We start from the raw sequence: 144,179 nt of genomic DNA, 5'->3' as shown, positions 1-144,179 counted from the left end.
AACTTATTTAGTAATGCACGCTGTTATGGGTAATGTTGAAACATCTGAAGATTTGGTAAGAATTGTGTGTTTGTTGATGATAAGGATGTTTCTTGTGGTGAGAAAGTATTTGTCAGAGAAAGTTATGTGGTGTTCTCCTCTGCTGTGTTTAACATTTGTTGGTAATGATATTAGCGCTCCAACTGAGGTCAAAGATGACTCTGTGTTGGAACATGCCAAGAAGAGTGTTCCTGAGAAAGATGTTGCACATGATGCTACAACATCTGCAGCACGGGAAAATTTGGATAACATTGTTATACCCGAGTCTCCAGATAATGTTATTGTTTCTAACAAAGAAAAGGGTTCTGAAGCAACTATTACTGATAATGTTTTTGTTCATCATATCTATGTGATCCCTTATGTTGATGATAGTGGTAAAACTATGTATGTTCCTTTGAATGTTGATGAATCTGCTGAGAAAGATTCAAATGTTATTTATGTGGACAATCTCAACCTTACTGAGAGGACTCCTGCTTGTAGTACTAGGAGGTTAAGGAGCAATGCTGGTAAAGGTGTAGATGTTTCTAATGTTCCTGTCAAGACTGCCAAGGAAAACAAAATCTATAGTCTTAAAAGACAGTGGAGTAAGATTATTGGGCCCTCTGAGCCAAAGAAGAAGCTTTTGTGGAGGAAGACTATTTCCTCTAGTGATTCAGAGTTTGAGGAAGACCAACATGCTACTGCATCGCCTGCAGCATCCTCAAAGAAGTCTGTGAAGAAAAAGAGGATCCCTCAAGATGTATTCCCTGTACCCATTGACAACATTTCTTTTCATTGTGTTGAAAATGTTGACACTTGGAAGTGTGTGGTAAAGAGAAGGCTTGCTGTTGAGAGGAATTCAGTGAAGAATTCTCACAATGCCAAGAGCTTGTTGATCTTATTAATGAAGTGAACTTGATGAGAACTGTGACTGGGCTGGGTAAGTGCTTTGAGATGCTTACCAAAGAATTTTTGTAAACATAGGAGATGACTGTGATGATCCTAAAAGTCCAGAATTTGGGAAAATGTTTGTTCATGGAAGTATGCAAGACACTCACTGGAAAATACGTTCTCCTGAACAAGATTGCAGCAGCCAACTGGGCTCCAACTACTCATTCCAATATTGTTGCTACAGGTTTGGCTCGGTTTATATATGTTGTAGGGACCAGATCACCTTTTGACTTTGGTTCTTATATTTTTGATGAAACTGTTCTGCATGGTAAGTCATGTGCTGTGAAGATGCCTATAGCCTTCCCTACACTAATGTGTGATATTGTTCTGGCACAACATCCTGGCATCTGTACTGAGGCTGATAAGAGAGGTTGTGATTTGTCTTTTTGATTTTAGACTGTTTGAGTAACACATGCTGCAGACTGTGCTGCATCATCTGTCAATCTGTCATCTGATGTTTTGCCTATAAAGCAAATGATTGTTGACCTCAAGGTGTTCTCCAATGTCAGTCCTGGTGTTCTTGATGGTAATGCAGGTGGTGATACTGAGGTAGAGGAGGAGGACTCTGACGCAAGTCCTTCTATGTGACCTGCTTATGCTTTATTTGCATGTCCTTTTGGATTTTAATTTTGTGGGCTACGCCCTGATGCTCTCTGGATTGTAACATGCATAAATCCATGTCTTTGGGTCCGATACTCCAGGTTTTCTATGCCCTGATGGTTTGTATATGCACTTTATGAGTTCCTATGCTCTGATTCTCTCTGCACTCTTTGTTCTCTATGATCTAATAACTCTGTGGAAATATGTATTTTGCTCCTACTGTGTGATACTGACTTTATTTGTCAGAATTTATGGCTAAAAAGGGGGAGTAATATGTTATGCATGATGTGATGCATAATGCTATAGCATCTAGTATAGCATGTCTGTTTTATGTGATATGCATGTTTTGAGGGGGAGTGAATGTTTATGCATAAATTGAGGGGGAGTAGGTAGAATTTATTTTTCTACTACTTTTAATATGCATGCTTATATAGGAATTTATTTTTCCTATTCTCTGTGGCGTTGCTTAAATTTTAAGGAGTTTATTTCTCCTATCTTGAATCCACTATGTGAGAGTTTATTTCTCTCTGTCTGTACTTTGAGGCTAAGATGTGTTATGTTCCGCTGCTGCATGCCTCTGATGCTTACGTGCTAGCTATCTATTCATCTGATGAATTTCTTACTTTCTTTCCTAGTTGTGTGCGTATGTTGACTCGAAGGAAAGTTTAAATAGCTTAGCATCGTTCTACTTTCTTTCCTAGTTGTGTGCTTATGTTGACTCGAAGGAAAGTTTAGACTGTATCTCTCTATGCACTGGCCTAAGGTTGTTTTAGCCAAAATTTGCCAAAGGGGGAGATTGTTGGTGTTTTGATTGGCTACATTTTGCAAAAGCCAACCAGCCAGATGCTGAACTGAGATGCTGCAGCATCCTCGTACAGCATCCTGATGCTCTGTTTTAAGTGCAGAATTTTTTCTGTCAATCTCGTTCAAGATTTGCTTCAAATATTAATTCCAGCACGTGTGTATATGCAAGACGAGACTTACTGCACAAGAATTGTCCAAGTCGGCCTAAGGAAAGTTATTAAAAACAAAAATATAATTATATTATATTTTTGTTCGCTTTTTTTTGTTTGGTACAACACAAAACATATTTTCAATTTTAATCTAGGTTTGGCCGCAATTCTCACAGCTGTACAAGTCTGAAGACCTAACTTGGACATCAAGACAATTGAAGACTATAAATATGTGAAGCCTCAAGCTATTTTATTCATGTATTCTAAACCGTGTTCTTTACAAAGTGTGAGTTTTTAGGGTTTAGAGTTTGTGTCTTTTGTCAGCCTTTCTTGTATCAATTTGATGCAAGTTTAGGACTGTGTTTTGGTTGTTAATTGTAAGCTACTCCTAAGCTTTGAAGCACGGAGTTAGTGTGTGTGATTCACTCATAAGCTTTTAAGCAAGAGTGTGGTCTAGTTTCTAGGAGAGTGTCTCCATCTTGATTATTATTATTGACAGCAACATGGTACGTGTTGTTAGAGGGAATTTGGGACGGGGTCTCATTATCTAAGAGGTTCTTAGATAGGATTGCACGGGTAGTGTCTAGGTGATAAGTCAAGTACCGGGTGTTGGTCGAGGGCTTTGAACTAGAGCTATTATAGTGGATTCATTCCTGGATTGGTATCCCCCAGAGTAGGTGATGTTGCACTGAACTGGGTTAACAACTATCTGTCTTATTTATTATTCTGCAATTTATTTATTTATTTCCTGTGTTCTGCGACTGTCTTGCTGCAACGTATGCTATAGCATCTTGTGCAGCATTGTGTTCACTGCGTGCCAGATTTCAAAACAGATCTTCAAAAGATTGAGTAGAAATTTAAACCTTCTAGCTGGCGCGCGCAGATACAGAGACGGGTGTTGTTCCAAAGTGTACCAACATTTGTCACAACACTTGGGGTCAGTACATTTGTCTCAACACTTGGCTAAAATATGTTTTTGCAAAATGTAGCCAACTTACAAAAACCCAACAATCTCCCCCTTTGGCAAATTTTGGCTAAAACAATATTAGACCAGTATATAGAGAGATACAGTATTACCTTTCCTTCGAGTCAACATGATCACACAACTAGGAAAGAAAGTAACACATAATAAAACTACTTCCAAGAGAGGTAAGTAGCATCAGAGGCAATGCAACAGCGGAATAAAACAACTAGCCTTATGGAACAACACAAGGGAGAAATAAACTCCCATAGTAGATGCTAAGAAGTAGGAGAAATAAACTCCTCATAGTGTAAAGCGCATTTCTTCAACATAAGAACATCAGGGAAAAATAAATTCCCATAAAGCATCTGAGAAAAATAAATTCTCAGTCATAGTGGATAGTGGACTCATTAGTCAGGTGCCATAACACTTGGCACAACATTTGTCATCAAACATATTCAGGCGATCAAGAGATAATATCACTCACACTCCCCCTGAATTCATGCATACGCACACCAGATAAAGAAAGAATATTCACTACTCCCCCTTAGTACATGCATATTACTCACACTCCCCCTCAATACGAGCATACGAACAATTCATGCAAACACAGTCACCAGATGTGAGAACATCTGTCCACACACTTGGCACACACGCACACTACTCCCCCTTTTTAGCCACAATTTAGACAAACATCATGCATATGAAATAGAAGTGTCAGGGTGCAATTATTACAGACCAAAATGCACACACATGTGCTAGAAATCCAGGGCCTTGCCCATAAAAGGAACAACAAAGAAACACCAAAAGTACATCAGTAACAAATAAGAAAACATCAGAAATCATATAGAAGAACTTTCATCAGAGTCCTCCATCACATCCTCAGTGTCATCATCAGAGCCACTAGTTCCTTGCCCTTCTTGTCCATCAGGCTCACCCTCTGCAGTCTCAGCAGCCTCCTCAGCCTTGAGTGCCTCAATCACACGATCTATTTTCAGTTTCCTGGCCTCAAGAGCTCTGCTGGTCTCAGTCAAGTCTGCAATCATCTGCTTTCTTGAAAGTACTCCAGCCTGGACAGATGTGCCAGCACTTGCTGCAACATTTGTCCCATCCAGCAGTCTCTGCTCAATAACCAACACTCCTTTCCTTTTACAAGGAACATCAGTACTTCTCAAAATATCTGGGTGTTGCTCAAGTATTATATTGCATAGCAGAGTGGGGAGAGCAACTAGCTTCTCAACAGCATATGTCAGGGCATGGCTTAAGGTTTCTTGAAAGAAATATGATCCATAATCAAACTTTGCATTTGTACCCACAGCATATATGAACTTTCCCAATCCTCTGGCAACATCACCTGAATGGGTTGTAGGGACCCAATTGTGTGCAGCTATCCTATTCAAAACAGCATAAAATGGAGAGAGGGAAGTTGCAGCCAACTTAGCCTTGCTTGGCCATACCTTTATTCTTCCACCAGTGAGGACCTTGCAGACCTCATTGTCTGTGACTTTTAGAGGAGTCACTTCATCAGAATCCCTTTGCAAATATTGGTTGATCACAGTTGGTGAGAATTGAACACACTTCCCACGAACAAATACGTGCCTGTATTCAGGACTTGCTGGATCATTACAGTTTGCAGCCACATTAATCAAAAATTCTTTGACAAGCCTGTCATAGCACTTGTCCAACCCAACCACAGTTTTCATTAATCCTGCATACTCAAGAGCTTCAACAACACTTGGACATTCAAGAATATCATCTTTCAAATTCCTTTCCAGAGCTAACCTCCTGTGATACACAAACTTCCATCTTGCAGACCCATTCTCCAGATAGAATGAGATATTATCCAAAGGAGCATAGGGAACAGTTTGAGGAACCTTCTTCCTTCCTATACTCTTCCTAGATGTGCTTCCAGATGCAGCAACATCTGTCTCTGGCTCAAAATCAGAATCACTAGTTGGTGGAGCTTTCCTTTTCCTAGTTTCTGTTCTAGGTATTACCTTACTTACAGGTTTTGGAGGTCCATAAAGAGGCTTTTTACCAGTATCTTTTCCAGCCCTAGAAGGTTTGGGTGTTTGGGCAGGTGTGTTAGCAGTCTCTACCCCTTTTCCAGCCCTACTTCTAGTCCTTCTAGCCACACTAGCCTCAGAATTTGTAGGAGCAGCCTTATCACTAACAGTAGTTTCATTAACAATTATAACCTCAGGATTTTCATTCACAACTTTATCAGGAACAGTTTCTTTATCAGTAGCCTTAGGTGGGGGACTCTCATCAGACTCAGAATAGTCAACAATATTGTCCTGTGCCAAAGATGTGGTAACATCTGGCACAACATTTGGCGCAGCGCCATGTGTTGCAACATTTAGCGCAACATGAGTCTCAGGAGTAGTTTTCTTGAGAGACTCAGCAGCAACAGCCTCATTGGTCTCAGTGGAAGCACCAATATTAGTATCAACAACAGTAGGGGGTTAGGAACAGTTTTCCCCAATTTTTCAGACACAGCAGGGTCCTTTAAACCTAGGGTTTCAGCAAGATTTGGAACATTAAGACCTAAATTAACAGAAGTCTTACCAGATGTATCAACATTCTCAACTGTAGCACTAGGGACATGTGTTGCAGCACCACTTGAAGGAAGTGGATCAGTGTGAAGCTCAGACATTGTAAACGCTTTACTCGATTCACCTTTAGCCTTCTTGCTTTTACGCTTTGAAACTTTAATTGTCGCGGAAGGAGATGAAGGATTTGTACTTGTTCGTGATGATTTTTCCTTCTTTGCAACTGATTTTCTCCTCATAGTTGGACTTATGGAAGGTATGGTGTTGAGAGGAACAGCATCGATCACCACTTTTTGTAGCGATGGAACAGCATCTGTCTTCGTTGGTGAAGATTTAGCAGAGTCAGACATAATTCGGAAGTGAAATTTTCTGAGAAAAGAAGAGATTAGAGAAATATTGATGAGGGAGATGGAGAGTTTTTGAACGTGAGAGAGAGAATGGATGAAAAGTAATGATTGTGGTTGATGGAGGTTGTGGGAAATTGAATGAAAACTTCCTTGATTAGCGTGTAACTTTAAGTGATGAGAGGTAGTTACACGCATTACATACTGTAACTGCTATTTGTCTTCAAAAAGGCAAATTCCAAGTTTGCCTCTCAAATTTTCAAATTGATTCGCATCTAAAGCCTTTGTAAAAATATCTGCCAACTGTTCTTCGGATGCAATGTGTTCAAGTGTAACAATTTTCTCTTCTACAAGTTCTCTTATAAAATGATGACGTATATCAATGTGCTTAGTCCTACTATGTTGAATAGGATTTTTAGAAATGTTTATAGCACTCAGATTGTCACAGTAGAGTGTCATGACATCTTGCTCAACACTATACTCCTTCAACATTTGTCTCATCCATAACAATTGAGAGCAACTACTACCAGCTGCTATATATTCCGCCTCAGCTGTGGATAGAGACACACTATTCTGTTTCTTACTAAACCAAGATACTAGATTGTTTCCCAAGAAGAAACATGCACCAGAGGTGCTCTTTCTATCATCTGCACTTCCTGCCCAATCTGCATCACAATAGCCAACTAAGGTAGAATCATTTCCATGAGAGTATAAAATTCCATAGCCACATGTTCCATTGACATATTTGAAAATCCTCTTTACTTGAGTCAGATGACTCATCTTGGGTTCAGATTGATATCTTGCACAAACACCAACTGCAAACATGATATCAGGCCTGCTAGCTGTGAGATATAGCAAGCTCCCAATCATACTTCTGTAGAGACTTTGATCCACATCAATCCCTTTCTCATCTTTGGTAAGCTTCAAGTGTGTAGGTGCAGGTGTCCTTTTGTGACTACCACCTTCCATTCCAAATTTCTTCACAATGTTTCTTGCATATTTTTCTTGAGAGATAAATATGGTGTCTTCCATTTGTTTGACCTGAAGACCTAAAAAATAAGTTAGCTCACCTACAAGACTCATTTCAAATTCAGATTGCATTTGATGCACAAAATGTTCCACCATTTGTCGCGACATTCCACCAAATACAATATCATCCACATATATCTGAGCTATCATTAGCTTCCCTTTCTCTTCTCTTACAAACAGGGTTTTATCATTACCACCTTTCTTGTATCCATGGCTGACAAGGAATTCAGTCAGTCTTTCATACCATGCTCTAGGGGCTTGTTTCAATCCATAGAGTGCTTTCTTTAGTTTGTAAACATGGTTAGGAAAGCTTGGATCTACAAACCCTTTTGGTTGTTCAACATATACCTCTTCATTTAGATAGCCATTTAGGAATGCACTTTTTCCATCCATTTGGTATAGCTTGAATTTTAAGATGCATGCCACAGCCAAGAGTAATCTTATGGACTCCAAGCGAGCAACCGGAGCAAAAGTTTCATCAAAGTCTACTCCTTCCATCTGGGTGTATCCTTGTGCTACAAGTCTGGCTTTATTTCTGGTAATGTCACCATTTTCATCAGTTTTGTTCTTGTACACCCACTTTGTACCAATAACATTTATACCATCAGGTCTAGGTACTAGATCCCATACCTCACTTCTTTTGAACTGAGTTAGTTCATCCTGCATAGCATTGATCCAGTATTCATCAGTCAAAGCTTCTTTAACATTCTTTGGTTCAATCTTTGATATGAAACATGAATTGAAGATTGCTTCTTTTGATCTTCTTGTTGCAATTCCTTGATTTGGATTTCCAATGACAAGTTCCAGAGAATGATTCTTCTGTGTTCTAATAGATGGTCCCTTGTTTGGTCTAGGAACCTCTGTAGTAGATTCAGAATGTTGATCAGGTTCAGGTTCAGTTTGATCATCATCTGGTGTTGGGACAGGTGTTATGACATCTGTCTCTTCAGCTGGATCTGCACTTGTTGTATCACTATCATCAACAACAACATTAATTGATTCCATCATAGTTCTTGTTCTGGAGTTAAAAACCCTGTAGGCTCTGCTGTTGGTTGAGTAACCTAAAAATATCCCCTCATCACTTTTGGGGTCCAATTTTCTCCTAGGTTCTCTATCTGCCAAAATATAACATTTTGATCCAAACACATGGAAATATTTTACAGTAGGCTTCCTATTCTTCCATAGTTCATACAATGTTGTTGCAGTACCTTTTCTCAATGTTACTCTATTGTGAATGTAACATGCTGTATTCATGGCTTCAGCCCAGAACTTGTAAGGAACATTTTTGGCATGCAACATTACTCTAGCAGATTCTTGTAAGGTTCTGTTCTTTCTTTCAACCACACCATTTTGTTGAGGTGTAATTGGTGAAGAAAATTCATGAGTTATTCCTTCAGCAGCACAAAAGTCAGCAAATTTAGAGTTTTCAAACTCCTTACCATGGTCACTTCTGATTCTTACAATACCACAATCTTTCTCTTTTTGAAGTTATAAGCAAAGATTTTTGAATTCTTCAAAAGTCTCAGATTTTTCCCTAATGAAATTGACCCAAGTATATCTAGAGAAGTCATCAACAACAACAAGAACATATTTCTTACCTCCAAGACTCTCAACTTGTATGGGCCCCATCAGATCCATGTGTAGTAACTCAAGAACTCTAGAGGTGGACAAGTGTTGCAACTTCTGGTGCGACACTTTGGTTTGCTTCCCAATCTGACATTCACCACAGATATTGCCTTCCTGTATTTGTAAACTTGGTAGTCCTCTGACAGCTTCTTCTGATATGACTCTCTTCATGCTCTTCAGGTTAAGGTGTCCTAATTTTAGATGCCACAGCTTAACCTCTTCATTTTTAGTTAAGAGACATGTAGATACATTAGCTTCTTCAAGAGGGATCCACAAGTAGCAGTTGTCTTTTGATCTAACACCCCTCATAAGGATGTCTCCTTCATTATTGCTGACCAGACATTCATTTTTTGTAAAGTTGACTTTCATGCCTTGATCACATAGTTGGCTTATACTGATTAGATTGGCAGTTAGTCCTTTTACAAGGAGAACATTTTCAAGTTTTGGTAGACCATGGTCAATTAGTCTTCCAATACCTTTGATTTCCCCCTTTGCTCCATCTCCAAATGTCACAAAACTTGTGGCATAGGATTTTACCTCTTTCAAATATTTTTCAACACCAGTCATGTGTCTGGAACAACCACTATCAAAGTACCAATCTTCTTTTGATGAGGCTCTGAGTGACGTATGGGCAATCAGACTTTTCCCACTGCTTTCAGCTGTATACTCCTTGGTATTGGTTGTATCATCTTTTTGCTTCCATTCCATCCTTGTTTTAGTAATGGATGGATCAGACTCTTGAGGAATTTCACTTGGATACCCATACAATTTATAGCAGTAGGGCCTTATGTGCCCCTTTCTTCCACAGTGATGACATCTCCATGAGTGGTACCTGCTTCTGGGTCTAGGTATAAATCTAGGTCTCTGCCATCTTTGCTGATGTGGTGCCACATGTGGTAACACTTGTCTCTGCTGTCTAGGAGACAGGTGTGACGACATCCTGTCATGCATTTTTGGAGACGGTTGTTTACTTATCTCAGGCATATATTTCCCCTCTTTGTTGTAATCCATAATCCTATTAACATTTTTGTATTCATACCCAATGCCTGTTTTGGATCTACTAGGAGCAGGCAGGGTTTCCAGGATTTCATCTAGATCACTTCCTTTGAATAGCCTAAGAACATGCTTCTTTAAATTCTCAAGATGAGAGTTTAATTCAGTTACCTCTTCATTCAGATGGGCTATCTCAGTCAGTTGTTTGATCTTGTCAGCTTCTAAGTTGATGATAGTTGCCTTCTGTTCCTCAATGATCTTTAAACTATCTTCCCATTTAGTACTAAATTCAGAGATTCTTGACAGATTAGCAGCTCTCTCAGTTTGCAACTTAGTGATTGTTTCTTTTTGCTCTTCAGAGACTCTGCAGACTTCTGCACTCTTTAGACACAGCTTTTTATATGATTCAGCAAGTTCATCAAATGTCAGTTCTTCTTCACATGATTTAGTGTCAGATGTGCAAACACTTGTCAATACATGTATAGCCTTTGCAGTATCAGTTTCTCCCTCAGAATCTTCATCTGACCAAGTTACAGTTAACCCCTTCTTTTGTTTCTTCAGGAAGGTTCCACATTCACTTCTAATGTGACCAAACCCCTCACATTCATGGCATTGAACACCTTTATTTGGAGCTGATTTCTCATCTGTTACAGGTTTTCTGAAATTCCTGTAAGTGTTGCGACCAATATCAGCTGCACCTGTCTTAGAGCGTTTGTCCATTCTTTTTAGCACCTTATTAAATTGTTTTCCCAAAAGAACCATTGCATCAGAGATGCTGTGTTCAGACTTTGTGTTACTCAGTTGATCTTCTTCCTCAACATTTGAAACAAAAGCAATGCTTTTGTTTTTCTTATCCATCTTTTCATTTGTAGCTACCTAGTGAACCAACCAGTTCATCTAGCTTCATATCAGTGATATCCTTTGCTTCTTCTATAGCTGTGACTTTCATATCAAACTTCTTAGGTAAAGACCTGAGCATTTTTCTTACCAGCTTTTCTTCAGGTATCTTCTCACCCAAGGCATCAAATTGATTGTCAAAATCAAGTATGGTCATGTGAAAATCCTGAATGGTTTCATCATCATTCATTCTAAGATTCTCAAACTTAGTTGTTAGGAGTTGTAGCTTTGACAGCTTTACTTTAGAGGTACCTTCATGAACAGTCTCAAGAATTGTCCAAGCTTCCTTAGCAGAGACACACTTTTTGATGAGTCTGAATATGTGCTTGTCAACACCATTATATAGTGCATATAATGCTTTTGAGTTTGCAAGAGCAAGCTCATCCTCTTCTTTGGACCATTCTTCAGCAGATTTCAACTCAAGAGTTGGTTTACCATCTTTATCCATCTTCACAGGTGGAGTCCACCCTCTCAGAACTGCCTTCCATGTCTTGCTATCAATTTGTTTTAGAAAGGCCATCATACGGGACTTCCAATAGTCATAGTTTGAAGCACCAACCAGAAGAGGTGGTCTGGTAACAAACCCTCATTCTTTGTCCATCCTTGCCAGAAAAAGTTTCCCTGGAGCTCACCCTAAAATTCAGAACAGGGTGCCTCCTCTGATACCAATTGAAATTCCTGGCACACAATGGACATGTGTTGATCAAGGTGTATCAACACTTGTCTGTTGTAGACAGATGTTGTTACCGGTGCGCCAACACTTGTCTATAAACAGAGCAAATAACATAAAACAATACAAACTGTAAAGTAAATAACACACGAGAGTTGTTAACCCAGTTCAGCCTAAAGCCTACTCTGGGGGATACCAATCCAGGAATGAAGTCCACTATCAGCAGTATTACTTTGAAGCTAAACTCACCCGTTTACAACTTCTCACTTAATCACTACCCAATGACACTTCTACCTAGGAACTCCTAGATATGAGACCCCGTCCCAATTCCCACCTTAACAACACAGACAGCGTTGTTATTCAATTCAACAATCACAACAGGTGAAGACACACTCCTAAGAAACTAGGATTCACTCTTGCTTAAAAGCTTGCGAGTAAACCACACAACACAATAGAACAATCTCCGTACTTCAAAGCTTAGGAGAAGTTCACACTTACAACTCAATAAACTCAGGTCCTAAGCTTGCATCAATGAGACACAAGAAAGGCTCACAATTAACACTCTAAAATCCCTAAAAACACACGCTTTGTAAGACACGATTTTAGATGCTTGAAACCATATGCTTGCCTTCGTATTTATAGTAGTAGAATGACTTGGGCTTCAAGACAAAATTAGGGCTTCTAGAATTGCGGCAGCAGTGATATATTTTTGAAAACAATAGTTATATTTTTGAAACGCAAAAAATATATTTTCCAAAAATATAATTCCTTTGGAAAATAAAACTAGGGTTTGGCTGCCTCATGAAACACATTAAACACGTGCGCCTTCCTCTGTAAGAAACCTTGAAACAATTCTTCAAACAGATCTTCAAAAGATTGAGTAGAAATTTAAACCTGCTAGCTGGCGCGCGCAGATACAGAGACAGGTGTTGTTCCAAAGTGTACCAACATTTGTCACAACACTTGGGGTCAGTACATTTGTCACTTGGCTAAAATATATTTTTGCAAAATGTAGCCAACTTACAAAAACCCAACACTGTAGCGTCATATTTAGATATCTATCTTCTACCCTAAGTTGAATTGGACCCTCCTAAATGAACGGTGGCATTTAGCATGCACAAATCTTAAATTTGTGCATGATGCACAACTTTAAATTAATGGTTAGATTTTAAAATCTTATTAGTCTTATCATACATCACCCACACTATACCGGCATACCCAATCTCCTTCTTCTCTCTTCCTCTTTACCCACCACCAGCAACAACCCACCGTCATAAAAATCCTTATCAAAATCTGGTTGGTCCTCAATTAAATCCAATTGAAGGACAAATTTTCATCAAACTCAGTCAAATCCCTAAATTAAATAAAGTTGAAGAACTCAAATAATATTAACTCATCATCTTCTTCTCTTTAACTCATTGAAGAACACAAAAATTACAACATATAAATTTCCGTTAGTTGTATTATGAAATTATGGGTTGAATGTTTATCTTCTTCCCTTACTTTCTTCCTTATCTTCATCTCCATCTCCATAAACTCAGATTTCCAAACAATCCCAGAAAAAATAACTGAGATTCCAAAAAATTGCAAAAATCCAGAATACAGACAATTAAGCAAATCTGATCGCTGTCGTTTCGCGATCAAAATAAGTTTTAATTAAGAAAAGTAGTAACAAGGTAGTTAACCTTGGTCGTCTCACAAGGACCTCTAATTTAATAATTAGTAAAAATAAGAACAATGAATAACACAATTAAATATGGGGTTTTGGGTTTGTTTAGATCGAAAGAGTATTAGAAATTCAATTGATAAAAAGACGATCAATCCATTGGTTTTAGGAAAACTTCGTTATGATTCTATCCCCGGTTCACATAAAATATTGTTTATATATTCATGCCTTGGTTGGTTTATAAGACCGATTATACAAGCGATAAACAGTTTATACGAATTCATTCGATTAAGCAAAGAATGTGTTCAACTAACCATGAGTAGTGAACAAGCGTCACTTAGAACACGGTTTGTATCATGACAGATTTCGACCAACCCTTTTTTGCTAAGCGTGAAAAAACCTATATCAATTCCTATTCGAACTAGTCATACAAGCGATGAATCAATCTGAAAAGTCTCACAATATATAACTCAAAATAGAGATTAAGCATCACTATATTCGAGTTTCATAAATAAATAAAGAGCATGAATTGATAAGAGAAGACAATAAATAAATAAACTGAATTACTATTAAGAATTGAACCTCAAGAAGTCATGAACGATGTTCCCGTATACCAATGGATCAACCTAGGGTTTTTAGGCTTCCATGAGAGCAAAGCAGCCCTCCTTTTCTATTTTTTTGCGTGAAATCAGAATTCTCAAACCCTAGCTGTGTTTTTGCTTAAGTACTCATAGAAAATTGGGCTTAAAAAGCTACGGGTCGAAAAACATAAGTTTGACCCGAAATTACATTATTTTCATAAAATCTGGAACATAAACGTAAATATTTGACTGCGTTGCGCTCCGAACTGGGTTCTGGCCTTAACATGAAAGTTGTAGCTCTTTCGCTTGTCTTTCCAACGCATATTCGCACACCTCAATCCGATACTCATAGCTCAAGTTATGACCTGCAGACTGAGAAGGATCAATATGTCATTAAATACGAAAATTGGTCAAATAAATTCATTAAGGCTCAATTGTGACCCAAAACTTAGAAACATAATAAAAACTCGATATTATTGTAGAAAGACTACTAATATGCTAAATTATAATACTAGAAAATATGTGCCAAAATGCACTGATCAAATTCCCCCACACTTATTCTTTTGCTCTCCTGAGCAAAACTCAAGAACAAAGCATGCTACAATCATCACAAGCAATCAACAAATTCTAGGATTCAAGCTTCCAACCGTGGACTGTATTTCAAAGATTGACATAACTCTTGTATATCAGCTGTCAACGATAACCCTGCGTGTGTGTGTGTACTGCCTATTACTGTCAACCAGAGTCATGACATGATCCTTCTTGAAAACTACACAGTCAGGATACTAAGCTGTCTTTTCTTTCCGACAACTCAGAGTTTGAGTTCGGATTTCAGCTTGAGGGGAAGCTACGCTTTTCTTGTTCTCACAGGCTTTTTGATTTTTATACGCAAGGATACTACTTAAGTTCATTTTAGTTATGCTTTAGGTGCTACTCTACCTTTTCACCTGACGGGATCTCACTTGTAATGAGTCCAACCTGTTACTCCGAATAGAGCATCCTACACAGCATTTGTTCCTCCAGTTTCGGGCACAGGAACTCAACATATTCATTATTGTTCCTCCAGTTTCGGGCACAGGAACTTATTCTATAATTAATTTTTTTAATTTTTTTTTTTTATTGTGTAGTATCCCATCATTTAATCTAGCCATGATCCTACAATCAAGTAATCCAGCTTTCCCTCAAACTTAGTCCTAATCATACCTCTTTATCATATTCTATACTCAGACAACTTAGGATAATGACTGTGTATTTTAAAGATTTATCAAGCCACTACTAAGTTTGCATGTTTTTCAGCAGTTGTGCATTAAGGTGCAAAGATCATCATATCAAGCATGAAAACAAGAATTTCCAAAAATTTCACCAATCCTACAGCTATATTGCTCTAGTCTTAAAACATGTAACTACTCATAACAATTGCATGCATGCTAAATTTATTTTTTTATTTTATTATTACTATTTTTTTTTTAATTGACAAAAAAATAAAATAAATAAATGTCCCCCCCACACTTAAAACAGACATTGTCCGCAATGTATAACAATAAGCATAAAGAAAAGGAAGGAACACACCCGAGGGCTAAGGTGTAGCTTTCATGTCTGGTGGTTTTGGAGGAGGTCGTTCCACACTACGAATACACGTAACAGGAAGAAGCAAGTGGCAAGTGGACTTGCCCTTTAGTAAAAAATCTGGTGGCTTAGGAGGAATAGCCAATGTATATGGTGGACCTGCAATAACAAAAGCATGAATATCAGAAAATCCACATTTAGCTTGTGAGTCAGATAAAATAGGTGGAAGAGATGCATAAATGGTGAAGGACGACTGCATGTTGCGTGGCTTAATCCGAGGCTCCACCAACAATTTTTCTGCTATAGGCAATAGTTGCTTCCGACTAAAATCCACATTTTTGGTGTCAACTTCAAGAGTTATTGAATTTGTTTGAATTTCTGCCCAAGTGGTTGTCTGCATCAAAATGTCTTCACCTAAAATGGCTGCATTGATCTCAAGACAAACATTACAAACACCACATTCACAAGAAAAAATTTCAAAAGATTTATCTACTTCAAGCGAAGTATGTAATTCATCCAAATCAGATTGCAAAGCATTTTGTGGTGTAATCTCTTTCACGCATTCACTTGAGTTCATGCTATTTACTTTGTGTTCATGAGATGAAGCAAACAATGTTTTAATGGGCTCACCTGGAGAGTCATTAAGACTTGTATCACATTGCATTACCTCCAGTGGTGCAACAGGTTGTACATTATCATGAGACATCTTGTTCTCTTGAATTTGATGGTCGATGGAGACTATTTGTTCAACATGATCAGGCTGGACTTTCATAACTTGAAGAGATTGCATATGTTGTTGAAATTGCGAATTATCTTCAACCCCTACAAATTGGTTCATACCAATAAAACTAGTATCGAACAATATAGGACATGCATCCATACTATGATAGTTTGATCCACAAAAATTACAAAACAAAAGTGGAATATGATTTTGAAAGCAAAAGCATGCTTGTTGTTCTCTTGCTTCCAACAAATTAATAAGATAAGCTAATTCATCCAATGAGGTAGCCATTTTTTTTAAGTGTTTTTTTTTTTTTTTTTTTTTTTTTTTTTTTTTTGGGGGTCTAAACAAAAATGAATAGAAAAATAAAAAATCGTGTCAAACAAAATCTAAAAAAAATAAATATACCACCTAAAATCTCTAAAACTTAAGAAGATCTAAATATAATTTTTCCAGATTTTTTTAAATATATCGAAAATTAAAACAAAATAAAAAGTGGTCTAAACGAAGGAATTTCGGATTTTTGCCTGAAATTTTGTATCTTTGATACAAAAGTATTATTCTATGATTTATTTCTGATTTTGTGACCAAATTTCGGACCAATCTGAGCTATTGGCCGAAAATCGATTATTTTTTTCAGCTTCAATGCAAAATTCAACGTCAGAACCTGTAACACAGCAGAAACTCACAAAACAAAATTGTTAGTAATGTTAGTTAGTTCTCAATTTTACTAATCCTAATCAGAGATCCCCGGCAACGGCGCCAATTTGATCGCTGTCGTTTCGCGATCAAAATAAGTTTTAATTAAGAAAAGTAGTAACAAGGTAGTTAACCTTGGTCGTCTCACAAGGACCTCTAATTTAATAATTAGTAAAAATAAGAACAATGAATAACACAATTAAATATGGGGTTTTGGGTTTGTTTAGATCGAAAGAGTATTAGAAATTCAATTGATAAAAAGACGATCAATCCATTGGTTTTAGGAAAACTTCGTTATGATTCTATCCCCGGTTCACATAAAATATTGTTTATATATTCATGCCTTGGTTGGTTTATAAGACCGATTATACAAGCGATAAACAGTTTATACGAATTCATTCGATTAAGCAAAGAATGTGTTCAACTAACCATGAGTAGTGAACAAGCGTCACTTAGAACACGGTTTGTATCATGACAGATTTCGACCAACCCTTTTTTGCTAAGCGTGAAAAAACCTATATCAATTCCTATTCGAACTAGTCATACAAGCGATGAATCAATCCGAAAAGTCTCACAATATATAACTCAAAATAGAGATTAAGCATCACTATATTCGAGTTTCATAAATAAATAAAGAGCATGAATTGATAAGAGAAGACAATAAATAAATAAACTGAATTACTATTAAGAATTGAACCTCAAGAAGTCATGAACGATGTTCCCGTATACCAATGGATCAACCTAGGGTTTTTAGGCTTCCATGAGAGCAAAGCAGCCCTCCTTTTCTATTTTTTTGCGTGAAATCAGAATTCTCAAACCCTAGCTGTGTTTTTGCTTAAGTACTCATAGAAAATTGGGCTTAAAAAGCTACGGGTCGAAAAACATAAGTTTGACCCGAAATTACATTATTTTCATAAAGTCTGGAACATAAACGTAAATATTTGACTGCGTTGCGCTCCGAACTGGGTTCTGGCCTTAACATGAAAGTTGTAGCTCTTTCGCTTGTCTTTCCAACGCATATTCGCACACCTCAATCCGATACTCATAGCTCAAGTTATGACCTGCAGACTGAGAAGGATCAATATGTCATTAAATACGAAAATTGGTCAAATAAATTCATTAAGGCTCAATTGTGACCCAAAACTTAGAAACATAATAAAAACTCGATATTATTGTAGAAAGACTACTAATATGCTAAATTATAATACTAGAAAATATGTGCCAAAATGCACTGATCAAAATCCAAAAAAAAAAAAAAAAATCCTTAAATCGTCAAATCCAAAGATGAATGTTTATGGATCAAATTAGTTGAGTTCTTTTATGTTTTTAATAAAAAAATAATCCAGATTCATTAAATAGCTATAAAATTAAGCCCAAAACAAAGTATTTTAATGAAGAAGGGAGATGGTCGGGGAGATATGGCTTTTCTGAGAATTGAGAAGATGAGGAAAGAGAAAGAGTATGAGATTAGATTTGATTTGGGTGTGAGAAAAAAATCTAGTGTTGATGGACTAAATTAAAACTGTGTTCCTTATTTGATCTGATGGTCAAAATTTAATTTATAAAGTTGTGCATCTATGCACAAATTTAACAACTTGTGCACCCTAAATGCCACCTAAATGAACATACCTCTTTTTTCCATGTAACCCAAAAAACATGCCTCTTTTGATTCAACAATATTGTAGCGTCATTCATAATGCACAAATACAAAAAAGATAGGCACCGTAAGAGAATATTCCAAATACTATTTTTTTACAAATCCAAAGACTATATATTACTCCACCTATTAAACATGAAATCAGAATTATGTGCACCCCGTGAGGTTATCTTGGTTGATAGAGACATGACGTTATAAATGCAGAAGTCAGGGTTCGAACTCCAGACACCGCACTTATCTATTTTTAAGTTGAAATTTTTTGTCAATAAATTACTTGACAAAAAAAAGAATTATGTGCACAATTAGTAAGAAAATAAATTATGTGCACAAAGTGAAACGCAGGGAAATCAGAGAAAAGGTAAAACCGGCAGCAGCAGGTTTAATGCAAAATTTAATGAGAGCACACATATTTGTTCGTTAGTTATATGATCTTAATGCAAAGTTGTTTTTGTGTGTATCAAAAAACAAACATGCATCGGAACAACTCAGCACGCTCCAGTGGTCCTTTCACACACAAGGCATTACTATTTACTACTATCTTTTGATTAATTTATTCATTGTGCGTGCTGTCAGAAACTCAACACGTTTCGATCGTGGAACAAAGAAACCTCAGTAATTTGACATAGGAGAATGTTAACTTGTGCCCTTAAGGCACATGTTAAGGAAGCAAAAATAGAAATTATTAAATGCTAATTTGTGCATTTTAACTTTTGAAGCATTAAATTTCTTGTATCATTAAATGTTGAATTTCTATTTTGGTATATCTTAACATGTGCCCTAAGGGCACATGTTAACAAGACCCTTTGACATATATAGAATTATTATCTGCTTTCGGTTTCGTCATTCAAAGTTTCCAACTGTATGACACGTGACATGACAGCCAATTTCAGTATCCACATAGGCAGTGGCTGGAAAATAAATTTTGGGTGGGCCGCAAAAAAAATTATAATATTTAAATTAGATATAAAAATTATATTTCATACAAAAATTTAATTTAGAATAAATATAAAATTTATCATAAAATTAAATTTCATGCTCTACGTGTTCTAAATGACTTGAAAAATTATCAATGATTTATTTTAAATTAATATTTATATAAGTTGGATCATCAACAAATTATATATTTTATTGCTTAAAAGATAATAATTATTTTTAATTGAAAATAGTTGTGCTTTTTTTATTAAAGAAAAACAAAATTGTCTATTTTTTTGTATTGATTATATACATGAAAATTAACATTTTATGAAAAAATGTGTTTGGTCAAGTGGTTTGAGGAATTGTTTTGGTCTCCATCTCTCCATGGGTTCAAATTATAGGTATTAAACATGAATTTTTTAAAAGAAAAGAAGAAAATGCAAAAAATAAGGAAGGTGGGAGTTGAACACAAAACCTCTTCCTATAAAACCATGCTACAGACCACTAGGCCAAACTACCAACTTAATACATTTATACCGCAACCAATATATATATATAGTAGATACGTATAATTTTACAAAGCTCCCAAGGGTATTTAAGTAATTTCACATTTTTTGGGGTGGGCCATGGCCCTCCCCAGCCCCCCTAGGTCCGCTGCTGCACATAGGCCAATAGTTTACTCATATGAAGCCCCGATACTCCAAAAATGACGAAGTACCGTTTCTGATATATATGTACTCGATACCGATATTCGTCTGATACTTCTGATACACGTATCGGAGAAGTATCGACAATTAATATTATTTTTTAAAAAATATATATAACCGATACATGTCGGATACTTCTCCAATACACGTATCGGAAAAATATCAAACAATTAATGCTCCTTGATAATGGAAACATAAGAAAGGAGATTGACACAATTCGTGTTTCCTCTTAAGTATTCAATAATAGAGTATGATGTTACCTAGATCTCCAAATCTTTAACCCTTAGCTTAACTACCTTAACATATTGAGCTACTCATGGCACTCCCCCTTTTGGGTAGTAATTAACATAATATATGTAATTGTCACTTGTTTGTACAATTTGAGTAATTTGAATGTTAATTTTTTATTGTTATCAATTTTAGTTATGTTTCTATATTGTGTATTTATATATATTTAATTTTAAATTTAATTTTTAAATAACGTATCCCGGCCGTATCGTATATGAAATTTTGAAAATTTTCTCGTATCGTTGTACCGATGTCGTATCGTTTCACGGGATTCATAGGTTCACTAGAAAGGATTGAGATGCCCTGCTGTAAGTTTAAGAGTGCAACCTAATAGGGTGGATGAATTAGGTTTTAAGACTTTTTGGTTATTTTAGAGATGTTTTGGATTCCTTTTATTTTTCTTGAAAGTTATGATGAAGGTACAATATGCTGAAAAATAAAAGAGAAAAGGGAAAGAGAAAAGCGACACAAGAGAATTATAGTGGTTCCCCTATCGGTACGTCCACTCCCTTCACACCCCGCGAAGGAATTCACTATGTTAGAATCTTTGTTACAAGCAATCTTACCCCAAGACCCCCTAACAATCTTTCTAACATACACAAGATAGCACCCCACTATCTTTAACCACAAGAATCTTCACCAAACCCTATGGTGAAATTCTCATACAACACAAGATAGCACCCCACTATCTTAAACAACACTTGTTTCCACAACCTTGGAAAACAAGCAACAATACAAAGTTACAATGAAGAAAACTATGTATGGCTGTTATCAAATCAATATCACTTTAATAATGTATATATCTTAGTGCTCAGAAACCTTTTTGGATATGAAAATATAATCAAGGTTTCACAAGATATGTGTATGAAAGTTTATGAGAAAAAAGTGATATTAATAACTTAGAAATATAGTGAATATGAAAGTTGTTATTGATTGTAATGATCACAAATATATTTATAGAGGCTTTAGAAAATGTCCATGAAGCAAGACAACTTTTAGAAAAAAACTTATAATAAAAAGTTATGTTTAAAAAATGCAATGGTTCATAAAATATGCATTCTGTCCAGGACATATTAAGACTGTTGTTACGAACAGGCGATGTAAAAGGAACTGGTTTCAAAATTCAAACGTTGCACTGCTTCGAATTACCAACAGCAACAGATCATTTTAAAACGGTTAACGACCGAACAGATTTAAAAGGTCCTGACACCTATTTTTCAAAATCAGTTTTTTATAATTTTAAAAGCTTGCTTCATAGGACTTTTATATTCAACTTAGAAATTTATGTGTAATTAATTTTAAAATAATTTCTGAGCATTCTAAGTTATATATTTATTAAAAGTAATAAATCAAAGATAAGGACCATACTTACAAATAATTTAAATACTAAGTCTAATACTTTGGTCTTGATGTTGTTTCCTCATGTTGAGCCTCAATATGCTTTCTTCTTTTATGATGTGAGTTTGTTATCATCAAAACCCAGCCAAGTTCAAGAAGAAAATCTTCTTCACACCTGCAATTAAAAACCACAAAGTTTGACACAATTTTCAATCTCGGCCGTCCATTATTGATCGGATGGTTCAGATCAATAAAGTTAAAAAGTGATTCAAAACTATCTGAACCACACATTTGAGATCGGACGTCTATAATTTGGTCCCTTAAGTTTCCATTAGGTTTCAATTTAGTCCTTTCCGTCAGTTTTGTCACATGTGGCAGTCAGTTCGCATAGGTGGATTGACACGTGGACATTTTGACAAGTGACATGTGTATAGTTCAAACGGTGTTAGTGACAAAACTAACGGAAAGGACTCAATTAAAACCTAATGGAAACATAAAGGACCAAATTGATACTTTTTAAACGTAAGGGACCAAATTGAAACCTAAAATAAACGTAAGGACCAAATGTGTAGTTAAACCTTGTCATAACAATATTCTTTATTAACTTTATACATCATGAAAGACATGATGCACTTATTCATATTAGTCAAAGCCTACTTTTGCGCTGTTGGCAAAAAAAAAAGCCTACTTTTGCGCTATGTTATGTAGTTTAAAATATAGAATTGCTTAGGGCACATGTTAATGATTCAAAAATAGAAATATTTTGTTGTAATAAGTGCATCTAATTCAGTAGTAAGTATGAGGTCCTAGGTTCGATCCTCATCGCCAACATTGTAAAAAAAAAACCAATTAAATAATATATTTTCTTATTTTATTAATGGGTACTACGGATACCTGCGGATACAGATGTTATTAAAACCACATCCATATGCATTAAATAACAGATAGTCAAAATATCTATTTATCTTACCCGAAAATATATATTAAACTATCCGCCCCGTATACGTAACGTGGCGGATACATATTTTTTTCTCACCGCTATGCTTGCCTAAACTGCATGTATTAGCTCTGTTTGTTCTTTCCTCTGCCTTTATTTACCGCAGTTATATGTCTAAATTATACATAAGTTAGTTTTATTTTATTGTGAATGTTTGTTTATTCCTAGTGTAGTTTATTTTCTGCATTGGCTTTGATAAGAGCAAATGATAGCATTCACCACCGTTTATATGATATAGTCCAGTGGTTGATAATTTTTAACTAAATAAGAAATTATTTAATTAAATCTGTACACACCAAGACTTATCTTCATGGATGCAATTATCACGCACACAACGAAGTTCAAGTTTTCCTTGACTTATTTTTAATTATTTGTTTTACAGAAAAAATTTAGATTGCCTCTGGAATACAATGACAAAGTGTGACACAATTTTGATAAAAGGGGTGCAACTAAGATGTCGTAGATAATATAAGAAGTTTGAAAAGATTTAGAAGATAGACCAAGTTGAATGGGAGAGAGTGTGGGATGACTTGACGAAATATTGGAAGTCGACCAACCAAGTCAAAAAAATCATCTTAAACAAATAAAAGAAAACTTGATTCTATGGATATGGTGCATCTCTACACAACTGTGGATGAATTCCTCATCGTTTGCATTGGAATAGAGTGGTGTCATCAGTTTTTATAATATATTACCATAATTTAGTGTTTAAAATTAATGGCACTGAACCTTTTCTATAATTTCTTTATAGAAAAAGGAAAAAGGTGAAGATTCATTCTTCTCAGAGTTTTATTTCTGTACTTATCGAAAAAGGGATCAAAGTTCGGTGGATGTTCATGTTAAATCTGCATATGTAAGTCTTTTTATATCTCTATGATGTTGAATCTGCACGACATAGAATTGAATTGATAAGCTCTAAATTAGTGTTAATTGAGTGTTAACTATAATTTTTAGTTTCCTGTAGGAGATATCTTCTCATAATTCAACATACCGTCGATATAGTTGGGAAGAAAAAAGGGAGGATATTTGGTCTTGAATCCCTATCCAAAACCTTGATATCTTCAAATCAACCAACAAGTGTTGCTGCTAATTAACTCAGAAGAGGTTGATGCTTTGAGAAATAAAGTTCATGCTTTAATGAATTGTTACAAAGACAATAACAAGAGAAGTTGCAGAAGAGGCAACAATTGCAACGACGAGAACACGAGATGAAGGAAACTAACAAGAAGCTCTCGCTTTTTATGCAACATCTTGGACGTGGGATCTTCTTCTCATCCACCACAAACTAACAATGAAGATTGTTGAATCTTGCCTTGAAATAATGTAAAAATCAGAAAATCATGTTTTGGTAGATTCTGCCTGCTCACGCCCAGGCGTGGGAGCTGGCGCCCAGGCGTGAAAAACTGGGCTGAACACTGCCTGCTCACGCCCAGGCGTGGGAGGCTGCACCCAGGCGTAGTGCCTGCGGGCCTATATATATGTTATGCGTTTTCTGACTTTTTTAAGGTGATTTTAGGGTTTCTAAAGCCAACAAAAGACTAGGGTTTATTAGAGAACTTCTCTTGGGCATACTCTAGGGTTGGGGATTGATTCATCACCTTGTAAACACTTATTGATTGAATCTCTTGGTCACGAGGAGAGATTCGGGAAAAGGGTAGAATTTATGATCAAGGCTAAATTCTTGCAACTCTTGTATTGAATCTTTGTAATCAAGTTTTTCATTGATAGTGGAACGGAGAGTCTCTCTACCCCAGACTAGGTTGTTATAACCGAACTGGGTAAACAATATCTCGTGTTCTTTACGTTTTCGCGGTTTATCTTTTGTTATTGTTATTATTGTCATTCTCGCTTGTTGATTGCTTTAATCCATTTGCTCCACACACATCAAGGTATTGGTGTGATTCAATCCGAATTCACAATAATTGGCGCCCACCGTGTGGCAAGGATCAAAGGATTAAGGTATCATGGGTTCTAAGTGGGAAATTGAGAAGTTCACCGGGAGTAACGACTTCGGGTTGTGGAACGTGAAGGTTAGGGCAATTTTATTAACTCAACAAAAGTGCGGGAGCACTCATAGTCACAAGCTGGGAACCATAGATGATTGTTCGGCCTGGAGAGGCGGTGGAATAATACTCAACATCAGCCTGGAGAGGCGGTGATAAGAATACTCAGGCTCGGCCTGGAGAGGCGGTGGAATAATACTCAACATCAGCCTGGAGAGGCGGTGATAAGAATACTCAGACTCAGCCTGGAGAGGCGGTGGTAATAATACTCAACATCAGCCTGGAGAGGCGGTGGAGAGGCGGTGGTAATAATACTCAACATCAGCCTGGAGAGGCGGTGGAATAATACTCGGGATTACGTTTGAAACAACAACTTTATTATTGTGAGAATGCGGATGTGCTAGTGTGGTGAAGTTGGGAATCAATGGAGTTGAAGTCATGGATTTTGGATGCTCCGATCACATGTGTTTTGAGGAAGGAGTACTTTGAAGCCCTAGAGCTAGTTGAAGGTGGAGTTTGTTCATCTTGGAGAGGGGAAAGCTTATAAGGTTCAAGGTATGGTTGAATTTCTTTCACACAATGCGAGGTATTGTTCTTGAACTTTGTTACTAGTTGTGATTCTCATGGTGTGGATAAGTTGTGAAACTTCGGTTGGTTGTTAGTGACATTGGTTGGTTTTAGTTGTACTAGTGAAATGAAGTTTACTAGGTGGTGGAACTAAACCGGGAAGTGTTGGAGACTAACAATGACTTGATGTGTGTTTCGGAGTAGTTGAAAAGTGTTACGTTACAAGGTGGAGGACATAGTGGATATACCAGTTTCAGGCTTTGGTGGAGGAAACTCGGTTTGAGGTGGAGGTACATCAAAGTGGTATGGCTATGGAGACCTTGTGTGGAAGCAACGATGATCAAGCTTGGTAACTTGTTAGACTGCGGGAGGTAGTTGGACACAAGGAGAGTTTGAGGTTGCAGCTTGTGAAACCACCTAAAAATTCCAAGGTTGGTTGGAGGCAAGCAAATCTTCAAGAGTACGGAAAGATACAATCCGGGGTTTGAAGATGGTACGGTGTAGCTTGTGGGTTGTCCTAAAAATCCAAGGGCAATTAGAGGCAAGCATTTTTTCGGGAGTACGGAGAGGTAGACTCCGGGGGCCGAATAGGGTGGTGTAAACTTGGAGAGAGCAGTACGGTGGTTGATGAAAAATCCAAGGGCAATGAGTTCTGAAGATATTCAGAATTTAATATCAAAAATAAAATTGACTATCAATAATGATAAAGCCTCAGGCATCAGACAACAAAGCCACCAATATTCCATGGCTGATTTAAAGAATTACTTCCAAAGAAAATATCCTAAGGAGACTGAAGAAGAGATCATGGTCAGAATTCTAGACCATATGAAGACTCAGTTCTTAAACACTTTTCCCTCAGCAGAAAAGAGAGATGATATGTCTACTTCCTCTCAAGGATCAATGGGACAAAATATGTTCGAAGGATTAGCTGGAGAATCCCAGCCTGAAGAAGAACCAACCCAAGAGGATTTTTGGGATGCTATGATCCAGTCGATCAAAACAAAAAGGGATAAAAGCCAGTAAAAATGAAAAATTAACTGGTGGTAAAAAATTAACTAAGTTTCTGTCGGCATAAAGGACAAATCAGTCCTCATCAGCTTTATTAAAGTTTTAAGTTGGTTGTCCATTTGTAATTTTGCTTTTGATTAGTGTGGACAGATGTGACGATGGGGCCCAATGAGCACCCGGCACTATCCCACTATGTTTTGTTTGATCTTTTTTAGGACAGCTGTAGGTTAATATAACCTGTTACCGGATCGAATAGTGATCCCTTTTCCTATATATAGAGGCATTTGCCTCAGTTTGTAATCATCCAACATAATAAATAAAATCTCATACTTTCTTATAAAACCTTTTCCTACTTTACATACCGCTGCGACGGCACTGTAGCACTTCCGTCTTATTCCAGAAAATTAGATTTGGCTTGCTACATACTTTTGGTATCATCGCCTTTCCATACTGAAAGATTCAGGTATAATTTAATCTTTTAATTTACTAATTGTAATGACAATTAGTCACTAAATTCCTGTTATGGCTTGACAGCCTAGTAAATAGATCTGATGAAAAAATTAATAAAATTTAGTTTACCGATTTTCTTTGTTTTTCTGAACTTGACATATTTCTTAGTGTAAGGCTTGATCCCGTTTTTCCCCAGGGAAGGGGTGTTGGTTGATCTTTTGCCTGTTTTTCCTAAGAACTATGTAACTTCTGAGATTTGAGACTTGGTCTGTCTATCCCTTCGGGTTGATAGTTAAACGCTATTTGCGTTTGCTCAGAAGACTGAAGATTGGTTGAAAAAATTTTATTGGTAGTTTCATCAGACAGATTTACTAGCCTGCCAGTCATAACAACTTTTGTGTTATTATGGACGACTCTGAAGATTATGATAATAATCTAAATAATTCAATAAAAAATGAGGATTCAATAGAATATCCAAAGAATTTGGAAAAATTAAACAGATGGGCTATTCCTTCTGTCCCTTCTAAACAAATTTATAAATTTGGAACTTTTGATTTATTATCTCGTTATGCTGTTAAAACAGTTGAAAGAACAATTCAAGTAACTGGTGATACTAAGACCATAAACTTATTGAATAAAGCAGATTTGCTTCCTTTCAAAGGATATAATTTTATTCATATTGGATTAATTCAAGTGGCTTTTAAACCTTTAACAATGTTAGGGTTAAACTCTAGTATAATGGCTTATATTAGAGACGGTAGGTGTAAAGATTTCAAACAATCTTTAGCTGCTTTAATAGAAACCAGTCTGTGTCATGGACCAGTATATTTTGAGGTTTCACCTAATTTAAGTCTATCTTTAACTGATAAGCACATAAGTGATGCTATGCAATTAACAGTTCATACCAATGGGTATAATTATAAAACTGGTAGTGAAATAATGGCAATATGCTATAGGGTTTATTACAGAGTTTTAAATACTCTTAATCCCAAAGCGAAACAAATTTCGTTTTCTGGATCTACAACGTTAGTACAAACAAATTTATTAACCTCTAATATTGCACAAAATAGGTTAATAAAATGGGATGAAATAAATTTTCCTGAAACTTGGACACTACCTCAAGAGGTTGATCCTAATCCTATAATAAATACAGACACAGACCAGATTTTCCAAACTACTGAAGGAGATATTGAAATAAGATTTACTCCTCAGAGGATTATAAAAATCCCTAGAACTATGTCATCTAGGTATTCTACTAGCGAGTTCCACACTGCCCCTTTAGAGCTCTCTAGAGCTTCTACTTCTCAAATAAGAGAAGATATTGAATCCGTTGAAAATATTCGCATAAGTGAAAATAAAATTCCTCAAGGAATATATCAAAAAAATATTTCTCAGAGTAGGGAATCTCCTACCCAATCTGAAATGAGTTTCCATTTATGATGGATCTTTCCCCAGGAAGTAGTTGGAGACAACTCATCAATGATGAGTTCAACCAAGAAAGATATAAAGATTTCAGGAATTGGTATTTCAAAAAATTCAAAGATTTTGAATTAAAAGAATTTAGAGATAATTATTATGATTATTTATCTCAAATACAAAGCTATGTTCCTTTTGTAAAATGGTTTATAAAACATTTTCATAACAAAGTTAAAACCGAAATTATGGTGTTACAAAATAAAAATTGGAATACCCATAATGAAGGAATTATAGTTTCTCCTTTCCCTCCTGAACAAACTATAAGTCTAGGAAAAAATGTTGAAGCTACAGCTTATTTGAATCTTCAGAATCAGAAGGTTGAGAATGATTATATTACTCTCAAAGAATTAAATGCGATAATTAAATCCCAGAATTACACTAATTCTTTCCTTATTTGTTTAGGTGACCAATTTATGTCCCTAGAAAAGGACATTACTGAATTAAAATTACTTTTTGAAGAACAATTAACTAAGCAAAATTTAATTTTAAGACAATTAGAAAAGAATAAAAATGATACGGAGTCTTCAGAAATTATTATTAATAAAGATGTCCCTATCATTCAACCACCTATAGCGGTAGAAGGATTTAAATTAAAATCTAATAATAATGAATTTATTCATGTTTTAGAAGAAAAGCTTAAGCAGATGCGCTTAAATGTTTTATCCCAAAAAAGCATGTCTGACACCTCTGATATAGAAGATATTGACCAATTAGCAGAAATATTTGCTAATGAAGAAATTAATGATCAGGTTGCACAAATAAATCCTATTTATGCTCCTAAGCCAGTAGAAAAATACTACTATAAGAGACCATCGCCTCAAGATTTACTCTTTGAAGAAACTGAACCTTTTCAGAATTCTTATTCTGGAAAGGCCATTTATGAATGGAATATTGATGGCTTAAATGATAAGCAAATTATTGATATGATACATAGAATAATCATGTATTCCTCTGTGTGTAAACAACAAGGGAACTCTGATAGTTCTATAGCTTCGTTTATAACGACCGGTTTTATTGGCCAATTAAGAGGTTGGTGGGATCATTACCTCACTGATGCTCAGAAGAAAGAAATTCTTTCTCATAAAAAACTTATTAAAACTGAAACATCAAGTAGTAGTACTACTATCACTACTACCGGAGAGGAAGATGCAGTTTATACACTATGTCTTTCTATTCTACAACATTTTGTAGGAACTAATGTACCCATTGCTGAGAAATTGCAAACATTATTGCAAAATCTTAGATGCCCATCTTTAACTCACTTTAGATGGTATAAAGATACTTTTCTATCTAGAGTTTTTCAATTAAATAATCCCAATTCTATGCATTGGAAATCAAAATTTGTAGATGGTTTGCCTCATCTTTTTGCTGAAAGAATAAGACAAACTCTTAGAAACAATAATGATGGAATAAATATTAATTATTCTGATTTAACTTATGGCCAAATCATTAGTACATGTATTAATGAAGGTTTATCTCTATGTAATGACATAAAACTTAAGAACCAACTTAAAAAACAGAAACTAACTGAAAAACACCAAATAGGTGAATTTTGCGAACAATTCGCTTTTGATCTTGAAAAACCCCCTGAGAACAGAAAGAAGGGTAAAATTGAAAGGTTAAAACCTTATAAAAGTAGAAGAAAAAATCCCCCAGATACTTATAAGTATTCCTATAAGAAAAAACGTAGAAAAAATTATCCCAAACCAAAATATAAGGATTATACTCCTAACTTTAGTAGAAAAAGAAAAGCTAAAAAGCTTGACATAACTTGCCACAAATGTGGAAAGATCGGTCATTATGCAAATCAATGTAGGACTAAAAAAGCCCTAAATGAAATTGAGGATGAAGAACTTAGAAATCAGCTAGAAAAGGTTCTTCTTATTAATTCTAATTCTGAATCTGAAGATAAGTCCTCTGATGATGAGGTTAGCTATAGTTCTTCTTCAGACACATCTGACAATAATGACTGTCAATGTAATGAACTAAGTTATTGGAAATCCATAGTAGAAATGAATGGTCTAAATGTCTTGACCAATGAACAGGATGAAGCCTTAAAAGCTTTAGAATCTATATCAGATGATAATCTAAGAAGAAAGTTAATAGAAACTTTAATAAGGGATAACTCTAAAGAAAAAACTCCCCTAGTTACAGAAGCCCCTTATCAGCTTAGCGAAGTCTTATCTAGGTTTCGTCAATCTAATGAACGAGAAACTCCTGTTTCTATAAACGATTTAAAGAGAGAAATAAATCTTTTAAAATCTGAAATTTCTTATATCAAGAAAAACAATGATGTTCTAGCTAAAAGAATTAGTTTATTAGAAAATTCTAATAAAATAGAAAATATCGTTTCTAGTAATGACAGTCCGTCATCTAGCAATAGCTATCTCAGTCTTCTTGAAAGAGTTACATCGCAAAAATGGTTTGTTAAAATAACTCTTGTTATTAATAAAAGTTTTATTCTTGAAAATGAGGTTGCCCTAGTGGATAGTGGTGCAGACCTTAATTGTATTCAAGAAGGAATAATTCCGACAAAATATTTTGTCAAAACTACTCAATCTTTAACCCAAGCAGGAGGAGATAAACTCCAAGTTAATTACAAGTTGAATAATGCCTATATCTGTAACAAAAATATTTGTTTACCAACTCATTTCATATTGGTTAAAAATTTAACTCATAGAATTATATTAGGTACTCCTTTTTTGCATAATATTATGCCTATAGTTAATATTGATCAAAAAGGAATTACTACTTTTATAAAAAACCAAAAAATTACTTTTGAATTTATAACAGATCCTCAGACTAGAATGTTAAATGAAGTCAAAGATATTCTTTTGAAGAAAGAAAAACAATTATGTTTTTTAAAAGAAGAAATTAGTGTGCTTAATATTAATCAGCAACTTGAAAACTATGAAAAAGGCAAGGTGGAGAATTGTTGAATATTGCCTTGAAATAATGTAAAAATCAGAAAATCATGTTTTGGTAGATTCTGTCTGCTCACGCCCAGGCGTGAAAAATTGGGCTGAACACTGCCTGCTCACGCCCAGGCGTGGGAGGCTGCGCCCAGGCGTAGTGCCTGCGGGCCTATATATATATGTTATGCATTTTCTGACTTTTTTAAGGTGATTTTAGGGTTTCTAAAGCCAACAAAAGACTAGGGTTTATTAGAGAACTTCTCTTGGACATACTCTAGGGTTGGGGATTGATTCATCACATTGTAAACACTTATTGATTGAATCTCTTGGTCACGAGGAGAGATTCGGGAAAATGGTAGAATTTAGGATCAAGGCTAAATTCTTGCAACTCTTGTATTGAATCTTTGTAATCAAGTTTTTCATTGATAGTGGAACGGAGAGTCTCTCTCCCCCAGAGTAGGTTGTTATAACCGAACTGGGTAAACAATATCTCGTGTTCTTTACATTTTCGCGGTTTATCTTTTGTTATTGTTATTATTGTCATTTTCGCTTGTTGATTGCTTTAATCCATTTGCTCCACACACATCAAGGTATTGGTGTGATTCAATCCGAATTCACAACAAAGATGAAGATGGTAACCCTAATGAAGATTTTGATGATGACCCTAATGGAGATTTTGATGTAGAACTTAATGATTAGGACATTTTGATGAAGAACATAATGCATGTAGTTTATATTGGAGTCAAAATTGATGTTGTAGAACATTTTTGGACATTTTGATTAGTTTGTAATGATTAGGACATTTTGATGAAGAACATTATGATTTACTGTTATGATATGATTATTAAATTATTATTTTTTTGTCAAAGATTATTAAATGGTTATGGGTAAATAGTGTTATACCCCCTGCAAAATAGAGGAGTTTTGCGTTACCCCCCTGCAAAATATTTTTTTGAGATTACCCCCTGCAATGTCAAGATTCTTTGTGTTACCCCCCTGGTTCAACAAGTGGACATATGACATGGAAGAATCTTGACGTGGCATGACACGTGGAAATTAATTTATTTTTTATTTATTTTTAATTGCCAACTCATTAATTAATGTGGATTTTTAATTAAAAAAATGAAAAAAAAGCATAAAAGTTGTTATATTTTTATGAACTTACTTAAAAGAAAGTTTTGTTATTTTTTTTTTTTGACTAAAAGTTGTTATTATATATATAAAAAAATTCTTATATATATATATATATATAATAACTAATAATAGAGTAACAAAAAAAAAACGAAGATGAAAAAAAAAACTAATAATAATAATAGTAACCAAAAAACTAATAATAATAATAATAACTAATAATAATAGAGTGACCAAAAAAAAAAAAACTGCAATCACATAGTAACGCAAGAACAATCGCTTTGCCCTAACCCCCAAATTGAAATTGAAAACGAAGAACAATCGCTGCATATGAACGGAACGAAAACGAAGATGAAACCGACGAACAATCGCTTTACCTCCTCACGGACTCAGTTTTGTTCTTCTTCGTCTTCACAGTTTCGTTCTTCTTCTTCGTCGTTTCTTTCTTCGAGTTCACCATTTCCTTCTTCTTGGTGTTCGTCAGTTTCATCTTCGTTTTCGTTCCGTTCATATGCAGCGATTGTTCTTCATTTTCAATTTCAATTTATGGGTTAGGGCAAAGCGATTGTTCTTGCGTTACTATGTGATTGCAGTTTTTTTTTTTTTTTGTTACTCTATTATTATTAGTTTTTTGGTTACTATTATTATTATTAGTTTTTTTTTTCATCTTCGTTTTTTTTTTGTTACTCTATTATTAGTTATTATATATATATAAGAAATTTTTTTTATATATAATAACAACTTTTAGTCAAAAAAAAAAAATAACAAAACTTTCTTTTAAGTAAGTTCATAAAAATATAACAACTTTTAAGCTTTTTTTTTCATTTTTTTAATTAAAAATCCACATTAATTAATGAGTTGGCAATTAAAAATAAATAAAAAATAAATTAATTTCCACGTGTCATGCCACGTCAAGATTCTTCCATGTCATATGTCCACTTGTTGAACCAGGGGGGTAACGCAAAGAATCTTGACATTGCAGGGGGGTAATCACAAAAAAATATTTTGCAGGGGGTAACGCAAAACTCGCCTATTTTGCAGGGGGTATAACACTATTTACCCAATGGTTATTTAAGATTCATTTTGGTGTGTAATAAAAATAAATTATTACTACAAAAAAAAATCCAAGGGGAAGTTCCTGCGGATTTATTTACAGAAACACATTTTCTACGGAATTTTCTGCGGGTATTACTACGGAATTACCTGCGGACTATTCGCACTAAAGTTTGCTGCGGATTTATTCTCGTTTTTGGCAGAAAATCCTGCAGGAAAGTTTCTCGAGGATTCCAAAACCACATGAAACAATTGTCTATGAAGGTATTCACTAGGAAGCAAAATCAGCAGGAAATACAACAAATTTCTAATAGTGTGATAATTTTCCACTTCTATTTAAACTCAATTGTATCAAATTTTGGGAGTGGACAAATTTTCACAAAGAATACGGCAAGTACTACGATTCAGCGACCAAAAGTGGAGATTTTCAAAGACAATAGATTAAAGAATTCTCCTTATAATTCTTGAATGTATAATTCCCAAAATTTTATTGGCCTGCTTCAAACTGTTCATGCTTCTTCCGGTACTCAAATTAGAGACATTGCTTTAGCCTCCATTATTTTCTCTCTAAATGCTATATGGTTTGCTCGTAATCAGATCCATTTTCATAATGTCCTTGTTCCCTTCCATCAATCTTGCTGTTCTATTTCTGCTTCAGTTCAAATGGCCGGAAACATGTCTAAGGGTATTATGTCCAGCTGTATTACTAACTTTCAAGCTTTAAAAGAGTTTAATATTTGTGAGTCATGCTGGTCTTGCTCCGAAGATACAAGAGGTTATTTGGTCTTTTCCTCCGACTGGTTGGATAAAAGGAAACACTGATGGTGCAGCAATAGGTTCTCCGGGGCATGCCTCAGCTGGTGGTATTTTTCGTGACTCAAGTGGAGGAATCAAATGTTGCTTTAGCTTGTATTTGGGTATTCAATCTTCTCTCTTAGCTGAAGTAATTGCAGCTATGCATGCTATTGAAATTGCTCATCAAAATCATTGGCATAATTTTTGCCTGGAATGCGACTCTAAACTAGTGGTGGATGCCTTCAATAATCACCATATAATTCCTTGGAAGCTTAGAAATCGTTGGTATAATTGTATCTATTTCTGCTCCCTTATGAACTTTAGAATTTCTCATATTTTTAGGGAAGGAAATTGTTCTGCCGATAAGCTTGCAAATTTTAGTTTAACCTCTCGGGAAGATCACTGGTGGGATAATGTTTCTAGTTTTATTGGTGATGACTTTTTTCGCAATAGGACAACTTTGCCTTCTTATAGATTCAATTGATTGTTTTTCTTGGGTTTTGGCCTAGTCCCGCCAATGTTCAATTGCTTTGTTTCAATAAATTTTTATGTGTGGTGCTGCAAATGATTGGTGGTGCTTGGGGTGCCAACATAGTTAGTATGTCAAATTTCTACAACTGATGCATTTGCACTACACTGACCTTTATATAAAAAAAAATGGTTATTATTATAGTCACGAGTAGCCACAAAGGTAAATTTTGCATACGATAACCATAACTAACTTATTTTACATACATACAACTTATTTTATTTGTTGATGGATAAATACATTTAAATTATCAATGATAACCTAGAAAAAATCTTTTTTAAATAGATTAGAAATGTTTGGAGTGTAATATTTTTTTAAAAGATTAAAAGATGATATACATATATGGAAAATGCTAAACAATTTCTCGAAAACTAGTTAAACATATTAATATGGAAATTTTGTTTTGAATATTGCACATTAAATACCTTAAAATTGTAGAAAGTTATGTTTCCAACATTAATTTACTTTTTAATTTCGTTATTTAGTAAGCTTAACAAGTATTCCGGGACACTGTTTAGCATGCCTCTTAGATATATTTATCCCGTAAAAAATATACTCCGTATAAAACACTTCAGAAATAAAAAATTAACAAAGCATCTCGATGATGGGACATAATGGTGATGACAAAGGTGCTTCGTTTACGATTTCTTATTGGTTACTTCGCGTACGTTGTTGTACGGATGAAAGTGACATGTTTTTTCTAACATTGTACCATTTCGTTGGTTATGACGCCTCAGTTCCTGCACTACTTCAGGTATTACTGTTTTTAACCATCTTTTATTTAAAGTTTTTGAATTGTTTAAGAGTAAATAATCATTTTTAATTCTTCAATATGTGAGGTAAATATAGATGTGATGTCATATTATGTAAAAAAAAATTTTCTTCCAGTTACTCAATGGAATAAACCTGAATGGCACAATCAATCAAAAAAGCAGTAATAAAAAGAGTAGAAGAAAACACACACTAATATTTTTTATCCGATGACTCTTGTATGAGGGAGAGAACAATTCAACCAAAAATTAACTTCAAGACCTAAACCCTAATTTCTCATCTTTTTCATCTCAAGAACAAAAGAGGAGATTTTATAAATGTGAGACTAGCCAAAAAATGTTTCTCTCATAAATCAAAGTGAGGTTTTTTTTGTGTAAACCGATTATCATCTGCGCGCAACTGTAAATTTTAATCCCTCGAGTCTTGTGAAACACAAATGGATAACGCATAACTGCAAGCCCAAGCCAAAATCGAATCTATACCTTAATTAAATTAGAAGAGACCCGTATCTTTTCATCTAAGTACTCTTCGATAAAGTGAGATTTTATTTAAAGAATGATATAGTTGTAACCAACCAATGTAACTATGATAGTTAAAATTTTAAATGCCAATCAAATGCATACTAGAATCCTATTTCTACACGTTTTAGTTAGAAGTACAAAATGACCATTCACCAACCTGCCATTGCCATTGGGAGATGAGTTGGCAAAGATATACTCCTTTCGTCCCTAATTATAAGCATTTTTTCAAAGAAAAAATTTGTCCCTAAATATAAGCCATTTTTCAATTCCCTAGACACATTTATTATTACTTTTTCAAACATAACCCTATTTTACATTGAAATACATAAAAATACTACAAATACATATTTTCACAAAGGACAATATAGTAATTGTAATATCCCAAAAATACACATTTATTACACTACCAACTTTTCTTAATAAGCGTGAAAAATTCCAAAGGGGACTTATATTAAGGGACGGAGGAAGTATATATTATCAGAGATTTCATTAATCTACTGCTTCCTATATCTGTCCTATATTTACCTATTTTCCTTTTCCTTTCATAGAAAAATTGGCAGTATCATTTTCATATGACTTTTCACTTTAATCTTTGAATTTCTCTTTTTGGGCAAGTAGAGTCTGATTTTACCAAAACAAGCAAATTATTTAATACAAAAAAATCATTTGTTTCTTAATATGGCAGGGTAGCTTGTGGAAGCAAGATGGGATCAGGTTGATTAATAAGGAAAAGTAGGTTTGTGTATTTTCATTCTCTCTTAGCCAAAAATGATAGTCAAACCCAAATTCAACCTTTTTCCTTGAAGTTACACCAATTATGTATTATCACTACTTTTGGGGATGCTTAGTTTCTCCTTTCTTTTGATTCCTTTACTCTCATTTATTTTTTTACCTTTTTCTTCTTTCTTTTCCTTTTTTAGGCTCAACCCTTTATTTCTATCCATTCCTTGGTTCATAATATTTTCTTTGATTTTTCCAATTTGGTGCAAATCTACTTCCATTTGAAGTTTCTTGTTGCTGGTAAGTTCACCTATAATATGAGAATCCCTTAAATATTTGTAGGTGTTTAGACCCTTTCTAGGAAGCTATTACACCATTTTATTTATTCATAAAATTAAATACACTTTGACAATTATGTCTCTTTCTTTTCTTTGAAAAATGAATGAAAAAGGTTTTATTTTTACTTGTGGTTTTATTTTCTTCTAGCTTTTTCATCAAATTAATTCCCAATTTCTTTCATCCATCATATTTCAAACACCCTTGAAGAGTTTTTGTTCTTTTGGTTTTATTGAGAGGTGAGTTTTCTAATCTTTTTTTTTTTTTTTAAAAAAAATTCATTCTATTTCCTATAGTTTTCTAGCTAGATCTAATTAAAGGCTAATATTTCATCCTCTTTTTCTTAAAAGTTTTAAATTTTGTGTTTAATTTTTCCATCTTGAGGACGATCTTGTGACTATATATTAAATTTTGTGTTTAAGTATTTATATTTTTATATTTTTATACCCTATAATTTTTTGTGCTATGATTTAGCTAAGACAAGAAAAGATGGTGAGAGGAAAAACTCAAATGAAGCGTATAGAAAATGCAACAAGTCGACAAGTAACATTTTCAAAGAGGAGAAATGGTTTGTTGAAGAAAGCTTTTGAGTTGTCAGTGTTATGTGATGCTGAAGTTGCTCTTATTGTTTTCTCACCAAGAGGAAGGCTTTATGAATTTGCTAGCTCAAGGTTTGTTCATATTTAATTAATTTATTTTTTCTCAAATCATGTGATTTGCATCTAGTAATAATTTTATATATCATTTCATATTTAATTTTTAATTTTTGGTTGAGGTTATAATTTTCTTTGTGTTTATTGTTTTGTTTTTTAAGGCAAAAGAGATTATATTTATAATACTTTAATTAGACCCAATAGCACAAGAAATGCATAATAAACATAATAAAATCACCAAAATAGAATGTTAGTTACAAATCAATTGTGTTTATGTTATGACTATTGTTGTATATATACTATATCCTTTTGAATGGAATATTGATCAATGTTAATAAATTAGTGGTTGGGTTAGTTTGTGTCAAAAAAAGGTTAGTTTCTAAAATTTGGTTCCTTTATCACAATAAAAAAAAAAATGTGCCATGCATGAAGCTACTAGATTTTAACATAATCCAAAACATTACCTCAAACACATAAATAACATAAAATCTAAAACTATAAAACAATAAAGATATTTTAATGCCAAATTAAACATATACATTGAGTACAATATACTAATCGTTACTTAGTCCAGTGATGATTAGTGGAAGGGATCTGAAATCACTTTATATAAAAACTGACATTCGAATCAGATTAGACACCTATTATTGGTGGTGAAAAAAAAAAATGGAGTACAAAAGTAAAAAAAGAAAAGAAAGAAAGATAGAGTACATGGGTACACTGTCCATTACAATATATTATAGGATTAAAATTATTAGTGTTTTAAAATTCATATTTATTAATGTTTTAAAACTCGGACCAAACTATATAAAATAAAAAAGCAAAGGACTAACACAGTGGTTGTTTTATCATATGTACTAAGCAAGCACTGACATACACCTTCCATATTACTATTACGATGAAGTGAAAGATATCATAAGAGAGTGTTTTTATTCTTATATAATAATAATATAATAATTATCTGCACCACATAAACTTCTATTTGCCTTTTCCAACAAAAAAAAAAAAACCGCACCACATAAACCAAGATTTGATTAATATGATCGATCCCCAATATCTTATAGTCAGAAAGATAGTTAATTTCAAAGAATTTAGAGTTATTGAAAGCAACTGTTGTGTCCCAAGCTTTGCACTTGCACACTCTTGCAAGATCAAAATTTGTGCTTCTGATGAAAGCAACTGTTCTGATGATAGTTAGTGGTTCAGCAGTTTGTGGAGAGACTCTAACATTATTTTAGATTTGAGTATTGAGCCCAACTCAATTATACAAAACCAGTTTTGTAGAGATGAATTACGCCAAACTCCCAATACTAATACCTATGATCAATGCCATAAATATAATATTTTTGTATAAGTTAAAGGTCGTACTTTAGTTCATTTTTTTTATCATTACAGATAATGTGTGGTATTCTAATAATTAATTTTGGTAATGTTCCAATAAAAATAAAATAATGGAATGTGCAGTGTGATCACATTGTACATATTTTAGCATAATTCGACGCCACAAACAATAACCATGGAAGTGATTTCTGAGACTGGTCATCATGGTGAAGTTATATATATATTTAAACAAACATTTATAAATTAAAATTACTAACATTAATATTTGTTAATTAGTTTAAAAATGAGCATGAATATTTCTTTGAACATCATGTGATTTTGAATTTCATTCTTATATTCATATATAATTAACTATATAATATATATATATAGACACGCACGATATTCTTAAAAAAATTGTAAGTTTTTTGATATATACATAATATAATTAATTTCATGTTTTATATATACATACATTCGACCGACCAATGATAATATTGTTAGAAATTATTAGTATGTTGGAAGTAAAGATCAAACACTCGAGTTCTTTATCATTTCACTTTTTAACTATCATTAATCATCAAATTTCGTTATATATTTCCTTCTATAAGATTTATGTATTAATTAATATCTTAAAATTTTAAATGAATACGTTATTTTTAATTCATTTGTATAATTGCTCAATACTTATCGTATAATGGTCCCTCGATGCACATCTCTATATATTTTAATTTCAATATAATTCAAGAATATGAAAATAAATATTTTTAGGCAAATTCTATGGTGCATTAGATAATTTTTAATGTATCGGTACATCAGGTTATTAAATTAGTAGATAAATGAATATTTTTTTAAAAAAAATCATGTTTTATATCATTAAAAATATTATAATAATAAAATATTATTTACCAAAAATGTCAAAAATATAAAATTTGATATATTTTTAATTTTATTCATAATAATCGTCAATATTGAATTATTTTAATGAAAAAATGCTAAAAAATTAGTATAATACTTATAAACAATGAAGTTGTGTTTTTCCTTTGATATTATTATCTTTAAAATACAATAATCGGCTAATAGATTTTTAACTCCTAAAAATAATTATTAATTTATCAATTTAACGACCTAATGTACCGTTATATTTAAATTATTCAAATGTACCGTAAAAGCTCCCCTATCTTTATTATAAAGCATCATATAATAATATGAGTAGAAATTGTAGAATAATCAATTTGTGAGAAAATTGACTTTGGAATCTAACTTAAGTTTTAATAAGGCTAGAAAATGTCTAATAGTGTTTTGAATAAGACTATCACGTAGAGAAAAACGTAGAAAAGAAATTGATTATAGAAATTTAAATCACATGATGTGAATATTTGTTAACATTATACATATTGTTATATCCTTGATGGCACTAACACATATTCATATATGCATTTTTAATTGATAGTTTCTTATATTGCCATATTTTTTGGGCAGTATTGCTTAACCTGTTTTCATACCAAAAAATAATTAAAGTAAAAAATTGAAAAGAGATAACATGGCATGACATACATATATTTTCAAGTATTTATTAATGATTGAATTTATACACTGACTAGTTTTTTTGCACATGCAATATCCAATCATGTTTTGTCATATCTTAAATAATATGGCAATATACTCCATCTGGCCTCATATATAAGCAAAAGTTACTTTTTAGATTCATTACAAAAATAATGTATCTAGTTCAAATTATAGACAAGATACATCTTTTTTTGAATGAATCTAGAAAAATAATTTTTGCTTATATATGAGACTGGAAGGAGTATCATAAATGCATGTCTCCTTCGCGTCCCGCTCTTCGATACTTGTAGTATTGTTGTCCTGGATATCTTGTTCTACCAATCCAAAACAGTGTTGAAGAGGTAGAATAAGACTTTTTTGAGGCATTTGCATATGCTTCGTTTTCTTGTCGAAAATTGACTCATGCAATTCATTGGAAACAAATTTTCCTAGTAGGATTTTTGTGCAAAGCTTTGACCATGAATGAAGCCTCAAGAACAAGAATACATATCTGCTAAGTGATTTGATGACAACGATAGAAAAATGGCTTGAAATGGAGGAGGTTCTACCAATGTAGTCAAGTTCTATATCCTACGTAGGATCGGTAGGCTGGTGGAGGATCGTAAGCTCGAGGTTCATAACTCGATTCATGAGATATTACTCAAGGGTAAAATTGTAACTTCACATATATACATATACACACAAACACATAAAATAATATAATACATGGACAAAATAAACTTAATTAATTAATATTTCATCATCATCGTTCCAAAAGGACCTATCAATATCATTCACAAAAGACATAATCATTTAAAATATCTTCCATTCCAAAATCTTGATAGTCCTCAAGATCCACCATCTTCATCCTCATTTTCTTCCACTTCAACGACATCAATATCATTTTCATCATCAATGGGAGGATGTTCCAAATCATCACCAAGAACATCACCGATACTAGCATCTTGTCAAACATCAAGTGAGATGTGATCTCCTTCATCTTCCTCATCCTCCACATTCTCAATTCATTCTTTTCCTTAATCTTCCGAATCAATTTCTTCAATCTCATAGCTATCATTCTTTACCTTATTCATCGTGACTTGCTTTAAGTGATTCCTCTTCTTAGTGTGAACCTAAACGATTATAAGTTATAACATAAATGAAAACACAATAGATACTTGTTTGTATAAGTTACCTCTTCTTATAGTGTGTGAACCTAAATGATTGTATCTAAAAAAGACTACAAAATTGAATTGGTATTCATACAAGGTAAATCTAATCTAATCTAATTATTATAAAACAAAAGAATAAAGTGAAAAGAATTGAATTAGTTACCTCCTAGCAACTCCATTAAAAGTTTGTTGTAATCTTCTCTTTTGCAAGATCCATTTCTTCATAAGGTATCACATGGCTTTCCCTCTCTTTCGAGTCCACCATGCATAACACTTTAACAATTGGGAAAACGCCTCTTAGACAAGTCAAAACATTCTTCCAAAACAATTTATTCAAGACAACATTTTTCACATAAATCTCATTTTACGCTTAGCAAGTTTGCTAGTCTTCCACTCATTTGATTTGAACATATCAATCAATTCATGTTGATGATCATTCAAACAACCCAATGTCAAGTAAGATATCACAAAACGGGTCAATGAAGGACGAATCAAATCAACATTCTTAGTGAACTTATGCATCATAGAAATAAGACTTGTTCTTGTTCTATCATATATGTAGGTGGTGATCTTTCCCTTAACAATTTTTTTATTGTGGAGAAGGATCTTCTTGTCAAAATCTTCCAACATCAAGTCGATGCAATGTGCGGCACATAGTGTCCAAAACAACTTAGTTCTTTTTGCATTAACAATTTCTCGGCTGGTTTGTAATTCGTCGCATTGTCCGTAACAATTTGGACAATATTTTCCTCTCCAATCTCTTCAACAACTACACCATCATTCATCTTGAAAAATTTAGCTGCAAACTTGGTTATATCGGATGCATCAATGGACTATAGAAATAGAGTTCCCTTGGGACTATGTACCGAAACATTCTTTTCCTATCTGTCCAACCATTAGTCATTATTGTGCATCCATATTTCTCCAAATCAAGCATATATCCAGCAACGACCTTACTAATCTCACCATAATAAAATTCCAAATATTTAAATCTAATTTCATGATAAAAAGGTGGTTTAAATCTTAAACCATGTCTTGCAACAAGGTCAAACATCTTAAGATACTCATCAGACCTAGCAACATTACACGAAATAACATTATTGTAAAAAAAAGAGCAATATCCTGACAAGCACCTTCTCTGATATCCTTCTTAAAGACACAGTTGATTGTGGTTTGTTTAGTTTTTGTCATCCCTCTTTTGAACAAATCCTTAGTTGCTAGCTCCCCTTGACTTTTTCTTTTCCCCTTTGCACCATCACCAACCTCAAGATCAGCATCACCACCACGATTGTCACCTTCAATGTTAAGGTCAACATTTAACTTTTTCAGAAAGTGTATTTGTAAGCCATTAACAATATACAACATTGTTTTCCTAAATCCCGGATGACAGTTTGTACAATGGTTAACATTACTATTAGTTCTGGCGAAATGATGCTTAATTATTGTTGCACTTCCTGTGAATGGAAGGTTACAAAATTTACACTACACCTTTCTTGTTTTTAAATCAATCGATGTAGCATATAGCCTTGCTGGATCAGTTTGATTTCCAACTACTTCCTCTGGTCCTTTTTATAAGGAATACTTTGAAAAAATTACACATACCAAGGAAATACATTGTACAAGTTATTTTCATTTAATATTGTTATAAATTTAAATTTATTCCATGTATACCCTTATTTAATTACTCTTAATTCAACTAACTTACTTATTTTTAATATTCTCTCCCATAATAAATAAGGGTATAAGTGAAATTAAACATTTAAAACATTTGAAAATTGGTTAAAGTTTCTTATAAAAAAGACCAAATTTTTTTCTTTCCAAAGTGCTCCTTACAAAAAGGACCGGAGGGAGTACATTTCTAGGACGAATGGTAACATGAGCAGAAGGTGAAGCAAAAGTAGAGTTATAAGAAGCTCCAACATTTGAAGCTCCATTAACAGGGTTAAAGGAAGCGATTAACAAGGTTAGAAGAAGCACACAGAGGGTATGATTGAAAACAGAGGGTTGAAACATTAGTGTTAAAAAAAGAGGGTTAGAAGAAGCAATGGTAGGGTTAAAAAAAAATTAAAACAGAAGGTTTGGATGAAAATAAAGTGTTGAAACTTAAAAGTGAAATGACGAGTTTAGAAGATTTGAACGAAAGTGAAGGAGATGGTTGAAAGCGAGAGAGGAGTAAGCGAAAGTGAGAGAGGAGTACATACACTGACCGCCGACGAGGCTCAAGACGGCGCCGGCTAGAACTTTCATTGATGGCATGTCTTTGCAAAAGAGATGAGGAAGCGGCAATGAGATTCAGAGAGACACGTTTGTTTTTTAGGTTTGAATTTGCAAATTAACCACACTTTTCTTTGGGGAAGAAAACACGTTTATTCTTGGTTATGCCATAACCCGACCCGGTTTGTGCAAGGCCCAACCCGTTTTGCAAGTCCAGTGGCCCAACTCATTTTTTTTTATGAACCCGCACAAAAAACGCGAACCTGACTACAAACATGCCCAAAAACGAACCTAAAGAAGTTTTAAGCTCGTTTGGCCTTGACGAGCTCGTAGGATCGCATGAACCTATGCCCCGATGCAAGAACCTGACTACATTGGGTTCTAAAAGCAGATCTAGTGGAAAGGTTTTTGAGATCTCCCTTCATTGCAAAGTCGGGAATCATTTGGATGAACGAACTTGATTTTACACCATATTTGAAGGAATTTATTATGATGATCTAGATTGAACCGATCTTCGGAATGAAAAATGCCTACTATAGATCTTGGATTGTATGTTTTGAGTTGTCCCTTCAAGGGATTACATTATTTTTCCTTTTCTACTTAGAGCTTTCAGATGAATCACAGTTTCTTTTTTCCTTTCTATTTTCTCTTCAATTTACTTATGCTATTGATATTTAACTTTTACTACAAAATCATATGTTTCTCATTCTCTAATTTCCATTTTCATATTTCCTTACTCTGATGTAAAACATAACCCTTAGATGATATTGATCATCTATTGTTATTACCTTGTCTGTTTTCTTATTTTCTAACTAATTAGCAATTAATCAGTGACAATCACTTTAATGATGCAGCGTTTCAGAAATAATTGGACGATACCGCTGTCATTGCAAGATTAATAATACTACAACAACATCTGAATCAGTTGAAAATACTCAGGTGGTTAATTACATATCCTTGTCGGCGGATGCTAGCGTGAGTTAGTAGAGCATGTCTCCCACCAATGAGTTATGTGTTATGTGGATCAGATTGAATGTGTACGTGATATTATGGTGTACTATCAGTATTATATTATTTTCTATTTTTGAAAAAAAGTTCCCGATTTTTTTGAAAAAAAGTTTTCGATCTTTTTTGTGGAAAAAATTTTCGATTTTTTTTTTGGAAAAAAGTTTCCGATTTTCGGGAGAAAATTTTCGATTTTAGATAAAAACAATTTCGGAGGTTTTGTCTGAACAAAAAAGATTCCGTTCTTTTTTTCGGGAAAAAAGTTCCGATATTTTATTCGGAAAAAAGTTTCGGATATTTTCTGGAAAAAAAGTTTCCGATATTTTTCTGGAAAATTTCTAATATTTTATTCGAAAAAAAAGTTTTAAATATTTTCTGTTTTTTCACTCTTTTTTGTATCAGCAATACTTTTTCAGATGAACATTTCGAAACTATTTTCCCCAAAAAATCGGGAACTTTTTTCCGGAAAACATCGGAACTTTTTCCAGATAAAATCGAAATCTTTTTTTCGGAAAAAATCCGAAACTTTTTTCCCAAAAAAAGAACGGAAACTTTTTTTTCCAGAAAAACTCCGGAATTGTTTTTATCTGAAATCGAAACTTTTCCCCTAAAAAATCGGGAACTTTTTTCGGGAAAAAAAATTGATAATTTTTTCCCAAAAAAATATCAAAAACTTTTTTTTCAAAAAAAAAAAATTTAATACAGACAGTACATCATAATATCATGTACACATTCAATCCAGACCACATAACACATGACTCATCGGTGAGAGACCTATCATGGTCTCCCACCCTAGAATCCGCCATCATTGTCTTCATCATCTATAATTTACATATGATTGCTTTTCTAGATGACTGTTTCAAAAAATAACATTGATGCTTCAGAAATATGTGTTTCTCTTACATAACTGCAATGCCTATATATTAGTTACTATTTCTTCCTATACTTTTAATTGTCTTTCATTGGATTTAACGTCTGTCGTTTTGATATTTTAAGGATACGATTTGTCAATTACCTTTATGTTTTTAATAAAACTAATTAAATTTATATATTTGAAAAACTAAAGTATGTATTTTTTTAAAAAAAAAATTGTACATAACATATTAAATTTTTGTTTTTTTTGTTTTGTGTGTATATATAACTAGAAATTTATTGGTGGATTAAAATGAGGGTATAATAAAAAAATAATGTGCAAAAATACACTTAGTTAATTTGGTGTCACTATTCTAAAAAGACTCTTATCTGAGAGAGTAAATACTAGATAGCTTTTGCAGAAATATTTGAGGTGCATTTTGTTTAAGAAAATTTGGGTTTTTATTTCTTATTTTAATTTAAACTATTAACTATAAAATTGTCACTCTATTAAGTTTTTTTTTTATGATTAGAAATTTTATTAATAAACTTGATCAATTCCAGCACTATATAGTGAAAAACTCTACACAGTAAATTGAAGTTTGAATGAAATTGTTTTGATTATATTTACAGCATTTGAAGGAAGAAGCAGAAAACATGAGGAGGAAGATTGACCTTCTTGAGACTTCAAAACGGTTGATTAAAGATCATACATCCATATTCATTTGTTGAATTTTTTTTTTTTCAAAGTTTGATTTCCCTTGCTTATAATAATAAAAAGAATATGTTGCATTTGTAATTTCATATACTCAGGAAATTCTTAGGAGATGGTTTGGGGTCTTGTTCCATTGAAGAACTAGAAAAGATAGAGCAACAGTTGGAGAAAAGTGTAGCCAAAATTCGAACAAAAAAGGTTAGCGATAAAAAAATTGGATTTAATTTATATACACCGACAATGTAAAATTAATTTACACATGCATCCAATCAACTTATGACATGTTGGCATTTGAGGCTATATTATAGAAACAAACCTATAAAAGTCGCACTATAACGAGATTTTATTAGATGCATATGTAAAAAAGTTTTACATTGTCCGTGTATATATAATCTCAAAAAAATTCTATGTAAATTTAAAGTTATAGATATTTTAAAATTTCTATTTTTCAGACTCAGGTTTTCAGGGAACAAATTGAGAAGCTAAAAGAAAAGGTAAGGTGTTTATATTTTTCTACAATAGGGTGGTAATTTAAATTTGCATCTGCTTTTTTATAAGAGAAAATGTTAGAAATTAGTGTCATATTGGTGCCTTGTAAATTGGTTGGGATGTTATGTTACGGTTTGTATGTTGACATCTTATAGATTTGCTTAAATTTTTATTTTTTGGATTTCTGTCTAGTCCCTCCAATTTTTATATTATCTTCTTGATTTTAATCAATAAATTTGGCCTGTGATGCTAGAAAGAATTGGTGTTGTTTAGGATGCCAACATAGTTGAGATTTTAGCTAAATATTTACAATGATACTTTTGCACTTCACTAATCTTTTATAAAAAAAATAAAAATGTCGCACGGATTGCCACCTTTGTTATTGGAGTAAACCAATATTTTGGGTTTTGAAATTGTAAATTTAAATGTTCTCAAATTAGGACTCGCTCCTCGAAATTGCTTATATTCACTCAAAATGCTCCATCTATTAGAAATGTTGATATGTCACGATGAGTTACTTCTTGACTTGCCAACTTTGATGTGAAGTCACACGAAATCCTAAACACAAGTCTCAGATTGGTTAAAAACTTAAGTTTTGTGAATATTGGACTTCCGTCATCAAAAACGTAAGACCAATTAGCCTGATGAAAAGTCTAACCAATATGAAACTTGGAAATAGGGCTCCGTGTGACAAGATGACAACTTGGAGAAGTCAAGACGTCACTCAATGTGACCCATCTGATCCTCTAATAGTTTTTGACAAAAGCTATACTTTTTAATTTCTACAAAATTACGGTGTTACCATAATTTTGCCAACCTCATTGTCGATGCAAACATTTGCTTAAGTTTGTCATTAGTTAGTAGTTAAATTTCTACTCAAAAGTTATGTACATTAAAAACACTCTTTGTTAGTATTATATAAAAAAGATTCTGATTAATACTGTTTTGAATACATTTCAGGAAAAAGCCCTAGTTGCTGAAAATGTCAAGCTCTCTGAGAAGGTGAGTTTAATTTTTTGATATCAAACTTGAAATAGCCTCCCATGGTTTTACAAATTTTTCAGAAATCCAAATTTGTTTGCAGTATGGTAACTATTCATCACAGGCAGCAAAAAAGTCTCAGAGAGAAAGTGTACAAGAGGCTGAACCCTATGTAGATCAAAGTAGTCCAAGTTCATATGTGGAGACTGAATTGTTCATTGGACTTCCAGAAACAAGAACAAGGCGTATTCCTCCAAAGATCTAGCTAGCTAGTTGAGTTGAGGACTAATATTAATCAATCCCTCTGACTATGCAAAAGAAATAATTAAGGGCAAGGAAAAATGTCATATAAATGAATATTGGATCATATGTTTCCTGTATGTATCCTCTATATCTCATTCAGAAAAACAATTGTGCTGAATTGGGAGAATGATTTGTGTCTCGTAATATTCTAAAATCTATGGCCTAAATTACATGTTGTATTGATGCTTTTATAACTCGAAAGTCATTAATTAAGTACTTCTAGTATTGGATAATTGTATGATTGGTGCTAGCATTTTAGAGTTTTAAATGTATTACTTTCCTGATTGCTTTGATTTCTCACTTATAATAGAAATTTTATTTAGGGTGGATGTTAATTTGACAAACTATTCTGTGGACTATCTGGAACTCGTGAAATGATGTTTGCTTTTCAGAAGGAACTTTTTTTTCTGAGTGTTATGTCGATATGGTGAAACTTTTATCTTGAAAATGATTTCTAGGTAAAAATTATGGCACTCCCATGTTCCTTTTACAAGAGGGGTATGCAACCTATTTTTTGTTGGAATCAGTAGAGTTTGATAGGGTGTGGCGTCGAGTCTCTTGAGATTTGGTTGGTTGGGGTCTCTTGTGTTTGTCATTCTTCGTGGTTGATCTTTTTATAGCACTTTAATTTTTTTTTGGGATTTCTATGATATTTGATACGAAGTTTTCACGCTAGCAATGATTAATCTCAATCAGAATCTGTGGAACACACAAGGTTGATTAGAGATGTCAATTTCTTCTGTAATTAGAGATCTCCGCAGGGATTGTCCTGTTTAGGAACCCGAAGATGGAGAATTTTTCCACGTGGAGATGGGGATGGAGGTGAAAGTTCCCCCGAAAGAGGTTTGGGGATGGGGATGAAATTTTATCCTCCACCCCGCGGAGACTCCCTCCCCGAAAATTTATTAAAATAACATTTATAAATGTATATTTAAATACTTTATAAAATATTTATAATTATATTGTTACACAATAAGTGTCTACATTTGTTTATATATTATTTTTATTACTGTAATAAAACTCACAATAATATTTTAATTTGTTTTATAATTAAACATTATTATTTTTTTTACAACTTGTTTGATCGAAAATAATAGAAATTTGATATCTTAAGATTGATGGATCTCTAAGGGAACTGTGGGGATCCGCGGGGATGAGGATGAATGAAGAATACTCCCTGAAGCGAGGAATGGGGATGGAGTTGGAAAATATTTTAGATGTTGGGACAATGAGTGGTAAAATATCATCCGCTCTATATCGTCACCCCGTTGACATCCCTAAGGTGGACTCTCCTCTTTCAACTGAATTTTCTTCATACGCATGAGTCATGAATCTAACCTCATACCACATACTTAAAGTGACCAAGAGTCTTACCACTTGAACCAATTCATTCTTGGTTTGATAATGCTCTCTCTCTATATATAAAAGTGTTATTAAATAAAATCTATGATATGTTAAAATTGGGAGCATATTGTCTCCAGTCACATTTTTCTCCCATTAAATCCAAACCACCCATTTTGTTTTTTGCACGTGTTCAATCATAACAAAAAAAGTAATGAAGGGTGGATTTTGAAATTGGATACTCTCCTGTGGTATTTTTGTTGAATTTTAACAATCATATAAATACAAATTATAGGATATCTTTGTTAACGAATGATCAATGAATTATGGACCTTTAGATTATGTGGAAATAGAGTGATGACAAAGTATGAGAGGATGGCTACCTTCATTATCGTCAATGTTTCACTCAACATGTGTTAAATTTCTGATTGAATTATATAGCTAAATGATTGAGGGCAGAGATATCTCATTGAGTTTAACTGAATAGTTCATCACATCACGCTCCATTCAAAAACAAGAGTATAATCAAGTAATTCATCATTAACTAACAATAGACCATAATTTATATGAATAATAATTTCTATAATTGATTATTATCAATCCATAATTGATCAATCAAATAAATAATCCAATGAGATTAAAAATAATATATTAAAACTAAAATTGGAATGGCAGGGCATATCATAATTGTGATATTCTACTAGTGGATGAAGTTTTCTCTTCCTTCTCAATCATTCTCTTATTACATTGAAATTTTATTTTTACCCCTGAAAATAGGTGGCTTCTAAGGTGAGGGAGCTATTAAGTCCCTCACCGGTGAACCATTTAATTGTTACCGTTAGATCTGATCAATGACTTAGATCTATTAAAATTAGAAAAGGAACATGTACACTTATCCACATGCAATCCTGTCAAACCACAACTTCATCTCCCAACATTTCAATTCGACGGAAATTCCATCAAAACTCCATCCATCACCCACACAAACTCCGGCGAACAACCACACCTTCGGTGCCAACTGTCCCCATCACCGATGCAGACCACCACCGCCGTTGAATCTTTCTTTCGCTTGCCAAGCATTTGAAACAATATTAGTTTTGAAATTCTATTTGAGATTTTAATTTGTTCATCTTGAAATGTTACAACCGGTGGTGTCACCAAAGCAAGACGAAGAAGAAGACAAAATTGTTTGGAGAATCATAGATAAAAGGATATTGCACAGTGATCCGAATAATCTTCTTGTTGCAATTTTGGGTTTTTTCAATGGTTTTGCATGATGGGTTGGTTTCAAAATTTGATTTTGGAGGTTTTGCTTCAGATTCTAAAGCTTCAGTTGAGTATGGTCATGGAAGAAAAAGAGAAACACAATCAAAGTTTTTTTTGTTACTTGCTTTGCTTATTAAAAAAAAATAAAGTTTTTTTTGTTACTTAAGAAAGATTGTATGTGGACAGCTTTACATGTGTCTCTTTTTATTTTTAGTATATCTAAGCCATTAATCATATCTGATGGTAAAATTTTAGTGGTCCACCGGTGAGGGACTTAATAGCTCCCTCACCTTAGATGTCACCCTGAAAATAAAGTTCGAAATGTAGATTCCAAACTTTTATTAGTTTTATAAAAGTTCAGAATGACAAAAAAAAGTATGAAATCTACGTTCTAAACTTTATTTTCTCAACCAAGTGACTTCTCGAGAGACGAACCTTCCTAGTGGGATCACAAAGTCAATAGGCAAGCCCATCGATGGAGAACCTATTACTAGCGTGGTAAAACCAGCCCAAAAGTGTAGTTTAGCTTTTGTGGGCGAAAAGTAATTGTGAATTACGTTTTGCACCTTCTTTTTTATATCTAAATAAATACCCTACCTACCTTTTTTTTTAAAAGAAAAATTGTCTCCAAATTACACCCTATTTTCCAAAAGAAAATATACAAAACACAACCCACTCCATCCATCAGGTTCATTGACAATAGATTTGGTACAAAATAAACTTCACGACTTTTTTTTTTAAGGAGAATGTTAACATGTGCATATATGGCACATGTTAAGGTAGTAAAAATAGAAATTATACCTTAGAATTTGTGCATTTTAACTTTTTAAGCATTAAATGTCTTGTATCATTAAATGTTAAATTTCTATATTAAGATACCTTATCATGTGCCCTATATGCACATTTTAACAAGACCCTTTTTTTAATGGCAAAATAAACTTCACGACTACTTCTCAATATTAACCTTGGAATATAGCAAATGTTATGTTTACTTCAACTTTTTATGTACAAAAACCATATTTATTTATTTTGATAAGTATAGAAAATTTATAAACACCGTTTTAACTTTTAGGTGGTGTAATTTTATGGCGTATTGGAGTACATATACGACATGATGTTCATATAACTAAGGATGGTAAAATGGATCGCGGTCAGTTCTGACATCATGTGGTTTCAGTCCCCTTCCGATCGCAGTTGCGGGTAGGGATGACAACAGGCACTCATGAGTGCGAGTTTGACACTTACCAAACCCACACCCGAAATCATCACCCAAACCCAAAGGTTGTTCGGGTGGCAAAACAACACCCACGCCCATACTCATTGGGTTCGGGTTTTTTCCACTCAAACTCAAACCCGCAACACGTTTGAAAATAATTTGCAACTTTAAGAAATTAAATTCCAATGTAGACTTTGAATTAAATTACAACTAAAATCTTCCAAGGAAATTACAACATAGACTTGCAAGAAATTAAATTATAACTAAAATCGGTCTTCCAAGGAAATTGAGGGAGACTATGGGGGATAATTAGGTAATTATAAAATATTTCGGGTGGGTGTATTGGTTTCGGGTGGGTTTGGCTGATACCAAACTCACATCACACCCATATTATCGGGTGTCACCCGAACCCAAACTCAGTCAAATCGGATTTTGCACGTTGACTTGGGTTTGAGTTCGGATGGGTCTCTTGGGTTTGGGGTTTTTTGCCATCCCTAGTTACAGGGATCAAACTATGGTCCTCCCTACCAAGTTCAGCGTCAATCACCATTGACCGATTAACGTAACTGTCAAATTTTATATTGGGCCTAACTCATCATCACAAAACCAGCTTGTAAGGTGAGGGTTGCCAAAGCTATATAAACGCTACACAGGCCATATCTCTTAGCAATGTGGGACTAAATCCACCCCTTCACACCCAACAAAATGAAGGTGTTGGAGGCTGCAATGAAGGCAACTCAAATGCCGCAATTAGGCAGATGGGGGCGGACTGCAATGAAGGCGGAATATCTAACACACCCCCTCACGCTCAGGCCCAATGGGCCTGAAGCGTGGATGATGCGGGAAACCCAACAATAGATCTAGGATAGGGTCTGATACAATGTCAAATTTTATATTGGGCTTAACTCATCCTCACAAAACCGGCTTGTAAGGTGAGGGTTGCCAAAACTATATAAACGCTAACAGGCCATATCTCTTAGCAATGTGGGACTAAATCCACCCCTTCACACCCAACACAATGAAGGTGTTGGAGGCTGCAATGAAGGCAGCTCAAATGCCGCAATTAGGCAGATGGGGGCGGATCGCAATGAAGGCGGAATATCCAACACACCCCTCACGCTCAGGCCCAATGGGCCTGAAGCGTGGACGAAGCGGGAAGCCCAACAATAGATCTAGGATAGGCTCTGATACCATGTCAAATTTTATATTGGGCCTAACTCATCCTCACAAAACCGGCTTGTAAGGTGAGGGTTACCAAAGCTATATAAACGCTACACAGGCCATATCTCTTAGCAATGTGGGACTAAATCCACCCCTTCACACCCAACACAATGAAGGTGTTGGAGGCTGCAATGAAGGCAACTCAAATGCCGCAATTAGGTAATTATAAAATATTTCGGGTGGGTGTATTGGTTTCGGGTGGGTTTGGCTGATACCAAACTCACATCACACCCATATTATCGGGTGTCACCCGAACCCAAACTCAGTCAAATCGGATTTTGCACGTTGACTTGGGTTTGAGTTCGGATGGGTCTCTTGGGTTTGGGGTTTTTTGCCATCCCTAGTTGCGGGGATCAAACTATGGTCCTCCCTACCAAGTTCAGCGTCAATCACCATTGACCGATTAACGTAACTGTCAAATTTTATATTGGGCCTAACTCATCATCACAAAACCAGCTTGTAAGGTGAGGGTTGCCAAAGCTATATAAACGCTACACACACTACTAGAAAACAGGATTTTAGAGTCCGTTTTTAGCGTCGGCCCCCGACACCGACGCTAATAGAGTCGGATTAGAGTCGGATTTGACCTGCGCTAGACAACACCCTTATTTAATTAATTTTTTTAAAATATTAGCATGGGCCTATCCGACGCTAAGCCACAAAAAGACTCACGCTACATTTTAGCTGGGGCCATCCGACTCTAATATTATTTTACCCAAAAAGAATTTCCCTTATTTTTTGACAGATATTTTTACCCAATAATTTTTCCCTCACTTTTCTCCCTCTTATTTTTTTGGCAGATATTTTTTACCCAAAATAATTTCCCTCATTTTTTTCCCTCTTATTTTTTTGGCACAATCCCAATTGTCAACTCTTCTCTTATCATTTGTCAAAAAAAAAAAACTCTTATCTTAGTCAAGAAAAAAACAATATTTCTCTCTTTTATTTCATTTCACTTACAAACTCACTCACAAGAGAAAAAAAAACTCTGAACAAAGCGTCTCACTCACAAACTCACAAAACCCTAACTCGATGAACCAACAACTCACAAAATCCCTAAATGTCACATAACTCACTCACGAATCACTCGACCTCGCCGGTATCACTCACTAACCGACCGAAATCCACCGAAACCCCTCACCGTTGACTGAATCACTCACCACTCACCTTTCCCTTACCTCACCGGAGATCTCAAACTTCACTGGTTTCTCAATCGTATCCTCTTTCCCTTTCTCAAACGTCACCTGTCTCTTCTTCAAGCACCCACTGTAATTGGAGAAAAAGAATATTGGGTACATCGTGGGAGAGGTTTGTTGACAGACACCTATTTATGTTTCCTGATTTTTTTAATCTATTTGATTTGTGAAATTTTGTTGATTGAAATTATTTGAATCTATTTTCAAAGTGGTAACATGTTGATTTGTGATTGTTGTTTTTTGTTGATTTCATTTTTGTTGACTGAAGCACCCACATCTTTTGATTTCTGATTAATATTATTTGTATACATAAGACAATATTTTTGTTGTCTTTTCATTATACATAACAATTAATTAAATAAATGAATCTTTTGTTTAATGGTTATTGTTGGAAGATGATGGCTCAAAGCTAATAGCTCCTTAGAAAGAATAGGTAATTGGGTTAAAAATTGGTTTTGCATATGATCTGTCCTGAAGGAAACTAGGGGAATATTGCACAAACTGAGTTGTTTTGGAATAAGCTTAATTATGCAAGAATTATGTTTGTCAAGAAAGGTTGCTTGAAAAATATTAAGGCTCTTTTGTTCATATGTTTTGTAGTGTTGTAACTTTAAAAGTGTTGTTGTGTGACTTTAGAAGTAAATTTGGAGATTGGACTGAATTTTTTTAATATTCCAGCTCAATCTTCTTGAATGGAAGCGTTGAAATTTAATGTTTTTTTTTCTCTTTGAGACATGATACAGACTTGTAACTGAGAGTAGTGTTTAGCAGCAATAATGTTGTTTAGCTACTATATTGTGTATTAGGGGGTTGCAAGGAATATAGAATTGGTTATTGTTTAGCTACTATTTCTTTCTGCAATATCACATAGTATTACTAGTAGAAATGAACTAATAATATCATTCTACACTGAAAGTGGATTTATCAGAATTTTTTATTAGATTTGTTCAGTTTTGATGTACTTTGGTTATGTGTATTCTAATATGATGATCAAAGTTTCCACTCCTTGTACTCGTTTATTTTTTTAATTATAAAATCCCTCTTAAAACTACTATAGATTCATTGCATACACTTAAAAGTCTATCAGATTGTGGAAAGAGACTCGAGTGTAAAATTTCCCAGTTTTACTTCAGAATTATCAGTGCATAATAGAATGTAAAGAGAGAGTATCTCTAATAGTGCAGAATTTCACGAATATTTCGTAGTTTTACTTAAGTAAAATTTTATCAGTGTAAAAAATTGGACCTTTTGTTCATTATCAGTGCAGAATTTTTACTTGTTTGTTTGGTCAATAGTTAAGTGCCTATTTATAGCAATTTACATTCACTTCTACATAGTAATTCTTCAACCACGTTTTCATTTATGTGCAATTTACATTATAACATTTGTTGGTTAAGTAATGAATTTTTTATCTTATTTTTTACTGGTTATCAAGTAGAAAAGCAATAGGAAAAGGAAGCCAATTTCGTTATAGCATTTGCAAAAAAGTGAGCAGGAGATACCATAGTTGAAGGTAGGTAGTATTATTATTCTACTCTTCTTTCTCCACCCTTTTTTACTTGTTTTTCTCTCCAATTTATAGGCCTTGAATTTTGTCGTTGATGAATTCATATGAAACGATTTATTTTTACTTAATTTTGTTCTAACCTTTTGTATTTTATGACAAAAGTTGACTAACAGTTGACCACCGGGAAAACTTAGTGATCAGCGGAATCGCATTTGTCACAAGAAGTCAACCACTGAGTCATTTGTTCATATTGCAGCACTGACTCAGCCTGAAGCACCAGCTAAGCTTGCAGCACCTTCTCAGAAGTCTACCACCGAGTCATTTGTTCATACTGAAGCATCGGCTAAGCCTGCATCATTGGCTCAGCCTGCAGCATCGGCCCATAGTTCTACCCCTGAAGTATTCATGTTTATGCCAACTCCAGGAATGGGCGTTCGAACAATGGTTGGCACTTCACAATGCGCCTCACGTGAGGCTCTGATAGAGGAGAATAATGTGCAATAAATATCCGATGAGGAGATGGTGGGTCAAGGGAATGTTCCTCCTTTTGTGCATATGACTGATGAAAATGGGAAGATCATTATACGACCTTTGGGTAAAGGGTAAGTTACATATATGATTATATATCTAGTATTACTACATGATGCATTTTTATTTTTAAGTGTGCAATTATTTCATGACTGATTGATAAATCTGATTCTTTCAATACTTTGCAGGCTCTGGTGAAGTGGCAAAGGCCATAAATTACGCAATACGAAAGACGTTTTATATGCCTATCTATAATTGGAGTCTATTTGACAAAGAGGAACACAGAGACACTTTAAAAGAATGGTTTATTTTTTTTTGGGTAAGTATTTGACAAATTGAAATTATTTGTAGGGTAAGCTTTTGCTTTTATATGTATGATTGTAGTGGTGTAGTTTCTTTGCTTCATTCCCGAATAACTTCACCCTTCTTCTGCTTTGTGTACTCATTCTCTTATGGATTTTGCTTTTCACATTTGTCCAACTTATTACTAATTTATTCATAGTTGTTTATGTTTTTCTTAATTTAGATATGTGCTGTGGTAGTACAGTTTTTTTGAGAAATTAATTATTGATATGCTAATTTTTTCAATTGTAGTCCAATAATCTTGAAAAGGATTTGTTCCCTGATGAGTTGTTATAAACACATAAGAGGAAATCTGACATTTTGCTAATACTCTTCATTGTTCAGGTTCAGATTCAAGCTTATTGCAATGAAAAAGTCAAGACTTTCATAATGTATATATAAGAACCGGAGAATATATGTTACAAGGTATTTGTTTTTATAGAGAGCTAGTTGGTGTACATCAATTACACTAAATCTTGCTTACCATATATTGTAATTTTATTAAGCTTTTTATTCATGATGATTATGTGTACGTTGTATTAAAGTATGGCTTCAACTTACTTTTAAGATTGAACAAGTTTGAACATAGTCAACTGACATCAATTTTGCTGTGCTAGTAGTACCTTGTTATTTTTAGTTTCTTACTAAAAAATTTATTACTCTAAGTCTCTAACTATGCATTATGACTTTTTGTGGTGGATTTGATTTGATGTGTGATTCCTATATTGTTGTATTAGATGCAATAATGATTATCAGGTGTAGTTTTTTATAATTTTTTTTAAAATAATTATGCTGTTTAGCGTCGGATTGATCCGACTCTACGAAATTTGTTGACTTTTCATATGTTGACTTTAGAGTCGGCCTGACCGAGGCTACATAATTTTGTTGACTTTTCAGAAATGGATATAATAAGCGTCGGATACTAATAGAGTCAGGCTTTGAATCGGCTAAGCCGACTCTAACATAGAGTCGGATGGTAGTTTTCCGACGCTATGATTTAGCTTCAAGCGTTTTAGCTTCAACCCCGACCCCGACGCTAATCCGACTCTAAAAGAGTGTTAGCGTCGGTTTTTAGCCCTTTAGAGTTGGCTTTCATCCGACGCTAAAAACAGCTTTTCTAGTAGTGACAGGCCATATCTCTTAGCAATGTGGGACTAAATCCACCCCTTCACACCCAACACAATGAAGGTGTTGGAGGCTGCAATGAAGGCAACTCAAATGCCGCAATTAGGCAGATGGGGGCGGACTGCAATGAAGGCGGAATATCTAACACACCCCCTCACGCTCAGGCCCAATGGGCCTGAAGCGTGGATGATGCGGGAAGCCCAACAATAGATCTAGGATAGGGTCTGATACAATGTCAAATTTTATATTGGGCTTAACTCATCCTCACAAAATCGGCTTGTAAGGTGAGGGTTGCCAAAACTATATAAACGCTAACAGGCCATATCTCTTAGCAATGTGGGACTAAATCCACCCCTTCACACCCAACACAATGAAGGTGTTGGAGGCTGCAATGAAGGCAGCTCAAATGCCGCAATTAGGCAGATGGGGGCGGATCGCAATGAAGGCGGAATATCCAACACACCCCTCACGCTGCCTGAAGCGTGGACGATGCGGGAAGCCCAACAATAGATCTAGGATAGGCTCTGATACCATGTCAAATTTTATATTGGGCCTAACTCATCCTCACAAAACCGGCTTGTAAGGTGATGGTTACCAAAGCTATATAAACGCTACACAGGCCATATCTCTTAGCAATGTGGGACTAAATCCACCCCTTCACACCCAACACAATGAAGGTGTTGGAGGCTGCAATGAAGGCAGCTCAAATGCCGCAATTAGGCAGATGGGGGCGGACCGCAATGAAGGCGGAATATCCAACACACCCCCTCACGCTCAGGCCCAATGGGCCTGAAGCGTGGACGATGCGGGAAGCCCAACAATAGATCTAGGATAGGCTCAGATACCATGTCAAATTTTATATTGGGCCTAACTCATCCTCACAAAACCGGCTTGTAAGGTGAGGGTTGCCAAAGCTATATAAACGCTACACAGGCCATATCTCTTAGCAATGTGGGACTAAATCCACCCCTTCACACCCAACACAATGAAGGTGTTGGAGGCTGCAATGAAGGCAACTCAAATGCCGCAATTAGGCAGATGGGGGCGGACCGCAATGAAGGCGGAATATCCAACACACCCCCTCACGCTCAGGCCCAATGGGCCTGAAGCGTGGACGATGCGGGAAGCCCAACAATAGATCTAGGATAGGCTCAGATACCATGTCAAATTTTATATTGGGCCTAACTCATCCTCACAAAACCGGCTTGTAAGGTGAGGGTTGCCAAAGCTATATAAACGCTACACAGGCCATATCTCTTAGCAATGTGGGACTAAATCCACCCCTTCACACCCAACACAATGAAGGTGTTGGAGGCTGCAATGAAGGCAACTCAAATGCCGCAATTAGGCAGATGGGGGCGGACCGCAATGAAGGCGGAATATCCAACAAACAAAAAATATTATTTTAAATATAAGTAAAGGACGATTTTCTATATTTGTATCCAATTACAAAAATATACTATAGGAGTCTGCAGTTTGCCATTCCACAAAGATACAATCTTGTGTTGATAATAATTATTGCCAAAACATAAATCTTAAAGGCATATAAACAGTAGGTAAATCTTATACTTGATTAATTCAATTTATCAAAGGATCCATCCATGCATGAAGTTAGTCTCACAAGCCATGCTCTTTGAAACATTAGATGCCTCAGCTTGAACATACTGTTGGTATCTGGCCAATCAAAAGGCTAATTAACATTATAATTTATTTAACATTGTTATGTTAGGTCAATTGTTATGATTAGTAAAGATTATATACTCATCTGATTAACTAATTCAAATCCAGTGATTATGTATGCAAAAATGAAAGAAATTTCATTTACCCTATTTGCAAAAAGGGTTCTGCTTGAATATCCATATTCATAGTCATAGGGTTGGTTTGAGGTGGCTGAAAGGTAAAGTTGCTATTTCCAGCAATTGAATTAGAACTCCACAAGCTTCCCATAGCTTTAAGATTAAATCCCTCGCTTTCAAGCTGAAAATAATATTTTGAAGCAAGAATTAAAAAGAATAATTAAATAAGATAGTATAATTTCCTCAATTTAAATAAAATAAAAAAAAAATGTTGTTTCAAAAAAAAATAAAAATAAAAAATAAAAATGTAGACATGTGGCTTATTGCACTAGCTAGGAATGGTACACAATCCATCTCTAAACTAGAACTAATCAGTTGGTAGAGGTTTGAGTTTGAATTCAGAATTTTTCACTTTTTCACGGATATTGATTGTAGCTGTTTCACACAGTTACATGCATTAGACATTTGCGGGCGGTTGAAATTTATTTCCTATTTATTTAATATTTTAACACAGTTTTCAACTTCATTCATTTTTTATCGGACGCTCTACCACCGTTACTGCATTGACGCAGTAACTATGTGATATCCAATCCCCTTCTCCACACTTATAAGTTATGAGTCGCTAATAAATCACTTGACCAAAAAACATAAAGAAATAGTACACAATCCTATGTAACCTTGAGTCTTAGTTGTTTGTTCATGTCTCCTAAATGGCATTCCTGCAAAATGGTTGAAAAATATCAAAATTGAGAAATTATTTTGATCTCAAAGATACATAAGTACTAATTTAGTGTGAATGAATTCTGAAACTGACCAAATGAAGAAATTAAAGTGTTTAAATTTGACAATAATTGAACTTTTAACAAGGTAATTTTGACTTAGATGATAAAATAAAATCAGAGAACATAATTTTTGTCATAATTAATCTTACCCTTTTGCGAAGCTCTTCCATCTGTTCAACCATAATTTGTGTCTGCAAATTGAAATAAAATTTCAGGTATGATCAACCATAAATAAAATTTGTATCTTTCTTTATAACCCTTAGCCAATATTTCTATACATTAATCATAACCATTGTTCTAAATTATTTCTAACGCGCAAGTTTTTAACACTCTTCTCAACAATATCACAACTGCAGTTGCGACCGCGTATATCGAAATGAATAGACATTGAAAACTCAACACACACAAATTGGAGTGATTGAGGTTCGAACCCCGATCATGACGTCCGGCCTAATAATTTCGACATTTCTACCAGTTGAACTAGAATTCGTGAACAATTTTAATCATGTTTACAACCAAAGGAAAACTAGCAAAACAATAAAAGATGATGCATGTAGATGGGTGCACTACACCTTTCTTTGCCTAGCTTGTGCTAAAGCACCTTCAAGTTGTTTCTCAAGATTATGCAGCTCCTTTATGTTCAAAGGTCCAAGATCTTCCCCAAGCAACTGCCTGAAATGACATTACATAGATTGTAAAGTAAATTTTCACATGTTTTTCTAGGATTTTTTTTTTAAATAATTGTTACTATTCAATATGAGTCCTTCTTCTTGGTAATCAATTAACATATGTATCTCCATATTTAGATTGACGGTGAGTTAAACAAAATTACGATAACACATTGATTATGTTAAAACTTTAGAGTGTATAGTATTTACCAAATTATATCACAATAACATAGTTTGATTCTATCAAATTCGCCGTCAATCCAATATGCATCGTAACAATTTTGAAAACAAAGATGGTATCTAGTCACCCGTATTGAAATTAAAATTCTATACAATATATGTAAAATGGGTATAATAGTACCTCTGAGTCTTTTGAAGAGCCTCATACTTAACCTTCAGCTTAGACACCTCTTGGTACCAACTCTGCTTTCCAAAACATAAGATATAAAATTATTATTATTAAAAAAAAAATCTATACATCACCTAGAATTATTTAAAATTTTCATTACAAAAATAATTAAAAAATTACTTTGAAATTATATTGCATTAAATACATTATATGCGTTAGAAAAGTTGCCACCGTCAAAAGAAAAAAGAAAGACCAAATATATTTCGATGTTTTTTAAGTTTCGTGTTTATAACAGTTAGATCCTTTAAATTTTGAGGTACCGGTAACATTCTTTAAGCTTTTTAGACAACAAATAGGTCATTAATTATTTGAATAACTTCTAACCATCATTGTAACTAACTAACTACTTAGTATTAAGTATTAACTAACATAACAGAAATTTGAATTACACTTTTAACCGATAACAGAGACATAATTTTTGCTTTTTTCTTTTTATAATTATGTATCATTATTTCAATTTTTTTTAGTGATCATTGTGATGACATACCTGTGTTTCACAATCGATTTGGTGGTCATCTTGTTGTGGATTAAATGAGCATCGTTGGTATCGCTCAATAGTTTTGGAAGTCCTGTCAATAGAAATGATGGCCAATAAATTAAGAATATATATACATTGTGTTTAAAAATTTAAGGAAATACATTGAGTAAATTTTTTTTTTTAAGGAAATACATAATAGGAAAAAAAACCCAAGGGAAATGTTAAAAAATTTCTGGATTAATGGAAATAAAAATTTAAGCCAATATATTTGATCTAGTAGTCAGAAATTTGAATTTTAGTAGCATACATGAGGTCTTGGATTCCATCCTCAGCTCCAATATAAACAAAAAAAATTTATAATAAAATTTACCAATTTTATTTTTTAATTGAAAATAAAATATATATTAAGTAAATTAGGCTGTACAAGGAATATTCGCTCCCATTACAAAATTAATTACTTAATATGAAAGACAAAGATAAACTAAGAAAAAAACAATGGAAAAGTACACAAAATAATTCAGAAAGACAAAAACAAACCAGAAATATTGTCAAACCAAAAATACCCAAACAATCCAGAAATACAGCCAAACCAAAGATGAAATTAATTCCACACCAACATGATCAAGAGAAATATTCTACAGTGCATCTGGACTATTCGATATAATTAAGATCAGACAATTCAAATTTAATTCCACGTCAAAAGTTTCAAATGCAAATAGTATAAAAACGTGTTAATTGTTAGAGCATGTTTTCTCGTGTTTAACCATTTTTCTTGAAGCAACTTGGAGGGTTGCCCATCCCACACTAAAATCTTCAACCCACAGTTCCACAAGTTGGGAAACTCTATTGTGTCGCTTAGGCCTATGAATTTTTTTATTTTTTTCGCAAAGGCAAAAGACAATGACATTAAAAATGCTTAGGTCTATGAATGTAGTTTTTCAAAGATTGAGTTTTGCTATATAGAAAGGTTTAACAGTGCAGCTTAATATTGTCCGTCTACCATTTGTTCATGTGTAATTATCTTTTATATAATATATTTTATTTTTTTGTCAAGTAGCATAGTGACTAGACTCACACACATATATAAATGTGGAGTAATAAACAATGGTAATTTTCCAATTCCAATGATCTTTAAGCACAAAATTATACTGGTAGATCTATATATAATGTCATGAAATTAAGTCAACACATTCACACCGTAAGGTCGTTTCAATGTTGGATTAATTGTCATGGAAAAATGACATTCCTTCAAAAGTTGATGTCTTTGGTTGATATTCACTGGTATTTTATCTAAGGCTTAATTAGTAAAATGGTCCCTTAAAGATATTTTTGGTTTTAGATTGGTCCCTTAAAGAAAAAAAGGTCCAAATACGTCCCTTAAAAAAAAAAAAATCCGAATAGGTCCCTTAAAGACATCTCTGTTAATCAGTTTGGTCCTATTTAGACCTCTTTTTAGGGACCAAATTGATTAACGGAGATGTCTTTAAGGGACCTATTCGGACTTTTTTTTCTTTAAGGGACCTATTTGGAGCTTTTTTTCTTTAAGGGACCAATCTGAAACCAAAAATGTCTTTAAGGGACCATTTTACTAATTAAGCCTTTATCTAATTGCATCTTTCTGCAATTTGTTTGGAGGAAAATTTATAACCGGTTATGTTGGGGTGTGCCTATATTCATTTTGAAGAGGGATGGGAGCATTTCAATTTCTTTGATGGCATTTAAAAAGGTCAACGATGAAACACTTGATTTGGTTCATTACAATTTGGTGTATTTGGAAGTTTCGTAACAATATTGGTGCCTATATTTGGTAATTTAGAGGCATATTTTACCGAACTATGTTAACTTGGTAGATCAAATTAAGTTTATTTCTTGGTTTTGGTTTATTGGTCATGCGAATCGACAATGTATCTATTTTTATTCAGATTGGTATGTTAATCCTTTAGTGTCTTCTTTGTATTTAACGATTATTGTATTGTAAGCTTTAAGTACGCTTTGTACCGCTTATTAATAATACAACTTTTTATTATTAAAAAAAATGTTGGGTTAAATGTAAAAATTAAAGAGAAATTATATTTGAAAATAAAATCTATTTATAAAATACAATATCATTAAGTTATACTTACATGTGTATTTTTCTAAAAGCATGTCAGTTTAACAAGATAAAAAAACCTATATTTCTCAAAATAAGTGGAATAGCTCATAAATATCAAGTTATCGTCAAAATATTAAGGATCTAGTTTTTTTTTTTAATGGTAATTTTTTTTTTTTTTTGACACAGGAATGGCAAATATATTAAAATCACAAAAGTCTACACCTAATTGAAAAATATAGAGAAATAGAAAAACCATTTTAAATATCTATATATAGTAGCAGAGTACTCACACACTTTAAATATAAAAAAAAATAGATAATTCTAGATTTGAAATCCGACATCTCCAATAATGTTCCTAATAGTTACAACTCGGCTACACTTATGGAATATATTATGCTGATAAACTTAATTGTCCATTTTTTCTCACAAAATCACATTTATTTTCTAAAAGAAACTAAATTACTGATAGTAATAGTATAATAAAAAGAAGATGAAGATTTTTTTTTCAAAAATAAAATATAGAAAGATATAGAGGAAATTTAAACATGAGATGAACAATCTCAAAAACCTATACCTAATTGAAAAAATATGAAAAAAAAATACACGTTGCTGGCTAATTAAGAAATCTCTTAGAGCTTTCAAAGTTTATAAGGTGTCTGTTCTTGAATTGTAAGAGTTGAGTACTCCTTGTATTTCTTATAATTCAAATTTTGCTTATTAAAAAAAAATTCTTAGAGGAGAGAGAGAGATTCAAAGAGTAATTCCAAACCTAGTGATATATAGCTAGGGATAAAAATGGAAGATAATAAAGTATTCATACAATGATGAACCGAAAGATTAAACACTTATAAAAGAGATATAGACAAAGCATAAGAACTCCATATATTCTTATAAGTGTTTAAAAGTTTAATAAATTGCTTCATTTAACCTTCAATTATTTAGAACATGATTTTGGTAAAAGCCCTAGATCTTACACAATAGTATATAAGATTGAACACACAAACACATACAATTATATCATATAATACAAAATTTGTATATAGTCAGTCTAGTACTTATCATATGATTGTTTCTTCCCTTTCTTGTTTCTGACTTTTATACATAATATTATTTTTCAGATGTTGTATTGTACTACTATTAATATTTTAGTGTCCGATCTATCATTGAAAAATATCAAAACTCATAATAATTTTCCCATAACTCATGAAATTTATTAAAAAAAATAAAAAATCATGAAATTAATTAAAAAAAAATCAATATGTCATGAAATAGCTTAAGATCCAGAAATTCTATGAGAGAGAGGGGGGAGAGGCTATGAGGGTGTCAGTTGCATATATGTGTTAAGAGAAAGAACAAGGAAAAAATAAAATACTAAAAAATTAATGTGTCAAAAGTACTTGTGTGTAGTTAAATCTTAAAAGCAAAACAAGCAGAGAACTTATAACCATTTTGGTGAAAGAAGCTGATGCAAAGAAGAAAGCTTATTGTACAGAGAAATATAAGAAGCTACTTAGTACAACATCACAAAACCCAAAATTTATAAACACCGTTTTAACTTTTAGGTGGTGTAATTTTATGGCGTATTGGAGTACATATGCGACATGATGTTCATATAACTAAGGATGGTAAAATGGATCGCAGTCAGTTCTGACATCATGTGGTTTCAGTCCCCTTCCGTTCGCAGTTGCGGGTAGGGATGACAACAGGCACTCATGAGTGCGAGTTTGACACTTACCAAACTCACACCCGAAATCATCACCCAAACCCAAAGGTTGTTCGGGTGGCAAAACAACACCCACGCTCATACTCATTGGGTTCGGGTTTTTTCCACTCAAACCCAAACCCGCAACACGTTTGAAAATAATTTGCAAATTTAAGAAATTAAATTCCAATATAGACTTTGAATTAAATTACAACTAAAATCTTCCAAGGAAATTACAACATAGACTTGCAAAAAATTAAATTATAACTAAAATCAAGGTCTTTCAAGGAAATTGAGGGAGACTATGGGGGATAATTAGGTAATTATAAAATATTTCGGGTGGGTGTATTGGTTTCGGGTGGGTTTGGCTGATACCAAACTCACATCACACCCATATTATCGGGTGTCACCCGAACCCAAACTCAGTCAAATCGGATTTTGCACGTTGACTTGGGTTTGAGTTCGGATGGGTCTCTTGGGTTTGGGGTTTTTTGCCATCCCTAGTTGCGGGGATCAAACTGTGGTCCTCCCTACCAAGTTCAGCGTCAATCACCATTGACCGATTAACGTAACTGTCAAATTTTATATTGGGCCTAACTCATCATCACAAAACCGGCTTGTAAGGTGAGGGTTGCCAAAGCTATATAAACGCTACACAGGCCATATCTATTAGCAATGTGGGACTAAATCCACCCCTTCACACCCAACACAATGAAGGTGTTGGAGGCTGCAATGAAGGCAACTCAAATGCCGCAATTAGGCAGATGGGGGCGGACCGCAATGAAGGCGGAATATCCAACACACCCCCTCACGCTCAGGCCCAATGGGCCTGAAGCGTGGATGATGCGGGAAGCCCAACAATAGATCTAGGATAGGGTCTGATACAATGTCAAATTTTACATTGGGCTTAACTCATCCTCACAAAACCGGCTTGTAAGGTGAGGGTTGCCAAAACTATATAAACGCTAACAGGCCATATCTCTTAGCAATGTGGGACTAAATCCACCCCTTCACACAATGAAGGTGTTGGAGGCTGCAATGAAGGCAACTCAAATGCCGTAATTAGGCAGATGGGGGCGGACCGCAATGAAGGCGGAATATCCAACACACCCCTCACGCTCAGGCCCAATGGGCCTGAAGCGTGGACGATGCGGGAAGCCCAACAATAGATCTAGGATAGGCTCTGATACCATGTCAAATTTTATATTTGGCCTAACTCATCCTCACAAAACCGGCTTGTAAGGTGAGGGTTGCCAAAGCTATATAAACGCTACACAGGCCTTATCTCTTAGCAATGTGGGACTAAATCCACCCCTTCACACCCAACACAATGATGGTGTTGGAGGCTGCAATGAAGACAACCCAAATGCCGCAATTAGTCAGATGGGGGCGGACCGCAATGAAGGCGGAATATCCAACAAACAAAAAATATTATTTTAAATATAAGTAAAGGACGATTATCTATATTTGTATCCAATTACAAAAATATACTATAGGAGTCTGCAGTTTGCCATTCCACAAAGATACAATCTTGTGTTGATAATAATTATTGCCAAAACATAAATCTTAAAGGCATATAAACAGTAGGTAAATCTTATACTTGATTAATTCAATTTATCAAAGGATCCATCCATGCATGAAGTTAGTCTCACAAGCCATGCTCTTTGAAACATTAGATGCCTCAGCTTGAACATACTGTTGGTATCTGGCCAATCAAAAGGCTAATTAACATTATAATTTATTTAACATTGTTATGTTAGGTCAATTGTTATGATTAGTAAAGATTATATACTCATCTGATTAACTAATTCAAATCCAGTGATTATGTATGCAAAAATGAAAGAAATTTCATTTACCCTATTTGCAAAAAGGGTTCTGCTTGAATATCCATATTCATAGTCATAGGGTTGGTTTGAGGTGGCTGAAAGGTAAAGTTGCTATTTCCAGCAATTGAATTAGAACTCCACAAGCTTCCCATAGCTTTAAGATTAAATCCCTCGCTTTCAAGCTGAAAATAATATTTTGAAGCAAGAATTAAAAAGAATAATTAAATAAGATAGTATAATTTCCTCAATTTAAATAAAATAAAAAAAAAATGTTGTTTCAAAAAAAAATAAAAATAAAAAATAAAAATGTAGACATGTGGCTTATTGCACTAGCTAGGAATGGTACACAATCCATCTCTAAACTAGAACTAATCAGTTGGTAGAGGTTTGAGTTTGAATTCAGAATTTTTCACTTTTTCACGGATATTGATTGTAGCTGTTTCACACAGTTACATGCATTAGACATTTGCGGGCGGTTGAAATTTATTTCCTATTTATTTAATATTTTAACACAGTTTTCAACTTCATTCATTTTTTATCGGACGCTCTACCACCGTTACTGCATTGACGCAGTAACTATGTGATATCCAATCCCCTTCTCCACACTTATAAGTTATGAGTCGCTAATAAATCACTTGACCAAAAAACATAAAGAAATAGTACACAATCCTATGTAACCTTGAGTCTTAGTTGTTTGTTCATGTCTCCTAAATGGCATTCCTGCAAAATGGTTGAAAAATATCAAAATTGAGAAATTATTTTGATCTCAAAGATACATAAGTACTAATTTAGTGTGAATGAATTCTGAAACTGACCAAATGAAGAAATTAAAGTGTTTAAATTTGACAATAATTGAACTTTTAACAAGGTAATTTTGACTTAGATGATAAAATAAAATCAGAGAACATAATTTTTGTCATAATTAATCTTACCCTTTTGCGAAGCTCTTCCATCTGTTCAACCATAATTTGTGTCTGCAAATTGAAATAAAATTTCAGGTATGATCAACCATAAATAAAATTTGTATCTTTCTTTATAACCCTTAGCCAATATTTCTATACATTAATCATAACCATTGTTCTAAATTATTTCTAACGCGCAAGTTTTTAACACTCTTCTCAACAATATCACAACTGCAGTTGCGACCGCGTATATCGAAATGAATAGACATTGAAAACTCAACACACACAAATTGGAGTGATTGAGGTTCGAACCCCGATCATGACGTCCGGCCTAATAATTTCGACATTTCTACCAGTTGAACTAGAATTCGTGAACAATTTTAATCATGTTTACAACCAAAGGAAAACTAGCAAAACAATAAAAGATGATGCATGTAGATGGGTGCACTACACCTTTCTTTGCCTAGCTTGTGCTAAAGCACCTTCAAGTTGTTTCTCAAGATTATGCAGCTCCTTTATGTTCAAAGGTCCAAGATCTTCCCCAAGCAACTGCCTGAAATGACATTACATAGATTGGAAAGTAAATTTTCACATGTTTTTCTAGGAATTTATTTAAAATATTTAAAAAAAAAAAATAATAATTGTTACTATTCAATGTGAGTCCTTCTTCTTGATGATCAATTAACATATGTATCTCCATATTTAGATTGAGGGTGAGTTAAACAAAATTACGATAACACATTGATTATGTTGAAACTTTAGAGTGTATAGTATTTACCAAATTATATCACAATAACATAGTTTGATTCTATCAAATTCGCCGTCAATCCAATATGCATCGTAACAAATTTGAAAACAAAGATGGTATGTAGTCACCAGTATTGAAATTAAAATTCTATACAATATATGTAAAATGGGTATAATAGTACCTCTGAGTCTTTTGAAGAGCCTCATACTTAACCTTCAGCTTAGACACCTCTTGGTACCAACTCTGCTTTCCAAAACATAAGATATAAAATTATTATTATTAAAAAAAAAAATCTATACATCACCTAGAATTATTTAAAATTTTCATTACAAAAATAATTAAAAAATTACTTTGAAATTATATTGCATTAAATACATTATATGCGTTAGAAAAGTTGCCACCGTCAAAAGAAAAAAGAAAGACCAAATATATTTCGATGTTTTTTAAGTTTCGTGTTTATAACAGTTAGATCCTTTAAATTTTGAGGTACCGGTAACATTCTTTAAGCTTTTTAGACAACAAATAGGTCATTAATTATTTGAATAACTTCTAACCATCATTGTAACTAACTAACTACTTAGTATTAAGTATTAACTAACATAACAGAAATTTGAATTACACTTTTAACCGATAACAGAGACATAATTTTTGCTTTTTTCTTTTTATAATTATGTATCATTATTTCAATTTTTTCTAGTATTCATTGTGATGACATACCTGTGTTTCACAATCGATTTGGTGGTCATCTTGTTGTGGATTAAATGAGCACCGTTGGTATCGCTCAATAGTTTTGGAAGTCCTGTCAATAGAAATGATGGCCAATAAATTAATAATATATATACATTGTGTTTAAAAATTTAAGGAAATACATTGAGTAAATTTTTTTTTTTTAAGGAAATACATAATAGAAAAAAAAAACCAAGGGAAATGTTAAAAAATTTCTGGATTAATGGAAATAAAAATTTAAGCCAATATATTTGATCTAGTAGTCAGAAATTTGAATTTTGGTAGCATACATGAGGTCTTGGGTTCCATCCTCAACTCCAATATAAACAAAAAAAATTTATAATAAAATTTACCAATTTTATTTTTTAATTGAAAATAAAATATATATTAAGTAAATTAGGCTGTACAAGGAATATTCGCTCCCATTACAAAATTAATTACTTACTATGAAAGACAAAGATAAACTAAGAAAAAAACAATGGAAAAGTACACAAAATAATTCAGAAAGACAAAAACAAACCAGAAATATTGTCAAACCAAAAATACCCAAACAATCCAGAAATACAGCCAAACCAAAGATGAAATTAATTCCACACCAACATGATCAATAGAAATATTCTACAGTGCATCTGGACCATTCGATATAATTAAGATCAGATAATTCAAATTTAATTCCACGTCAAAAGTTTCAAATGCAAATAGTATAAAAACGTGTTAATTGTTAGAGCATGTTTTCTCGTGTTTAACCATTTTTCTTGAAGCAACTTGGAGGGTTGCCCATCCCACACTAAAATCTTCAACCCACAGTTCCACAAGTTGGGAAACTCTATTGTGTCGCTTAGGCCTATGAATTTTTTTATTTTTTTCGCAAAGGCAAAAGGCAATGACATTAAAAATGCTTAGGTTTATGAATGTAGTTTTTCAAAGATTGAGTTTTACTATATGAAAAGGTTTAACAGTGCAGCTTAATATTGCCTGTCTACCATTTGTTCATGTGTAATTATCTTTTATATAATATTTTTTATTTTTTTGTCAAGTAGCAATAGTGACTAGACTCACACGCATATAAATGTGGAGTAATAAACAATGGTAATTTTCCAATTCCAATGATCTTTAAGCACAAAATTATACTGGTAGATCTATATATAATGTCATGAAATTAAGTCAACACATTCACACCGTAAGGTCGTTTCAATGTTGGATTAATTGTCATGGAAAAATGACATTCCTTCAAAAGTTGATGTCTTTGGTTGATATTCACTGGTATTTTATCTAAGGCTTAATTAGTAAAATGGTCCCTTAAAGATATTTTTGGTTTTAGATTGGTCCCTTAAAGAAAAAAAGGTCCAAATACGTCCCTTAAAGAAAAAAAAGTCCGAATAGGTCCCTTAAAGACATCTCTGTTAATCAGTTTGGTCCTATTTAGACCTCTTTTTAGGGACTAAATTGATTAACGGAGATGTCTTTAAGGGACCTATTCGGACTTTTTTTTCTTTAAGGGACCTATTTGGACCTTTTTTTCTTTAAGGGACCAATCTGAAACGAAAAATGTCTTTAAGGGACCATTTTACTAATTAAGTCTTTATCTAATTGCATCTTTCTGCAATTTGTTTGGAGGAAAATTTATAACCGGTTATGTTGGGGTGTGCCTATATTCATTTTGAAGAGGGATGGGAGCATTTCAATTTCTTTGATGGCATTTAAGAAGGTCAACGATGAAACACTTGATTTGGCTCATTACAACTTGGTGTATTTGGAAGTTTCGTAACAATATTGGTGCCTATATTTGGTAGTTTAGAGGCATATTTTACCGAACTATGTTAAGTTGGTAGATCAAATTAAGTTTATTTCTTAGTTTTGGTTTATTGGTCGTGTGAATAGACAATGTATCTATTTTTATTCAGATTGGTATGTTAATCCTTTAGAGTGTCTTCTTTGTATTTAACGATTATTGTATTGTAAGCTTTAAGTACGCTTTGTACTGCTTATTAATAATACAACTTTTTATTATTAAAAAAAATGTTGGGTTAAATGTAAAAATTAAAGAGAAATTATATTTGAAAATAAAATCTTTTTATAAAATACAATATCATTAAGTTATACTTACATGTGTATTTTTCTAAAAGCATGTCAGTTTTACAAGATAAAAAAACCTATATTTCTCAAAATCAGTGGAATAGCTCATAAATATCAAGTTACCGTCAAAATATTAAGGATCTAGTTTTTTTTTTAATGGTAAATTTTTTTTTTTTTGACACAGGAATGGCAAATATATTAAAATCACAAAAGTCTACACCTAATTGAAAAATATAGAGAAATAGAAAAACCATTTTAAATATCTATAGTAGCAGAGTACTCACACACTTTAAATATAAAAAAAAATAGATAATTCTAGATTTGAAATCCGACATCTCCAATAATGTTCCTAATAGTTACAACTCGGCTACACTTATGGAATATATTATGCTGATAAACTTAATTGTCCATTTTTTCTCACAAAATCACATTTATTTTCTAAAAGAAACTAAATTACTGATAGTAATAGTATAATAAAAAGAAGATGAAGATTTTTTTTTCAAAAATAAAATATAGAAAGATATATAGAGGAAATTTAAACATGAGATGAACAATCTCAAAAACCTATACCTAATTGAAAAAATATGAAAAAAAAAATACACGTTGCTGGCTAATTAAGAAATCTCTTAGAGCTTTCAAAGTTTATAAGGTGTCTGTTCTTGAATTGTAAGAGTTGAGTACTCCTTATACTTCTTATAATTCAAATTTTGCTTATTAAAAAAAAAATCTTAGAGGAGAGAGAGAGATTCAAAGTGTAATTCCAAACCTAGTGATATATAGCTAGGGATAAAAATGGAAGATAATAAAGTATTCATACAATGATGAACCGAAAGATTAAACACTTATAAAAGAGATATAGACAAAGCATAAGAACTCCATATATTCTTATAAGTGTTTAAAAGTTTAATAAATTGCTTCATTTAACCTTCAATTATTTAGAACATGATTTTGGTAAAAGCCCTAGATCTTACACAATAGTATATAAGATTGAACACACAAACACATACAATTATATCATATAATACAAAATTTGTATATAGTCAGTCTAGTACTTATCATATGATTGTTTCTTCCCTTTCTTGTTTCTGACTTTTATACATAATATTATTTTTCAGATGTTGTATTGTACTACTATTAATATTTTAGTGTCCGATCTATCATTGAAAAATATCAAAACTCATAATAATTTAAATATATTTTCCCATAACTCATGAAATTAAAAAAAAAATTAAAAAAAAAAAAACTCATGAAATTAATTAAAAAAAATCAATATGTCATGAAATAGCTTAAGATCCAGAAATTCTATGAGAGAGAGGGGGGAGAGGCTATGAGGGTGTCAGTTGCATATATGTGTTAAGAGAAAGAACAAGGAAAAAATAAAATACTAAAAAATTAATGTGTCAAAAGTACTTGTGTGTAGTTAAATCTTAAAAGCAAAACAAGCAGAGAACTTATAACCATTTTGGTGAAAGAAGCTGATGCAAAGAAGAAAGCTTATTGTACAGAGAAATATAAGAAGCTACTTAGTACAACATCACAAAACCCAAAATATAAAACAAAGAAAATGGATTCAATTAGCCATTGGAATTTGCACCTCACAAAAATAGAAACTAAAAATTGAATCTTTCAAAAAATTAAATAAATGGGTCTATAAAAAAATTGAAACTTTCAAAAAAATTAAAGAAATGGGTCTATAAAAAAATTGAAACTTTATAAATTAAAGAGAGAAAGAAAAAATACCCAACACTTCCAAATTCATAGAGTTTGCCACGGCTAGAGAAAATGATAAGAGCAACTTCAGCATCACATAGAACAGATAATTCATAAGCTTTCTTGAGCAAACCATTTCTTCTTTTTGAGAAAGTTACTTGCCGGTTAATTTTGTTCTCTATCCTCTTCAATTCAATTCTTCCTCTACCCATTTTCTTTCTCTTTTTCTATTTTGTGAGTGTGTTTGTCTTGAAACAATAAACTCAAAGTTTATTTATATTAAGAATTTTTGTGTTTTTGATGAATACTATTACTAGAGTTGTGTGATTTAGTGCAATATAGAAAAAAATAGAGAGAGAATTAATTGTTGTTGTGAGAAATGAATGTTTCTGTGCTATATAAAAAGGGACAAACTTGATATTTTTTTCACAAAAATATGGAAACCAGGTCTATACTTTATTAATTTCTTAATTATATTATTCTCTTTTTCTAATTCAATTTTTAGCAAATGTGGTTTTTTTTTTACCATGTCATAAGTGCGGATTTTTTCATTAACATTTGTGATTATTCTCAGTTTTTTATCATTTTATAAGGCGAATATTACCATGTTATAAGTTAGAATTTCAACTAAATTATTTTCATGTAAGAGTGAATGATTAAATTTATTATCACTAATTTAAGAGTCTCAAATCTCTTATTATTATTTTGTAAAAAATAAAAAACTCTTATTATTTGGATGAATTTATTTTCTGTAGGTCTTTAGAGAAGTTTTTTTGTTTTGCTAAATAGACAAAATAGAAAACCATTGAAAATTCACACACACAAAATAAAGATATTGGGGTTCGAATTTCGATTATAACCCTGATACTAACAATTTCGTCATTTCAATCAATTGAGCTAGAATTTGTGGACAGATCCGTATAAAAGTTATTATCATTTTTTCTCTCCTGATATGCATTTTTTTTTTTGCTTTCACCGCTAATTTAATCTGGTCTGGGGTCGATTCTGACATCAAGTGGTTTCAGCCACCTCCTGATCGCAGTTACGGGGGATCGAACCGTGATACTTTCTACAAAGTTCAATATCAATCACTACTAAACCAACTAACGATTGATTGATATGCATACTTTAATTAATTGTTGCAATTTAGGGCAAAGAAATTATGAGGGTATATGTTATGTGTGTATGTATGTGCATGAGTCACGCGCCTGTGGATTCACGCGCCCATGTGATAGGTCTTTATATACTTCAACATCAGACAGCAGTATTTGTGGAAATGTACTAACTTCCTTCTGCTGAGTTTGGTTACAATAGTGATGATGATGATGAAGGTTTGTATATGCATGTTGACCTAGGGATGCTCAAATCCAAACCAATCCAAATAAAAATCGAAAATCGATCCAAACCGAAGTTTTTTGGATGTGTTTGGATGTTCTTTTGTGAAAACCGCTGGATCGGATCGGATTTCGGATTGATTTCTTAAAACCGATCCAAACCGAACCAAACCGCATACATATATTTTAATATTTTTTTATTAGTATAAATATATATATATATTGCATTAACCTTTTTTTTCATTTTAAATTTTGTTAATACTATACGTTAGTTTAATTTAATCTATTTTAAATTTTGATAATACTATATGTTAGTTTAATTTAATCTATTTTTTTTTACTTTTTATATGTTTCGAATATAATTGGTAATTGTCATTCCAAAATAATAATTTTCAGTATATTATATGTTATATTTTACATCAAACTTAATATTTATTTTGTCAAAAATGTCAAACTATTATTTTGTAGCGTTTTTTATAATATTTATATTTATTAAAAAAAATTACAATTTATAATTTGGATATCCAAAAATCGATCTAAATTAAACCGCATAATATTGGATCGGATTTTTTTTTATTTGTTATCCAAAACCGAATCAAACCGCAAATGAATTTATTTTTGGATCGAATGAATTTTTGCCTCAAAATCGATCCAAACCGAACCGCGAGCACCACTAGGTTGACCAATAACTTTGTAGAAAAATATCACAGATGTATTATGGTAATAATTTGCGTTTATATGTTTCAGTATAGGCACTGTTTGGTGGATATATCAAAGAATAATAGTCATTGAAAATTCATGTATACAAGTAGTGGTGTTGATGTTCAAATTCCGATTACGACGTCGGATTTAACAATTTCGACATTCTTACCTATTAAGATAGCATTGACCTCTTTGGTAAATTTTAGAGGATAGCTAATTATCAGTTAGTTAATTAGTAATAGATTTTTAATTGATAGTAGACGAACTACCTCATAACTTATAGTAAGCTGGTGGTCGCGAATAAACTAATTAAAATGTTGATAAATTAGATTGAGTTAACCAATAGATATAAAATAATCTAAGAAAAATTATAAACAACAACCATCCATCATCTTTATTTTTTAGCTTGAAACAATTGCGCGCAACTTCAGATTTAGAAGAAAAAGAAATAGAAATTGTGAAATTGCTTCTTAAAAAATTTGATAAGATAAAGAAAAAAATGCTAAACAAGATCAATAGACAAAGGGTAGCAAAATAAACCTAAAAATATACTAAATTTCAATAGACAAAAGGAAAGTAGAAAAACACGTGTGTATATATCTTACAAAAGGAAAAGTAGAATAACATGTATATCGTACAACCGAAACTGTTTCAATCATTGTAGCAAAAATCAAATAATGTGGGTCATGATAAGCATGCATGTGGTACACATGTCTGCAGGTGATTAAACAAGATATAAGATTTGCAAAAGTAGTATTATAAATTATTAATTTGTCTAGACTTATAAATTAATGTTAGATTAACACAAATTAATCTATAAAAAAAAAAAACATTTTTTCCAAACACTCAAGAAATATGCCTAGTTTTTAGAATAGTTTTATTAAGTTTTCAAGATCAAAAACATAAAAAATATTTGACCTAGAAGCAAAAGTAAAAGGAATTACACAAAAATGAGAAAAAAATTGAAGAAAATCATCACAAAGTCATTGTTCCACGATGTATACTATCGTGCCACAATGAGTGTTATTTATTTAAAGAAAATCTGCAAAATTTATGAAAAAAATCAAAACCCATCATGCCACGATGGAAGGAATCGTGTGACGATGATGCTATGTGACATTGTGTCACGATGCATATGCATCGTGCCACGATGGAAAAAACCCAAGTCCAAGAATTTTCTATAAATAAAGCCTTTCACCACCATTATTTAATATCTCTCAACACACAAAGCTAAAAGCAAGTGGAGAAGCAAGAAGGAAGGAGAGCAAGACTCTCAAGGGAAGCAATCTCCCACCATTGGGAGTAGTTTTCATCGCGCTTTAATGATGTTATTTCGTATGTATAATTATCTAATTTTTTTGTTATAATTATGCTTATGAGTAACTAAATTCCTTATTAGGTTATAGGTTGAGTAGATGAACTTCCCTATAACTACTTGATCCATGTAATTGGTTATTAATTATATTATTGCAATTCCGTCTTTATTAATCATTTAATTATCATTTATGTTTAATGTTTTTCATTAGCATACGTATTCGTGGAATTGATCTAGATATCGAATGAGTACTGACCCTACCTTTTGATATCTAAAATGATGATAATTAGTCAACCAAAAGGGTTATTGTAGGGATTAGGGATTAGTGAGTGTGTCATTAGTGAATAGGATAATAAAACACGAGAGTGATCATTACTATTTAAGAGTTAATTCGTTGAGATGAACCATACTTAATTTAAATTGTGAAATATAACAACATGTTACGTATTATAATCTAAATATAAGTGAGAGCATGGTCGGCCCTGTGGGTGTGCAAGGTGAGCCACCGCACAGGGCCTCAAATATTTAGGGCCTCTAATTGTTTATATCGGTTTATTAAAAAATTTATATATGTAAAAAAAATTAATGACTTTGTTACTACTAAAAATGTTTTAAAACTCAAAAAATAAAATATTTAATAAACACACTCTTAATTTTATAAATAATTTGCGGTTGATTGTAATAAAAGAAGCAACATTACAAGAAAGTTTTTTTTCCCCAAGAAAATGTAAAGTTGATAATGATATTAGATTGAAGATGTATTTTAATGTCATTGATTAAAATATGTCGCTTTTAGATGTTATTTACTAAGTTGACTATTTTTTATGTTATTTACAATTTAAATAGAGACTTTTTAAAAAAAAATTATATTTTTATTAAAGATTCATTTTAAATTTTCAAACAGGGCCTCCAAATACTCGGGACCGGCCCTGAGTGAGAGATATCCAAGTAAATATCCAAGTAGAAAAAAGGAACCCGTAAAAGAAAAGTAGAAAAAAGGAAGGGACAACAATCTTACTACTTTATTACTCGTGACGATTTTATAAACATGCAAAATAAGTCATCGGATGGCTCAAATAAATTAAATAAAAATATTCCAACTATATTTATGTTCCTTCTTTAAATTTAAAAAGCGAGTCAATACACAAATGTGATAAAAGAAATAAAGAGAATTACAATATTGAGGGAACTACACTAATTTTCTTTTTTAAGCAATATTGAGGGAACTACACTAATTAAGAGCTATTAAAATACAATTGTCTCGACCAAAAATGATTAATTGGTCCCAGTAATAAGGGTTTTGGTTCCCTTAAGCATGTGGTCAGGGGTTCGATTTCAGGTTCATGCGTATGGAAACAATTCGATTAGGAGGGGAGAATCCACTTAGTGCTCGTTTCGGCCAACTCTCTGTTATCTTTCTTTGGTTGAGTGACATGTATTTCCATGGTGCTCGTTTTTCCAATTATGAACTTATAATCTATAATCCGATGATTGAATCGATTCCATGATTATAAGTTCATTCCATTTAGGGTTAGAAATTAGGGGTATGTTTTTTACATATCTATCATTATTGGGGAAATTTTCAATTATATGAGATCCCTCTTTGGTTTGATCAATAACAGGGCGTCACAGCTGTATTCAACAGGTGGCACAATGACCCAAATCATTTTATGTTTTGTGTATCCTGCAGGTTCTCCTACAAAATTAGTCATTTTTAACGATAGTAGAAACTTCGTACCAATATCATAGTAACTCGGAAAAAATACAATTGTTTCGTTAAAAACTTTATCTATAAAATCTAAAGAGAAAAATCAAGTGTAGAAAAAAAATAGTGCAATACTCCAAGTCATGAATTGACGATAACTTGGCAATTCATAATATGCGTGAGTTTGTATGCTAGTTCCAAGGAATCTCATGTGCAAATGAGTCCTATTTAATACCACTAATTCCTTCTTTAAATTCATCAAATGTGTTCACTTACTGTCACATCACTAATAAAATTATTTAAGCTTAATATTACTTTTGATTTCTTATTTTATTATTTTTATGAAATTGATCATCTTATTTTAAAATCGAGCGTTTTGATCCTCCTATTATAACATTTATTCTAATTTTGCGCCCCATCCTCCATTTTGACACCCAAAATCTATGATGTGGTACATTTCAAAATGAGAAGGGAAGAAAATTGATAATTTGACAAAATGCTAGTAGGAATATGTTATTTTTCACATAAGCAATCAATTAAATAATACTTAAAAATTACAATATTAATAAAATAAAAGTAATAAATTACAAAAAAAAAATTCAAAAATAGTTCTTCAATCTGAAAAAGTAAAAAATAAGATCTAAATCATTCATCGCCATCTATTTCCTCATTCTCATCATACTCAACCCTCTTTTCTTCATCATCAACATCCAACAACAAGAACTTCAACATGTACAACATCATTAAAATCACTCTCTTTTTCATCGAACTTCTATAAAGGAATGAATAAAGTTGTATATTGCATTACTTTTGAGAGTTTACAAGAGGTGTATATATACACAAGTATAGTAACCTAATTGGAGTAAACTAAGGAACAAATATCTCCAACAATTAAGGTGATTGACTCTATAGACTTTATACAAATCCTAAAATAATAATGATAATAATTAAATACTAATTATGCTTGATATCCCCCCGCAAGTTGGGCGACCTGGAAGAAAGATGCAACTTGGATAGTAGAAACTCGAACCGGGGGCGAAGCAGAGGCTTGGTGAGAATGTCAGCAAGCTGGTCGTTGGTAGAGACGAAGGAAACACGAAAACGGCCACGTTGAACGTTTTCACGGACAAAGTGATAAGCTAAGACTATGTGCTTCATTCTGGAGTGGAAGACAGGATTAGCACTCAGATGTGTAGCACCAAGATTGTCGCAGTAGATGACAGGACCAGCTGTAGGAGTGTGACCAAGTTCAGTGAACAAAGAGAGTACCCAAAGGAGTTCACTGGCCGTGTCGGCCAAGGCTTTATATTCAGCTTTAGTGGATGATCGAGCAACCGAGCGTTGCTTGCGGGAACTCCAAGAGATGGGGGTGTCGCCAAGATAGAGCAGGTAACCAGTGGTAGAGATGTAATCATCTTTGTCACCCGCCCAGTCCGCATCTGAGTACGCATGAAAGTTCAGGGGAGCAGTCGCGGAGATGAAAATGCCTTTGTCGCAAGAGCCGGCCAGATAGCGAAGTAGGCGCTTGAGAGCCAACCAGTGCATGGTGCTCGGGTTCTGCATGAACTGAGCAAGTTTGTTGGTCGCGAAGGCAATGTCTGGTCGAGTAAGACTCAAGTATTGTAGACTTCCAACTAGTGCTCGGTATTCAGTCGGGGAGGGCAAGGGATCACCAGAGTTTTTGAGCAGCGGAGGAGTAGCAGTTATTGGAGTGGACGCTGGTTTAGCTTCTGTCATGCCCGACTTTTGAAGGAGATCAGTGATGTATTTCCGTTGTGAAAGAAACATGCCCGCAGCGGAAGGAATGACTTCAACACCCAGGAAATAATTGAGATAGCCAAGATCTTTCAATGAGAAACGGGCAGCAAGTGTAGCAATGAGACGAGACAATTCTGTCGAGGAGCTCCTCGTAACAATGATGTCGTCGACATAGACGAGCAAGTATAGTGTCGCGCGTGGTGTCCGCTGAATGAACAAAGAAGCATCGGCGGTGGAATTGACGAAGCCAATGGAGAGCAGGAATACACGAAGTTCCATATACCAAGCGCGAGGAGCTTGCTTTAACCCGTAGAGCGCCTTCTTTAGGCGACAGACATGATCAGGGAAGCTTTTGTTAACAAAGCCAGGTGGTTGAGCCATGTAGACCTCCTCGTTGAGCGTCCCTTGAAGAAAGGCATTGTTAACATCAAGCTGGCGGACGGACCATCCTTGTCGAACTGCCAGGGCGAGGATGATCCGAATTGTCACTGGTTTGACGACGGGGCTAAATGTTTCTGTGTAGTCACAACCAGGGCGTTGATGGAAACCCTTAGCGACCAATCGAGCCTTGTACCTATCAATGGACCCATCTGGATTTCTCTTGATGCGAGAGACCCACTTACAACCAACCAAATTTTTAGCAGAGGAACGACCAACGAGTTCCCAGGTGTTGTTGCGATGTAGGGCATCAAATTCAGCCAACATGGCGGAACGCCAGTCCGGATCACGAAGGGCTTGGGTAATAGTACTAGGTTCCATCGGGGATGAGGGACGGACATGGAGGTTGAGTTTGTGGATGGGTTTGACGATGTTGTTTTTGGACCGGGTGATGATCACACCGCCATGGGGTTCAGTGGTCGTTGTGGGGGGAGAGGTCGTTTGTGGTTGTGGGGGCAATGTTGGCTGTAAGGAGGAAGGGGGGTCATTACTGGTCGTTTCATTGCTCGTTGTATTTGAGGACGAGGATTGGGATGTGGTCGGGGAGGAAATGCCAGACGGGGAGGGAGGCTCAACAAGTGAGGTATCCGGGGATGTGGGATTGGTGCTCGCAGTAGGTGGAGCGATGGTCGGCAAGACGGGCAGTTGGAGTGGACCAGTCTGTGAGGTCGTGGACGTGATCGGTTGGGCCACCAGGGAACGGAAGGGGAATTCAGTTTCGACGAACTTGACATGGCGAGAGGTGTAAATCCGTCCAGTTGAAGGATCGAGGCATAGATATGCATGTTGATCAGCTGAGTAACCTACAAAAACACACATAGTAGACTTTGGAGCAAGTTTATGGTTAGCATAAGGTTTAATCCAGGGAAAACACAAACATCCAAAACATTTTAATTTATGATAATCCGGACTAATGCGGATGAGTTTAGAGTAAGGTGATTGGTGCCCGAGGATTGGGGTAGGGAGACGGTTAATGAGGTAGGCTGCAGTGGTCATGGCGTGAGGCCAGTAGGTGAGGGGAAGGCCAGCGTGGTGAAGGAGGGAGAGACCGGTTTCGGCAATGTGCCGATTCCGCCGTTCAGAGATGCCATTGTGTTCGGGTGTATGAGGGGGAGTGGTGTGGTGACTTATGCCATGAGTACTTAGAAAGGAACGAAGACCAATGTATTCGCCACCATTGTCAGTGTATAGGACTTTTATTTTGTGTTGGTAGAAGTTTTCAACTAGTGTTTTAAATTTGGGAAAAATAGATTGCACATCAGATTTTAGTTTCATGGGATATAGCCATATATAGCGAGTATAATGATCAACAAACAAACAATAGTAACGAAGACCATCAATAGATAAAACAGGGGAAGTCCATACATCAGAAAAAATTATTTCTAATGGATAAGTAGATGTAAGAGTAGATTCATGAAAAGGAAGTTTATGACTTTTATTAATTTGGCATGAATTACAATCTGATTGCGGAAATTTATTTGAACCTAAAGAAAAATGATGTTGAATAAATTTAAAGATGGAAGTTGAAGGGTGTCCAAGCTTGTGATGCCAGGAAGCAGAGGATTCCACTTGGACGGTGTGGGCGGAAGGTGAGGTCGTGGGCAACAGATAAAGTCCATTCACACATGAGCCTTTATGGGTTGTTTGGCGTGTCTGCAAGTCCATGACATAAAAAGAGTTTGGTAAGAAAACAACGGCAGAGTTAGTTTGTTTGGTGAGTTGAGAAACAGAAATGATTTGTTGTTTCATGGAGGGAACATAAAGAGCATTAGACAAGGATAAATCATTAATTAAAAGTGTTCCAGAGTGAGAGATGTTTAAACCTGAACCATTCCCCATGAAGAGGGAGTCGGGGCCAGTGTATGGATGGTGAAGTGCCAGATTTGTAAGGTCGTTGGTCACATGATGTGTTGCTCCACTGTCGAGCAGAAAACCAGGCGAGGATGTGCCAGCAGTAGCGGTGTGGGCCTGGGCCTGGCCAGTGGTGCTCGGAGAAGAACGAGGAGGTGCGGGGACGCTGGGGTGTTGGGTCCGAAAGAGTTGGCAGTCAGCGAGGACGTGTCCCTTGGTGTTGCACCATTGACATCGACCAAGGAATGGTTTGCGATCACCTGGGCGTTGGTTGGTCGGTGCAGGTGCCTGACTTGGTCGAGGCTTGTTGTTGGTCGACCTTGCCTGAGCGTGCAGCGCAGTAACAGGAGCAGGTGATTGGCGTTGAGCAGCAGCAAGAGAGAGTTCCTGGATGAGGAGCTTTTCGAGGAGATCATCAAAGGTGATTGGAGTGTCCCTTGCGTTGACCCCATCAATGACTGCTCGGTAACCGTCATCAAGGCCGCGCAAGACATGGTCGGTCATGTCCTCGACGGAGACAGCAGATCCGAGAGAGGCGAGGAGATCAGCAGTTTGCTTCAGAGAGTGCATGTAGGTCGTGATGGATTGAGTACCTTTCGAGGCCATCCGAAGACGTTCCTTGAGTTGTTTAAGGTGACTGCGGGAGGCTTTGGCATAGGTGTTCTTGAGAAGCTCCCAGAGGTCGTGCGAGGTCTTCGTCTGGGACACCAAGGAGGCCACCTCGTCGGAAAGAGTGGTGAGGATGGCACCATAGATGAGGCGATCCTGGCGACGCCATGTTTGAAAAGCAGGGTTTGGTGATGTTACCGGAGGCGTTGCGGTGGTGGTGATCGTTGCTGTCGGCGCAGGGAACGATCCATCAGTGTATTTGAGTAGATCAAAACCATCAAGGAAGGCTTCTACCTGGAGTTTCCAATTGAGGTAATTGGTAGGGAGAAGCTTGGTGACACCGCTGAGGGTGATACACGCAAAGGGTTTGGAGGGTTCATAGGGGTTAGCTATGGAGCGAGAGCCATCGGAAGCCATGGGAGGCAAAGTGTTACGGCAAACGGAGAAAAAACGGCGTTTTCTGGTTTAACAGGGTAGGGCTGGAACGTTACCAACTGATACCATATAAAGGAATGAATAAAGTTGTATATTGCATTACTTTTGAGAGTTTACAAGAGGTGTATATATACACAAGTATAGTAACCTAATTGGAGTAAATTAAGGAACAAATATCTCCAACAATTAAGGTGATTGACTCTATAGACTTTATACAAATCCTAAAATAATAATGATAATAATTAAATACTAATTATGCTTGATAACTTCTTCCCGTAACAAAACAAATCAATAAACCAACATCATAAGTGATGGTGGCTTTGCAATCAAGTAATAAAGTGATAAGTTACCGTTTTTCATAGGGATTGTGCCAAAATTACTAGTTTCGCTTAGAAATTTGAAAAAATAAATATTTTGCATTCGCTTTGTTGGTTTGATAGAGTTTACAATTTAAAAGTAAATAACAATAAAGATAAAAGACAATTAAAATAAAAGAGTGTGTGAGTAGACATACGGGGTGGTTAAGTGTTTCGAATCCCTTTCTTACTACTGCTTGGTAACCGGAGTTATACTTTTTTTCACTATTAGTTATAGTCCGTCGGATTAATTTCTATTAAAATAAGTTTAGAGTTGTCATCCCTTATTTCTATTGCAATATGAAAAGAGTTAAGCCACCCGCTTGGTAAGTTTCACCCATGTTTTTATAATATCCTCACCTATGATAGTTCAGCCTAACTAAAGACGTCATTACCCTCGGCCAATTCAATGTTTAACAAGTTGTCACGTGTTCTTGGCCTACCTTGTTTGATTAACACTAAACATGCAGAATTTAGCTAAGTGTAATTCTTAATCCTACCCCCTTCCGCAGATACTGAATTTAATGGTTTCATATAGGTCGGTTGATTTGTATTTAGTTCCGGATGATTAGTTTCGTTTTCTAAACCGGTCTCAGCTAATCTCCTAAGAGTTTGTTCTAATGTGGTCAATATTAAAACAAATAATTAAAACAAGACAAATATGGAAATAACTTAATAACAATCGAGCATAAACTTTTTCGAACCATAATTACATGTTTCAAGCATTCATAAGAGAGTTCGTCTACTCGAACTAACCTAGGAAAATAAAATTACAAAGACAAATAAAAGAGAGGAACATTGTTGCCTAGGAGTTCCTCGGCCCTCTTTGCCTCCTCCTTATAGTTCTCCTAACTCTTGCTTGAATATTGAATAGCTCTCAATATTTTTGGAATGAATAATTGTAAAGGAGGACTCTATTTATAGTTTTTTCCATCTTCTTCACTGCTAGGTCATCAAACTTGAGTATATACAGACCAATAACCAGCACATATATTGTCTTCATAAAAACATTGTTTTCCACATGGCTAAAATTGAAACAAACTACAAACATGTAAAACAAAAATCCAAAGATACATTTGGATCAAATTACAAACCGCAAAGCAACCAACAAAGCACACAAATATGTTATTAGAACCCCCAATGGAATAATTATCAACCAATTTATCACTATTGAAGTTATATAAAAAATATCAAATATTAAAACCTTAATCCATAAATTTTTTTATTAATTATCTTAGTGTTGTTTCACGGTTGTTAAACATTGTTTTTATTAATTACCTTAGTGTTATTTCAAAGTTATTGGAGGATTTTTTTTATTGATTACCTTAGTATACTGTATTTTACTTTTATGTGTGTGCTCTCATAGTCTTTACTATCATGGAAGACTTACTATTTTACTATGGTGCAATATGCACTCATATCATATTACTTCTTTATGGTGTGTCACATGGTTTGTACATATTTGCTAGCTGTGACTAGAAAAATAGGTACTACCATAAACAAAAACCTTTTCCAATCCACAAGAACTCTATAAACCAACTAGCACCAAGAACAAGGATTTACCACAAAGGGTGTGGGAATAGGAAAAGAGTTGAAAAAAATAAAAAATAAAAAGGGGTAAACAAAGTGTGAGAAGTCAGTCACATGACATTAAAGTGACTAATAATTTTCTCTATACATGTGTGGGATCCAATAACCTAAAAATACACAATAACTTATCCTTAGGCATAGGGTGTATTGCAAAACGATAGAAGGTGGGGTAATTATAGGTTACTAATTAGGGAAAGGTTTCATGGGTTTGTAAGGTATATTAATGCTTTGTTTCTATATTTGGTTGTGGACCCTTTATTTATAAGTAACTATCATAAGCCATTGAGCTTTCAAGTCCTCACTGAGCGTGCTGGCTTGCAGTGAATAGGGAACAAAGAGTACCATGTTTTTTGGAATTGTATTTTGTCTCTTACTTGAAGATTTTTTACAAAAATAAATTATACTGTGTTTGTGTAGACTCGACACCCGAACAAATCGAAGATGTAAATAGTCGAAAACGAGTCAAAATTATGAGGTTGTGATTTTTATCAGTTTGACAATTTTTTGTTCGAACTCGACCGATACTCAACCCTACTTGTGAGTAGTTGTGGACATTAAGTGGCATCGCATTCACATATAGTTTGAGAGACATACATGACACTACAGCTAGCTTATTGGCACCACTCAATATTGAACTTTAAAGAGGCCACTTTCATGACACTGCAGCTAGTGATGGATCTTTATAGGGACATAGGAGCTTAGGAAGTAGAAAGTATATTGATGTGATCTAATGGCAAAGGAGCGCCACTGCAAATTGAGAATTGTGAGTTTGATATCCATTATTGAAGGAAAGTTTCGACAATCGTTTACATTAGATTAAGATGAATGACATCGGTGAGTTGAACATCACGTTTTCATTAATTGATTGTGGTGACTGACCTTTAAAAGAGTGGAAAATGTCACGATGTCCTTCAAATAAATTGAAATTATTCGGTGCCTGAGTTTTATTTGGATCTTAAGATACCTTGCAGAAAAATTTAGTTTAAATTTAAAAATAATTAAATTTAAAAATTACATGTTATTAAATGATTGAATTTGGGTGCATATTCAACAAAACTTTAGGACACTAGCTAGAGTATTTATCTTTTTTTAAAAAAAAAAATACTAAAAGAAGACATAAAAAAAATAAAGTCTTGTGAATGAGTCAGTTTTTTTTTTATCCATTTTTTGTCGATTCCTCCGTAATTTGATGGTGAATTTTTCATTCCACTGTATTAATCTCACATTAGTATCAGAGTCTAATTTTTCCTCCTCCACTCCATTGTTCTTTCTTTTTCTGAGTAACTCATGAATCTAATTCACAAATATCGCTAGTTGAGCTAAGGGTTTAGGAGTTGGAGATTCAGGGTTCAAGTCCTGACAAGAAGAAAAACTAACAAAACAATATAATATATATACTAAGTTACTAACAATTTGCTTATAAAAAAAGGCTTAACTACACATTTGGTCCCTTACGTTTAACATTCATACTTTAACATTCAATACTTAAGAGTCAACATGAATTGTAGCAGTCTTCTTTCATATGTTTTCATCTTCAAAAAGCATTAATTGTCTGATACTTTTCCAATACGCATATCGGAGAAGTATCCGACACGTATCGGTTATATTTTTTTAAAAAAATTATATTAATTGTTGATACTTCTTGTATCGTAAAGTATCGGACGAGTATCGATATCGAGTACGTATCGGACACAATACTTCGTCATTTTTAGAGTATCGAGGCTTCACAACCAACTTCATAAAAAAGTGAAGATAAAATAAATTTAAAACTGTTATGAATAATCTAGTGGATGGTAAAGAGAAAGAGAATTTCTTTTGGCGCCTTCCATGTTTTTTGCCTGTTTTGCTAATTTCGATTTTTATCTTTATGTACGTTATTTAAATAGCGGACATTAGAAAAATGAGAAATTTGACATTCCCTGCAATTCTTTACTTAAGTAGCGGGCATATACAATCTTAATTTTTTAAGGATTTTACACTGTTCTCTACTTAAGTATGCTGTGTTTGACATGTTTTTCGTTGCAAGTTATGTCTTTAGTCACCGGAGCAGTGGTGATGGTGGTGAAGCAGCTACGCAACGCAGTAGTTTATGATTTCTAATGTTTGACTTTATTTTGGTGTTTTTAATTTGTTAAAACTTTTGGATAATTATTTTGTTGTTTTATGTATGATAGTTCTCGTACAATATTATGATCGTCTTTATGTTAAAACCAGCTTATTTTATTGTTAATTTTGTATATCGTAATTTTAATGTACCGTTAATTATATGCGTTAGTCCGAGTCAAACATAAATGTGCTATCTCTTTTTGTATATATTTTGGTATGTGTAGTTCGTTATTTAAGTAGCAAATGATTTATTTAGTCAAAAAAAAAATAGCAAATAGGGTGTCCGCTACATAAGTAGTGAATCGTTCTGTTACATAAAATGAAAGAGGAGGTACAAAATTAAAACTTAAAATCAAAACAATATTACATTATATAGAAAAATTACATCAATTTAGAGATTTAATCAAGGGTTTTAAATTCAAAATTAATATACCAATAGAAAACTAAATGGAATTTTCCCCAAATTACATCAAGTTAAATGGTAGAGTTTGGCCTACAATTCTCAATTGTGAGTTGGTTACTACAGGCTTCCACTAGCTAGTGAATCTTCTATTTTCAGTCCCACAAATCCCACTTAGCTGCTCCCATCCATTTTGGTAAGTCATATCGATTCCTATTTGTCCACAAAACGTCCTTCGTCGATTACCATATTATTTCCAAATCATGTTGACTAAAGAACACCGAAGGATCAATACGAGTAACCGAAGACGGACTATGTGGCGTTTACAAATAAAATGATAAAACCCAACATGCAAACTAAACTAACTAAAATGAAAACAAATAGAAGAAAGAAGAGAAGGCGGGTGAGTGAAATGATCGAGAGAAAAGGTCTATATATCGACATATTGTTGACAAACCTTTGACTGATGCACTTGCTATGACTTCACCACCGACTGATCTGCTACTTAAGTAGCAGACAACACAATCAACATTTCTCAAAATTTTTCTTTTTATAACATCCACTACTTAAATAACATAAAGGCAAAATTGAAAAGTAAAAGGGCGCATGAGAAAAAAAGGGGCGTCAAAAGAAATTCTCTTTGAAGTTCATATATCTCAAGCCCACTTGTTTGGTAGCATATCCCGCACATGCACAGTATTGGATATAATGAAATGGGCCTTGGAACATAAAAACTGAAATATGATACTACACACATTATTAAAAAGAGATTGCTTTTCGCACCCCTTGGAATTCCTTATGCATCCCCTGAAATTACCAAACTAACCCTCGCTTTCCAGGATGCGAACACTATTCGCATTCTAAGTAGCGAGTGACTATATTTTTAACTCAGACTCAAAGTCTGCGCCACCCTAGATGAAAAAAATCAAGAAAAAAAGAGTTCACATCCTAGAAAACGAACTTATTCTGCAGTTTGCTATCTACAAAGCGAACTCAGTTTGCAGTTTGCTATCTAGAAAGTAAACTCTTTTTTTCATTTAAGGGCGCAAAAGTTGAATTTGAGTATAAAATATTGTCACTCACTATGTATAGTGCGAACTGAAACATAGTTCGATATTTAGAATGCGAACTCAATTTATACTTTAATAACTAGTGTATCTTATAAAAATGTGGCCACACTATCTTATATCATATTTTAATTTGTCACTGGAGCAGTTGTGACATTATCGACTAATCACACGCACCGTATATATAGTTGTCCTAAATTGTTACTTTATTTGATATATGACCAAGTTTACATTGATACTTACAATAGACATGTATGTCAAAGGCTACAAGAGTGATAAGTTTAATAGAAAATAAAAAAATTAGGTGAACAAATGAAAAATTGGGAATATGACTCGCTTTCTAAGTAGAAGGTCATAATATCCATTTTAATTAGACATGTATATCCATTTTAATTTGACTTTTCAATTAAAGGAGAAGGTCTTTAGTTTAAAAGCCGTAAGGGCCACTTGTAGGAGAGTTCATTTACTATTAGATCTTGTCAACACCACTTACAAACCAAGTCAAGTCAACCAATGCAAAAATACCGAAGTTCTTTTTTATATGCAAAACGAACATACCAATGACATGTAATATCATTATATTTTAGATTAAATATTTGATACATAGATAATAAACCACTAAGTTTGGTCTAGTAGTGAGGAGTTTGAGAAGTATGTTATAGGTCTTGGGTTCTATCTCAAACTCATTGTAAACCAAAAAAAAATTTGATACATAGATAAAAATTGTCAAATTTTAAAATATGAAATAAAGTAGTAAAAATATGTGGACTAAAATTATAATAAAACTTTAAATTTAAATTATTATTTTAGTCTCTAAAAAATTGAGTGCTAACATAAATTGTCTATGACGTTAATTAGTGTTGACGAGGATAATATAAATTTGACTGAGTTTGTAATGTGAAATTTTTAAAAGTTCGTGCTAACTATGCTCTGAGAGCACAACTAAAAAAGATAAAAAGAGGTAAATTTTGTATCAAAAAATATATTTAATATATTTTTAAAAATAAAATACATAAGTTTTAAAGTTATTTTACTATATTGTTTCAAAAAAAAGTTATTTTACTATAGTAAGTTCCTTAACTAGTGTTTAAGTGACATTAGTTAATATTTTTTCTTTTTAAATTATGTGACGTTCAAATTGTGATAATGTGATGCGTTTTATGCTGAGTTGTGTGGTATGCATATCAGTATGAATTTATCTCGGAGATAGGGTATTGTTCATCTTCAAGTTAATTACTCAAAGTGTTAGTTGACATGGTAATTAACAGAAAACTCTACAAAGTTAAAGGAAACATTCCGACCATGATTTATCGTATACGTGGGCTAAAGAATATGAATTGGTTATAGTTCGGATCAACCACACTTAACGTGAAGGAAATATATCAATTGATTGATTAGCCAATTTCAACATCTGTTTATATTTAAAATTTGAAGGCACCTCCTATAAATCTTTAGAAACTCCTATATAACAATACATACCTTAAAATGTTTGTATAACTTTCTAGTTTTTTTTTTTTTTTAATTTCTTTTTCTTGATTTTGCCCTCATTATGTATAAAAAATAAAATAAAATATCTCTGTCTGCTCCTCCTCTATATTGGACCTTTTCAAAATGTATATTCCAATTAAAATAGTATTTTAAAGAATCTTGCTTAAACAAGACCAAACCTTCTTTCTTTCTCCTATACTTAATTAATTTTTCCAAATTAGTACAAATTCTTCTCTATAAACCCCTCATACAAAAATTCTCTCCCTACAACAAAACATTCCATTACGCCGTAATGGGTTCCGAAGGTGATGACACGAAAAACGATACAGTTCAACTCCAATCCAATAACCAACTTCAAACTCATTTTGTTTTACCCGAAAATCACGCTAACGGCCAAGAAACCGTTACTAACAACAACCAAATTACTAGCTCCCACCATGGAGGTGCAAATAGCAAAAACGATGACACCATAGGGTTTATGTTTATTCCTCATCATTCACTTCTCCCGGTTCCAGTTCCACCGGAGATATATCAAACCAATAAAAACAACGAATCTCCGACTAGTCTCTCCGTCGCCGAAACCATGCCGGATTTCGGTACTTTCATCCGTCAGCGGAGCAACGATTTATCAGCAGCGATTGCGAAACGAGTTTCATCGTTTCGTCAATCGATGGAGGATAATTTGAATTCGAACGAGGTTGAGATTGAAAATAACGATCGGAGTCATGAAGTGACGGAGTATAATCTTTCAGGATTAAAGGTTTTTGTGAAGGTGAAACCGGAAGAAGAATCGGAAATGAAAGGAAGAATCACGTTCTTCTCGAGATCAGGTTGCAGAGATTGTACAGCAGTGAGAAGATTCTTCAAAGAGAAAGAGATTAAGTTCGTTGAAATCAACGTTGATGTGTTTCGTGAGAGGGAGAAGGAGTTACGAGAACGAACGGGAAATGTTACGGTGCCGATGATTTTCTTCAACGAGAAGCTTATCGGAGGATTGGTGGCGTTGAATTCACTGAGAAATAGCGGTGAATTTGAACGGAGGTTGACGGAGATGGTGGTTGAGAAATTTGCCGGCGAGGATACGCCGTTACCGCCGGTTTGCGGTTATGATTATGTTGAAGATGATCGGACGGATGAGATGGTTGGAGTTGTTAGGATTTTACGGGAGAAGTTGTTGATTCAAGATCGGTTGCGGAGAATGAAAATTGTTAAGAATTGTTTTGAAGGGAACGAGTTTGTGGAGGTTGTTGTTCAACACTTCAAGTGCGCGCGTAATGAGGTACGCTTCGTATACAGTATTTTGTTTTATTGGTAATGGTATTTTCACAGTATATGATTTATTTTTTTTATTTTTATTTTTGCTTACAATGAATCTCGAATCGAACCCAAGACATATATCCTATTATCTAAATCTCTCATGACCTATATCGTATTACTTAAATCCCTCACCACTAGACCAAGCTTAGTGACTTATATATAATTGGTTCAATTCAAGTTAAACCAATGTTTGAAAATAAAATTAAACCAATATTTAGAAACTAGTTTTTCCTCGGTCTCTCATAATAAAATGCATTAATGGGAAAATATTTTACACTTTTATTACATACGTTCGTTTAATTCAAATGTGTTTGTAGAGATTTTGAAAAAAATCTAAAATGTTTGCAGTTTTACAATTATTAAAATCTATTTTTAAGATGGTGAGGGATGACCATCTTCACCATGAGGGATGATTGTTTCAAAAAAAAAAAAAATGGTGAGAGATGATGAATGATTAAAAAAATGGATTTTGATAAAATCTATTAAAAATATATTTTTATTTTGTGAAAAAAATGATTTTTTTACTAAAATGATTTTTAAAAATAACTGAAACAAATACAACTAAGATAAAAAAATAAATTTTTTTTTTGAAAAATCTAAAACAACATCCTTGTATTTCGTTAATTGCATGTTTGGTATCAATTAGCATTACGGTTTGGTGTATTAAAATAGTATTTATACTTCATCCGTCCCATTTTATAAGACATTCATTCTTTGACTATTTGCAGTATTCATATGTCTTGTTTTGACCGTATTTTAAAAGTATATAAATTTATATATTATCATATAAGATTTTGTTTGATTTATTTCGATGTATATTTTTAAAATTTTAAATTTCTATAATTTTTACTAATAGAGAATTAAAAATATTCGTAATCAAAAATATGCATTAACATACGTGCTGTGGTCAAAAAGTTCTTATATTTTGGGACGGATGAAATATTTCCTGCTTACTTTTAGCTACTCTAAATAATACCGTTACTACTATTTTGGTATTAATTTGATTGCTACATATAACAAATCTCTCTCAAATTTTATTTGTTTTTTTTCCGAATTCTAAATTATCAATACTTCTTATCAATATAAAGTTTCCAAATACAAAGTGAGGGAGTAGAATGATGAGCTCTTTCTTTAAGATTTTTATGTTTTAGTTTCATTTGTTTGCAACCTTGTTTAAAAAAATTATTTATATGTAGAAATTGAAATAGTTAGTGAATTTGAAATTCAAAAATTATCTTTTTTATCAAATAATTTAGCGGTTAGACACACATACTTTAAGTATGAAAAATTAGATAATTTGGGGACTGGGGTTCGAATACAAACCATTTTATAAAATGGTCTAACAAGTTGCAATTACCCAATGAACTGAATTAACGGAACTTAAAAAACCATTTTTAATAGAAGATAAAGAAAAACACATTTTATGATATCTATATTTTTTAATTATATTAATGAAAATCCATTTTAGCATGCAATATTTTGAACTTAAATATTTTTTTAATTATGATTTATGTTTTTCTTAAAAAATTTAATAATAATCTCTAAATTATTTATATCAAAAATTATCTTAAAAAAATTGTAAAACGGCGTGAAGAAGCTCTTGGATGTGGCAAAGAAAACGAACTTTAATTATGAGAACACGCACGGCATGGAAAAGGACAAGTTTGATGATGATAACATAGTTTGTGTGATTTTTAATACAAAAATCATAGCTTGTGTGTTGAAAGGTAATGATTCAGTTTGGAAAGCATGAGGAGTTCAAGGTGCATCATGGCTATCTATGGACTTCTATTCTTTATTTAATGAAGTGGAACTGTACATGTCTGGTCGGGCAAAATAAAAACAGCTCCAAAAAGTTCACAAATCTTTTCTATGAACTGTATTAAGTTAATCTTATTTTATTTTTTATCAATATGCATGCCTTATGCCTCCAATTATTAATAAATTCTCTTTAACCTTTTTTTTAAAAAAAAATAACATCCTAAACATTTTTTAGAGAAATACTAAATGCTTCAAGAGTACTTATGAAGTCTAAAATTAAAATTTTATTTGTCTTTTTTCTGCATAAAATATATCATTTCTTTCTTTCTTTCTTTCATGAGTCTTCCTCCCTATGACTTCCGAACCTATGACTTCTGATATACTATATAAATATATCACTATTAGACTAAATCTATTTACTTAATAACTTCAATTTTATTGACTGATCTTTTGACACAAATTTTACCATGGTCAAAATTTAAGATTGTTCTTAAATTTGCGTAAAAATAAGAGTCCATGAATTATTAGTATACTGTGTGGAACAAATACGTTCTACTAGTATATATAAAGTTAGTTTACCTAAGATATGAAGAAAAAAAGACTAAAAAGGAAGAGCAATAATCTTAGGAAATTATATAACTGTAAATATTGATTATAAAAAGATAAATAAAATTATAATAAGATAATTTACGTAATTATTTCTATAAAAAAAATTATATAACTACCAATTTTAATTTTTTAGTACTTTTCTTGTCCAAGGCAGATATACATCAAATTTATAATGTCAAGCTCAACACAACACGAATGGGCCGCACCCCAACATTTTCCATTATCATATATACGCGTGGAAGGATCAATCAAACCTCTCATTTTCACACTCTGAACTATTCAATCCATTTTTTCGATAAATTGAACTTTTCAATCCTATGAATAATCTTTATTCTTTTGATTTTTTTGATTCTTTTACACCACAACTTGGTGATACGTGAGAGGTTGTTTTATTATAAAAATAGCAAATAAGTTTTATTTGTAATAAAAAAACACAAAGAATAATCGTTTCTGTACTTGTTAGTTTCTCTTAATGTTATCATTGTTAGCTTGTTCGGCACGGCATTTCGACCGTCGTACTCAGACTCTTTGGTAGCGTCAGTAGCTAAAGTTCTTAGTTTTTTTTTCTCCTAAAAAATAATTAACTATGCAATTTTAACTCTGAACTTGAAGTGCATGTTTAATACTATTGCTATGAATTTGTCCGAGCTAGTTATCTGATTTTATAAAAACTTTAGTGTTGGCATTTCTACAAAATTAAATCATATATCTATGATATGAACCGTGTATTTAGACATAAGAAAACAAATATCGGATCTCAATATTGTACTTCTTCCGGTATTTAATATAAGAGAGACTTTATTTTTTAATTCATTGAGAATCTAATTATCTAATTAGACTAGATACATTAGATTCTCAATGAATCTAAAAAGTGAAAAAAAAAAGTTATATTAAGGATCAAGAGAGTATTAAATGTCAGAATTGAAGAGAGAGAAAACAATATATTTGATAATGATTTTTTACACTACTTCTTAATAATTTAGGAGTATTTATTCAACAATTTATGAAATAAACTACATAAGTAAATTTGTATGTGAAGTAAAAGTTAGTTGTGGGTATCACGTATAAATCTTTTTTTTTTAGTTATCAATATTGGTACGAAGTTTTCACCGCTGTTAGAGATGACTAATCTCTGTTGGGAAACTTGTGGAGCACACAAAATGAATTCTCCACTCTCAACCAAAACGTCACATATAAATATACTTATGTATTTTGTTTTCATGTTCTTAAGTAAATATTCTCAAATTATTAATGGATAGTGTAAGTCTCACCTTTTAAATTCATATAGACTAAAACAGGAAAATATTTCATCCCTTTTTAATAAGCAAAATATTATTTTAAAGTTAATTTAATGTATTTGGTATTACATATCAGATACATCAATTATTTTTTTTTTAACAGACATACATCGGTTATTTAATTATCTTAAAAAATGATTTTTAAATCACCCTCTCTTAAAATCCTTCCTCCATGTGGAAGCTAATTTCGGGTAGTGTGTTTTCCCCTTCACAATACCTACAAAAGATAGATTTGGGTAGTGTATTTTGTCTCTTAGCAACATGTATTTGAAAAGTAAACTTTTCATTTCATTGTGTGTTTAGGTCTTTTTTTCAAAGTTTGGTATCCGACCTTAGGACCGACTAATTTAAGGGAAGTGTGTTTAGGCCTTTTAATTTTTACAACTAGCTAAAAACGTTTTTTTGAATTATAAACTATTCTTTCACAAGGAAAAATAATATAATCTGCTAATCATGAAATTGGTATCAACATTTAGCCAATTCAATCACAAATAAAAGATGTACTATAATGGAGATTTTTCTTAGAGATCATATAAAATAAAGAACACTATAACAGTATTCAACTAGTCATGATTTCTTTTTGGGGTCCCATTTTTAGTGTAATGTTCCACCAAAATAAATTTTGCATTTTTCAACAATTGCTTAGGCTGTTGATATCGGAAAAGAGTTGTCCAGGAAGCACTTCATCCATCATGTTTTTGGGTAAGAAAACAAGCTTCTGAGCCTAATGAAACAAGCTGCGCTTTTAATATGGTTACAATTTTTTGATAATTTCCTCGTTGACAACTTTTTTCTGTAGGGAAAATGATTTTGAAGAGGGAAACCACTTTTATCGTTTCCTCGAGCATGAACCCTTTATCCCCAAATGCTTTAATTTCCATGGTGCCTTAAATGACAAGGAACCAAAGACAGCAGCTTCAATTTGTGAAAGGCTTACCAAGATTATGTCTGCCATTCTTGAGTCTTATGCTTCTGATGATAGGCAACATGTTGATTATGGAGCCATTAGCAAAAGCGAAGAATTTCGTAGGTATGACAATATTCTTACATTTAATTCTTATATTGTGGCATACTTTGAATACAAGTGTAACCAATGTGGATCATAAAATAGTATTTGGGTTAGTTACATAGATGCATATGTAAAACTATGAGATAGCTCTTTTATCCTTTCTGTTATGTAAACCTGTTTGAATAAACAACTTGATTTGCAGCTTATATCATAAAAGCTTACGTATAAGAGCTTATGAATAAGTTATTTGAAAATTAAGTCAGATATTTTTTGTATAAGCTATAAACTTATTCATAAGCTATTTTGGAGAACTTGTGGAAATAAGCTGACAGCTTATGAATATATCATAAGTTCTCTCAGATAGTTTCTCAGGTGCTTATGCTAATAGATAAGCTCAAATAAGCCAATTCAAACAAGTCCTAAGTCTTAGTTTTAGCTTCATGTTTTTGTGAGAGCGTATCAATTGTGAGTGTTTCTTTGATCAAATCTGTGAGAGCAAGTGAGTAGAGAGAGCATATGCTCCAAGGTAAGAAAATCTTGTAACTCGTCGTACCTTTGATTTATATGAATAGAAAGCTACATCAGTGAGGATGTAAGAGTTCAATTGCTCCAAACCTTGATAATCCGTGTGTTCCTTCTTCTCATTTTCTTACTTTTTCTTGCTGACCAATTTCAACATTGCTGCAATCAGCAGGACTGGTTTTAATTTCATAACAAAATGGTATGTGGATCAGCTCAGCCGCATCTATTAATTTACGATAATGTAGTCAAACTTTGACAAGGTTTTAAATCACAATTACACTGTGAGATGTTGTGAACAAATAATTTTAAATACAACTGCCACTTTGATTATAATGGTGTTATAGTTATAGACACATTAAACCTTTATATTATATATGTTAAAGCTTTTAATGCCGATTTTTTTGAAGTTTTCCATCATTTGGGGTGGCTTCCATGAGGCCTCTACCATCTCTAGTTGTAATCTTTTGTATCAGTTTATTAAGGTCTAGTTACTTATTTATCTTGCTGTTTTTCCTTGTAATTGCAGGTATCTAAACATGACTCAGGATCTGCAGCGAGTAAATATCTGCGAACTATCAGAAAATGAGAAGCTTGCCTTCTTCTTAAATTTGTATAATGCCATGGTCATCCATGCTGTCATTAGCGTAGGGAGTCCAGAAGGAATAATCGATCGGAGATCCTTCTTCAATGATTTCTTGTATTTGATTGGAGGACACCCTTATTCTCTTTCCATCATTGAAAATGGTATTCTCAGATGTAATCAGAGGTCACCATATTCCTTAATGAAGCCCTTTAGCACCGGAGATAAGCGGTTAGAGGTAAATTGTTTTAATCAATTTCCAGTTTTGTATAATTACATCATATTAATGTTCAACTTTGAGATATGTAATAAAAAGGAAACAAATCTCCTACTGCTGTTCTGTTTTTTTAGGAAACATAGCAGGGTTATGCATTATGTTAAAAACAAAGGTTTTCAAATTTTCATAAAAGGCTTTTTTTAGACAGAATTTCTTGTGTTAGCAATCACTTTATATTGTTTATATAGGTTCTGTTTGAAATAACAACTTAATTAGGCACGTATAGCATAAGTGTTTATCATATAAGTATTTATAAGTTATTTAGGTAACAAGATAAAACAAAATCAAACTGTTTTATACAAGCAATAAGCTATTTTCATAAACCATCACACACAGAGAACTTATGGAAATAAGCTATTTCTATAAGTTCTCTCAAACAATCTTACAAATACTCATGTGCTACTAGATAAGCTGAAATAAAATTCAAACAACCCCATAATATGAATTGGTTTTAGTTAAAAGTGAGTTGAATATAAAATTTAATGTTTAAAGACTTTCATATAGTTCTCTTTCAAAAGTAAACTCAAACATGTAAATGATCAATTATGGAGATAGATTAACCTGTTTCTTAAAAACTACAGGTTGCTCTTGTCAAGTTGAACCCGTTATTTCACTTTGGACTTTGTAATGGTACAAAATCTAGCCCAAACGTGAGGTTCTTTTCACCTAATAGAGTTGTAGATGAATTAAGAGGTGCTGCAAGAGAGTTCTTTGAAAATGATGGAATTGAAGTGGACCTAGAGAAGAGAACGGTTCATCTCGCGTGCATTTTCAAGTGGTAAGCACTTCGAGTTTTTCTGGAACTTTGGTTGAACCAATCCATTAATCCATTTACAGTTTTATGAAATCAAGTTGGTTTAACTGAATTCATTTTCCGAATCATTTCTTATGAAATATATTTTCGCAGGTTCGGTGGGGATTTTGGACAAGACAAAGATATGCTACTTAAGTGGATACTTAATTACTTGAATCCAAATAAAGCAGGTCTTGTGACACATCTCTTGAGTGATAATGGACCTGTTAATATATCTTACCAGAATTTTGATTGGTCAATAAATTCTTGAGTAGTGGCAAACCAGCTTATTCCAGCCAAAGGAAATAATTTAAGTGATATGATATCAAAAAAGATAGTTCATAGATGCTTTTATCAGTAGTGCAGATCAGTGTTATACAGAAATTCTAGATAGTACAGTTTAAATTATTACTGTATTATTCTTTTTCAAAAAATGAAGTTTGAGTATGAATAAATATAAGTTCTTAGGTAGGAACAGATTATGTAGAGGAATTACTAGATAACACTGTAGCCTGCTTTGGAAGTTAAATTAGGAATCTTGTGCAGACTAGAATCTTCTTCTGCTGCTAAATTTTATTTTATAGAATACAAGCCTAAAAGGCTAAAGCTATATATAATGTAACTTAAACTTATATCATGTACTTGTTTGGTGTTTCGAGGATGTTCATGTCATCCCCTTTCTTCAAATTGATTAAATTTAAGTTGAGCAATCCTTTAAATTGTAAAGTCAGCATTTGATTAGTTTATGGAAATTTTTTAAAATTATTGCTTATTTTAGTCCAGATCTTGAAACCCCTTAAAATTAACAGGTTTTGATAAGGGTGATCATACGACTTATAAGTTGGCTCATAAGCAGAAGCTAGGCAGAACTTTTCATCACTAGTATTACTCCGAGCTAAGATATTTTATTAACCATAGACAATAGAATCAAATGATTAAAAACTCTCAACTACAAGTTACCTATTTATAGACTGACAGTAGAGTGATTAATCATTGTTCCTGAATTTGGAAACTACAAGTTAGTCCAAAATTTAACAAGTTATTCATTTTGCAGTCTTCAAATGATTTTATCAGGAAAAAGATCCCAAGTAGTAAAGCATTGCCAAAAACTGGTGCCATGTTTATTTTTATCATCTGAAGGGAAGACTTGTAGACGAAAATCGTAAATGGCTATAACAGCTGAGTTCCACATGAATTCATCCTCAGGACGAGTCTCCAATTAGCTATCATCGCACAAGCCAAATTAACATTGCAAGTCTTCCTCAATCCTAACCTTCTCAAAGACATAGGTTTTACGTTGAATATATAGGGTCTTGGACGCGATAAAACACAAATCTACCACACAAACAAACATGCACTTAGCTATCTTATCCCAAGATACCAAATGAGTCTTCCTTACATGTAGTGGCGTATCCAGGAACTTGAAGCAGGGTTCAGACTATTTTACTTCAAAAAAAAAATATTTGCTTCAAAATGTCTCTAATATTCTAGTTAGCAATTACTTTTTTGAATGAGAAAAGTTTATTAAAAATGGCTTAAATTAACATATAGTTTGAAAAAATAAAAATGGAAAATAGTTTAATAATGGAAAATAGTCAAAAAAGTGTTAGTTAACTATATAATTATTTTAGTGAGATACTCTACTTTCGGTTATTATTGCAAGCAAAAATACTTTATAGGTTTGTGGGAAAACTGATGTAACTGACATATATTAAGGATCGATTACATCAATTTTTTAATGAACCTTAAAAAGTGAATAAAGGGAGTATAATTTTTTTTTAAAAATAATTTAGAGCATTAGAGCCAAAAAAAAATAAAAACAATATATATTTTTCGGATGCCATATTTTCCTTTTATGTTTGTTACCGGAAGCAAATATATGATAGTTTTAAGAAAAAATTTCGACCCTTAAAATTTTGCACTTTGTTTTTTACTTATGTTAATGCAATTAAAGACATAAAATACCCTAGGCCACATAGTAAAGAGCCAAAAAATGAACACACAAATTAAAAGCTGGACATATATAGTAAAAAGCCCAAATTGGCTTAACCAAAACCTAAATAGCAGCACCATCTTCCTTGCCGCAGTTTCTGTTCTTTTTCTGTGTTAGTTCTTCACAGTTTCTGTTTTCTTCTGTTTTATTTTTTGGCCTTCATCTTCTCACTTCTCTCTATTTTCTTTCTCTTGTGTTTTCTTCTTTTCTTTGGCGGGTTCAAAGGTAAAATTTTAGGGAATTCAAAGTGCAAAATATACAAGATATATACATAATTTTTTCAAGTTCAGGGGGTTCCTACATGCTCCTTATCACTACATGTGAAACCTCTACAAGCCTGTCATCGCATATTGCCTCCGGTAGAAGAACCGCATGCATAACATAAAAGGGTATAGTTTGTTTAGTTAAAGTAACTCCGCCGGTAAAACACATACTCCTTGTCCTTGCTTTCCAAGAATTAAGCCTCTGATGAACTTTATCTGGAATGAAAATAAGAACGCCAAGGTATTTATCTAAGTCATCAGTCCATTAGATTCCCAAAGTGTCTCTCAAACTTTGTCTAACGTCGCATCCAATAAACTCTACAGTTATCCTTACTGATGTTCTTCCCAGAGCTAATATGTTTGTATGCTTATGTGTTGAATCTTACAATATGCATGCTGACCCAGGCTTCTAGACTAATTATGGGCTTGATTAAATATGTTGTTAATGTTATGCAATATTCCAAATAATTTGTAATGGTTTAATCCATTTGACATATGACCATTCAGGTGTACTTCACCTTAATAAATAGATAAAAGGTACGTGAAAGTTTAGGTGAGTTAGGTCTCAAAACTCACTATCTCAAGACTCAAATAAGACTTATAAAAGTACTTACATATCATCCACTAAAGATAAATTCTCACACGCCCTTGCCAATTAGTATGAAACAACTCGTTATCAACTGAATCAATTTTCACCTTAACTAGATACAACTAAAAAGAAAAATTGGATTTTTCTATCATGTCCAAATTTGCACGTTATAAGAAATTTAAAATAGTAAATTTGTACCGAAACTTGTGCATTTTATTTTAAATGTATAATATTTTAATAAATAATTATTGTTTTTTAATAAAAAGTTACTACTTTTACTTTTAGTTAATTGACAAAAATTAACGGCAGGGGTATGTATAAGCAAAAAGGGGATGCAAAAAGAAAGTCACTAGCTAAGACACCCAAAAAGGCCCATTCTGACAACAGAATTTTAAGTACTAATGCAAGGTGTGTGAAACAAAATCACGAAAACTCTATCAGTGTAATAGAGAGAGAACACAGTAAGAAGAAGAAGAAAGAAGAAAAACGAGAACCAGAAGGTAAAGAAATGAGCGACGGAGGTCCAAAAAGACAAGGCGGCAGACCATTGCCTCCGCCACCAAGAGGTCCCCCTCCTCCCTCCTCCCGCCCTCGTCTCGAACCAGTCGATCGCGAAAAGGTATTCCAAACCTCTTAACCTAATTTCCTCTCTTCTACTCTCTCTCTCTCTCTCTCTCTCTCTCTCTCTCTCTCTCTCTTTCAACTTCGCTATGCTAATTTTCTGTAATTACAGACTTGCCCCTTGCTTCTCCGTGTATTCACTAAGGTACTTTATCTAACTTACAATAATCTCTGCTTTTTTTTTTGTAACCGTTTTCGTTCTGGAATGATCTAGAATGTTCTTATTTGTTTGATTTTTTCAGATAGGAAATCATCATACAATGGATGATTTTTCCGTTAGAGGAAAAGAGCCTAAAGATGAAGTTCAGATTTATACCTGGAAAGATGCTACTCTCAGAGAATTAACCGATCTTGTATAGACCTCTAACCCTAGCTTTCTCAGTTTTTTTTTTTTTTTGTTTTGTTTATTTGGTCTATGAAATTACATTTTACTCCAATTATTAATAGGAGCATTTGGATTAGTGTTTATAAGTTGTGTTTCAACTAATTTTAGTGTACCTTGTAGATAAGTGTTTAATTAGGGCGAGTTTCGAATAATTTACGAGTTTAATAGGGATATATTATGGGAGATATAAGGATAGTTTGGCGGCTAGGGTGGATGCATTAGGGTGAAGATTGATAAGGAGGTTAGGGAGTTCGATTATCACCCTCTGCAAAAATGGGGATATATTATCGGGTAAATTAGTTCTAATGAGACTTGTCATATTGCCACATAAGCTCACTTTATAAATGCATTTTAAAAATAACGGTAAGATACTGGATTTTCAAATGATGTCATTGTAAAACTAGAATTTTACGCTGATAGTGCATGTCCCATCTTCTTGTAGTTTATTTATGGATAATGGAATATATGGACTTATCTTATAGCATAAATTCTTTTGTAAGGTGTAAGTGTTTGAGTGAGCTTGTAAATATATAACTTACAACTTGTACAAAAGTTGTTTTCAGCTTACATAAGAGATTAGGAAACGGGGTTACATAAGTTGTCTTTGATTATAAGTATAATGTATGAGTGTGAATATGACAAGCGCTTATTCAATAAATACTTAATTAATCTGGTCACCCAACCCAAGATTAATTTGTCTATGTGTGTTGCTATATAGTTTATTTAGCTTTTAGTGAGCCATGATTTTGCCACTTCACTGACATAAGTTGAAAGTTGAAACCCATTTATGTTTAATGCTCTTTCAAGAAAATTGTTTTCCTTCTGTTTTTCGATGATCATAAAAGTTTTATATTGTTTCTTAATTTATTTTTTTCTATATTCAACAATTTATTCTGAAAATGATGTGCAAGTCTCTAAGCCTTTGAAAACAAAGAAATAAACTGAAAATAAGATTAAGGTTTTCAAATTATTAGTCAGAAAAGAAAATGAAATAGTAGAAAACTGGGCCTAACTAAAATCCCCATTATCTGTAATTTTTTTGGATGGTGTGAGTGATAATGTTTTCTAATTTTCTTTGTAGTTTATATGCTTATGCTTGGTTTTAATGTATATTTTGTATTAGGTCAAAGAAGTGGCTCCCGCTGCAAGAAGAAGAAATGCAAAGCTCTCTTTTGCTTTTGTGTTTCCTGATAAAAATGGCCGTTTCAAAGTTCAAGAGGTAAATCTCCTCGCTATGTGTCTCATGCTTGTTAATCTCCTTACTGACATGTTTTACTTTGTGTGCATATATTATAATTTAATCTATAATTTTGAAGAGTTGTGTTTTGGTTTTTATGAGTGAGTTGTTTACAATCATGATTTTTATGCACTATGATGGGTCAAATTGGTGTAATTAATTATGATGTGACTACTACATCATGTATATTTGAGTGTTATTATTGAGTTTGGAGAAAAGTATTAGTATATTACAGTTGGAACCTGAAGGTTATTGTGATCTCTGCAACTGTATCATGGCTGCATTAGCAGCTTCTGTCTGTAATTTTCTTCATATCAATTGCAACGTAATTGCAAGTGCAATTTAAATATTTTGACATGTATCATTGTCTGGGCCCTCCCATGAATATATTATTTATTGTGGGATTCTACACTTAACGAGCCTTTTTCTCAGTCGAACAGAACAGAGCATGGATAGAATGTGTTATAACTTATAAATATATACACATGCTTAATATATACTTCATGATTCTTATATTGGGTTGTTTATTTCATTTTATGAATTTTATCTATTAAGCTAATAATCACACAAACACAAATTGTAATATATATGCAGAATCGTTTGCTTGATAACTGATTCAAACATGTTAAAAAAGGAAGGAAACATGCAAGAAACTCATGTCCCTGATTTATTGTTTAAAGCTTACATCTTTTTAGTTAATTTTACCCATTTTGCAAAAGCTTGGAAACTTCATTTTTGCTAGTTCATGCAAAGTGAAAATGAAATACACCCAAAGGCGCTGAAAGCGAGTATCGTTCTAGCTCTGTATGCACACCATATTGATAACCCTAAAGTGAGGATTGCAGTTGAGATGCTGATCATATGCACGGACAAATATAACTGGGATGGTTTGAAAGAATCACTATGCAAAATAGTCTAATATAACTGTTTTCTTCCTCACCCCTCACTCAAATAATTGAAACCCTCTGTCCCCTTCCCCTTATTGATGCCTGTTAGTTATGCTGATTAGGTGAATTGAAACCTAATTTATATACTGTAAATCGTCTTTAATGTCAAGAGATCTCCATATTTTCCAAAAACACCATTAAGTTATTCCTTCAAGAGTGCCTCTTATGACTGTTGTAAGTTTCAATCATGAATAATGCTTTCATATTAAATCAATCTAATATCATGTCTTTCCTACTTGATTGCACTATATGAAGGTGGGCAAGACTTTATCTTATGGAAATGGAAGATTAGATGACGGCAAGGCATTAGCTGATCTTGGTTTTGAGGTAAAGAGTTATTCTTCCTGCATTTATACTTTGTATTTCACAAATTCTTTTAATGACACTTTGTTTTTTGAGTGCGCAGATTGGTGATTACTTGGATGTGGCTATTATATAGGTTATGCTTATGTAAAATTGTTGTATTTTGAGCTGTTTGTGTGATTACTGATTATGGTCTTCAAACAGTTGGTCTATTTTGGAGTTAAAGACGTTGTAGAATGTTTAGTTGTTAATTGTCGCAGGAACTTAAAATAGTCCAGTTTCTTTAATTGCAAAAATTATAGATTGGCAATTGGTCAGCATCAAGACCAATCTATGACTACTATTTGAGATAGCAGAAAAGAAATGAGAAGATAATGGTTTGCACTTTGCGTTATCGTCTGTTCCCTGTATATTTTGAAGCCTCGATATCTGGCCTAAGAACCGACTTTGTTCCATGTATTGATGTTAACGTAAAGACATAAGGATAAATATAAAATTGACTAACATTAGAAACATAGAACACGAATTTTAATAATAATAATAATAATAAATCTAAAAAGCAGTATGAAATTTTGGCATTTTCCCCTATTATATAGGGCTGAAACTAGAATCCTGCAAAAAATGTACCATTTATATTTATTTATTTATTTATAGTGCATAAAAAAAAGATTAGATAGAGGAATTCAATCAACCATCATAGCCTGATGAGTTTTTATAGAATGACTATCAACTGATTGATAATAAAAGATTATTAAGAATCGATGGTTTCCAACCTGCCAAATGTTCCACATTATGTAAACAATGGCTGCCACAATGATTTTATCAGAGTTCGGGTGCTCACGGTTTTATCATCAAAAAATTACATGCTTAAAAAACTTAAAGAATCAATTGTTTATAAACATTAAACTTAAAAACTTTTGAATAATATATTTGGCTAATATTTGTTTAGGGCGTTACATTGATACATGCTACGATTTATAACGTTTTGTTTGGATAAGAAAATGTGTAGAAAGAGGGAAGAAAATAAAAAATGAGAAGAAAAATTAAAGATGAAAAAATTGTAGATAAGAAAAAGTGAGAGGAAGGGAAGAAAATGAAGTTAAAAGTTGATGTTGTGAATTCAAACTTCTTTTTTCTTTTAAAATCAGCAAATAACCCAAACAATTACTCCCTTTGTAACACCTTATAAGTAAATTTCACCTCTTAAGAAGAGATTGTGCCGTCGGCAAAACTGGGCAATAAGGTGGTGTGGATGGCCAAGCACCATCATCACACCACCACCTTTAGTTTCTATATCTTTGAAATAAGAGGATCTGGATTAGAGGAAAAAGAAGGACTAAGGCGACGAGATTTACTGTTAGAGAGAGGTGAGAGCGTTTTTCTTTTAGAGAGAGAAAAAAAATTGTTTAATGGGTATTCAATGAATAGAAGTATATGATACCTCAAGTGAAACCTGATAACCGCACATCAGCGCTGCTAGGGTTTGCAGCACCACCCACCTCAGCGACACATCAGCGCTACTACCAATTCCACTCTAAATTCTCCACAAGTTCTCCACCCTCTTCTCACCTAAAGCCAGACTCGTCGTCCTCCTTCTCTCCTTCACCTGACTCGTCGCGATGTAGAACCACAAGTTGGTGGTGCGATCAGCCTCCGGTGGCCGCGACACCGCCTCCCCTAACCCCTTATGGGTAGTGACACGGGGCCATCGTGGTTCTCTTGGATCTCGCCGGAAATTCCTGTCGTGAAACCGCCGGTAGCTTTATCATCGGTGGTGGAAAGTCAGAAAGAAACATAAAGCATCTTCGTATGGGTGTTGTCGTGCCACAGATTTGCAAGTTCCGTAGACTATTGATTGTGGGTCTGATCATCAGGTTTGCGTCACGAGCTGCAGTCCTGGAACGTCAAGTCATATGGTTGAATTTGTGTAAGACAGTGGTTTTTCACGTTTTATTTTGTTTAGTGTTGTTCTGGACTTGGAAAGGAGGTTGCCTATGTCGTCGTTGCTGTCATTTTTTTTTTAATAGTTTTACAGGGAGTTTTAATTGAATTATTTCTGTGTTGGTATTCGATTCATATCTCTGTGTACGGTTTTGTTGCAAGCTACTTGCGAGCTACACTAATCAAGACCCAATTCGGCCTAATTTGCTCGAAAAAGCTAGGTACGAAGATACTCCGTGTTGGCGGTAGTAGTCGCTGGTGTTGTTGGTAATTCATGTGCTCGTAGGGCTTGGTCCCGTTGACTGACCATCCCTCGATCTGACATTCAATTGGTTCTAGGTTGCTTCACAAGATTTGCTTCGTCGGCAGTTGACACATATGTCTCACTTTGTCGGGTCTATCTCAATATTTTGTATCATTCCATGATTTCGGACAATTTAGCTTGAAAAAGTCATCATCACTTGCTGCTTACTACAGGATGTAGTGGGTACGTGGATCGTTCCGTGCTGACGGTATGTTCATTCGCCTATTAGGGACTTTTGTTTGGTCTTTTATGATTAAATAGGAGTTTGTATGTTTTATTGTTCTACGTTATTTCTTTGGGGTGAAGCCTAGTCCCCCTTGTAATTATATTTTTCTTATTTTTAATAATAATAATATGAGCTTTATGTGGAAGACGGGGAAGAATATGTGTGCCAGCATAGTTGGGAAATCTATCCCTACCTTGATTTCTAGATGATTTTAATTTATAAAAAAAAATGAATACAAGTATATTAATGAAAAAATAACATAGATATCACCATTAAAGATGCTTGAAGTGAAATGAAATTCAATGAATACAAGTATATTAATAAAAGAAATAAAATAAATGTAACATTAATATACTCCATAATATTTTATAAGCAAAAATGTACTTTTTATTCATTGTAAATTTAATATATATAGTCCGTAGTTGTAGATTTAATGTATCTGGTCCATAGATACATTAAATATACCATGAATCTAAAAAATCTATGTTGCACAGGTGCGGGTACGGTACCGGTATCCAGTACCGGTACGTGGTACGGCATTTTAAAAAAAATTAAGGTACGGGTACGCTCGTATAATTATTTTTTTTAATATAGTTATATACTTAAAATAATAAAATTATATTCTTAAAACAAATAATTGAACATAAAAAATAGCAAACTTTAAAAGTAGTTATATTGTGGTTTACAAGTTTAGGAAATTAGGAGTAGTAGTAAGACTATGCGGCTCTACTTTTAAAAATAAATAAAAAGAGAAGGAGACTGAATCGATTCTAATTATTCTAATTTTAAAATAAAGTGAATCTTTATTAAAAAAATATACAAATAAAAAAAAGAATGGGATTGGAAAGTGTTGCAAAAAAAAAAAATATTTTGATGACATATGTACTATGTGTGTACCCTAAGAGTACCACGCGCGTACCCCGGAAGTACCACGCGTGTACCCGCAAGAAAAAACAAAAAAAAACTCGGTACTTTGAGGGTACGTACCATGGAGCACCATACGCGTACCGGTACCCGGTATGTACCCAGTATTGGTACTCTGTCTAAAACGGAGTACCCGTGCAACATAGTAAAAAATACATTTTTGCTTATAAAGTGTTAGATAAAACATTTTTTTATAGAAAGTATAAAATGTGAAATTATGAAGAGAGGCATAAATTTTTAAATTTGATGCAACACAATTTATTAGTATTTGGCACAAAATTTAAAAGGGTAGAAAGGGTATTTTTCCCGACATAAAATCCAAAATTTAGCGGGTTATCTTAAAAAAGTCATCATCACTTGCGGCTTACTACAATAAGTAGTGGGTACATAGATCGTTCCGTGCTAACGATATGTTCATTCGCTTATTAGGGACTTTTGTTTGTTCTTTTATGATTAAATAGGAGTTTGTATGTTTTATTGTTCTACGTTATTTCTTTGGGGTGAAGCCTAGTCCCCCTTGTAATTATATTTTTCTTATTTTTAATAATAATATGAGCTATATGTGGAGGACGGGGAAGAATATGTGTGCCAGCATAATTGAAATATCTATCCCTACCTTGACATCTAGATGATTTTAATTTATAAAATAAAAGGTTTAATGCCGTTTTGGTCCCCCTATTTTCAATTTCTTAAAGTTTTGATCCCCTATTTCAAAAATCAACTTTTTGGTCCCCCTATTTTAGTTTTTCTTGAGTTTTGGTCCCCCACTCTATTTTATGGTCAATTTTGATGACATGTCAAGATCATTAATGATATGACATTGCATACTTGGCCCAAACAATATTCATGTCATTTTGTCAAAAAAATAATATTCATGTCATTAAACTTTTCTTACATTTCAATAAATATATTTTAAATATTAAGAAAATTAAAAAAATTTATAAAAAAAGTTAAATATATTAATTAATGATTGATATTTTTTATCTCTCTCTTTAATCATATTCAACACCATCGCCATCCTTCATCATATTTTTCTATCAACACCATCATTCACTCCATCAAAATAAGTTTCATCCACAACAACAAACCCCAAAACCCAAATAGTGGAAGATCACATTTTTAATATTGGGTTGCAGAAAATAAATGAAGAACAAACCTTAATCCATAAAACAAGATAAATACCAAATTGAATGACAACAATAAAAAAGAAAGTGATGACGATGATGTTGTCTGTCAGTATCGATTAGAAAGAGGACATTAATGTCGATGAGGGGATGCCGAAGACTTCTAGAGGGAGAGTGAATGGGTTGAGCGATCTGTAATTTCTGATGCTGATGTTGATACTAATACTGATGATGTTGTATGGGTTCTTAAGATTTTCCAGATTTATTTTTTCTTAGATTCAATATCAATTTGGGAATAGATCAATTTGAGAATAAATCAATTAGGGGTTTTTTTTTTTTTTAATTTGAATAACAAAGATTAGAAGCAAGGACAAAGATGATGAATCGATGATGATTCTCTTATGATAACGATAATAAGGTATGAATAATTTGAGATGAGTTTTTTTTTTTAATAACAATTTGTAAAAAAAATAAATTATTATTATATAGTAATTCATAATCGTTTTTTATTTTTCCTCTTAGAAATTTTCTAATTTCTGAAACATATTTATTGAAATAGAATAAAAAATTAATGACATGGATAATGTTTTTGCCAAGTGTGCAATGTCATGTCATTAATGACCTTGACATGTCATCAAAATTGACCCTAAAATGGAATGAGGATCAAAACTCAAGAGAAATTAAAATAGGGGAATAAAAAGTTGGTTTTTAAAATAGGGGGATCAAAACTTCAAGAAATTAAAAATAGGAAGACCAAAACTGCATTAAAGCCAAAAAAAATAAAAATGAATACAAATATATTAATGAAAAAATAACATAGATATCACCACCATTAAAGATGCTTGAAGGTCCCCATGAGCTTGGCTCAATTGGTTGGGACATCAACATTTTATATGCAGGAGCCAGGGTTCGAACCCTGGACACTCCACTTATCCATCTTTAAAGGTGGAATTTCAAGCCACTAGGCTACCTGACCAAAAAAAAAAAAAAAGATGCTTGAAGTGAAATGAAATCTTTTATATTATAAGCTTATATACACAAGCAAACTCTAAACCCTAATTTGCTTTTCCTGTTTTCCCTCCATTTTATCTTGCAATTTTTATTAAAAAATAATACAATTTTGTCTTGACTAAGATTCGAACCCGCAACATTTCATTGCAAGACAATATTTTCAACCATTATGGCAAGTATACAAATTGTGATTAAAATTATGTGCAATAATTGATAAACATCATCAATTTTAAAAATATATCATATCAAAATTTTTTTTTTTTGAAGGATATCATATCAAAATTATTGTTGACTATATTATTCATCACAAAATATTTTCATCGAAATTCCACTTATATTATAAGCTTGTATACACAAGCAAACCCTAAACTTAATTTGTTTTTCCTCCACTTTTATCTTGCAATTTTTATTAAAAACTAATACAATTAAGACAATATTTTCAACCACTATGGCAAGTATACCAAATGTGATTAAAATTATGTGCAATAATTAATAAGCAGCATCGATTTTCATAGGAAAAATTTCATACAACAATTAAACACCATCAAATTACATTGCACAGTTTAAACAATTAAAAATCGATAATTAGAAATCTAGCAAATGATCAAATCATACATTTTCTTAGTGTTTTATTTTTTGAAAAAATTTACATTTTTTTTTATCCTAATTCAATATTTTTTACTAATTAACTAACCATGTTAACCATTTTCTTAGTGTTTCTTTTTTACAGAAAGGAAAAAATCATTGGACTTAAAAGTTACTTTTTTTTAACTAAACATGCTAAGAAAAATATTTTTTTTTTATGTCTTTCTGAACTTAAAAGTTTGTTCATGTTGAGGAGTATGGTTGATCGTATTACTGCAAATATATATATATATATATATATATATATATATATATATATATATATATATATATATATATATATATATATCAAGGTGATATTTATGCAAATAGTAATTGACTTCAGGTATATATCAACGTGACTATATTATTAATTACGAAAAAAATCACTGATTCACATTTGTTTCTTTTGCTAACAATGTATCTTAACCTTTCCGGATCAAAGAAGGTTGTTTTCTGAATGTGTTTTGGGTGTTGGCGATGAAAAAATTGAAGATGACAACAACGATTATTTAGAACTTGACATTCCATCAGATTTTTTGATTCCAAATTCAGGTGATCCTTTTGCTTCTATCGTTGAAAGCACATATCCCCAACTTTTACAAAACATGAACGATATAACGTGTTTCCAAAATAGAGCTATATTAGCTCCTAAAAATTCAATAGTCGACACAATAAATGATTTCTACGTCGAGACTCCGAAATCACGAGTTGAGACTTAAAGTTGGAGTTCCTGTTATGCTATTAAGGAATTTGAATCAAATATTAGGATTATGCAACAGAACAAGACTTCTTATTACAAGATTGGGAAAACGTGCTCTTGAAGGAAAAATTATTTCAGAAAGTAATATTGGTGATCAGGTTTTCATACCTAGATTTTTTCCTGACACCATCTGACGTAAGAATTCCTTTTAAATTTCAACGGAGACAATTTCCTTTAATGATTTCTTTTGCGATTACTATTAATAAGAGCCAGGGACAATCTTTAAAGCATGTAAGGATATATCTTCTGTCACCAGTGTTTTCACATGGTCAGCTGTATGTTGCGATTTCAAGAGTTACTTCTAGAGAAGAATTAAAAATATTGATCATCGACGATGACGCGAAGATACGACTAAGACTTCGAATGTGGTCTATAAGGAAGTCTTCTATAATATACCTTCCTTTGTATGAATATTTACCCAAAATTATTGTTGAACTATCGTTTAATGTTACTCAAAAAATTTCATATACCTTATATTATTGCAATTATCATATCTAATTTATAATTACATACCTTACAGTTAATTAGACCTGTGCACCGCAGGGGTCGATGTTCTAGTTCAATGAATACAAGTATATTAATGAAAAAAAATATAAAAATAAATGTAACATTAATATAAATGAGACATTTTTTATAGAAAGTGTAAAATGTGAAATTATGAAGAGAGGCATAAATTTTTAAATTTGAAGCAACACAATTTATTAGTATTTGGCACAAAATTTAAAAGGGTAGAAAGGGTATTTTTTCCGACATAAAATCCAAAATTTAGCGGGTTATCTTTCCGGATTAATTAATACTAGTAGGTTATCCAAATTTAATCAGCAATGAAGTAAGTCATAAAAAGTCCAATAACTTTACCACCGACGACGAACGACGTCGTTTCCACCATCAGCGCCGTTATCTAATTACGAAATCCCAACTCTGTAGATTAGATTATTCATAACTAATCCCTCTCATGATTAATCACCGAGAAAATAACAAGGAAAACGATAGAAACTGCAAGAAAATTAAAAAACACTCACAAAGAGACAAACTCACTAATTTTCTATTCTTTCATTTTCTTTCTTTCTTTCTCTCTCACTCTCACATTGTGATTGATTTTGGTTTTTTGGAACTTCGAATTCACTGTGCTGATGGTGATTTTCTACTCTTGTTTTTGTAACTTAAACCCTAACAACTTCAAACACTAATCAGTTTCAAAGAGTTCGATCTCTCTCTCTCTGTAACTGTTTCTCTCTCTCTCACTCTCTCTCTCTCTCTCTCTCTCTGTAACAGTTTCTCTCACTCTCTCTCTCTCATTGTGAATTTTGTTTTGCTCAATTTTCGTCTTGATTTGCAGGTTTTTGTTAGCAATGGCGCCAAAGCGAGGGATTCAGTTTGTCAAGAACGGAAGCAAAGGAATTCATTTTCCTGTTTTGAGATTCCTTCTCTTCTGTGTTCTTGTTCCCACTGTTTTCTTCTTTGGTCGTGGTTTTCATGTTGCTGGTTAGTTCACTACTTTTTTTCTCTCACCAAATTGATTATGGAATCAATTGATAATAACTAGTTAAATATAGGGACCGATTTCACGGTTTAATATTGTATGGATCTTTTTGAGATAATCATAATCTTATCTTATGGACCTATTTGAGAGTGTCAGACAAAGAAAGTCAGAGACTAATTTGATAGTTTCTTCCTTTTTTATCCCTTGTTTTGTTTATGATGATTAGAAGGGTAAAGTTTGACATTTATGATTTTTCAAAGTGTTAATGGATTTACTTGTTTTGGAATTGTTGCTGTATTATTGGGTAATTAAATGAGGGAAAGGTCATTAAGAGAATAAGGTAACTATGTTATTGACGTCATTGTTTCACTTGGATTGGACAGTTCGGCTGAGTTTTCTATCATGTTCTTTTCGTTATAGAATAAACCGTTATTTCGTTATTAGTTTAATTAACTAGCTGTTTTTTCTAGTTTGTGAGTTGCGATCAATTTTGTGTTTTGGTTTTGGCATATCTGATAATATTTGGAATGTTATGCTCATGCAGTTTTTCAAGTTGATAATTGACAGCAGTGTCTATAGTCGTGTTTTGGTTTTGGCATGTTTGGTAATTTGATAATATTTTGTACATTATGCTTATGCTTTTTTTTCAAGTTGATAATCGATGATAGGGTAGTGTGTGTTGTAAGATGAGACTGTCTCTATAGGCATGTAAGATGACAGAGAGGGTACATGTGTTGATAACATGGGAGTACCAACAAGGAACCCAATAGGGAGGACAGTTATCTTAGGGTCCTGTAAATAATTATTGTAACATTGAATTAAAACATTAGAAGAGGAAGTTGACGAGGATTCTATTGCTGCATCTTTTAGCACAGCCTTATTTTTTACATCCATGCTAATTCCACCGTTCCGAATTTCAGTGGCGATTTGAGCTAATATCATAATCTTTAATCTATATTAAAATATATTTGTCACTTTGGTGCTTGTGCCCGGTGTTAATGGTTTCAGTCCTTATTGCATAAATTAATGTTGCATTAATCTCACTCAATATCTGATTCTTGTTTAAGTCTTTGATTTTCTTCTAGAGATAGATGTTCTAGGTTGCATTGACAGTGCCAAATGTCCTGTTCAAGTGTGGTACATAAGTTTATTATGGAGGCAACTTGTTTCTTTAACATTTTTCTAATACAGTTTCATGGTGCATTAGTTTTCTGGCATTAGGTAGTAGATTTACAATCCATATAATTTAGTACACTGAAATTCATGTAATCATGTAAGTGGTAAAACCTTTATTGTGATTCCTTGAAAGGTATTCTCTTAGTTAGTTGACAACTGAGTTAGTTAGTAAGTCATTTAGTTAGGGGTGTAAGATTGGAGGCTATAAATAACAGAAAGGAGATCAGACGAGGTATCTTTGGTTATGCAAGGAAATTGGAGTGGGTGAGCACCAAGTCTCTTGAATACATGGACTGTAACGGTTCTTTTCAATCAATAGACACCATCTCTATAATTTTATCCAGTTCCTATCTACTGGTAAAGACAACCCAAGAAGTGAAAACCAGAATTCACATCCTCTCAACATCAAGGGTCAATAATTAGAAAACAGAAGGAAACACAAAGCAGTGAAAGGAGCCAGAGGTGTTGCCATGGGTCATGCAACGGTGTAAAGAGATGGGAGAACAATGCCTGAATGTTTCTTTCGTGGGGGCGAATAGAAGCATCCAAGGGTGTTGTAGACTTGTAGAGGTGGTGGTGTCAACACAGAGGTTATGATGTTGAAAAGGGAAGATCTGTGGATGATCTAAAGGGGTAGGTCTTGAGTGAGACAGACACAATGTTGTCGCCACTTGAACTGTCGAACTCAAGCTCTGCTGTTGAGAGGGGTCTTCGAATATGGTGAAGCTATGACTGTGTTGTGACATTAGCCTATTGGAAATGCAAGGTAAGGCTGCCTACAATAATTCTACAGTGGATTACAGAACCAGACTGCCTACAATAATTCTACAGTGGATTACAGAACCAGACTGCCCTTTCTTCTCTAGTTGTAGGATTTATGGTCGAGAGGCTTTGTCAGTCCTCATTTTTGTTAGTAGACTGTTAATTGTATGAAATGGGATAGAATGTCCCTAACTTGAAGTATGCTTCCTCTTTCTTCTAGTTTCTTCTGCCTATTTCACTTCAATGAGAAAGCGAAAATCAGTTATTAACATCTCTACGAAGATATATTTCTATTTATGCATATTTATTCATTTAAGCTGGTCTGCTTACTTTAAATGCATTGTGCAGATCAAGATGATATTTCAGCTGTTCCAAATACACAGGTAGCCTGTTTTGTGCGATATTGGTTATGTAACTAAATAATGGATATCACTTATATATTCTTTTCTTGTTTGGCTTAAATTAAACTGTTGCCTGCAGCCGATTGCCAAATGGAGAGAATGGCATGCATTGCAAGACCTCAAATCAATTTTTTCGAAAGAGGCGAGTTCAGGCTTATAAACAGTTTATCCATATTTAACATATGATTTTTTCGTGTAAGATTTTTCTAATTAATATTATATTTTAGGTCTTTGATGTTATTGTATCCAGCACAGATGATATGGGGCCTTTGAGTCTTGACAATTTTAGAAAAAATTTGTCTGCGTCATGGAGAGTTGTTGGATTAGAGACTTCAAATGTTGCCGTTGAGGTTTGGAGGACTTCAATTCCTTTAGTTAAAAAGAAATATAAATAAAATCCACTATGGTTTTATTGCTTCCACATGTTAATTCATGTTTATTTTTTTAATTAAAGGTAAAGCAACCAACAACACATGTTAGACAAGAAAAACCAAAGGTGAAGGAAGGAAAATCTTCAGGTGGTATCATACTCTATACTGTATAATATGCATATGTTGTTGCTTAATTTACACTCCAACTTTTATTTGTGCAGAGGGTCTCGCTAAGTGGACTGATAGCCCTGCACGACAAGTCCGAAGGGTGAGCGTCACTCTTTGATTTTTTTTTTTTCGTGTTAAACTTACATATGGGCATGGCTTGTTAGGACACACCTTATGTTAGTGATAGTTTGCATTGTAGCTCATTTTAGTCTTCCTTTTTGACAACAACAAAGGCAAAAGTAAGTTTTCCACCTCAAATGACTTCTAGCATAGCTGAAAATAATTTTTGTCCATAGACCATCGTACATTTTGACAAACGTTTGAATTTTATAATTTTCTTTAGAGTATTTATTCTTTTTTGGTAAATTTAGTCTAAGTAGTAATTTTATCCAACATGATTAAAAATATCCCATTTTTACTCAATTACTTGTGGCATGTCTGAGAAGCACAACTTGTTCTTCCAATGGCCAAACATTGAGAATGATGATGTTCTGCTTACAACAAAAATTGAGTTTCGACCGAGTGTTTTTTTATTTTGGGAATGGGATTATTCATTATTCATATTCTTCATAACTATTTTATGCAGCAATTAATAGAAAAAAGGCGGGAAAAGCGTGCCGCCGAGTTGCTAAAGATGGACAATGAAGTAATCGTAAAACTTGAAAATGCAGCTATTGACCGCTCAAGATCTGTTGAGTCAGCTGTACTGGGTAAATACAACATTTGGAGGAAAGAAGTTGAGAATGAAAATGCTGATTCTTCTGTTCGATTTATGCGGGACCAGATCATTATGGCTAGGGTATATGCGAGTATTGCAGAGATGAAGGACATGCTTGAACTGTACCAAGAGTTGCAATTTCGGCTCAAAGAGAGTCAACATGCTTTAGGTGATGCAATTACTGATTCAGATCTTCATCACAGGTTGGAATTAGGTGGTATTTATCTGCGTTTTGTATGCCTTAATCTGAATTTGCTTCGTAGCTAATGTAGTGTAATTATCTTTAGTACACGTGAACAAATAAAGGCCATGGGCCAAGTTCTGTCAAAAGCACGAGGGCAATTGTATGACTGCAAGTTGGTCCCTGTAAAACTGAGAGCAATGCTACAAACAGCTGATGAGCAAGTTAGGAGCTTGAAGAAACAAAGCACATTTCTCAGTCAGTTGGCTGCCAAGACCATACCAAATGGAATTCATTGCTTATCTATGCGTCTCACAATAGATTACTACCTCCTTCCTCCTGAAAAGAGGAAGTTCCCTAGGAGTGAGAACTTGGAAAATCCCAGTCTTTATCATTATGCACTATTTTCAGACAATGTGTTGGCTGCATCTGTTGTTGTGAACTCAGCTGTTATAAATGCAAAGGTGACGGACATTCTTTTTACCAATCCAATTATTTGCTCGTTGACTGTAGGAACTGTATATCTTTAAGGTGTATTCCAATTTGAGAAATTATATTATTAAACCAACCCTCATTGTCTTTATGTTCTTGTATTCAATATTGCAGGATCCTTCAAAGCATGTTTTCCACCTTGTTACTGATAAACTCAATTTTGGAGCCATGAACATGTGGTTTCTTTTGAACCCTCCTGGAAAAGCTACAATCCATGTTGAAAATGTGGATGATTTTAAGTGGTTGAACTCATCTTACTGCCCTGTATTACGGCAGCTTGAATCTTCAAAAATGAAAGATTATTATTTCAAGGCAGGCCATCCAACCCTTACTTCTGGTGCTTCCAATATGAAATATAGGAACCCAAAATATCTCTCAATGCTCAACCATTTGAGATTCTATCTTCCTGAAGTTTATCCTAAATTAGATAAAATCCTTTTTCTCGATGACGACATCGTTGTTCAGAAGGATTTGACTGGATTATGGGAAGTTGATCTTCAGGGCAAAGTCAACGGTGCAGTCGAAACATGTGGTGAGAGCTTTCACCGATTTGACAAATATCTTAACTTTTCAAATCCACATATTGCACGAAATTTTGATCCAAATGCTTGTGGTTGGGCATATGGGATGAACGTATTTGATCTCAAGGAGTGGAAAAAGAAGGATATCACTGGCATATATCACAAGTGGCAAAATATGGTGAGCTTTTGAATATAGCATTTGTTTGCATCAAAGTGTCTGTTCTCAAACGAATAGAGACGAGTACAAAAAATATTTCACTAACCTAACATTTTTCTATCTGATTCTAGAATGAAGACAGAGTGCTGTGGAAGCTGGGTACATTACCTCCAGGGCTAATGACATTCTATGGGCTGACACATCCGCTAAATAAATCGTGGCATGTCCTTGGTTTGGGTTATAGTCCAACTGTAGATCGATCAGTGATAGAAAATGCGGCAGTTGTACACTACAATGGTAATATGAAGCCGTGGCTAGAGATTGCCATGTCAAAGTATCGGCCTTACTGGACTAAATATGTCAAATACAATCATCCCTATCTTAAGAACTGTAAGTTACTTGAATAGTCAAGAATTCCTGATAATCTAGTTATAAGAGAATAGCTCTCTCTCTCTTTTCTCCAATCTCCCCCGTTTTCCTTCATCTTTCTGGCATCGCTATTTCAACTACATTGTCTTGCTAGAATGATGATCATTGTTGTGGAACCTAGAAGGGATAGGGTCAATGCTTGTTCGGTGTTTACCTCCAACATCATTCCTTTCCACATTGATTTTAGTGTTTAAAGTTTAATTCATTTAATTTGTTGTATACACCATTCTCACCCATTCGAAACAAGGTACAGAAGTGGTTACCTTTGTTTACCATAATAACTCCTCATTGTACAATATTCTGTTCTGATGCTCAGACAGGACTTGAAGTTGAATATCATATTTCTATATTCTTTGAGATAACATAACTTTCTTGTTCAGTTTTGAGTGCTTAATCTGTTATTTGCATGTACAGATTCTTATCTCTAAAATCAAGGAATTTCCTGGAGTGATGCTTGTCTGTTTTTCCTTTCATCTCAGTTGTGAAACTTGCCTTGCTTGTTTGGTGATTTGGTACTATAACGTTAATTAAGAGGGGTGTTTGAATAAAATATTCAATTAAATAATTAAATCTTTCAAACCCACAATAATTGACTAGTTGTTGATCGATTTGCATATTTAAGAAAAAAATATTGATTTAACAGAGAGAATAATTTTTATTAATTAAAAAAATATAGATGAAATGGAGAGGATCATTTTTACTAATTAGAAGATTAGAAGATATAGTCTCATGTCCCGTAAGTTTAGCTCAGTTGGCATAGACATTGCATTATATATGCAGGGGGCCGGAGTTCAAACTCAGTCGTCCCACTTATCCACCTTAAGGGTGGAATTTCTAGTCACTAGGCTACTTGACAAAAAAAAAATATAGTCCCCTTAAACATAATTCATTTGGTAGGAACATTGCATGTAATATATAAGAATTATAGTTCGAACCCTGATGCTTCCACATATTCATCTTGGAGAAATTTTAGCCACTAGACTACTTAATAAAAAAATACAATTGAAAAAGTAATTAACTTTGTATATTTTTTGGATCGATGGTAACTTTGTATTATTATCAGTACTACATACTCTTGTCTTATGATAAATTTTTTTCCCGTGCATTTATAGACTTAATGAATGTTAATGTTTAAAATATTTGTATAAAAATTTATATTTGAATTTAAAGTTTTTTTTTTCCCAATGCATTTTGATTTATTTACTTCAAACAAATTTTATGCGAAATATGGTTTTGTCTTTAGTGACTTTCTATCCGATTTAGTAGCTGCGACAAAGCATTTATATCTCTTTCTTTTGCTTGCTTCGCAGCCATTCTCAAATCTAAGAATCGTTTGTCCCCCCACTATCTTGTGGACTAGAGCACTTCATCAAACTTTTATATGATACAATAAGTTAAAAATATAAGCAAAAGTGATCATATTCGGAGTTCAAAGCATACAGGAAAAAGGTGGCAAGAAAGTGTATGAAATCTTCACTGTAGAAAAATGATTTAAAATATTTAAATAAAGGGAGGGATAAGTTTGTTTTTTTTTTTGATAAAATAAATGCAGTAAATCAATAATATAGTAATATGCAGTAATCAATCTCGTGCATTGATTTCATTTGGGACGGTTATAACTTATAATACATATACATCAAAGTGATTTCGACCATTCGTTTAAATTAGACGGTTAAAACTATAACTATAAGAGATGGACGATGAGTAATAAAAAAAATTATAAGGTTATCCATCCTATGATACTGTCGATAACATTGACAAATTTACCCGATATAAACCTAAACATAATAGTTGGTATAACTATCAACTAACCCCTTTATTATAAACACAGACGGCCATCATCTGCAAACTGGATAACATATATTAATAATTGAATGAACGTAAAAAGTATAAAAAAAATTAATGATGCACATATACTTCAAATGGGTTTTTTTTTTTTTTGTTACACTTCAAATGGTTTTGTGCTTATCTTTTACATAATTTTAGACATATTGAGAATTTAAGATGGCTTGTCGTCGTTTCTATTGTATTTAGTTTACATTTGAAACTTGAAAGTTTATACAAATTTTGTTATCTATAGTACTTAAGGATAACAATCCGTACAATATTAATAAATAAAGTAAAATTAAGTTAAAATAACTTATAGAATTGAGTTTTTGTTTTTATTTTTTGATATAAGTTTTTGTTTTTATTGTAACTTAGAGAGTAAAGTTAATTAATTAGACAGTAACCAAATGTTTATATTTTAATTGAAAATAATTCAATATAACTGGAGCTCCATAAGTGCAATAATTATAGGAAAAACCTAACTATATATGCCAAGGGTATGACAAGACTAGTTTTAATTAACTATTATATAAATTTATGTAAAAAAAATTAAAAAAATGCATGTCTTATATTATGGTGAGTTTGTTAATAAATGATTTTTGTTGCTAAAAAAGAAGACATGTCATGTTATGGTGAGTTTGTTAATAAAATATTTTTGTTGCTAAATAAAACAAGGGTATTGATAGTATTATGACAAGTCCACACCAAATTTTTTTATATCTCTTTATATATAGGTATAGATACATGCACCATTTGAATTTATTTTTTTTAATTTAAGAAAAACGACATTTTCATTTAATTTACTCAAATTAGTATAATACATTAAATAACACAAATTTAAAATGACTAAAACTAAAAAATATGAATATATCGTGCTGGTAATTTTGTAGTTGGCTTCACGCAGAGACAACGGGCCACCCTGTCAACAATGGAAAGCGAAACATGAGCTCTCTTGCATGCCATGAAGGAAGTCAATCATAGAGATTTCGAAAGGGTTCAATTTAAAAGCGACTCACATGTCCATTGATTGAAGGTATTCGAACTAGGCGTAGCAGTAACTTGAAATTTAGATTAATTGTTGCTGACATTACCCAAATTATGTTATCTTGTGTAAACTTTGTTAGGAGACAAGTGAATATGGTTGCTCATACTCATTTTCGGGCGGCCAATTCTTAAGCTAATACTCCCTCCGTCCCGAATTATAAGAGAAAATAAAAAAATCACACTTATTAAGAAAAAGTAAAACATGAGAATTTGAAATATGTTTTTGTGGGCTTTCCTTTGAATAAGTTGCATAGGAAGATGTAAAAATAATTTTTATTGGTTGTTGTTTATTGAGAAAAGGGTAGAGAGAGAAAATTAAATGCAATTTACATTTAATTTTATGAGAATAAGAGAAAAACATTCTTGAAAATGACTTTCTCCCTTATAATTTGGGACAAAAAAATGGGCTTTTTTCCCTTATAATTTGGGACGGAGGGAGTATCAAATATATGGAAACTAGCTAGTTAATAAAATGAATCAAGTTTGTTTGATTAATAAAAAATTACAAAAGACTATATATATACCCAAAAAAAAAACCACATATTTTTTTTAGTAAATAAAAGGTATTCATTCATTCAAATTGATAAGAGTACATCGATGCAATACAAATTCAAAATCGCTAAAAACAAAAAGGATAAATCTGCGAACAAACTCACAACATCCATGTTAATAGCATAAAACGGCATATTGCATAAGCCTACATATTTGACTATATTTAAGTTTCCGGAATATCCATGCCTCCGGATCTGTAGCGTTGATGGCACCAAAGTCATTGATCGAATCTGCACTGAATCAACCTTAATCCTTCAGCCTGAAACAAATGAACACCGTACCAAAACGAGATGATAATACTTCGTACTAAGACGGAATACTCCGCACTAAGACGGGAATATTAAAACTAGTTTTAGGTATCACTTATTAAAAATCAAACCTCCGAGCAATAAATTCCTGAATAAAAATTAAATGCACATCATTACCAATTTTGGCATATAAAAGATTATTTTCTAGATGAACAATTCGAGCAAACCATGCTAACAAGTAAAAACAAACACTTTGCTAAGATTAATGACTCATTGGAATGCAGTGTCCATTTCATTGTTATAGTGACATTTTTGTCTAATTAACCTTGATATATAAAATCAAATCAATTGAGTCCAAATTATAGCCCAAACACCAGTCGGTTAGTTTTGAAGTTGTGTGCAGCAATGTCTCCATCGGCTACAAAATAACCAATTCATTTATTAGATATCTATCATTTTAGATTCACATTTTGTTTTTGTTTGACAATAACATTTTAGCTTCATATGATATTGTATTCATTTTGAATTTGAACTTGAAAGAATAATGTTACAGCAAACAACACGTTTACAGAGGCAAATCATATATTTATAGTCTATATACAGTCCAAGATATTGGACATACAGTCTTCTAATAAAGACAAAAATAATGATATGTTTAAGTTTTTTTTATTAACTCTGGTTCTCTGGTAAAAGGTCCCTGATAATCAAGAGTTCGTCCGAAAAATCAGAAAAATTCTTTAGGCATTTGTTACTTTATGTGAGAATTAACTTAAAATCACAAAAATTCAAGTCTTTCAAAGTCCCAGGATGAACCGGTGCATGTCAGGACTGCACCGGTGCAAGCAGCCCAGAAAAAGATGCACCAATGTATCGTCTAGTTGAACCGGTGCAAAGCGCGAAAGACTGAAACCCGAGAGTTTCTTGCACCGATGCATGTGAAATGTTGAACTGGTGCAAGGCGCGGAGGGTATAGAAATCTGAGAGTTCTATATGCACCGGTGCATGCATCTATATGCACCGGTGCATGCACGCAGATTTGTTTATTTTATATGTTTTGATTATGTTTCGAATTAGAGAATATTTGTTCCTACTTTTAAGGGTTTTATTTTTCTATAAATAGAGGACTTGTATTGCATAGAGAAAAATAAGGATTTGAGGCCAACATACAAATTAGGGTTTATAGAAAATTTTCTTGGCAAACAAACACTAGCTAGGGATGAGATTGAATCACCTTGAAGAAACACTATATCAAATTTGAGTATCTTGGTCACGGGAAACGTAGGTTATCTTTGAACCAAATTGGATAAACAATATTGTGCGCCTGTCTCTTTATCTTTTCTTGTTATTTTATCTTTTACTTGTGATTATAATTGTCATTCCTGATTAATTTTGGTTGCCGATAAATTTGCTCCACGCATTAAATATGTGGGATTTTTAACGAATTCACCACACTTCCTATAAACCTCACACTCCACAACAAAAGCTAAGGTGATATAGCTATGTAGATAAAGCACTATAAATAAATTGCTAGCCATGCCAGCATTGTCAATCAATTTCCTATTTATGATTGGAGAGCAATGGTATGAATAAATTCTCAATTGAAGTGATTAAATTTTCCTAGATAGTTCAAACAAAATATATATCATGTGATTATGAAGACACAAGTGCAACTTACTTTTTATCATAAGGATATATTCAACATCTACATAATATACATCATGCATACGGTTAGTACAAAATTACAATAAAGTTGAAGAACTAAAGACAAATGAAAATGCTTTAGTAGTGACAAGAAAAACATGATGATTATATAACAAGCATTATTGAACTTTTTATTCCTAGAGGAATATATTGTTTCATTTCCTCATTAGCATAATTAGGATTAGGATTCTTCTAACACTAATTACATAGTTGGCTTAATCTTTGGTGTTTTCTATTATCTTCTTCCCTTAATCAAAAGCACACCCTCTTTTCACTTTATGTGATGTCATCTTCCTTAAGTTAAAAAAACTCAATTTAAAATTTTGTTTGCAATATGACAAAGGTGGGGACACTTCTATATTAGTTGTTTCTCTCTTGTAGCCACCTTGAAAAAGCATCAAGTGTTCTTTCATCAGCCCTATAATGTTTTTGTGTAAATTCATGCAAACTTGGCCATTTGAAGTTTGGATATATCCTTGGATTCTCCTTGTTTATAAGCTCTTTTGGAGGAGTCACAACTTTGTCTTCACTTGGACATAGAAAAAATGCAAGTGATTTTCTCACTATTTTGTCATTTACAACTGCTCTATGCAAGCAACTCTTGAATATCCCATTTGATAGAGCCTAAAACATATATAAATCACAACCATTTTAGTATTTAACTTTATTCCATAAGCATAATAACTACTAAATTGGGTTTTAGCGTAACTAGTTGGTAGGAATATTGCTATATATGTTAGGACGAAGTCGAACCCAAAATTTATACAGCTAAATTATTTGACTAAATATTATCTGTGAGATGTCAGCTCAGTAGTAAGAACATGTAATCTCAAATCCCCTTATAGATAATTATCGAATGATATTTTTATCTTCTCTAATAAATATTTTTAAAAAATAAAATAAAAACTATTAATGAATTAATTGACTTGACAACCTTAAAAATATATGAACCCTACCATAAATGTATCACCAATGTTGACCACAAAGGCATCTTCTTTGGGAACAACTGAGTGCCATGTTCCATCCACAAGCACTTGGAGACCTTCAACTTGATCTTGGTGGAGAATGGTTAAGGAAGTAGGGTCACAATGGGGTCCAGTTCCTAAAGCTAAATCAGGATTTTTACATGGTGGATAGTAATTCAATCTCATTACTGAGTCATTTCCTTCAAAGAGTTCTCTGAAATATTCTTTGTCAACTCCTAGACTCATCCCAAGAAGCTCCATTATCCTAAGAGAAAGATTGCTCATAGCTTCACAATATTCTTGGTACACACTCCTATCAAATGAAACAAATAATTAATTTTTATATATGAATGTAAAAGTTGTAAAATATTAAAAATATATTGTTTGTTAAGGATGATTAAAAAAAAGTTGCCACTCAATAATTTAGAGAAATGAAGAAGTTATTTGGTGTATATACCATAGTGAAAAATCACTCAAAAAAATTACTTATAAAAAATTATTTATAGAGAAGCTACTCAACATAATTTTTAATTTGAAAAAAAATAATAGAAAAGAATTAGAAAAGTAGATAAAAATTGTTATAAATTATTAGTTCCGAATTAGAAAAGAATGTTTATTTTTTTGACAAAAATGTAACGACCTACATATAATTTTAAGGGACGAAGTTCAAATCTAGAACAATTGTGAAAGCTTTGTGAAAGAGTAGAAAAATGGTTTTGTGTGGTGATGAAAATAAATAGCATTTGAAATAAAGTTTGATAGATAATTCAGCTGGTTGAATTAGTTGAGTTAAGAATTAAAAAAGTTTGAGGTCCAAAGTTCAAGGTCCGACCGACAAGATGTAAGAAAAATAAAAGCAAAAATTTCCAACCTTTGTCATTAAAAAAAATAGCTTTAAAAAAAATAGCTTTTGAAACAAACTTTGTCATTTTAAGTTTGAAAACTAAAAGAAAAAATTAGAGTATTAAGGTAAACTTCATTGTGTCTTACCCAAATTGTCTAAAATCTTCCCCCATGACATTTACAAAATAGTCCTCCACAGTTCTACAAGACTCATCAGCAGTGTAACGAAAAGAAAGTGTTTCCTTCCAAGGAAGTTTAGAAGAAAATCTTCCAATGAAACTATTAGCATAACCACAATGTTCTCCAACTTTTCTTTGAGCTCTTTGTTTCTCACATAGTTGCATGCAAAAGAAATCATCAACAAGCTTATGAGCTTGAGTTATGAGATTTTTATCAACTCCATGGTTAACAACTAAGAAAAAACCATGTTTTTTGCATGCATCGTTCACTTTTGAACAAACATTTGAAATTGCTTTTGGATCATTAGAGAGAAAAGCTTTTAAGTCAATTGGTGGAACTTCAAGTTTTGGTGGTGTTAGACATGGTTTTTCATGTTCTGGCCAAATGAATTCTGAGGGTATGTTGGTAATTTGACAAGGTAGAAAAGATGTATCATGACATTGTTTTTGTTCATTCATAAAATTTTCTTTTGTATTTGGGGGTGCAAATAGCATTGATGGATTAAGCACTTGCATGTTTGAGTTGTTGGTGTGAATATTTTTGAGAAAATGCAATTTATGTAAGAATTTGAAGTAGAAGCTAGCTGAGGAGTAAAGAGAGTGTGAAATTGCAGAGAAAATAAAAGTTTGTGATTGAATGAGAAATAAGACAAAGGAAGAGGTTAATTAATAAAGGTGGTGAAAATGGAGTGTGTAGAAAGTCCAAGAGAGTTCATTGGGGAAGTCGAGAAAAAGAATATGAGAATCTTATAATATATAGTTTGTTTTTGATAAAATTGTTCCAATTTCTATCTCTATCAATGTCTTATAATTAGAATGTGTCGACAAAATATTGGTAGATTATATGTGCCAATGTTCAAATCATACAAGTGGTGTGTGCATAAACATCTTGCATCCCCCTTAATTAAGAAAAGTTGCTTTACTTTTGAAAAAAACAGTACACTCAAGTAGAAATTATATATCATATCATGCATTAATTTTTTTTTTCGAGGAATATATATCATGCATTAATGGAATTTATGAATGTAGTATAAACGAGTCAACTAATATGTCAATTATTAGTTGGTTTAGTAGTGATTGAGTTGAATTTGGTAGGAAAGAATCACAATTTGATCCCACAACTGCAATAAGGAGATGACTGGAATCACTTGATATTAGAACTTAGAACTGACTTCTAAATTAAATTAAGAGGTTTAGTGGATCGAATATTAATAGTGAAAAAAAAAAAGGAAAATATTCATTACAAAGTCTAACTACATGTAATATTCTTGCTTGGTATATGTTTGATGCAAAAAGTGTTAGGAAAAAACAAATGATCCAGCATAAGACACGCATTTTTTTAATTAAATTAAGTGATTATTATAAGAATGTGGAAAAGTAAATGGAATAATGAAAAAAATTAATATTATCTTGGGGATTAGAACCTCTAATAAAGGAAATTAATCTGATATGAAGAACAACACAAGTTTTTCGTCGTATTCGTTTGTAGGTCAACATTTACATGAGTAGATATGCTAAACAAGGAAAAATAACGTATGGTAGGGAGTTTGTTCCAAGCTTACTAAATTTATTTGTCTAAATTTACTAAATTTATTTTTAGACAAATAACTTTTTTTTTAGAATGAAGATGAAAATATTTTCCTTGAGTATTTAAAAAATATTTGTTTGGTTAACATAATTTCAATATTTGCAGTAACTTTTATAACAGGTAGATTAGTTATAATTATACATGAATTTATTTTTATATTTCGGTAGAATTTTTTCCACTGTTTTCTTTGGACAAATTTTTCTATTCCCAAGAATCGTTTATACTAGAACAAAATTTAGTAAACTTGGTCCCCTTAAGCATAACTTAAGAAAATTGCATGCAAGAGTCATTGTTTTTGAACACGGGATCTCCCATTTATTCATTTTAATAGGTGAATTTCTAATCATTAAATTACTTGAAAAAATAAATAAATAAATAGTAAACTTGTAACAAACACATGAATGTATCAGTCTATTCCTATAAATATACAGATATAATTTGAAACAAACACTGCTAGTCTAAAATAATAAGAAGAATTACATGGATAAATAGTATTCTCGTAATTGGTATTTTTAAATCAAAGCTTCTTCTAAGATTTTATGGTATTTGATGATATATGGACATCGAACTTATATTATATGTTGTTTGATATGTTTTTTTTTCAACATATAGTTTTAACATTTATCAACAATCTTTTTCTTTAGTGCAAGTTCATCTATCTATAAAATATGCTCAAAAAATAAGTTTTTCCTTCTCCAAACACTTTTAGTATCGTTGGCTCACAAATAACAACTTTTGGTTATCTCTCTTTACACTATACTCACTCACTTCATAGGACATGCAGTTAGTGTAACACCATGAGAGTTTGGTATCAGTTTACCTCCAAAACGATCCAATCCTTTGATTCCTAACCGCAGTTACAAAGATTTATCGTTTTTTCGTTTCTTGCTTGAAGATTCCATGGCGGAATCAAGCAGTTACCTGCAACCATCCATCCCTCGCTTTGATGGACATTATGATCACTGGTCGATGCTAATGGAAAATCTGCTGAGATCCAAAGAGTATTGGAATCTCATTGAAGATGGTGTGTTTGTTGCTCCTGCTGGAGCATCGCAAGAACAGATTCAACGTGCACATGAGAGCAAATTGAATGATTTGAAGGCGAAGAACTTCTTATTTCAAGCCATTGATAGATCAATCCTTGAAACCATTCTTGCAAGAGGTACAACTAAAGAAATATGGGATTCAATGCGACAGAAGTATCAAGGATCCACCAAAGTGAAGAGAGCACAACTTCAAGCTTTGAGGAAGGATTTTGAAACCCTCAACATGAAGATTGGTGAATCCATTGAGGAATATTTCTCAAGAACTCTGGGCATTGCAAACAAGATGAGTAGTCATGGTGAGACTGTGACACAGTCTATGATTGTTGAAAAGATCTTGAGATCTTTGACATCTAGATTCAACTATGTTGCTTGTTCAATAGAAGAATCTAATGATACAACCACCATGACAGTTGATGAGCTGCAGAGCAGTTTACTTGTTCAAGAACAAAGAATGAGGAGTCAGAAAGATGAGCAAGAACAGATCCTCAAGGTCTCTAATGGTGGAAGAGGCTACAATGGGGGTAGAGGTGAAGGTTCTTACAGCAGAGGCCGTGGTAGGGCTAGAGGAAGAGGGGGAAGAGGTGCTAGCATTAATAAAGAATCAGTGGAATGCTATAAATGTCATAAACTTGGTCACTATCAAGCTTATTGCCCAAGTTGGGAAGAAGATCATGCCAACTATGCACAATTTGATGAAACAAAAGAAATTCTCTTGATGGCTCAAAAAACTACAGTCAACAACTCAATTGAGTCTGATGATAAGCTGGAATTGTGGTTCTTGGATTCAGGTTGTAGCAACCACATGGTGGGAAACAAGAACTGGTTGTTTGACTTTGATGACACATTTAAAGACTCAGTGAAATTGGGTGATGACTCAAAAATGGCTGTTGAAGGTAAGGGTAATTTGAAGCTGTACATCAAAGGTTTTGTTCAAACTCTCACAAGTGTGTATTATTTGCCTGGTTTGAAGAACAACCTATTGAGTATTGGTCAGTTGCAGCAAAAGAATTTGACAATTATATTCAAAGATGATACCTGCAAAGTGTTTCATGATGAAAAGGGCTTGATCATGGCCACAGCAATGACTTTCAATAGAATGTTTGTGATCAAAGCACCTGTCATAGTCCCTCAATGTATGAAGATCTCAGGAGCTGATGACTCTACCCTATGGCATCAGAGATATGGCCACTTGAGCTTCAAAGGTATGAATATACTGACTCAAAAGCAAATGGTTATTGGTTTACCTAAATTGAAGGAATCAAATGAAAAATGTACAAACTGTATGAAAGGTAAACAACAAAAACAATCCGCACCTAAGAAAAGTTCATGGAGAGCTAGCACAAAGTTAGAACTGGTTCATTCTGATATATGTGGACCAATTAGTCCTGAGTCAAATGGAAAGAAAAGATATTTCATTACCTTTACAGATGACATGAGCAGAAAGACATGGATTTACTTCATGTATGAGAAATCTGAGGCCCTAACCATGTTTAAGAAGTTCAAAGCATTAGTTGAGAATGAATGTAAGCAAGCCATTCAATGCTTTAGAACAGATAGGGGAGGTGAGTATACCTCATCAGTTTTCAATGAATTTTGTGACACTCATGGCATAAGAAGACAGCTTACAGCAGCCTACACTCCACATCAGAATGGAGTTTCTGAGAGGAAGAATAGAACCATTATGAATATGGTTAGATGTATGATCAGTGAAAAGAATGTTCCAAAAAGTTTTTGGCCTGAAGCTGTGAACTGGGCTGCTCACATACTCAACAGATCTCCCACTTTTGCAGTCAAAGATGTGACTCCTGAAGAAGCTTGGAGTGGGATTAAACCATCTGTAAGCCATTTCAAAGTGTTTGGATGTATTGCTTATGTACATGTTCCAGATAACTTGAGAAAGAAGTTAGATGACAAAAGTACAGTCTGCATTCACTTAGGCTTAAGTGAAGAATCTAAGGCTTACAAGTTGTATGATCCAGTTAAAAAGAGAATTGTTGTCAGCAAAGATGTCAAGTTTGATGAAAGCAAACAGTGGAATTGGGATGATAAGAATACTGAGAATTCCAACAAGATGAAACAGATAGTTGACTGTGATGATGTTGAAATCCCTTCCACAAGTTATGCTAATGAGACAGACAATGATGCTGAAGAACAAGCCAGCAATTCTCAGAGTGAAGAGATGGATCTAGTTGTGTCTGATTCAGAAGAGGAAGATGGAAACAATGAAAATCCATTGGGCAAAAGAGTTTCAAAGAGGCCTGATTACTTGAATGATTATGAAACAGGTGACATTGAGATTGGAGAAAGCAGCAACAGCCAAGCTTTTTTCAGTCCAAGTGAAGATCCTATATCATACAATGATGCTGCAAAGCATGATGTCTGGAGGCAAGCCATGGATAATGAAATTACAGCTATTGAAAGTAATGACACTTGGGAATTAACACATCTTCCTTCTGGAGCTAAGAAAATTGGAGTCAAATGGATCTATAAAACAAAGTATAATGAACAGGGAAAGATAGATAAATACAAGGCAAGATTGGTGGCAAGGGGATATACTCAGCAGTAGGGCATTGATTACAATGAAGTCTTTGCTCCTGTGGCTAGATGGGATACTATTAGAACCTTGTTGGCTATAGCTGCAGCTAGAAATTGGTGTGTATTTCAACTTGATGTAAAAAGTGCTTTCTTACATGGTGAGCTGGATGAGGAAGTGTATGTTGAACAATCTTTAGGCTATCAGAAAGCAGGGAAAGATATGGTTTACAAGTTGAAAAAGTCTCTATATGGGTTGAAGCAAGCCCCTAGAGCTTGGTATAGCAAAATAGAAGCCTATTTTTGCAAGGAAGGCTTCATGAAATGTGCTCATGAACACACTCTCTTTGTAAAGAAAGAAGCAGAAAGTAAAGTAATCATTGTGAGTTTGTATGTTGATGATCTGATTTTTACTGGTAATGACCAAAAACTGTTTGATGAATTCAAAATATCCATGGAAAAGAACTTTGCTATGACTGATTTGGGAAAAATGAGGTACTTCCTTGGAGTTGAAGTAAAGCAGACCAAAGAAGGAATTTTCATGTCCCAACAAAAGTATGCTTGTGAAATTCTCAAGAGGTTCAACATGGAAAACTGTAATGGGGTGTGCAATCCAATTGTGCCAGGCAACAAATTGGTTAAAGATGAAGATGGAATAGCTTGTGATGCTACCAATTACAAACAGATGGTTGGTTGTCTGATGTATATGCTTGCTACTAGACCAGATTTGGCTTTTTCAGTTTGCCTAGTTGCAAGGTTTATGGAGAGGCCAACTGAGATCCATGTTGCTGCAGCCAAGAGAATCCTCAGATATTTGAAGGGTACCATTAGCCATGGTCTGTGGTATGGAAAAGGAAATGGTGAAGAATTATCTGGCTGGTCAGATTCTGATTATGCAGGTGATTTAGATGATAGAAAAAGCACATCAGGTTATGTGTTTATGATTGGTTCAAAGGTAGTGTCATGGTCCTCAAAGAAGCAACCAATTGTAACACTATCCACCACTGAGGCAGAGTTTATAGCAGCAGCCAACTGTGCCTGTCAAGCAATTTGGTTGTCTAGGCTCCTTGCTCACATCTGTGCAGGCAAAGAGGAATGCATCACCATATTCTGTGATAATAGCTCTTCAATTAAGCTGTCAAGGAATCCAGTAATGCATGGAAGAAGCAAGCACATAGATGTCAGGTTTCACTTTCTTAGGGATCTAACCAAGGATGGGAAGGTTCAACTGCTGCATTGCTCATCCTTTGAGCAAGTTCTGATATCATGACTAAGGCTTTGAGCCTTGATGTTTTTTATAGGTTCAGAGATGTATTGGGCCTGTGTAAGATTGAAGATGTAAACTGAATCTTTGTACAGAATGCAGTTTAGGAGAGGCTATGTTAGTGTGTATGCAGCAAGCAAGCTCATTGGCGAGCTAGGCACGCGTGTGAGCCAACCGCAGCTGCCAAGGCCTGCGCGCGCGTTGGTTACTTGTAGGCCAAGTTAGTTGGTTAAGTTTGTTAGCTTGTTGATTAGTTTGTTGTAACCACTTTGTATGTACTATATAAGGCCTTGCCTATGATGAATAAAGATTAGAGATTGCATTTGCCTTAACAGATATCTCATGATCACTAAGTTGCACAAACACTTATGTTTATTTAGTATTGTGATTTGCCACTTATGCAGGTATGGACGAATGGTTGCAACTAAATTTGAATCATCACAGTAGCGTGAATGCGGAGAAATGGTCTTAACATTGTGCCCAAACGTGTCATTAGATATGGCGGAATAAGGAGGAGCACTATGTTGGCTTTGAGAGGCCTAGACAGCCGCGGTGTCATATTCCTAATGCTATAAAGCAGTTATATGCAAACCAGCTCTTCGACTTGTGTCAGAACGGTTTTGGAAAACAACAATGTATGATTGGTTGGAAGCCTCCTCCAATGGGATGCGTTAAAATAAATTTTGATAGTGCGAGTCAAGGTACTGTTGGGTTTGTGCCTAGGTTAGACTTTCTCGAACTTGATATTCATAAAATTAATCTAATATAAAAGTATTTTTAAGTACATACAATCCTGATATAATCCCATGAGAGAATCAGTTACTCAGCTAAAATCACGGGACTAATCAGTGGCTTATTTAAAAAGAAAGCTTCAAAATTCCCAGCCACAAGTTCACACAAACTCAATGTTGATTCAGCAGTTAAAGAAGCTGAATGTGGAGATAAAACCACATTATCCATTGCAAAGAGATCTTTAGGAACACGAGGTTCATTCTCAAACACATCTAAACCAGCACCTCCAATTTCTCCATCCATCAAACACTTGATCAATTGTTTCTCATCAATAAGACTTCCTCTTCCAACATTGACAATAAACCCTTTTTTACCTAATGCTAAAAGGACTTCCCTATTTATTATGTGTCGTGTTTCGTTATTTAGAGCGCAACACACCACAAGTGCGTCGCTAGAAGTTGCGAGATCAACAACGTTGGAATAGAAAGGGTATGAAATTGATGATTGTTTATGCTTAGAATGGTACAAGATAATGCAATCAAATGACTCGAGCCGTTTTGCGACTCCCATGCCAATACTTCCTAATCCAACAATTCCAACTCGCTTGCCTGATAACTGAAACAAACAGTGAAAAACGAATTGTTTAGTGCAAGTTTGGTTGCACTGTGCATCAATATGTTTCACTATGTGCACTTTCAACATGATTTTACTGAAGTAACAATTCTAAGCTTTTGAACTTTGAGTTTCCAAATAAACATTAATATATGTTGAAGTGGTTTAATTGTTAGTATTACAATGTTATGTTAGTTTTTCTCCTTGTCAGGATTTGAACCCTGAACCTCTAACTCCTTAACCCTTAGCTCAACTAATTTAACCGGTCGAGCTACTCATCCCAACCCGGTTGTTAATTCATTTTCCCCTTGGCTACAATGGTATAATGTACCCATCTTGTTAAAAAAAAAAACGAAAAGTAGTGTCTCACATAAGAATGTAGATGACTCTAAACTTGTACTTGATTAATAGTATAATATGGTTTCTTCACCAAACTTCGCCAAACTTAATTAATAGTATAATATGGTTTCTTCACCATATTATATTACCTGCACTTTTTAGAGACTAGTTTGTTATGTTACAAACGTGTCTTGTGCAAGTGCAAATACAAATTTGTTCAATATTATGCAACATATTTCATTGAATTTTTCTCTTATTTTTTTGGTTAGATTTGATTTTAATTCTTACCATATAAGTTCAAAAATAAGTTAATCTAAACGGTCACTTTTAACTGACAAATGTCAATATCATCCTCTCGAACTCGGGACTTTGCAGTTATGTTTGTGCGAGTTTTAGTAGTGATTTAGTGATTGTCACCTAGTCTTAAAAAAATAAAATAATAATAATAATAATAATAAAACAATGGAGTAATTAAAATTCAAGATAAGTAAGATATGATGAAACCTTATAGCCAAGGGGAAAATCCCAAGGGCCAGAATGGTCCCACCGCGTCCTCACATATCGATCTGCCACCGTCATTTTCCTCATAACAGCAATAAGCAACGCCACCGCTGCATCAGCCACATCCTCAGACAAAACTCCTCCGGCACCGGCAACCTGAATTCCACGGCGACGACACTCATGAAGGTCAATGTGGTCAGTTCCAACACTGGAGGTGACGACTAGACGGAGCGATGGGAGGAGATCGAGGATATCGACTGTGATGGAACATACAGCGCCGCATAATATGGCCGGAATTGTTGATGGATTGTGGCGGTGGGTAAGTATGAATTGTTGAAGTGGAAGATTTGAGGTTTTGGGGTTAAGGAAATTGAATTTGTGAGAGTAAAGTGATTCGAAAGTTGAGAAGCATGTTGGTGGACCAAGAACAAGGACGTTTGGAAGGTTTTTGGCCATTGAATTTTGAGAGGATGAGGTCTTTGGGGATCCTCAAGAGTGTGACTAGTAGTAGAAGCACACTATCACTAAATTTGAACTCAAACTCAAATTTATTTATTTTTTTTGTTTTTTCAGCACAAGTTCAATCTGGTTTGGGGATCAGTTTTGGTATCAAGTGGTTTTAGTCCCCTCTCGATCGTAGTTGCGATGATCGAACCGCGGTCCTCCCTATCAAGTTCAGCGCTAATCACCATTGAACAAACTAACGATTGGTTAAACTCAAATATTTTACTTATAAGCAAAAGTTCATTTTTCACATTCATTAAATAATTGATTATTTATGAACTTTTATTTATAATTAAAGACGGAGTGATTACATATTTTCACACTTAGTAATTCATTTGGGTTTTTTTTATAAGAAATAACTTAATTTTGAAAATAAATAAATGATATATTTGATCTATAATATAGATCAGATGTATTAATTATTCAATGAACTTAAATAGTCAATTGTTTCTTATTCTATCCGATCTTTTTTATAAGAAATACTTTGGAAAAAATTGGTTCTTTTTATAAGAAATTTTGATCAATTTTCAAATGTTTTAAATGTTTAATTTCACTTATTCTCTTACTTATTATCAGAGAGAATATTAAAAATAAGTAAATTAGTTGAATTAAGAGTAATTAAATAAGGGTATACATGAAATAAATTTAAATTTATAATAATATTGAATGAAAATAACTATGTACAATCTACTTTCTTGGTCTGTGTAATTTTTTAAAAAGGAACAGAAAGAATATAAAAATGCATTTAATTTTTTTATTAAACGTAACAAAACACATTTAGGGCATGTTTGGGAATTGGGAAAACACATTTAGGGCATGTTTGGGAATTGGGAAAACACATTTAGTGCAGATTTGATTTATGTTGGAAAATATTAATTATAAACGAGTTTATTTTAGTTTTGAGGTGAAAAAATTGATTACTAGAGAATTAATTTTGAAAAATTGATCCTAAAAATTTGAGTTAGAGATGAAATAATTTATATTTAAATATGTTTGTGATACAATCAGACAACATTTTTTTTCTTTCAAATATAAAACAAAAAAATAATACTTTTTTCGGTCTTAATTATAAAGAAAAATCATAACATATTTGGCTTAAATTTTGACTAATTTAAAATTGGAATGAGTAACACACAATATACGTCTCTCTTGAAAATGAAAAAATCATTCAACATTTTTAGAATATGAAAGGTTGAGTTAATACAGTAGACGTGGCCGAGTTATAATGAAATGGGCTGATCGAGTATGACGAATTCAAGCCGGGATAGGATTTACTAGTAAAAAATAAAAATATTTAAATTGGGAGAAACACAACTCATTCAAGAGCATGGAAAACTATAAATTTTATTGAAAATTTACAATAGAATTTACTTGACTAACATACAAACGGCAGAATTCTTAACTTGACTCACGTGTTGTAAAGAATATTGAGAGAATATTTGTAACTAGCTCTATTCACTGTTGTGATTATTGCAAGTTTAGTTACAATGATTTGGTGAATGTTCTATGTATACTCTTTCAACCTCTGACTAACTCAATGCCACATAAGCATGAGTGTAACTAACTCAATGCCAAATAAGCATCCTCTACTAAGTCAATGCCACTTAACCATGAGTGTAGCTAACCAAGAGTGTGCTTCACTTAATACATTGTTGAGAGCAAGGAAACACCTTAAGTTTGTCCCTAATAGTGCCATAGTTGGAAGGAAATAGAGGCTTGGTGAGGGGGGTCAGCAAGTTGATCAATGGTTGGGACGTGAAGCACATGGAGTTGCTTGGAGATGATGTTCCCGCACAAAATGTATGTCAAGCTCAATATGTTTGGTCCAAGAGTGGCGAATATAGGATTGTGGGACAAAGCGTTGTCACATAAGAGTGTAGGGGTGTGAAAGGGAAATCGTAATTCCTGCAACAGAGATTGTATCCAAAGCATGTCAGTTGTAGTGTTAGCCATGCTATGATATCAGCTTCTGTGCTTGAGCGAGCTAACCATTGTTGTTTCTTAGAGCTCCATGAAACGAGATTTGGACCAAAATATATGAACGAACCAGAGGTAGAGCGTCTGTCGTCTTGATCTGTAGCCCACTCTGCATCATTTTAGGCTCGAAGAGAAAATGGTGGTCCAGCAAGGGAGGGACTGATGCGTAAACCATAGTGCATGGTACCCTTGAGATATCTGAGGATACACTTAACTACTTTTCAGTGAGTCTCTAAACGTCGTGCCATAAATTGACACACTTTGTTAACACTAAAGGGCATGAGTGTAACTAACTAAGAGTGTGCTTCACTTTGTACATTGCAATACATTGTATATACTCTAATACGTCTGAGTGGAAAGTTAAATCATCTTTGACAAGCGCGGTTGATTTTCTTATATGTAGTTTAGGAAATAATCTTACAATATGCAAAATGTGATTGAATATTTATAAATTACAGTCATTTTGGGTCCAATAAATTTCTCTGTTGAAAGATAGAGAAAATGATACAATCATTTTATTTATAGAGCTTATTGATCACTAAAAATATGAAAATAACTAGACATTTGATCTTTTTTTTTTTAAGAGAGAAATTTGATACTTAATAAACTATGAACAAACATTCTTATTAGCCTCTCTTAAACTGGTAGCGCATATTGATCACCACAAACTTCAAAACATCCAAAGAACAAACAGGTTCAAAAGTATTCAACAAAGAATGTGAATAAACAATGCATAGTCTCTTTGGCAACATAGTGAGATGAAGGAACGAACGATGACTTTGAAGCTAAAAGGTGTAGCTTTTACCAGAACATGGAATGTTACAATGGAAAATGAGATTTCCAAACACAAATTCAATCAACTATATAACTGGAGTAATCAGAGGCTTATTTGAAAAGAAAGCTTCTAAATTCTGTTCCACAAGTTGGCAAATGCTCATAAAAGTATCTGAAGTTAAGATAGCTGCATGTGGTGACAAAACAACATTATCCAATGAAAAAAATTCTTTAGGAACATTTGGTTCATTCTCAAACACATCCAAACCAGCACCTCCAATTTCACCTTCAATCAAACACTTTAACAATTCCTTTTCATCAATGAGAGCACCTCTTCCAACATTTACTATAATTCCTCCTTTTCCCAATGCCAAAATGACTTCTTTGTTGACAATGTACTTTGTTTGGTCATTCAAGTCACAACAGAGAATAAGCACATTGGTGTTAGTGGCAAGTTCTAAGACACTTGAATAGAAAGGGTATGAAAGTAATGGTTTTTTGTTCCTAGAATTGTATGATATCATGCAATTGAATGCTTCAAGCCTCTTTGCAACTTCTAAGCCAATTCTTCCCATACCAACAATTCCAATCTTTTTCCCTGTTAACTGAAACACCAGTCACATTTTTATTATCAAAAGTCTTTAAATAATTGCAGCTAAGTTAAATTCACGTATCTGTTTTCATACTAGTGGTGAAATTTTATTTACTGTCAGTGTAAAATCAAGTTATACGTAGTATTTTATATAGAAAAGGTCAACCATTTGATCCAAACATTTACTATTACATTGAACATATCAACTACATAGAATAAAACATGAGATTAACGAATATATCTTTTCGGCGTAAAGTTATTTACACTAACAACTAATTACAGTTTGTCAGCATATGAAACAATTGAATAACAACACCTTTAGTTTTTGTATTTAAAGTGTTGACAAGTTGTGAAAACCTAAACCATAAAAAGTTATGGGTTAGACTCTCACAACATGACAAATCAAAGTTTGAATTCCGACTAAGAGATATTCATATTTAGTGTCAGACACAGTGACACACCTCAAACAGGATTTTCAAGAGAGTGGTGCTAAGAGCACTCTCTTTTCAACACACTCTCTCTTTCTCTCTAATTGGGTGAAACTCATGCGGGTCTCATCATTCAAAGTGAAGAACCCGCATTGATTCCAAGCAATTAGAAAATAAGTGTTGAAAAGAACGTTGAAAAGAGAATGCTCCTAATATTATTCTTTCCGAGAACACCTATGGAGAAAACCAATTTTTCATGAAATCTCATTAACATTTTGTAAAAAAAAAACAAAAATCAGAGTCTTAAAAAATTGTCACCGATTTTTTTTATGCACCACTTAAATTATTGCCAACCTGTATCATGTGAAACAAACATTATTAATAATAAAATAAAAAACAAATGAAATTGCAGACCTTAGAACCAAGTGGAAAATCCCAAGTGGCAAACTGATTCTGAACCTGTCTTCTCAAGAACCGATCCGCCGTTGATATTTTCCTACTGACATCAATCAGCAAAGCAACAGCCATATCAGCAACTTCCTCTGAAAAAAGATTTCCAGCGCTGGTGACCTTGATTCCCCGACGGCGACACTCGGAGAGATCAATGTGATTAGTTCCAGCGCTGGAGGCGCATATGAGACGAAGGGAGGGGAGAAGTCGGATAACATCGGCATTGACAGGGTAGAGAGTGGTACAGAGAATGGCGGAAATGGATGAAGCTTGGTGAGGATTGAGGGATATGAATTCGTGGAGAGAGGGGAGGGATGAAGGGTTTAAGATATGGAAGTTTTGTGAAGGATTTGGTTGGAGGACTATTGAGAATTGGGGTGGACCGTGAATGAATACTTTTGGGAGATTATTGCTTTTGGTGGATTGTTCAACATTGTTGTTGTTGTTGTTGTTGTTATTTTTTTCATTTGCCATTGACAAGCCTTTGTTGGGTTGAGTTGTGAGGGTGAGAGTTTTGACCGGAAAGGAGATGAAGATAATGTAACCAGTATCATCGCATTGCATCTACTATCGTTCCTTTTGCGTTTGATTCCCTAAGTACCGATGGGATTGATTGCAATGTAAGTCCCACATTGCTAATGAAGAAAAAGAAGGAGGTTAAAAAATAGCTATTGAAAGTCCCACATCACTTAGAATTGTGAAGCAAGGAGGAAATCAAAGCTATATAATGGACCTAAGTTCTTTGTTTATAATTACACCAAGCAGTAATACTTGTAAACACTTTAAGTTTATATTTGTGTCTTTTTGCTTTTCTCTTATGCTCTTGTTTAAGAGTATTTGAGATGTAGTTCAAATATTTACTTTGGAGAGTGTGGGTGTATTGGGGCATGGGGTGATTGAGAGTGAAGTCTATGTGTTGTAACAATTTTCACATAGTGTTTAGGGTTCTGCTAACATGTGCCCTAAGCAGGGACGGATCTAGACATGAAAATCTTGTGTGGCTAAAATCTTAAAGAAAATACTTGTTAAAAAAAAATCTTAAAGAAAATGTGACAAAAAAAATGAAGAAACAATGAACTAAATTATACTGAAAATAAGATATAATACATTTACAACGAAATTCGTTCATCATCCATCCATTTGTTGACGAAATTATATGAAATTCTGTTAAGTACAATACATTTACAACGAAATTCGTCTACCATCCATTTGTTGAAAATGAGCTAAAATGACATCATTGTCAATTGTTGCAAGAACATTTCTTTCTATAAGAGTTACAAGACGGTCATTTAACCATTGATCACTCTCATTTTGTTACATAACAGACTCTTTACTAAATTAATTAATAGTTGAAAAAATGCGTTCCACACTTGCAGTTGCTACCGACAAGACTAGAGCCAACTTCAAAAGCTTATAAACCAAATCATATATGTTGCACTTATTTGTTTCCACAAGTTTTGCACAAAGATCTAAAAGTCCTTTTAAATTTGCAAAATTTGTGTCCTCTCGAAGATAAGAATTAAAGTGGTACAATTATTTTCGTTATGACTGAAAATTGTATATTTTTTAAGAAACTACTTTCTCCTACTTTAATTATAATCAAATATTCACTTTCTAAATTAATTGAATAAATGATGTATTTTTTTTGGCATTAGTGGTCATATTTTCGGGCGCAGGGAGTTCGATAATACAAATTCCGGTCGCGAGGTTAAAAATATCTAGCTAAGAATTGTTCCCATTAGGAATCGAACTCGAATTCTACCAAACAATCAACCCTAAAAAATGCCTGTTGGGCTAACCAATGCCACACGATAACTACTCACACAATTTTTCTCCTTCACTAGTCACTACATATATTTTTATAATAAAAAAAAATGAAAAATCTGGTGTGGCTTTAGCCACACACAGCCTCTTAGTGTGTCCGTCCCTGGCCCTAAGGGCACATTTTAAGGTGTATTAAATTAACTAATATCTCATTTAATATACTTCAAAAATAGCAATAACCAACTTTATTAATTAAAAGATATAGTTCATTATATTTATTATCCATTTAAAAAAATTGCATAGGCAAAATATGATACTTGCCAAATATGATAATTAACTATATTTTTTTGCTACAAAGCTTTTTTTTTTGTCAAACTTTTTTTTAAGTTGAAAACAAAATTAAATTATACTAGTAAGTATTATAAAATTCTAAAACATATTAGCAATTTAAAACCTAAAATTGTACTGACAATCATTACCATTACAACATAATACTATAATATTCGGTCTTGTTCACCGAGAAAAAACAAAAAACACAAGTTAGCATAAATCAAGTATTTCCAATAGTATATATAAGCCTGATTGTTAACAAACAAAAACAAAAATTGGAATCATATAATTATGGTCGTATAATCAGACACATCATCATAAATCAAATTTGGCAGCATATAATATTTTTGTCTTTCCAATTCTTTTAAATAGGTAATAAATATAGTGGACCATATCTTTTAATTAATAAAGTTGATTATTACTATTTTTGAAGTAAATTAAATGAAATATTAGTTAATTAAATGCACCTTAAAATGTGCTCTTGGGTCACATGTTAGCATTTGCCTAGTGTTTATTCTCTGGTTGTCGGTTTTGACAACGGCCGTGGTTTTTTCTCCGATTTAGAGTTTCCACGTTATATTCTTGTGTTGATGATTGCGTTCTTTTATTTTCTCTATGCCGGTTTTTCCCAACAAGTACCGAACAGGACATAGATTTTTTATAGTTGTAACCAGGACAAAGAGTTGTCCCGTGGTTCGGTGGGGGACAAAAAATTTGTCTGTTGCTACTTTCTTTGTTCAGTCTTGTAACCAGTTTTTAAATCAATCAGGGTACAACAAAAGTTATCCGGTCAAGTTTCCTGTTTATAGCAGATCAAACGCATGTCAAATACCCTTGAAATTTGGAAATAGACAAATATCCCCTGAAAATGTAAAGTGTCAATCAAATTGCCTCTTGCTCTGTTTACTCCGACTATTTTGAACCTTCAAAATCACATTATCTGAGACTTCAACCTCCTTACAACCAGGTGAATAACAAGAAATCAAAATAGCAAAACTATCATCATCAGAATCATCCTCATTATCATTATCATTGTTTTCTAAATCAAAACAAAGAGGTTCTAACCACCCAATACACCAGTCTGAGTCATCGAATTCAGAGGCAGACAAGAAATACCAATCATCAACATCATACTTTTTATCGATTCTTGTTTCATCCATCTTTTCCTCTCTTTTCTTCATCAAAATAGACAGAGTAAATGTAGCATGGGGCAAGGCAATTTGATTGACATTTTACAATTTCAAGCAGTATTTACCTAATTTCCAAATTTTAAGGGGGGTATTTGACGAATTTTGAAATTTCAGAGGGTATTTGGCATTTCACTATTTCTTTCTTCTTTTTTATGGATTCGCCTTGTAACCCAGGACACTTCATTTATTCGATTTTAAGACTAGAATTTCTAGTCATTAGGCTTGCAAAAAAACTGGAACTCATAAGTATGGATTTGCATTCACCGTTGTAAAATAATTATGCAATTTTACGCTTTAATTAATTATGATCGTTAATTTGAGATCAGACAGTTTAAATTTAAAATACAATTTTATAAAATAAAACAATCTCATCTATTAATCGAAAATCGAACGCCCTAGATAGAAACAAACAATATCATCTATTAGAGAAACCCTATAGCAACTATGAGAAACCCAATTCCGTTTAGTATTACTAAATTTTCAAAGGAAATACTAATGAGTGTCCAACATTCTTTAAAAGTCTTACATGGTTATAAGTTTTGAATAAATGTTTAACTCGTCAGCGAGTCTAGATTTTTAAAGGTCACTATGTCCTTGTATTTGATCCATTGTCAATATTGTTTCCCTCATATTTGAGCGATTTTCTATAGGGTTAAGCACAAACTTGCAACTCAACTCAAAATCGATTTAAACGCCAATACATGTAAGCATTTAGACAGGTGTAGGTCCATTCTCAACCTAAAAAGTAAATATTGAGCTTGTTTTTTATGATCGAGAGAGAGTGAAGTGAAAAGTTACATGTTAGAGCCAAAATTTGTCTTTATATAGAGGGAGACAGTTATAACCGTTT

The 144,179-nt window shown here is 33.4% G+C and overlaps 9 protein-coding genes and 1 long non-coding RNA gene across 23 annotated transcripts; 5 read left to right on the top strand and 5 right to left on the bottom strand.

The window, feature by feature from the left end:
• Positions 1-36,469: 36,469 nt before the first annotated feature.
• Positions 36,470-48,489, top strand: LOC123899112 (MADS-box protein SOC1-like). Of its 8 annotated transcripts, none has more exons than XM_045950175.1 (9): positions 36,470-36,680; positions 36,956-36,968; positions 37,479-37,675; positions 44,766-44,850; positions 46,402-46,463; positions 46,582-46,681; positions 46,936-46,977; positions 47,933-47,974; positions 48,057-48,489. In XM_045950175.1, the coding sequence occupies exons 3-9, from the start codon at positions 37,494-37,496 to the stop codon at positions 48,216-48,218; spliced, it is 675 nt and encodes a 224-aa protein (XP_045806131.1). In that variant the 5' UTR covers positions 36,470-36,680; positions 36,956-36,968; positions 37,479-37,493; the 3' UTR covers positions 48,219-48,489. The 8 variants fall into 8 exon arrangements, with proteins under 8 accessions (XP_045806131.1, XP_045806132.1, XP_045806133.1 ...); XM_045950176.1 differs by having other exon boundaries at positions 36,470-36,684; XM_045950172.1 differs by having other exon boundaries at positions 36,472-36,680; positions 36,869-36,968.
• Positions 48,490-54,230: 5,741 nt separating this feature from the next.
• Positions 54,231-57,538, top strand: LOC123899511. Of its 5 annotated transcripts, none has more exons than XR_006805651.1 (5): positions 54,231-54,608; positions 55,932-56,009; positions 56,166-56,605; positions 56,720-56,850; positions 57,225-57,538. It is a non-coding gene; the product is annotated as an uncharacterized LOC123899511 (long non-coding RNA). The 5 variants fall into 5 exon arrangements; XR_006805650.1 differs by having other exon boundaries at positions 57,219-57,538; XR_006805648.1 differs by having other exon boundaries at positions 57,126-57,538.
• Positions 57,539-59,438: 1,900 nt separating this feature from the next.
• LOC123896026 (agamous-like MADS-box protein MADS3) lies at positions 59,439-66,320 on the bottom strand. Its single transcript, XM_045946478.1, has 8 exons — positions 66,310-66,320; positions 62,141-62,222; positions 61,606-61,667; positions 61,149-61,248; positions 60,726-60,767; positions 60,472-60,513; positions 59,824-59,975; positions 59,439-59,672 (listed from the first exon to the last, which is right to left on the bottom strand). Exons 1-8 carry the CDS (start codon positions 66,318-66,320, stop codon positions 59,585-59,587), a joined length of 579 nt encoding a protein of 192 aa, XP_045802434.1. The 3' UTR covers positions 59,439-59,584.
• Positions 66,321-67,338: 1,018 nt separating this feature from the next.
• Positions 67,339-74,333, bottom strand: LOC123898120 (agamous-like MADS-box protein MADS3). Its single transcript, XM_045949008.1, has 8 exons — positions 73,944-74,333; positions 70,119-70,200; positions 69,583-69,644; positions 69,107-69,206; positions 68,684-68,725; positions 68,430-68,471; positions 67,782-67,933; positions 67,339-67,630 (listed from the first exon to the last, which is right to left on the bottom strand). Exons 1-8 carry the CDS (start codon positions 74,123-74,125, stop codon positions 67,543-67,545), a joined length of 750 nt encoding a protein of 249 aa, XP_045804964.1. The 5' UTR covers positions 74,126-74,333; the 3' UTR covers positions 67,339-67,542.
• A 16,724-nt stretch (positions 74,334-91,057) lies between these two features.
• LOC123897780 lies at positions 91,058-99,900 on the top strand. The gene is made up of 6 exons (XM_045948560.1): positions 91,058-92,346; positions 96,699-96,754; positions 96,852-97,082; positions 98,110-98,401; positions 99,022-99,218; positions 99,348-99,900. The coding sequence occupies exons 1-6, from the start codon at positions 91,360-91,362 to the stop codon at positions 99,502-99,504; spliced, it is 1,920 nt and encodes a 639-aa protein (XP_045804516.1). The 5' UTR covers positions 91,058-91,359; the 3' UTR covers positions 99,505-99,900.
• A 2,598-nt stretch (positions 99,901-102,498) lies between these two features.
• Positions 102,499-105,955, top strand: LOC123899583 (histone deacetylase complex subunit SAP18). Its single transcript, XM_045950749.1, has 6 exons — positions 102,499-102,697; positions 102,812-102,844; positions 102,942-103,052; positions 104,208-104,303; positions 105,524-105,595; positions 105,675-105,955. The coding sequence occupies exons 1-6, from the start codon at positions 102,587-102,589 to the stop codon at positions 105,705-105,707; spliced, it is 456 nt and encodes a 151-aa protein (XP_045806705.1). The 5' UTR covers positions 102,499-102,586; the 3' UTR covers positions 105,708-105,955.
• Positions 105,956-113,311: 7,356 nt separating this feature from the next.
• On the top strand, positions 113,312-119,709 carry LOC123895725 (polygalacturonate 4-alpha-galacturonosyltransferase-like). Of its 3 annotated transcripts, none has more exons than XM_045946219.1 (11): positions 113,312-113,710; positions 113,828-113,973; positions 116,258-116,292; positions 116,390-116,452; positions 116,538-116,660; positions 116,765-116,828; positions 116,903-116,949; positions 117,436-117,770; positions 117,855-118,212; positions 118,355-118,939; positions 119,050-119,709. In XM_045946219.1, the coding sequence occupies exons 2-11, from the start codon at positions 113,841-113,843 to the stop codon at positions 119,323-119,325; spliced, it is 2,019 nt and encodes a 672-aa protein (XP_045802175.1). In that variant the 5' UTR covers positions 113,312-113,710; positions 113,828-113,840; the 3' UTR covers positions 119,326-119,709. The 3 variants fall into 3 exon arrangements, with proteins under 3 accessions (XP_045802175.1, XP_045802174.1, XP_045802173.1); XM_045946218.1 differs by having other exon boundaries at positions 113,337-113,624; XM_045946217.1 differs by having other exon boundaries at positions 113,375-113,691.
• A 4,962-nt stretch (positions 119,710-124,671) lies between these two features.
• LOC123898246 (gibberellin 20 oxidase 2-like) lies at positions 124,672-127,410 on the bottom strand. Its single transcript, XM_045949151.1, has 3 exons — positions 126,675-127,410; positions 125,676-125,997; positions 124,672-125,343 (listed from the first exon to the last, which is right to left on the bottom strand). Exons 1-3 carry the CDS (start codon positions 127,220-127,222, stop codon positions 125,080-125,082), a joined length of 1,134 nt encoding a protein of 377 aa, XP_045805107.1. The 5' UTR covers positions 127,223-127,410; the 3' UTR covers positions 124,672-125,079.
• Positions 127,411-133,866: 6,456 nt separating this feature from the next.
• Positions 133,867-135,840, bottom strand: LOC123900122 (glyoxylate/hydroxypyruvate reductase HPR3-like). The gene is made up of 2 exons (XM_045951448.1): positions 135,324-135,840; positions 133,867-134,483 (listed from the first exon to the last, which is right to left on the bottom strand). The coding sequence occupies exons 1-2, from the start codon at positions 135,774-135,776 to the stop codon at positions 133,956-133,958; spliced, it is 981 nt and encodes a 326-aa protein (XP_045807404.1). The 5' UTR covers positions 135,777-135,840; the 3' UTR covers positions 133,867-133,955.
• Positions 135,841-138,281: 2,441 nt separating this feature from the next.
• LOC123898013 (glyoxylate/hydroxypyruvate reductase HPR3-like) lies at positions 138,282-140,638 on the bottom strand. The gene is made up of 2 exons (XM_045948856.1): positions 140,010-140,638; positions 138,282-139,180 (listed from the first exon to the last, which is right to left on the bottom strand). Exons 1-2 carry the CDS (start codon positions 140,607-140,609, stop codon positions 138,662-138,664), a joined length of 1,119 nt encoding a protein of 372 aa, XP_045804812.1. The 5' UTR covers positions 140,610-140,638; the 3' UTR covers positions 138,282-138,661.
• Positions 140,639-144,179: the final 3,541 nt, after the last annotated feature.

Source organism: Trifolium pratense, linkage group LG7 (assembly GCF_020283565.1).
Source record: "Trifolium pratense cultivar HEN17-A07 linkage group LG7, ARS_RC_1.1, whole genome shotgun sequence".
NCBI lineage: Eukaryota > Viridiplantae > Streptophyta > Magnoliopsida > Fabales > Fabaceae > Trifolium > Trifolium pratense.
The sequence above is the reverse complement of the archived record's forward strand: the minus strand, read 5'-3'. Positions and strand labels throughout refer to the sequence as shown.

Excerpts from the sequence above, each read along its gene's own strand:
- LOC123899112 (XM_045950177.1), top strand. The coding sequence starts at position 37,494 with ATGGTGAGAGGAAAAACTCAAATGAAGCGTATAGAAAATGCAACAAGT. Across the intron at positions 44,851-46,401 it reads AATCAGTTGAAAATACTCAG|CATTTGAAGGAAGAAGCAGA; the intron begins GTGGTTAATTAC and ends TTATATTTACAG. Across the intron at positions 47,975-48,056 it reads ATGTCAAGCTCTCTGAGAAG|TATGGTAACTATTCATCACA; the intron begins GTGAGTTTAATT and ends ATTTGTTTGCAG.
- LOC123896026 (XM_045946478.1), bottom strand. Across the intron at positions 60,514-60,725 it reads TGGAAGAGCTTCGCAAAAGG|GAATGCCATTTAGGAGACAT; the intron begins GTAAGATTAATT and ends ACCATTTTGCAG. Across the intron at positions 59,673-59,823 it reads GAACCCTTTTTGCAAATAGG|ATACCAACAGTATGTTCAAG; the intron begins GTAAATGAAATT and ends TTGATTGGCCAG.
- LOC123898120 (XM_045949008.1), bottom strand. The coding sequence starts at position 74,125 with ATGGGTAGAGGAAGAATTGAATTGAAGAGGATAGAGAACAAAATTAAC. Across the intron at positions 70,201-73,943 it reads TATGAATTTGGAAGTGTTGG|GACTTCCAAAACTATTGAGC; the intron begins GTATTTTTTCTT and ends TTCTATTGACAG. Across the intron at positions 67,631-67,781 it reads GAACCCTTTTTGCAAATAGG|ATACCAACAGTATGTTCAAG; the intron begins GTAAATGAAATT and ends TTGATTGGCCAG.
- LOC123897780 (XM_045948560.1), top strand. The coding sequence starts at position 91,360 with ATGGGTTCCGAAGGTGATGACACGAAAAACGATACAGTTCAACTCCAA. Across the intron at positions 92,347-96,698 it reads TCAAGTGCGCGCGTAATGAG|GCTGTTGATATCGGAAAAGA; the intron begins GTACGCTTCGTA and ends ACAATTGCTTAG. Across the intron at positions 96,755-96,851 it reads TTCATCCATCATGTTTTTGG|GGAAAATGATTTTGAAGAGG; the intron begins GTAAGAAAACAA and ends TTTTTTCTGTAG.
- LOC123899583 (XM_045950749.1), top strand. The coding sequence starts at position 102,587 with ATGAGCGACGGAGGTCCAAAAAGACAAGGCGGCAGACCATTGCCTCCG. Across the intron at positions 102,698-102,811 it reads AACCAGTCGATCGCGAAAAG|ACTTGCCCCTTGCTTCTCCG; the intron begins GTATTCCAAACC and ends CTGTAATTACAG. Across the intron at positions 103,053-104,207 it reads TCAGAGAATTAACCGATCTT|GTCAAAGAAGTGGCTCCCGC; the intron begins GTATAGACCTCT and ends ATTTTGTATTAG.
- LOC123895725 (XM_045946219.1), top strand. The coding sequence starts at position 113,841 with ATGGCGCCAAAGCGAGGGATTCAGTTTGTCAAGAACGGAAGCAAAGGA. Across the intron at positions 116,950-117,435 it reads CTGCACGACAAGTCCGAAGG|CAATTAATAGAAAAAAGGCG; the intron begins GTGAGCGTCACT and ends TATTTTATGCAG. Across the intron at positions 118,940-119,049 it reads ATCACAAGTGGCAAAATATG|AATGAAGACAGAGTGCTGTG; the intron begins GTGAGCTTTTGA and ends ATCTGATTCTAG.
- LOC123898246 (XM_045949151.1), bottom strand. The coding sequence starts at position 127,222 with ATGCAAGTGCTTAATCCATCAATGCTATTTGCACCCCCAAATACAAAA. Across the intron at positions 125,998-126,674 it reads GAAGATTTTAGACAATTTGG|GAGTGTGTACCAAGAATATT; the intron begins GTAAGACACAAT and ends TTCATTTGATAG. Across the intron at positions 125,344-125,675 it reads ACATTGGTGATACATTTATG|GCTCTATCAAATGGGATATT; the intron begins GTAGGGTTCATA and ends TATATGTTTTAG.
- LOC123900122 (XM_045951448.1), bottom strand. The coding sequence starts at position 135,776 with ATGGCCAAAAACCTTCCAAACGTCCTTGTTCTTGGTCCACCAACATGC. Across the intron at positions 134,484-135,323 it reads ATTTTCCCCTTGGCTATAAG|TTATCAGGCAAGCGAGTTGG; the intron begins GTTTCATCATAT and ends TGTTTGTTTCAG.
- LOC123898013 (XM_045948856.1), bottom strand. The coding sequence starts at position 140,609 with ATGCAATGCGATGATACTGGTTACATTATCTTCATCTCCTTTCCGGTC. Across the intron at positions 139,181-140,009 it reads ATTTTCCACTTGGTTCTAAG|TTAACAGGGAAAAAGATTGG; the intron begins GTCTGCAATTTC and ends CTGGTGTTTCAG.